Source organism: Coloeus monedula, assembly GCF_965178545.1.
Source record: "Coloeus monedula genome assembly, chromosome: Z".
In the NCBI taxonomy this organism is placed as follows: Eukaryota; Metazoa; Chordata; class Aves; order Passeriformes; family Corvidae; genus Coloeus; species Coloeus monedula.
This window is the reverse complement of record NC_138822.1, coordinates 19,150,082-19,261,525: the sequence shown is the minus strand read 5'-3', so window position 1 is coordinate 19,261,525 and position 111,444 is coordinate 19,150,082. Positions and strand designations below refer to the sequence as shown.

At 38.6% G+C, this 111,444-nt stretch overlaps 1 protein-coding gene across 1 annotated transcript; it reads right to left on the bottom strand.

Moving 5' to 3' along the window:
• Positions 1-17,788: 17,788 nt before the first annotated feature.
• TMC1 (transmembrane channel like 1) lies at positions 17,789-76,432 on the bottom strand (the record flags this gene model as incomplete). The annotated part of the gene is made up of 20 exons (XM_082301152.1): positions 17,789-18,057; positions 18,905-19,040; positions 19,136-19,214; positions 20,771-20,896; positions 23,425-23,664; positions 25,254-25,321; positions 28,205-28,333; positions 29,650-29,802; positions 30,019-30,198; positions 32,195-32,389; positions 34,382-34,526; positions 36,810-36,952; positions 40,471-40,569; positions 43,403-43,509; positions 49,188-49,269; positions 50,107-50,197; positions 61,846-61,986; positions 67,616-67,979; positions 68,121-68,183; positions 76,399-76,432. 20 exons carry the CDS (start codon positions 76,430-76,432, stop codon positions 17,789-17,791), a joined length of 2,844 nt encoding a protein of 947 aa, XP_082157278.1.
• Between the last annotated feature and the right edge of the window lie 35,012 nt (positions 76,433-111,444).

The following is a 111,444-nucleotide window of genomic DNA, read 5'->3' as shown; positions in this document are numbered from 1 at the left end:
GAATAAAAGAAGTGTCCTTTCAAAATTAGGTGTGTTTGAAACTATGTTCATAGTATTAGACTCTCCATCTGATGGTGAAATATCTTTGCTATGTCTTTGAATTACATCTGTACATACCTCACATGGGTATGGTGATTTGTGATCTGAAACACAAAACAGCACCATTGAAATTTACTGAAATGAAACACGAGAAGAGCACTAGTTGATCTCTACATAAATATTGCTTATAATGTTAGTGAAGTTGTAGTCACTATTTCAGAGAGGATGAAATTTAATGAGACAAGTGAGCTTGTTGCATGTCCTTTCAAGGCTCCTGAAAACTGACTGCTAGTGTCAGTAGCAGTTATTACATTTTTATTTTTGGAACTACGATATTTTTCGTATAGTTCTTGAAGACAACGGCTGTCTAGGTAAATAGTGTAGAGTAACATTCTAGGAGATTTAAGCGGGACTGTTTCTTTTTCTAATAAACTCTGTTTCTATCCCCTTGACACTATTAAAGGCACACCTTTAATATTCATGGCAGTATGACCAAGAACATGATTTTTCAGTCTTATTGGAAAGTTATCTGTTTCAAGTGATTTTATACCACACAGAAAAGCCAGCTGTAGAAACTTGGAGTCCTTAGGGTCATTGTCTTGCCATTAGTGAGGTGATCCCTGCACCCTTCCCTGCCTCTGACACACTATTTTATTTAAGAGTTGCTTTTGAATGGCAACAGAAGGATAGAGGGACCCTTAGGCTATTTCAGTCAAGATAGCGAATTTTTAAGGAATTCTCATTGTGTTTCAAGAAAGAAAATTACTGGTAATCCTTGACTACCAGGTATGCAGGTCTTAAGACAAACAAGAAAAGATGTGGAAAAAATATTCAGAGCAAGAAAGGCATCTGGCTTGGATAAAAAGTGAAAATTCCCTGATGAAGTAGGTTTTAGGGAGGAATTCAAAAGATGTGAACTTGGCAGCCAAAAGGTTTCTTGGGGAGAAGACTAGGCTGTTTCATCTGGGACACAAAAGAAAAGTGCCAAAAAGTCAAGTGCAAAAAAAAGAGGGAGAAAGGAAGGGAAGAGTAACATAAGCATAAGGAGTCTGATGAGGAACGAAAGCAAAGCTTCATCCTGAGATTCTGAAAGATCTCACTCTAAGATGTCATTATAATTTTGAAAGATTTAACATGAACTTTAATAGATGAAGTGTTCTTCCCCAGCCCTTCCATCACTATATTTGCTGTCAGATTTTTTTTTTAACCTCCTCATCCTTCTGCTCTCCCTCTTTTCATTCAAGTCATGGTATGGTTCTCTTGATCTGTGTATTGTCTTCCACATATTCCCACACTGAAAAGTGAGATTTAGATAACTCCTTCTTATGAAAAGTCCACTGTAAAATAAAATAGTAAAAAAAGTTCTCTAAAAATTTGGAAATAATAGTTCCCTGTGATCTTAGTTGGAGGTCTGAAGGACCTTTGTTATGCTGAGAGCAAAACAGTGACTTGATGAATATAGTGCTCTGGAAACAAAAGTAAAAAATCTGGAAGCACAACATACACTGGGTCAGTCAGTTGAATGTTGCATGAAAAATTGGGCAGATGCGATGATCCAATAAACAGATCTGAGTATTGGGTGATATGACTGTTGAAAATCCAGCTTGTGAAACAGTCCTCAAAGAGCAGCAACAAAGATGATACATACACAGTACAATAAACTGGGTATGCAAAAAGAGGAGACCATAGCTGCTTTTACACATTATTAGCAGGCAAAACAGAGATTTGGCAGAAGCATTAACCAAAATACCATAAGGTTGTCCTCGACGGAAGCAGAATAGAAGTAGCCAGCTCTCCCAAGGAAAGTTATTATTACTGCACATTTTTTAGAAGGAAGAAAGCTAGAACAGATAGGAGCAATGGGAGGGTTTGTTTTATTATTTTATTTTATATTCTCATATTGTTTATAGTTCTATATGGAATATAAGATTATGACTAAATAATAATTTGACAATTACAAATTATCAATACACTCCAATCCAAGATGGCTGTCGACATAAAGAGCACTTTGACACACTCTGACAAGCATTTAAGTTATTAAACAAAGCACTGCACCTGGCCACCTTCCTCTCGCTATCAGCGCAGAAAAATCCCTTACTTTTTCATATACCTTATGGGTACAATTTCATATACTGCTAAAAACTTTGATCATACAGCATGGTCCACACAGCACAAACCCTCCTGCAGCAAACAGAACAGTGCCTTTGATCATCAAACCTTGCCAAATGGTACCAACTGCTGAGGCCTTACCTATGGCCTTCTTGAAATTTGGTGACTCCAGCAACATGGATTCTACATTCATTCTGAGTACAGCTCCTTAGAATATGTAGTGCTCATGACTGTGGTGACAGCAAGTATGAGTCTGAACTTTAATAGATGAAGTGTTCTTCCCCAGCCCTTCCATCACTATATTTGCTGTCAGATTGTTTTTTAACTTCCCGATCCTTCTGCTCTCCCTCTTTTCAAAACTCTGAGCAGTATTAGAGATGTATTGCCCTTAGACAAGAAAAATGTCTGACAGGCAAATAAGTGAACCAAGTGAGAACAAGCAACACTGTCCACAACAACCTCTATTCGAGAACAAGAAAGACTTTGTAGGAGTGTAATGAAGCAAAAGTGTCATGTGAACCTTCTGTTTGGAGCATAAATATCCCATGCATGGACATATTAGCACCTGTTTTAGAACTTCTGCTACAGACAAACGTTGTATTGCTAAGCACCATGCGTGTTAGAGAGCTGACTCTTACATAAAGTGACACAGTCCAGCGCCTTAATTGTGTCTCCCCTGACGGGGGAGGCCTTTTCAGAGTCTTTGCCAGGAGTCAGAGACAAAGGGGACTTTTAGCCTTCTCTTCCTTCTGTAGTTGTTTATTAAGTCTTACCAGAGAAGTACAAGCAACTGACATGACCCAGATATAGCATGAAGCAGAGAATGCAGGAAAAGCCGAATGATGAAGATTAAACAGCCTTTTAAAGGTCAATCACCCAATGAAAACTTTAAATGAAAGATATTTTCACTTTTCTGCCAATGTCTAATAAATTGTCTGGTCACGCAGACAGGAACTGAGGAATTCTTTATCCAATTATCCTGAACTGCTTCTACTGCAGAATATGGAGTAGTAGAAGAAGAAGAAGAAGAAGAAGGTCTGGAGAACAACAACAATCCTCCATTTTGATGTTTTTTGCTTTTATCTACTTACTATATTAATAAACCCAAAACCTCTAAATTTTTCATCCTGTGACAATCTTACATAATATTCTATCACCTAGCTCACACCAGTGTAGATTCTTATTTTTCCCAGAGGATGGGCAATTTTCTCCATGGACAAAGGTCAAAAGCAGTGTTGTCCAGTGGGGTAGAACCCTTCAAAACAGGCAGAGAAATATTCTCTGCACTCTGGGTTCCCACAATAAAGGACCTTTGGCCCTTATTATCCATTGTGTTGGTGGCAATCTTTAAAAAGCATATGTTCCTGTGAACAAGCAATCATGGTTAAAGTAACAGTAAGGAGGTAGAAGAGAGAAGCACTCCTAGCTCACAAAAACAAATTCCATGTAAGAAAAAACATGTAGCTTTTCGTTAGTCTCCCCTTCGTATGACTAAGAAATTAAATTTTGGAGTTGCGTACATGCAAATTAGTTATATGGAAAGAGTCCCCCTTATAGAACGAAAGATACCTCGTGGTCTGATAAACAGCTTGTTTCATGTCTTGTATTTTGCTGATTTTCTGATGGAAAGGTTAGGTTTCCCTATATTTCTCTTTAGACCTCAGCAAACAGAAGCAGACAATTGAACTTGATGATCTTAGAGGTCTTTTCCAACATTAATGATTTTATTCTACTTTAAAAAAAAGGGTGCCACTAAGTCTAAAGAGAGGTCCAGCTCTATGAGAAAATATCCTAGGAGTCTAAATCTTACACTCAGCAAAGCAGGATATGTGCTTTCCTCGCAATATGTTTCTTCAGTCTGCACTGTGTCACTTGCTGCTCTTCAAAGAGATTTACATTATCTTAACAAAATTATACTTAAAGGAAAAATGTCCATGCATTCACTGAGACAAAATAGATCATGTCTGACAATATCTCATTATCTCAGGAACAACCTAGATTCTGTCCTTTTCTGTATATGATGTACTAGCCACCACTAATTGAGGCGGCCCTTGTAAAATCTTCGACATTTTACCTTTCACTTTTCCCCACCTCTGAGAATATATAGGCTTTATAGCTAACCTCCACTGGCTTTTTTACTGCTAGAAATTGAGCTATGTAAGTACATGGCTTTATAGATACTGGAAGACACTTTTTAACCTTTATTTATCAAAATGAATGAATTTTTATCAGACATGCTTGTTGCACATGCTGTTCATTTGTCTTTTTTTCTGTTTATGCTTTAGTGACAGAAAAACTACCATTTAAGTACTAATCCTGTGCAACTGATACACAAATATGATGTCCTTTGTAAATAATTTTATTATGGAGTATATTTACAAGAACAGAACATGGCAAAATTTTATTTCATAAAGGGAGATTATAAAAATTAAAAACTTTCACAGACTAGACATATAGGAAGAAAGAGACATATGTCTTCTCTGTCTCACCAAACATACCCGTCCAGGTCAAGGTCACAGAGGTTTCATTGCCTCTTTCTGTGCCTACTTCCCTAGCACACAAGCAAATGTTTTTTTCTGAAAGATACACTTTAGCTCTTTTATACTGAAAGGAAATGCACCTCTTTAAAACTAACTGTTGTTTTGAATCATTAATGCAATGAATTATTTTGAAGATGAGACTAATAAAAATGGTATTGAGCCAGGAAAATGTAAAAGAAATGTGGGGACAGAAAAAAGAGCACACCAGTTTAGAGAATCCAGAAACAAGTTAAATATTTAAAACTAAAGTTCTTACTGTACAAATAAGACATTACATAGTTAAAAAAAAATCTCTTTAATTTTTTGTTATTGGGCTCTCTGTGAGAAATTTTGCTTCTTTAAAGTACTGATGCACAAACCTGTGAATGTGTGTGACAACAAAATACAATCACCTGGTAAAATCCACAACTGCAAGGTCAAATCTCGTTCACAATAATCAGATGAAGGCAGAGGTACTCCAGGGAAGAAGGTGGACAAGATTTCATCTCCCAGAAACTTTACAGACTTAAAAAAAAACAAAGCTTGAAAAACAAATCAGGAGAAAATAAAATAAATCAGGAATCCTTACTGAGGAGGGAGAATATATTTCTATGTCAAGAGAAAAGTTAGGCTGTCAATATGGGTTTGATGCAGAAAACCACACTGAACCTTTTACAGAGGTAGAAATAAATATTATTTAACAGGCAGAAAAATTTGGTCAATTATGATGTTTTAGCATTTGTAAGTATGCATTTTTGGTTACAACATTTGAAAGCAAAAGTAAATTAAACATTCCATCCCCATGATATTTTTAAACCATCACCTAAAAAGTCTATGTCCTAAGTTTTACGGCTCTTCCTTATATATTTCCTTAAGGAGTACATTTCTAGTAAGACTAGAGGTCAGCACACACACATGAAGAATTTAGATTTGAGAAAAAAATTTATATAGAACACACTTGGCATAATGAACAGATTCAGAGAATTCATAGTTTAATATTAGACTTAGAAGAAATGCAAGTCCATAAGGCTGAAATTCCTTCAGACATCAGTAATATTCACAGTGATGCTCCATAGCTAGCAAAGGAGAAGAAGCCGTTTGTGAACCTATGCAGCAAATGAGAGCAAATAATTTATTCAACTTATGTGTCATTTTATTATACATTTCATTTTCTTGCCAATACTTATAAAACAGATGCATAAAAGAGCAGAATCATCCATAAATAACCTACTAATGGGTAGGATGTTGATCAGCTCAATCAGCTCAATCTTTGATACAGTTATTAATGTGGATTTCAAGAATGTTTTGAACATCTGTAAAATCTGTTTCTACTGCTACAACATTTTTGACAGATCAGTCTTATTTTCTCTTCATGGTAAATATATTTTTCCTTTGCCATAACACTATCCAAACACTTCCTTAACAGCAACAAAAAATCTATAGATGAAGACAATCTGTCAAAAGAGTACCTGCAGAAGGATTTATATAAAAGAAATCTTCCTGGATTCAAGGACATACAGGCACAACAGTGCTTTAACTTGCCTTGTCAGTCGGTGCAATAAGAAACACATGAATGGAAATTATATAATTACTTCAGAACAAGAAAGGATCCCATTTTAACCTAGGATTGAAATATTCTTTATTTCATAATCTGCCTGGCAGAAAATCATACATTTTATGTCACAATCCCATATAAATTATGTGCAGAGGTACAGTAAAAATTTTTTTGGGGTTTTTTGGTTTGGTTTTTTTTTTACTCTTCATTGGCATCCCTTGTAGAACACGCCTGTGATTTCCTAGGAGACCAACAAAATAACATAAATGTTACCTGTAACACATCCTTGCTGTCTGTGAACATTGCCAGGAGGCGCCCTGAAATCTCAATATCCAAGTGAGCATTTTAAGAACGTTGAAAAGAAATGTGGAAAATCTTGTGTGCTAAGCACCAAGCTAACGATTGCAAAACTGGCGAGTAATAGGCAACTAAACATAGCACACAGGTTAGCAGCAAGTTTCCTGCATTTTCAGGGAATAGCCCCTATAATCACTGTGCTCTGGAGTCTATCTCTGGCACAGAGATGCTTTGCTGCTAGTGAAACAGAAAAGGAGAAAGTGCCATCTACAGAGTAGGTTGCTGTAGCAATATTTCCTGGAGAGGCAAAAGACACTGGGTAAAATCTGGTGTCAGAAATATGACACTAGAGTCCTGCTCAACAAAGTCCATTTGCCACCAGGACCCTAGGACAGAAAAATGGGAGCACTAGCCTGACTGTTTACACTGTGGTCTTCAAAGCTCACAGCTGACAGGATTTCCTCCTGAAACTGATTTTGTTACTTCTTGTAAAGTTTAGGCATATACTGGGCAGCCCTGCTTTTGGTGCTTGAAACCATCAAGCTTTAATCACATCTAGGAATACTCTAGGAGACATATGGGTATCAGAGTAATTTTGCTAGTGGAAAGATGTGTCCACAGAAACATCAGTTAATTTCAGACAAGGTAGCCAGAGGAGGAAAAATTTTACTCTGTCATTTCGAATGCAAACCATCAAAGTGGGAGTTAAATGCCTTGGTTTTGTGGATTTGGGTACTGCCCCTCAGTTGTATCTTTCTGCTGGGTGGAGATGACACAGGAAAAGCATCCACCAATTCCTTGACTGTCTAACAGAGAGATCTCAACTGAGTCACTTTGGATAGCCTTTATTTTTTTGTAGACCAACCCTAGCAAGAGAAGCCAAACTAAAAGAGCAGATTCAAGCCACCTTGCTGGAATGTAACCTAAGTTCATCACAGGTGCAGAGATTATACCATCACTTGAAATGTAACATGTGTGATTCTGCTACGTATCTTCAGCATGCCATAGAGGAGTACAGACAAATAATCCTACATAAGTAGTGAAATATTGCTAGCAAAGATGCTGTGAAAAAAAATTATCCTGCTGATGACAATGAGATGGATGGAGAACTGGCTGAATGGCAGATATCAAAGGTTGGTAATCAGTGGCATAAGGGATAGTTGGAGGCCTGTCATTATAGGTATCAGTCAAAATTCATTATTGGGCCCAGTAACAATGTCTTTGATGAAGGGGCAGATGCCTCCTCAGCAAGTTCACTGATTTCTCCAAGCTGGGAGGAGTGGCCAATACCCAAGTGCTGTGCAGCCCTTCAGAGGGACCTCAACAGGCCGGAGAGATGGGCAGAGAGGAACCTTCTGAAATTCAGCAGGGGCAAATGCAGGATCCTGCACTCGGGGAGGAACAACTCCATGCACCAGCACAGGCTGGGTGACCTATTGGAAAGCAGCTCTGTGGAGAAGGACCTGGGGATCCTGGTGGACAGCAATCTATTCATGAGCCATCAGTGTGTCCTTGTGGCCAAGAAGGCCAATGGTGTCCTGGGGTGCATTAGGAAGAACGTTGCCGGCAGCTCGAGGGAGGTGATCCTGCCCCTCTGCTCAGCCCTGGTGAGGCACATCTGGAGTGCTGTGTCCAGCTCTGGGCTCCTCAGTACAAGTGGGACATGGAGCTCCTGGAGCAGCTGGGTCCTTTGGAGCACTACGAAGATGATTTAGGGACTGGAACATCTTTTTTATGAGGAAAGGCTGAGGGAGCTGGCCTTGTTCAGCCTCAAGAAAAGACAACTGAGGGGGGGATCTCATCAATGTAAGTATCTGCAGGGAGGGTGCCAAGAGGATGGACCAGGCTTCTCTTGGTGGTGCCGAGCAACAGGACAAGGGACAATGGGCAGAAACTGATGCAGAGGAAGTTCCACCTGAGTATGAGGAAGAACTTCTTTACAGCATGGATGACCATGCACTGGAACAGATTGGCCAGAGAGGTTATGGAGTCTCCCTCACTGGAGATGCTCAAGAACTGCCTGAACACAATCCTGTGCCATGTGCTCTGGGATGACCCTGCTTGAGCAGGGAGGTTGGACCAGATGACCCACTGTGGTCCCTTCCAGCTTTACCCATTCTGTGATTCTGTGATTCTGTGATTCTGTGATTCCATGATGATATGGGTTCTAAATTCACAATCTCCTGGAATTTGTTTTTGTCATTTCTTGCTGCAAGATTCCCAAACTATTTTAATTTTCTTGTGACTTACAAGAGACAAAACAAACTTAAGCCACGTTGTATAGTGATAGCTAGACCATAGGTGACTTGGGTTTTCTCTGGTGCAGAAATTGTCTGGAGGGAGTATTGTTCCCTGATGTACATTTATTTGTTGTAGTCAACAAAAATGAAAAGTGGGAATTGGATTCACCATTGCTGTGCATGGAACCTGGCTGTTCTACCTTAGACTGAGTTGAGAACAGAATCCTTTCTGCATTTTCATACTTGTTTGGTGTTAGGAAATGGAAATGTGAAGTCTGAAGTATTCTTAAACTTTTTCAGTCATGATGTGGAAAAGGAAGGGATACATGCCTGTACCTCCTGAAACAGATGTCTCAGCTTTTCAAAACAGTGTCGTATTTATCTCCATGGGCAGTTCATGTGAGGCAGGAAAATCCCTCTGCCCTATTCTGTCACAGCTTATAAAGGCTGTGGATTTTTCTTTAATCGTATCTTTGCTTGAAACCTCTCATTACTGTGGTGTTTGGGCCATTACAGATTCACCATAATATGAATTCTTTGCAGAGCTGTTTGCTGCCTCTGTTGAAGGAGCTACAGTTTACAGTTTATCTGAACATCTTTGCTGTGCAAAAATGCTTCCCAAATTTTTCTCCATATGACTTATCTACCTGAATATTACTACACACCTGTGAATTTATCCAGGAAAATGAAAATCAATACTCAATCAACTATTGATACTTGGTTATTTTATACAAGACATGTAAGACAGAGGGCATTGGTTTTTTGACCAAACAGAAGCTTCTGAAGTGAAAATTTCCTCTGACAAGTTTGCAGTTTGCCTTTCCTGTATAATGTAAATAATGCGTAAAACTGGCTTTTTGAACAAGGATTACATTTTTTCATATTTGAAGTGAGAGAATAGATGGACTATTTTGAACTGCAAAGTACCTATAGGTTGGATTATATGATTCAGCAATATTGCTTTAAGAGCAGAAACCAAAAGACTGATTCTCAGGTAGTTCCACTACCAGTTATTATCTCTAAAAATTGCATTAATGTTGGAAGGGGATTTTTTATCCCTGAATTTTCCCATGCAGTATTTCAGATGGCCTAATAAATTTTTTCTTTTAGATAGCCATAGAACAGGAAAACTTGTACCACTGGCATCAGTTGAAACATCATATCAGCAGACTTCTGGCACGTCCACAAATTCCCAGTTGATCAGAAAGTTTAGCAACCTTAGTTCTGTCAACTTTTACGCGATCAAGTAGTAACGATTTATTCTTTCCTAAAGTAGTTACTCACACAGATGCTGGGAAGTATCTTATGTTGTCCTGACCTCTACTGGAGAGAAGACCAAGGCACATGTAATTATTCTTTTTTCTCTTTTTTCTTTTTTTTTTTTTTTTTTTTTTTTTTTTGAGGCAAGTGGAAGGGAAAGGGAAAAAAGCCCTTTTTACTTCACTGTAAGCTTTAAAAACGTTTCTTATTATGCATACAGGTAATAGATTAATACATATCTGATGGCCCGTATCAGTGGGAAATAATGGTTAGGTACTCACGCACCTAGATGACCACTTATTAGTAGCTCTCAATGATCCTCATTAGATTTAGAGCACCTTTGCAGTGGGGATCCTCACAAACAGGTAAAAAGGCTAAGCTACCTCAAAAAGTTCACCTATCATTCAGGACATGATGTAGTCAGTAAATTTCACAATGTAAAATAGTTGGAAATAAAAAAGTGAAGGTAATTTTTTTTTTTAAATAATTTAAATTCAACTTGAATTCAGCAATTAATAAGGTGAGGACACCAGGCGTCCTTCTGCAGTCAATGAACATAAATGCTGGATTATGATCTTTATTTTGAAGTGATAGACTGAATAGCGTAGAAGCTAAACTAAAAGTGCTGTCCACAGTTAGCAAGGAAGAAAGGCAGAGAGCAAGATTTCAGGAGAGAGAGAAAGACCAGGAAGAACTGAGGGACAATTTCATTAAGTTCAGATACTGCAAGAAAAATGTGACATATTTGTCCTTCAGTTAAAACTGGTGAACTACTGAGACAAACTATTTCATAGTTCAAACACTCTGGAATATAAAAATACAGAAAAGAATTTACCGACAAAATTTTATTGGCGTGAGAGGCACCTTCAGATAAAGGAACAAGTTAAAGGCAGGATTCAAAGAGTGCCTTTAGAAAGCATTGGAGTCATGCCAGATATATGATATAGTCTTTAAAAAGTAAACATATCTAGCCTGGCCTACCTCAGGTAAAGGCCTAAATAATCATACATATAACCAGTGGCATTCCAGTGGTACCCTGTAAAGTGGCATATGGAACTGACTGTAGGACAGTGAGGTAAACTCATACATTAAGCAAATATCATTTTAGCCTTTGACTCAATTAAGAGCAAGAGGAAGAGTACTGGCACTTCTCTCATCTATACATCACAACAGGAATGAAGTGATGGAACCCATGTGTAAAGGAAGTCCTACAGTCAGAAAAGGACTGCCTGGCCAGTTTGCGCTTTCAGCAACATTGGTCAAACACAGAGCACGCCTCCTCCTGTCTCAGCCATGGCATGGCCATCCCAGCACAGTGCCTCTAGAGTAGTATGCATGCTCAACACACAGGGATTGCCAGTTTCACAGACAGCATGGATATATTTCATGAACAGAGAGGATACGCAGACATGTTGTGTCTTGTCCCAGCTATGGGAGCAGCACTGCAGGTCTGGAAAAGGGTGAGCAGCCTCTCAAGGTAGCATAGCAGCTCAGGAAAAAAAACAGATCCTGCTTCTGCTTTGTCAGATTGGTCCCATATGGCATGGCTGGACCAACTTGTCACCAGGGTAGTGGAACTACAGCCACCACCACAGTGCTACACAGAAAAAGGAAAGAAAGTCACTGTCCTCTCATCAGCATCTGTCTGCTCTTCATTGATCCTGCTGCAACCTTCCATGGAAGTATTACTAAAATCCTGGTGCAAAGGGAAACCAAACCAGAGAGCAAGCCAAGGTTAGAGGCAGCTCTGTACTGACAATGATTCATTTGTATCTCCACTGAACGGATATGCCAGGAGACAGCCCCACGATTTAAGTCCTCCTTGATTTAAAGCAATGTTTAGAAGATGGGGACCCACAGGTTGTTGATCAGGATTCGCAGCGACTTCAGCATCCTGATGTGGAGAGAATGGCTGGGCTAGAGTGTTTGCTTTTTATATATTTTTTATATATTTGTAGCTTTGTAGATTTTTTATATATAGGTGTATAGTTTTTAACATTTTCTTACACTTTAGAAGAGTAGGTTACCCTTTCTCACATATTTATGTCACCTTCTTGAAATTCTGTTTCATCTTATTTTAAAGAAAAGAATTTCTAAAAAGAACACCCTGTTTTACACCAGCGTTTAGGAGACACATAAAAATATAGGGCAAGGAACCCCTTGGAGTCTCTCCAATAGGGCAGGTCCAAGAGTGGGTTACCAGGACAAGCAGTCTTTTATTGGATGTACCTGCTAGATATGGTAATTAATAAACTCATTAAAAGTGTGGAAATCTGATACTGTGCATGCACATATAGCTTTATTTTGTGCACCTGAAAGCTTTCATTATAGAACTACATGTTATATTACCACTTCAATATTGTTTGGAAAGTTTTTTTCAATTCCAGGCAACAGGGAGCTGTCTGGACAACATGCCTTAATCACAGGTTTTTAATTGCCCCTGGGAGGCAATACTGAAGCAGGAGAGGAGACCAGATATTAACACATAACCTGCTTTGGAACTTAGGACATCAGCTGTTAGATAGACAGATAGATAGATAGATAGATAGATAGATAGATAGACAGATGGATTTACTCCTAGTCTTGCCTGGTGATAAAAATAGCTTCATATTATACTGGCAGATGGTGGGCATTAAGTTTCTCTGAAAGATGTAATTTATAGTAAATTGTCACTGTGTCTCAGAGTATCTCACTTCCAATACATGTTATGCCACTTTCCTCTGTTTCTGGAAACTACAGAGTATTTGCTTTCCACTGTGCAGCAAAGTTCATTTGAGGATAGGAAACACCAAGTGCCAAGGAGCTTATTTTAGCAGACAATATTAGAGAGCAGAGTTTACAAACTGAGAATACCCATCTGCATGAAGCACACAAGAGCAGCAGTGGCACAGAGAGAACAGTCAGTCTGCTCTCACGTGGTAGGACTGAAGCAGATCTTGAAAATAAGAAACTGCTTGTTTAAAAATGCAACAAAGACTTCTCTATTTTTAATGCAGTTGCAGCTGGAAAATGGCTGATATATGGTCCTTCAGCATTATTGTTGTATGTGGTTGTCAGAGACACCAGAAGGTACCAGAATGGTGCAATACACTGGCAACAAGAGCATGCCTTTAAAATTATGTAAGAGGTTTTAGAGTCATTCAGTCTTATTTATTTACTCATACAAGGACTTTAAGAGCACAGTTGCTTGGCTCAAAACACTATCAAGGCCACAGAAGTAATGTACCATAAGATAGACCACCACAGCAGGAACTTGAGATAAAAATTAGGACAGGAAGGCACTAATTCCAGGCCTGAAGAGGTGAGATCTGGTTACCACATCATGGTTAACATATCTGGACAAAAATTCCCCATGTGGCAAACTGTGGGAAAGGAAGGAAATGCTCATATACACACCCCACCAAGTTATGAGAACAGCATCTACTACCACCCCATGGATACCAGAAACTTGGAATGTATACAGGTGATATCCCCAGAAGAACAGTTCTTGGATCCGCACCATGGAGAAGCCTGGCTCCATGGGTGTGATTATCTTCAGCTTGACCTCTCTGTCTTTCTCTCTCTCTCTCCCCATCCCCACCCCTAAAACCTCCCTTCTATTTCTTTTTATGTCTTTACCTCATATTTAGTGTTATATAAAATCCATATACTCATCTTATTCTGTGATTCTGTGATCCTGTGATATTATTTACTTCAACATGTGGTCTCATTTGCACTTTAATTCAGGCAGAACATCTCTCACTAATCATCATAACAACAAGCCTACTAGGCTTACCAGCTTTGGGGAAGAATGTCCTCAGCATTTTAAATATGATTCCTTTAAACAAGTGAGTGTGACTTGCAGACTTTCCAAAATTGTCTTCTATCCAAGGTATCTGGACCCATGGCTCTATCTGCAGAGCATTTCTTAGGTGATTTAATAAAAAAAGTTTTGAAATATCACATTTACTTTCAACTAGCAAGAAATTAATCCCATGTTAATTACAATGAAATTTTGCTGCATATTTTCACACTATAAGGATCAGATTGTTATTTTATATAAGTTATGGTTTAGATTGATACCATTTTTCCAGAGGTTATTGTGTTTTGCTCAAGAACTGGCCTTCATACTTTAAGAACTTATGAAATTATTTTAGAAGATTTTGTTTCCTGAAATTATTACATATCACTTTTTATCTTTCTTCTATTAATTTTTCCAAGTCTTAAAAAGTTTTTATTTTTATTTATTTAAGTTTAAAAATCTAAGACTCATTCCCTATCAATTGTGCAACCTATTGTCCCAATCTTCTGTTAGCCAGCTCTCTCTCTTTTGGTAAGTTCATTGCATGAAAGTAGTTTTTAGCTTGTGGATCAATCACTTGGGATAACTACCTGTACCATTTTGTAGTCAGAAAGTTCAATATTTTAAAATTATAGTTTTGATGGATACAATTATTATAGATTGAAAACTATTGGCTCTAAGAATTATAGAATTTAAATATTTCCAATGTAACTGTTATAACTGATGCAATATTTTGAGACAATTGGTTATAACTATTATTGACAGCAAGTTACAAAATGAATTTTTTTCTTATCTATTTCTGAGAAAGAGAAGGAAAAATGTTCTGGTTCTATTTATTTATTAAGTTCTTCACAATGGATTAGGAATGTGATATATCAAAAGCTTTCCACAACTGAGGAGAGCTGGCAAGGATAGGAGTCAAATAGTAAGTGATGAACATTGTTTACTGAATAGATCATTAGTTGCGTATGATAGCAATGTACACATATAAGAATGGATCTTAGCGGAAAACCAACCACAGGTATTGGAAATTTTCTTTCCTTTTGCAATTTCAAAACTAAATTGCCAATATTTTTGAAAAATTACATACCTGTGATATTATGAGCACAGACTATTATGTAAAAATGTGCAGAACATTTCAGCAAAAAGTCAATGACCAAAGCAAGCCTCAAAGTGTGTAATACTACTTTTCATTATTATTTTACTAACACTCCAACAGATATGATTCATAACTTTCTATAACTATGCACTGCAACTGAGATGTTATATCTCATAAGAAAGCAAAATATTCTGATGTCATATACTAGCTCCTTTCTTTAAATCTTCATGTTAAGCAGAATAAAATAACCAGAGTCTTAAAGTGCAGATCAGTACATTCAGTTTTTCCCCAGACACACAAGGGGATTATATTTATTCCTACCTCGAGTTATTATTAATGCCAAATATCTTTCAGCCTTTTACACTAATCTAAAACCTTCTAATAATGTAAGTACAAGAAAATATTTCACAGAGAATGTTTACACATATGATATTGGTATATCATTACATATGATACTGGTAATGTTTTTGCATCCTAACATTAGCAATGTTTCTATGTTGTACTGAAATCACAGCATCTCAAAACATAGTGATGAAATACCTTTACTTTTAAGTACCAAAGAATAAGAATAAATATCTCCTTTTCAGTCACAGCAGCCTGATGAACATCTAGCTTTGCTGTTGTTATTCATATTGGCTATTACATGTTCATCTCTGCATATACACATGTATTATGAGAACACACTGATTGTTGAAAATCAATACAGCATACAGATCTAACAGAAAGCTCCCCAGAAAAATTTCAGCTGGTGGATTGTTTGCTGTGTCTCTCCTCTATTCGTGATGTAAACCAATCCCACAGAATGAAATACTAAACCCATTAACAATGAGAAAGCCTTTAACATCCACAGAAAATTTTCACTCCTGACAGAAAAAGGAACCCTTATTAAGGTCTGTGTACGTAAACATCCCTCTCCATTTTAGGGAACCAGACTGCATTAAAAGTACTTTACAATGTTAATTTACTCCAGCACCTCTTGAAAAACTCAGCAGGATCACCAAGCTATAAAATATCTTTAAACTCAGTTTCTTCACCTTTTCTATAAAAAATGATCTATCTTCTATGGAATAGCTGGAGTTTTCTTATTATGAAATGCTAACAAACAATGACATCAAGTCTCTGTGCAGGTCAATATTTCAGGATAGATAAAGCCCAGCTTGTAGGAAAAAGTTTATGCTAAAAGCATGAAAACATTAGAATACTGAGTCCCATGCTTAGCTTCAGTAAGACGACTGACAATCTTGTGGTTTTGGGCTAGAGACATGGGCAATTTAAAAGTTAATCCTGTTGGAAAATTTCAAATTATTAAACAGTTTGAATTACTGTACTTTTTCCATTAATCTGAAGTTCATAGATGAGAAGAAAGATGAAACAACATACACTGGACTTATCTGTGCTTTCTCTAATTTAAAATATAAGACTCACAGCCTGCCAGTTGCAGATATGTCTACTAGTCGACGCTCATGGAAGCAGTACAAGAATCAAGTCAAGTACAAAGTGAACTCTCCTCTGATTAATCCTTCCAGGCTCTGGCAATTGATTTAAAGACTGCTTGACCTGGAAGTTGTATCTGGATAATTGTGGTTTATGGTGATGCATAGATTATGCCGGGGGGGGGAGGAGGGGGTTGGTTGTAAGCCTTTTTTTAATATGTTCCATGATTTAATTACGTGCAGATTGTTTTGTGATGTCACAGATTGTTTTATACTAGGTCAAGATTTTTCTACTATACAAAATGAACCTCTATTACACAGAAGGACCTCAATGGAATTACATTTATTTTTTGGAATACTATCAGTTGATTAATTTTGTTACTAAGCTTGTGACTCTTCAAATAATTATTAAGACCAATGTTCTGAGAAAGGAAATAAGATCAGAACATAAAAATCAACCTATCTCTTTGGAATAAATAACATCAACTTGCCCCTGGGCTTACGTCTATCCTGTTTTTCCACAAGACCTGTCAGAAAAATAACCTGTTCCACCTTGGGCTATGTAGACACCAATACAAGTATCCAGTCATAAATTCACAGAGAAGATTATACTGTACCTATTCTTCTGCAATGTTAAATGTCTCTATGCCACTACAGCATTTAGGTGAAATTAATGAATAATTGTCTTACCTCCATTCCCCAAATACATTTTCCTGCACAGGAGCTATTTCTTTACCAATCTGATTTTTTTAATTTATTTCTAGTCTTCAAGAACATGATAAAACTATTACTAGCTAAAAGTGGTACTGTAATAGGAGTTAAATTTTCTTCATAATTACAGGTGAACTATTTCTTTTCTTTTTCCTTTTTAATACTTTTACAGAGACTTTACATGCAGTTTTCCCTTGTTTTGGTCCTAGTTTTCCCCTGTACAATCTGAAATCTTTGGCTACGCATATCTCACCTGCAGAGGACAAGATATATGCGGGGTTTAACTGATTCTCATAAACTTTATACACAGCTGTATTTTCAGTGAAATGCTCTTCTAAGGAAAAGCAAAAGATATTAGTGACACAATTTCTTTTAAGCACTTAAGAAAAGTCAACTGAATACAAATTGTTTTCCACTCTTCTGACAAGTATCCCCAATAAAAATCTGAATACAAATTGTTTTCCACTCTTCTAACAAGTATCCCCAATAAAAATGTGTAATTTTAACAATTTATTGATACAGGCAACACATTTCCACAATGCCTCCAAACACAAGAAGACATATGCCATGTTTTCTTTTGAAGCTCCCATGCTGCAAAAAACTGAAGTAAATGGGTTACTTCTATGCACATGAAGATTTACAACAAACATGGTGAGGTTCTGCTCTTACAGGAGTGTGTTTGGGTTTAGGGCCACTCTTCCATCCTTCAGTGTCCTTCATCATATTACACTGTTCTTGAGGCTCCTTATCTGTACAGGGGAGGACCCCTGGGAATTCCTGGCTGCATCCCTGGGAGACATGGATTTCCAGGTGGATAGCCTGGCACTCCGGGCCTCCTGGGCCCTGGTGGCCTTGTCACAGCTATGGATGGTGGAGGAAGGTTTCCTCCTCGGCCCTGTGGAGGGTAGTGGCCATTCAGGGCAGGGCCAGGATGCTGGAGTATCTGAGAGGAGCTGACTTCTTGTGGCTGGGCTGTCTTCTTTGATTCATTGCCATCCTGTCCTTTCTTGCTGTCTGAAATGTGTTTGGAGGACAGAATTAACAAATGAGCATGCAGATCAGAAGTTCCCTGACAGTGAAATCCAGCAGCTGCTTGACCACCCTAGAGTGCAGTACAAAGTCTGGGCCTCCCCTGCCAACGCCTGGGGTTATGCACCTTCATGACCTTTGTGTTGTGTTTTCCATCCAGTTCTGTCCCATGCGGGCAGGTGGGGACTTTCTCAAGATGCAGTTAGATATCATCTATCCGTGGTGATGAAGGCAGTAATTACATATGGCTCTTGCAAAGACAGTCATCTCTAACTTGGGTTTCCCTCTTAGGCTCGAGGCAGTTTAGTGGCTATAGGGCATACATGCATGATGAGGGAAAGGAAACAGCCAGCAAAATCCCTCAGGTCAGACTGACAACCACCTGCCCCAGCCAGGCTTTCAGATAAGGATTGCTTACTGTGTTCTCAGTACATCTTCTCCAGGCGAACCTGACAGAGGTGAAAAATGCTCTTTTGCATAGCTCTGGGTCAACAAAATATAACAGAAGGGTAGGAGATTTAAGCTTTGACTGGTTTGTGATAGATGAAATGGATCACTGAAACTTAAACCAGGCTTTTTTTCAGCAGGACTGAGACCTTCAGTTCATTATAGTTCAGCTTTTTGCTTTGGTGCCTCTGGGTATGGAATAATGCTGCAAAATTTCTTAAGCCAAAGAAAGAAATGTGAACTGGAGATTAGGTTAATACTTGTGATTCAGTATTTTGAAGATGTTTCAGGAGATTATAGAAGAGGAAGCAGCCAAGTCACTGAGGCAGACTAGGATCACACATACATGAATTCCTCATCCTGAGACATTCAGACCAGATCTTACCTTTGTTTGGAGTGGGTTCATCTTGCTTGTCTCCTTTAGGCTTTGCCTGTGGTGGTTCTGTCTCAAATGGATTTTCCTCTTGTTCATTTGATTTTTGTGCCTTTTGTTTATTTCTTCTTTTATTTTCTTCTGCTTGCTAATGATAGGGAGAGAGAAGGGATCTTTCAGTGACCTGAACAGCTTCTCTAATATTTTGTAAAATGAAAAAAATCAATAAGTCTCTATTCTTACACTTTGTAACTTCTTTTTAAGTTCCAAGTTAGCTTCCTTGTAGGATTTGGATGTCGCGTTGAGATAATAAAGACTCAGGCTAAATGTATAGAATAATAGTTTCTTGTTAGACAGTGATTTAAATATAAAGACTCAGAACATTCCTATAGCAACCATTATAGTTGTGATAGTATAAGCTCTGTATCTTTTTCTCTTTTATTATGTTTAATCAGTACTAGTATTTTGACAATGAACAATGTGCTTCCTTACATTATGAAGAAGGCACTGTTATTTCAGGGGGGGGAAAACAAAAGAATTTATTCTATCTACTAATATTCTACCCTCAATTTTACAGTATTTAAGAAAGATGTTTCATTAAGTAGTGCTTAACTGTGAAGTGACTTCTATAGAACAACTTATAAAAGTTAAATAAGTTGCATGACACACCTTAAAAATGCATAAATCATATTTATGAAAGTTTCTGAACAAATATAGTAAGCAATCTGAAATACTGCCAAGAAAACAACCAAAATAATATTCCTTTTTTTTTAATTATTACCTCCCTCTTCTACTAAGCAAAAATGTAAGAACATTTTCATCTTTTAGTGTATGGAATTACTATTGCGATAACTCTATGAAATTAGTAGTCCTCAACATCCTGATTTAGTAAGAAAAAATCTGCTATGAAGTCTTTAAGCGACATAAGGAGTAAATAATTAATCAGCATATGCTGTTTCCTCTGCTTTGCCTGATTTTGCCTTGTATTTTCCCTCTTTCTTTTTTTCTTCTCCCTTTTTTTTAGTGTCCTTACCCTTTATAGTTAAGGGTTAAAATAGAACATGATGTTAAGTGAACCTTGGCAAAATTTCATCTCAGTATTTCACATTGCTTATATAAAATCCTTTTGTAATTTCTATTGTGTTCTGCAATCTTCTCTACATTTACTTGCAGTTCTTCAACACAATGTTAAATCCCAGCTCATCTCTGTATAGAATTAACTTGTAGTTCAGCATTATACTAAATAACCCAATATAATAACCCAACCCAGCAGGTTAAAATGCCCTGATAAAACAGGACTCTATAAAATCTCTAAGAGCAAATATTCTGGGGTCATTTTTCTTTACCAGGTACTGACTCACAAAAATCTCTACTAGCCTTATTTCACAAAGTCTCCAAAACCCTGTGCCATACTCCTGTCCAAATAATATAGAGTACAGTTTTTATGTGTAAGGGCACTGAATATCAGATTTCCTGAAAATTACTGAGGATAACTCTGCTCCATGATGTTCGTGTTTCCACTGAACTTGGTAATGATTTATGGTGTGCTGTTCTGAATAGTGGACAAGGTGATCAAAGTTACAGCACTGCAGATTCCCTATGGGCCTTCTGCATTTTAGTAGTTTTGTGACAGGAACAACATTTTTTAAAAGAATAACTAAACCACAAAGAAAGCCATTGAACAAAAAAGAGATATCAACCTTTCTGCAAATGCACATTAAGTATGCTCAAAAGAAAAGACTCATGAATTCTTCAAGACACTCATCACTGGACAATGAGCACTGCATTTATTAGATATTCAGGCAGTGATGGCTGAGAGTGAAAGAAACTTAGCTGACCTTAGATAAAGCAAGAATTGAGTTAATATTCTATACGTACACCATAAGCAATATAAAAGGTAGGATAAGTCCAGGGTTAGAGGCATAACCAAATACCTTCCCAAACCAGGAAGGGAAGTCGTGCTCCAGAGTTTCTGATATGACTTCATACATTCTAGTCTTCCCACTATTAAACAGAAAAGTTGACAATATATCACATACTAATATTGTAGCAACTACAAATATGTAAGTTAATCTTATCACATCAAACCTGGAAAAAGGATAATAAATGTTACATTAACATTATTTAAAACTTTACACTCTGAAGGGAATATTGTCTAAAGTAGTATTTATGTATTCTAGGGGGGAAAATAGACACCAAAATTCTTATTGTATGCTAATAGATTTTGCCAGGTTACCACCCAAATTATTCTTCAGTGGATCAGTGTATGAGTTGCAAACTCCATCCCAACCAATGAGTAAAGTACTATTTGTGGTCTATGAATACATGGGGGAAAAAATAAAATCCTGGGGTTTATGGTTGACAAGCAAAAAGTGGTCTGTTTGCAATTGTTTTTTGTTCAGCCCAATTCTCGTCTCTCTTTTACTACACAAGTCAGTGGCTGTGTTTCAGGATATTTTTCTTATTGTTGCAGAAATCTAGTTACCTTCATACGTAATTGTTCCAGCTCATTAGAAAATGTTTTCTTCCTAGACTGTTTTCCTTCAGAAGTGTATAAATAGTTGTTCCAAAAGTCACTTTCTGTTTATTTTGCCTTTTGCTGTGCCTCAGGGCACAAAAGTTTGACATTTTTAACCTGGACAAGACTGGCAAAATTGGTCTCTGTATATTAATTCTAATTAGTAGTTTTACTTAGTTGTAGGAATTGTCACCAAATTGCCACCTGATTGTCTGGTCACTGCAGTTTCCTGCCACGGTTTTCAGAGACAAATTTTCTGGCAAATGGGTCTTTATCTTAACTCATTCTCAGTGTTTACACCCTTTCAAGTAATAAACATATTTCAGATAGAATTCTTCAGACCTTTTCTTTCTCTCTACTTGCCCTACCCACTCACAGTAGATGAGGAACTCCATTCTCTTCTCTCCTCATGCTCTCCAGCACACACAAAGCTCTCTCTACTGCAATATTGCTAATTCTATCCTGTCTTCCCTACACCTGGCAGGTCTCTGTTGAGTTTCATATGTTGATTTAATGAATGGATTAAATTTAACAAAAAAAAAAAAAAAAGCAAACAAAAACCCGGAACTAAACCCCAAAATATTCACAAATTTCAAAAAGGATGGGACACTGAGTTACCAACAGGAAAATATTTTGGTTTTTAAATGTAGAGGCATGCTCTACCAGTATTTATTCACTGGATGTTCAACTATAGCATTACCTATACTGGGGCTGAATGAGCCCTCATCAGTTTCAAGTGCTCCCCATTAAGAGTTACATTGAAGGTTTCACTTTTTTGATGAAGAACAACATACCTCTGCACTTCACAGAGAAAAAGTGGCAAGCATTGTCTTTCTCATTTTGAGGAGTAGTCTCACCATTTAGTTTATACCCAATTCAGTAACTGCTGCTACTGAGATGTGACCCCAAATATCTCCCTCAATATTTTTTTGCTAGGATTCAAATTAAAAAAAAAAAAAAAAATTGTACCTCTTGTTTTGTTATAAATTCTTCTCTAAATTCAAGCAAGTTTCTTTCTCATCAGAATTTTTGTCATGTCACCTCCCTTTTAGGTACCTGAGACTATTGTGATAACAATCTCTGTCATTTTGCCTTTGGCCAAATTTAATGTTGTGAGACTGCTGCTCCTATGCAAAGTGCACTGGGGATCATACAAATCTCATTTTACTCACAACAGTAATGTATTATTTCAACCTTGCATTGCAACCAGAATGTCTCTTTTACTATTCTCCTACTCTTGCTTCGTTAATATTTTCTTCAAAGAAAAGCCTCAAAGGCTAAAGACTTTTAAAATTTTTAATTTCTTGTCTTGTCTGTTGTCATGTGATACAACTTGTTGTATTTGTATCTCATGTTGCCTGGCAGGTAAAGATGATGAAAATTATCCTAGACTTTTCAGGTACTGTGCACAGAAGGAGAAAGTGTGGTAAAGTCTAAACTAGCTTGAATGCAAAGCGTGTGTTTGCAGGGCAGGCCTAAGTGTTTAGACGGGACCAATGACTATGGAGGCCTTGAAGACTTCAGAAACAAATTCAGTTTCACAGAGGTAGCACAGACACATGAAATTCTGTGAGTTGAAGGGTCCCAGCATTCAAAGACTGAACCACAGTACATTTAGCACACCCTCACACATTCTGATCTGCCCTTCCTACAGGTCGTACAGACGTTTCCTGAAAGTCCTCTCTTTCAAACACAACAGCTCACTGCTCTACTCCTTAAGAATAATTTTTCTTCAGTGCAGCAGTAAGGATAACCTTTTTATAGTAAAATTGAAAAAAAGAAAAGATTTTCTGTTCTACACCCCAGATAAAACTTTCTAAAGAGTTAGTCAGTTTTTCAGGATTCCAGCTTCAGTAATTATCCACAATGAGAAATACGCCACGATTAAAGACTCCGCATATCAGGTGCTAACGCTTATTATAGAGGCACTTTTTCATTCCTGCATTATTCACTGAGATGTGCTGAAGCAGTTCTTTACAACAACTGCAAAAGATGGAGATAAAATGCAAAGAACCTGAAAGGACCACAGTCAAAAGATGGAGGGATGGAGACAATGGTGTACACAGCGGGCAGTGTGGAGAGGAAAAGGATGAAAAGCAGCATGGCCATGTAGAAGTTATTGGATCTGGAAGCCTTGAAGACCCGTTCTTGGGGGACATTGCAGCACATCACTGCCCAGCACTGCAGGTACATCGATGTGTGGAGGCGGAACACGTTGATTGCTGGGAGACATGGAGCATAAAAAGATCCCATCCTAGAAGAGAAGCAAATAAAAAAAAAAAACCACTTTGTTATTTATGGTTAACTTTTGTTATATTGTTAACTACTTTGGACTTCTGTCTTCCTAGGTATGCCACCCATTCCCTCTGTCAATGTGCTTTGCAACCATGCACACAGTGCCCTAAGAAATTCATACATCCAACTTTATGGGGTATTTTAACTGGTCTTTTATCTTTGCTCTATTTTAAGAAAAGCTGAAGGTGTATGAAGAGAATTATCTCTATGAACTTTTTGTTTCCAATTCGCCTTTCTCTGCAACTTAAGTCAAGACTTCATGAAATGCTATTCACTCATAATTTGTCCAAGTAGCATCTTTCTTGTGTTGTATAAGAAAGAACAGCCTTAAAACTAGGTATTAACAACTCCTACAGCTAAGTATAAACAAAATAATTTCATTCGTAATTTATTATTTTTATTAATATACTAGCACCTTTTTATGAAGGATATTTTTGCTTAATAGACATTTATCTTCTCTTGCCAAGGACATTTAGTGCTTCATGCCAACAACCTGCTTCTTGATTCTGTTGAACAGGTTTTTTTCCTCATTATATATGGTTGCATGGTTATGACACTGAAATAGTTGGCACATTTTTTTAATCACACCTTGTTTCTTGTGTCACGCTGACTGAAGAGCAGCTAAATTCATTTTCCTGGCCAAATGATACAAAATATAAGAGATTGGGAATCTGCTTCTTCCTTAATCCTTGCCCATGTGATCAGGTGATAAGGTGATCAAGCTAAGCTGCTTTGTCCCTGAGTGCCTCAGACATTCTATTTAAAACCAGGAAATATATTTACATTAGGGTTGGAAAGACCTTCTGAGTATAGAAAAATGACAGGCTTTATTATATTATTATATCTCCTTCCTCTTTTCATATGCCTTAAATGAAAAGATAAAGGGCTTTACAGAAGTGAGGGCTTTCACCACACGAAAAGCCTGATCACCAAAGTCATAATAAATGTAAAAATTAGGCCTTAGCAAGAACTGAGAAGTCAACAGTGCTTGCAGAGAACAGTTTCTGAGGAAGACTGAGCATCTTGCACAAGGACTCTACATGATGGTGTTCTTTACCAGTCATGTAAAGTCCAAAAATAGAATTAAAACCTAGATTTTTTTCTCCTCTACATCTAAGGACTAATGCTGCAGGAGTAGCATTGTTTACACATCCATGTGACTGGACAGATAAGTGTAAATACATTCACTTTAAGGCCTTTTGCACAGGACATGGGAAAAGAGTGGTAAGGTATGTTGAAAGGCTAAATTTCAAAGTAAAACACGACAGCAAGCAGTCAGTCAACAAAAGCATGAGATTAATCCTTGCAGCTTTTTACTGGTTGATCTTACCAACTCAGTGCAAAAGCCTGATGTATGTTGTCCAATAATCTTAGCCCAGAAATAGTTTTGAAGTGTTCCCACTGGTTGCAGTTTACCAGTTTGGTACATGTTGCATTAACATCCATAAAATTAAGGAAATGGGACACAATCAGGATTTCAGAAAAATCCTTCACAGACACAGATAACTGATGCCATCCTGCAGATACAACACGCTTTGCCACACCTACCAGATCATGCCTTGGTTAAAGATCAGTCCCAGCACATTTCCACTTATATCAAACTCAGAATATGATGGCTGAAAAACATGAGAGAGATTTAGGTTTGCACAAAGGACCTTAAGATGAGTTACAGTAGATTAAAATTCTCATTTCCAACAGCAGCAGCACAATGGCAGCATGTTACAAGGCCTCTTGTTGCATCTTATCAGTGAATAATGAAACAAATAATAAAATTCAAGGCCACAGGATAGGCCTTTAATATAGTTTGCAGTATTTTATTGAAAATCTTTCTGACATTTGTTCAGAGACAGGTGCTAATGGAGAACTAAAAATCATGCTGGGTACTGGGTAAATATTTAAAGCAACAATTCAGAAAATTTCTGTTGGAATGGATACTGGTTGTCAAAATAATGTGTCCTCCAGTATAGCATCAGCAGTGAAATTTAATGTGAGGAATGTGATTTACTTGATTTAATATCTGATTGAACTCTAGCACTGTTTTTCATTTTCTTTCTGTATTTCAGCTGTTGAACTTTTGAAGTATTCCTTTTAACCTTGATAGAAGTTGCCAATCATTTTCTTTGTTTAATATGAATATCTTATTTCTAATTTGAGTGTTTAATTCTAATTTTTCCTTTAAGATTCAGAACTTTAGGGACTCCATGGCATCTCATTATCACTTTGTCTGCTGAAGAAAGCCCTGTGTCATACATTTTTATTTCCAGTGTAGATGCATAATTACCACAAAAATTGTTTAGTCTTTTATTTCTGAACTATTAATTTGACCCTTCATTCTGGTTTTTCAAATCTTTAATCACTTACCCAGCTCTTCTTTTACCTTAATTATTGATTTCTAATTTAAGAACATTTCCGGTTGAAAACATCGAATACACTGAATTTAAGCAACAATTGAAAGGCAACACATATTAATTTTTGTTCACATCCACCAGATCAAAACTTTCTGGTAAGTAATTGTGGTTGTAGACTTTTTTCTTACACCTAAATATGTGTTTCAAACATACTATTTATACATGTACATATATTATTTATACATGTATACACCATAGCATGATTCACCATACTGATGGACAAAAAGACCATGAATAATGGACCTCTTCCAGGTAATTATTATATCCATAACTGATAGAGGGTGTAAGGGGCATGAGATGCAAAAATAACAATTCTCTTATGGCTGAAACAAGACAAAGTCATTCTACTGAAATCTTCAATTGAAGTCACAATTTTGACTTGCACTGTGCTGCGCTGTTGAAATATTTGAAGTTCCTGCGCTGCATAGTTTTGTGCATGCACACACACACACACACACACGCATATATATATGTTTACAGTGAACTGATGTACTTATGTCATATATATTTATGAATCTGCTTCCATAACGGGAAAAAATAAATAGATTACTAGTATTAAACTTGAAAAGCAGTTGACTAAGAAGATCTGTATAAGATAGAATATCGAAAGCAACATGGAGAGATTAATAAGATCATATGGAATCAAATAATGTATGACTGCTTTTTGTAACATAGGTGCTAGCATTAACAGATATAATAATTTTAAATCCAATCTTTAAACAAAGAAAAGGAAGGTTTTCCCACACGATGTGCAAGTTAATTTCTGGAATTCTTCACCAAAGGACATTTTGATGGTCAAAAATATTTTTCTTGTAGAAAAAGGCTGAAAATTAATGGATATATATCCATGGCCACAGCTACAGCTACTTCCTAAGGAAGATTTTAAGATTAGATGTTTCCAGAAACTCAGGGATTTCCAGTTTCAACTTCTACTTCCAGCTGTTTTTTCAAGCAGATTACTGGACCTGAGGACCATAATGGGCCAGACCATTACAAACATTCCTATATACAGCCAAATAAAAATGTCTATTATAGAACGGTTTCAGGACCCCCTACAAGCAGATGTGTTGTTGGCAATATTTCTGCTCATGCAATATTCAAACTCTATTTGGTTTTGATATTGCAGCATTTATTACCGGTTTGACCACAACCTGCTCAGCTGGTAGTCTTTGTCTCCATCCCTACACTAGTCCTGTTTGAGGCAGAAGGTAAAACCTTGAAATAATGCTGACATTTCATAGGAGTCAGCAAGTAACCATGAGATTGTTGTACCAGAAACCTGAGGTTTTTAATAGAAAACACCAAACCTTTCTCTTCCTCTGGAAAACTGGGATTTCTCAAGATGCAGTTTTTAGCAATGCAAGGAAATTTTACTTGTACAAAGACAAAATTTTGAGGAAAGAAGGACAAAATAACAGCTACAATGATTACTTATGCAGAGGTACCCTTGATAGTCTTAAATTACTTAGCTCTTTTCTGTACTTCTCAGTAAGCGCAAGAGAGGCTTCAGGAGCTTCATAAGCTTTGGCAATACCATGATTATTACTTAAAAGATGAAAAACAGCATCAGACCTTACAGAATAATAGGTGGCAAATTTAACCTGGTTCAGGTCAGTGTGAGACCAAAAGTCTCAACTTCCAAGTGAACAGTTCTATGCCTGCTTATGTTATGGGCCTTACTAACTTTACATCAGCTAAACTAGTTCTAATGAAACATACATATATATAAATACTTCTAGAAGAGGATCTTTCCTATTTTTCTCAGCAAGAACTGTGTGCTAGAAGGCCCTATCCAATCAATGAGATTGTATTCTGTGGAATGTTCAAATTGTAAGGGTGTGAAAATTGTGTATCCAGTGTTCTCACAAAATCAAATAAATTAAAGAAGTCCTAGAGTTACCAAAGTCTAAAGAAGAAGACAAATATTAAGGCACAAACAAATTCTGAGAAAAGCTAACACAATGTAGTGCAGGAATTTTGAAGATGGTGTATCTAACCAAAAGTTAGCCCTGTAGTTTTGAAAGGAAAATGAAATTTGTTACTTAATTGTGAAGTGATGGATAGCAAAGACATTTAAAATCAGATACTTACAAATCCATACTCCAAGTCCCAGCACCAGCAGTAATTGAAAAACCTGACAAAGACGGCTCTCAAAAAATCACCAATTAAAATTGTGATGTATGTTGTCATCATGTCAGAGACTGTCAGGCGCACAAATTCCTGTTAGAGCAATATTCTCCTTTAAGAACATATTTAAGCAATTAATAGTTACAAAAATAATTAAATACTGTACTAGTTCAGTAATTGTGCTTATTCTGCTTCAACATGGATAAAACTCTTATTCTCTCTACATTCACTGATTATGTAATGTGCCAGAACTACTGCCCCTCATTTTCTAGAGGTATCCTTTGCTCTGATTTGTGCTCATATTATCAGATGAGACTTCCAGGGTATGATTAAACTGGGAAAGGCTTCTAGTCAAGATCACTGCTATAACAGAAATCTGAGCTGATACCTTAAACTGCTTTTGATTCCTCTGACTTTGAGAACATTATTTTAAGAAACCCAAAGCAAATGGCTTCTTTCTCAAGGAGTTCCAATGTCCAGTGGATACAGAGAGAAAGGAAGAAAATCTTAATTCAAATCCTCATGCCCCAACTTTTATTTTAGGCTTTTTATATTTCACTAAAACCTGCTGTAACAGGCCTTACCCGGATAGCCCAGAAAGATATTACTGTCCCTGATCAGTAATGATCAGTAATTAAGGGTAAAATTATTTCTGTTATGAGCTCTTGGTGTTCTTAGCTTTTTATTCAGCATCAGTAAAAAGAAGAGAGGGGATGATGTTGCCAGTATGGTCCCTGCTCATGATTTGTTCATTCAGGAGGGCAGATTGTCAGAGTGACAGAGGAACAGCAAAAGTGATTCAATATTGAAGTTGTTGTCATGGCCAAGTCAACAATAATGAAGTAGGATAAAATAGAGGGAAAGGGTATGTTAGAAAATTGTTTGGAAACCACGGTTTATACTAATGGCTCAATAAGAATAAATGTTCAACTGAATCAAATAAAATATTTGAGCAGATTTGCCACTAAACTTATATTGTTCTTTCGCATTATTTTGCTTGGCTAAAGACAGAGATGTCTTTTCAAAAGCATACTGCTGTAAGAGCTGTCCTGCACATATATCCCTGTTGCGCTACTCCTTTTTTTTCAGAATTATTAGACAAGTTTTGCAAGGCAAAGGTAGCATCAGGAAGGGGAATATATAAGAGGATAGTGAAAAGGAGGGGGAAAACAGAAATGCTTTAAATTCTGTCAACAAACAGAAAAAAGAATTTCCTGTTAGACAGGAAACAAAGAAAATAAAATAATTTTTAAAAAAATTTTTAGTTCAAGAGAAACTCCCACACCTGCTTCTCACATTTTCTCATCTAAATGACACTTGTTAGCCAAAATAAAGAGGATTTAGATATCATGTCCTGCAAGAGATTGTATGACCTATTTTCAAATATGAGCTCCGAGCAGCTACATTACCTGTCCCACCATTGTTTCCCAACATGGCCCTCTGGGGACATCAGCAGGGTCCACCTGTATTGGAGGAGCAGTTGAATTCTCTGGAATAGTGCCATTGTACAGACTGGCTTCCCATATTGTCATGTTATATTTGACTATCTTTTCTTCTTCCAACTAAGAAATAAATCAGGGAAAAATAAAACAACATGAGCTTGTTACCAGCCCTCAAGCTTTTCTATTCCAAAATTCCCATTGCTAGCTTAGGCATGGATGTAATTTACTGTACAGAAAGAAAATAATGTCTTTCACTGATGTGTCTGTGCCTGTCTGGAGGTCCTCAATGTTGCCCAGCTGCATTTCAAACATAGTGAAGGAATGTAAATATCTTGCCTTGAGGTTGATCTCATCCATTAGGGCGATAATGAAAGTGTAGAGATTGCCAAGAAAAAGGGCAAAGATTCTTCCCAGCTGCCATCTCAGAGCTATTCGAGGGTGGTAATTTTCCAGAGAACTGATTACATCAAATAAAGTTGGACAGAACATTCCCAAAAGTGACATAACTGTGTTCACCTGAGGAGATGGGGAAAAACTGTTTACAGTGAAATGTGAGACATAAATTCTTCTATTATTATTGATTTGGGTGAAAAATATATTTCCATTACTACTTTTTATTTGCTTTTTTATTTAATAGAAACCAAAATCCTCTCTGAGTATCACAAGTTGATGAAATCTGCACACAGTCCCAGTCTGCCTATTTCCACTAATTTCCTCCTCTGCACGACTCACTAGACAATTGTATCTGAACTGTGTTCTGACAGAACTAGGTACTGCTGATATGGAGAGGGAGATAAAAAACTTACAACATTCTCAGAGGGAAGGAGAGTCAGAGAGAAAAAGGTCTTCTCTGAAAAGTCATCATCAGCACTTTATTGTGCTGTGAGCTTCAGGAATAAATGACAAAAAATATATTTATCCTGGATTTCTCCATTGCATAACTGTATGTAAACAGCGTTCAATCTCTTAATGAATCTAGTGTAATGACATTTTCTACAAAAGCAGCTTAATACTTTTATGAAGAATATAAATTTTTAGATATTGCTGCTTGCCTTATATGTAGGAGCTGCACTTTTGTTTACTCTAAGTTGTACATTAGGTGCTGGGATTTTTTCTGATCAAATTTTCAACTCATATATTAATGATGCAGACATAAGAAAGTTTGATCTATAAAACAAGGAAAATGTGTGAATGTTACTCAGAAGCCAAATATATTTATGTAATCAAATATTAATATCCAATCAAGGGCAACGTTTTGTACTTACAAATACATTAATTACCTCTCAATAGAAAAAAATTTTAGCCAAAAAATGTCATTGTTGTTTTATCCACTCTCCTTTAGAGATACACCTGCCCCAGATCTTAGTTCTGTCTCCTTAGAACTCTATTTTTATTACAGAAACAAAAGTAAAACTATGAGCGTAAAGACAAATGTTACCTACCTTCCAGATTACAGCATAAACTAATATAACAGCTTTTGGTAGCCCAGTTCTTGTTAGTACAAATCTGTTACCACACCTTTAAACTGAGACAAAGCTGAATTCCTCCAAGCTCTGTTGTCTCAGAGCTTGTGTTGCCTTAAATCAAGAGGTTTTGTACACAATTTTTCCTTTCCTATCAAACTGAAATGTGATAACAAGTAACTTAATCCACTCTCAACAACCCTATTTCTCTGGATTTTAGAGGTGGATTATTTGATATTTTAATGTTACTTTCTCAGTCAGGCTTTGGTGTTGAAAATTCTGGATTGATTTTCCTTGTTCCATCATTGCCCATCTCATTAGCTTTGTGAGGCTAGCACCTTTTTCCTTACCTTAAGCCAGGTATGTACTTTACACTCCAGCTCAGAAGATAAGCTTGAAGTAACAAAATAGTTTTACAACATGCACAGTAGCATTTTTGCTAAGGAAGTAAAACCTTTCCAGGTTTTCACATGGCACACTGACTTCAGGTACATACTGCACACTGTCGTAGCAAACACAGTCACCATCATCACTGTACACCTCAATCAGGCAGACTGCACCTGCTTTTGAGGAAAGCATTAGGCACAGATTAGGCACAAAACAAATGGCATAGGACCATTGGACAGGGCAAGTGGAACAGAAAGGTATCAGTTTCAACCTGTTGCCACACTGCAGAGTTGTGTCCGTGAGGTCCCAAATAACTTTATCCGTGCCCACAGACCAATCACTTTGTTTGGGTCAGTCTCAAGAGGAAAGCAACAAGATTGAAGAGATCTCATTAATCCAGAGAGTGTCTGGAAAATAATCCTAAATGCATAGAGGAGGAAATGTAAAGGCCTCAAATGAAAGCTAAATACTAAGGAATATTTGAAAGAAGCAAAGAAGAAATTTGATGAAGTAGGAAGCAGAGACAAATAAGCAATTCTTTTGTTAGACATTTACCATCCACACTCAAGAGTATTTAAATTACCAGGGGAAAAAAGGCAACATGCAAAGCAGAGAAACACAGTTTCAAACCACATCTATTATAGAAATGCACTAGCACGAACTTCATTTCTTTCCCACCACCCGTAGTTCTCCAGACCTTCCAAGGCAAATTGCTGGGATCTTCTGACAACAAAAAAGATGAGGTAGCCACTTCCGGCAAGTGTGCATAGGGCTAAGAAGTTAGCAAGTACCCTCAGGAATCGAGTCAAATGAATATTTTCTTCTTTTCGGCTCTCCTGCTCCTCCACGATTGCTTCCTGCACTTGTTAGAAAGAAAAGAATTTTATGAATAATTTATTGCTCAAGGCCCCACACTGTTTCCTCAATTGTCAGAAGTCAGTTAAATAAATTACAAAGATGCAAATACACATCTCAGCTTCATGTTTCAAGATTAATATATATTATCTCATAAAATCTTGTCTGGGTCCTGGCAGATCCTGGGGGTTTGGCTCCCCAGGGTTTCCTTTGCCCTTGTTGAATGTGTCCCCAATGAGTCTTGTTACACTTGTACTCGTGTCAAAAAAACCCTGCACATTCTTTCAGCTTGCAAGGTGGTATGAGACTGAGTGACATAGCAGGATAAATATGTGAATATCTGTCAGAAAAGGAAACATCATGCTTTAAAAATATGCATTTGTGAGAAAAGAGGAAAAAGTTTCATTCTGAAAGTCAGCAGCTCAGAAAGAATGAAAAGACAGTTGAAATGTAGAAATCCCAAAAAAATTGGACTGTGCAGAGTTTCAGACTGCAGAACAAAACGTTTGCCCCACATTTACCCTTGATCATGACTGATAAATATTAAGACCCTGAGACAACTATAATTTCCAGTTTCTACTTTTGCCAGCTGAAAGAGCTTTTGCTCTGGAGTGTCCTCATGAAAGGAATTTTTATTACAGCTTCTGACTTTGGTATAGAGATCAGTTGCCCAGAGGGGAAGCTGAACTGCATTGTAATAATTGCCTTTCATGGCTCTGCTCCTTTTACAGCATGTGTTTGTCACATAAATGACAGGAGACTGCAGCAGCTTTCAAACTAAACGCCCATGATCTCACATAAGCAAGGACTTCACCCTTTCTCTCTGAGGTTCCTTGCTTGTTTGCAAGAATTACAGGAGAGCTTCATGAGTTTATTTCTCAAAATTAAGCCTTTTTCTCAACTGATTTATATTCCCGAACAACTTTCAGCATCTGCTCTTAGTAGACAGGCAGGACAAGCTCACACAGATTCAATGCTTTCAGTCAGTACTTCTCCATAATTTGCTTTCTTGGAATCTTCTTTTGATGACTTACACTTGAATGCAGTTCTGTGTTATGCCTGCAGCTTAGGAGGCGGGCAGGGTGAGTGGCTGTATCACTGCTGTGGACAGGACATGTGCAGTTGAGTAGAGTAGCCAGTGCTCAGTCCTCCAGCTCCCATGGTGTCACACTTGTCACTGTGACTGCAAGCCTAGCATCTTCTTCATTGTCTCACAATACTTTGCCTGTGTATTCCCTGTACATTATTACACTGAAAATTAAATCTTCCTTTGCATGCTACACTGCTGTGTGCCAGCCACCTTAGTGCAGAAACACATTCTTTAACATCCAGCTTACAGCATATATCCCCTTCACCGCTTTCACAGCCCTGCGTCTTACACCTTGCCCCAGATTCCTTACACAGTTACTCTTGAAATCAGCATACCCTATACACTGGAAAGGGGCCTAAGAACATTGTCTTGCAAATTGGGCTGTATTTTGTAACTAACTTGAAAATTTAAAAAGAAAATTTTCTTACTGAAAAACAAGTATAAACTCAAAATTCTGGAGCCATTTTCTGATATTCTGATAAATACCCCTATACAGATTATTCTATTACTTTGTCTTATATCTATTCTCTGTAACAAGAGAAGTTGACAATGTGAGGTTGACAAAATGGGAGGAACATTTTAAAAAAGATTTTCAGACAAACACCATAGAAACTGGAAGCCACCAGAAATGAGAAAAAGGAAAATATTATTTTTACAGTAGAATTAGTTTTCTGAAACTGGTACTGCCAGCACAGAGGACACAAAAGATAGTAATGTTATTTCACAATTTAAAAGAAAAAAAAATCTCATGGCAAGACACAACGACCAAGAAGGGTGTACAGATGCCAATTCAAGTATATGTTTCTAAGCCTCAGCACACCTAACTCTTGACCTTAATTGCATCTGATTCATACCAGTGTGAAAGCCAGATTGTGTTGCCTCTCCTCAGTAAACTTTGTTTTACCTTAAAGCTTGTTGTGATGGAGGCAAACTTATTATCTGCTGTCTCAGGATTGCCAATCAGGTAGTCCCAGCTTGTGAACATTTTCCAGCTGAAGTTAAAACTAGTGTCATCCCCACCACCATCATCATTTGCATTCTTTGCCATTCTACAAAAAACAGAAAGACACAGAAGACCTTGTTAACACTAGTTCTGCTTTGTGGGCATGACTTTTAGAAGGTTCCTAAATTCTAACTTTTTTTCTGAAAAAAACCCTACATCATTCTTGCTGTCAGTTATGCTTTACTAAATCTTTTTTCTGAGACAAGAGCAAAAGATGGATATTTTCATATTTAGACACTTTATAAGTTCACAACACACATTTTTTTGTGAGAAGGAATGAATGTATTTCATTAACCCCTCAGAGAAATTCTGCTGGATAAGAAACTTAATAGAAGAACAATATTGAGCACATCTCTTAAATAGAAAGGTGCAGAACATCCTGAACTGCAATAGATTTTATTAGAGAGTTCACAAGTAGAAAAAGAAGAAAAATTATAATAAAAAAAATTCTAAAATAACAATAAGCTAAATAAATACATAAATAAAACAGAACAAAATAAATATAACAAAGAATATAATCAATATTCTAAAATAACAAGACAGAAGTAAACATTGTTGTAACACATATCGCTCATACAGCTATCTTCCCTGTCATTTCCTGTGCACATACAAAAGATTTATTGCTGTGTCCAGAAACATCAAATCATTTCTTCAGAAAAATATTTCTTCAGATTAGACTTGAACATGTCTACAAAATTCTCTGTTTTAAAGGGGTTTCATTCACGTAATAACAGTGGTATTGCTTCTACATACTTTGTCAACTAATTCAAGTCATTAAGCACAAGTATAGAGTGTACTGATGAGGTGCAAATCACGTAGTCTTCAGTATTTCTGGTCAGGAAAAGGCAACACTTAACTCTCAATAATTCAGTTGAGTTGTGTTATTAATATTAATGCATTCTATGTAGCACATTTTTTAAAATACTCTCAAATCTAGGAAGACAATAGTAAGTCAACAATACAGAAAATCCTTCTGAGATGCCAAAAATCAATAGCAGGGTTGGTCGTGTCCAGAAGGGTCAGAGATCAAGAAAGGTTTTTGGTAGAATCTGCCCTTCTTCTGGTTTATAGACTAAGATATTTCCTTCTCAAGAGTTTCTAGCAAAATAATGAACATACTTGTGGTTAGAATATAATCTCTTTGAGATCAAAAATGTTTCCATTTTATGTTATACACTGCAAGAGCTGCAGAGAGGAGCAACCCTACATCTAAATATTTCCCCTAAATAAAATAATAGTGCTTATCATCCTCACTACCTCTTTCACGTAGACCTTTGCAAGTTCCCAGTCAACAGCAGAAAAATTATAGCACTTCCAGTTACATTGCTTTTAGTTTCTGTGCTCACTGTGATTATTTCTGGAGAAATAGAAAAGAACTCTCATATGAATTCCTAAATACTAGTCATCATTAGTGTCATATGGCCAGATGGAAAGTTAGCACATGCAATGTATTTTTTTCTCAAGGATATTCCCTTTTTTTGGGCTACAGGTTTTTCCTGCTATCAGGAATATTTTTTGTCTGAGTGAAAGTCATTGAAATAAAATTTTCTGAGACTAAGATTTTTCTAATCTTGGCAGTTGTTTTATCAGAAATATTTTTTAATAAATTTTTGAACTAAACCAATTGCTAACTTATTGAAGTGGGTTGTTTCCTCTCCAAAAATACATATATGTGTATGTATACCTAACTTACGCTACCTAAAACTATGCTGTGCCAAACCCATAGTGTCCTTGAATCTTGACCTGCAAGGTTCTTATTTTTTCACTATAGGCTTTTTTAATAGCACTGCTAGAGCTGACTGTACTACTGTGTTAGGTGGTCATCTTGCTTGAACCAAGGGTATTAAAGACTATATTTTTGGCAGCATTTACTGTGAACTGTGAGCTACATGCAGAATTATTTGCCATATGCTTCTTTCTTGTGTTCTTCCTTCATAGAAGAGTTTAACTCACATAAAATATCACTAAAGGTAGAATTATTGAATTTCCTGGATTTTAGCTGATGATCTACTAGATGCCAAGTATTATGAAAAGATGGGATGACAAATCTCTTCCTCACTTCATGCATTCATTTTTCATTTTGAAGTTCAGGGGAGAAATGTTTTGTAATTTCAGTAAAGATTTATTCCCACTTCCACAACACTGTAACAAAACTTCCGGTGCAGAAGAACAGATAAATTAATACAGGTTTAAGGAATCTTACATAAGTTTGACCTTGCTCTTGATCTTGCATTGTCCTGTCCTTAGAATTACTGCATTTTTTAAAAAGGCAGTCTCCAGGGTCAACAGTGGAATTACCTACTTTTTTCCAGAGCCAAGGAGAACTTACGTTCGAGTGACAATCATAAAGCTATAGCCAATAGACCCAACTCCAACAAGGAAATATGAAAGAGGCATCCTGAACTTGAGCCACCCAATTGTCCTCTGGTTATTGTAATAACCATAAAAGAGTACAGAATACTGTGCAAAGCCCTGAAAAGTCAGAAAAAATTATAATATTACTTTTCTTACTTACACATAATTGGTAATTGTATCAATAGCAGTGTATTAAAACATTCATTTCAGTGAATTCAAATCAGTTACAAGCATCTCTATAATAAATCTCATAAGATAGAAAATGTGTCCCTTAATTTGAAAAAGACGTAGTATATTTCATGCCAACTTCAAAATCTTTTGTCTTTAAAATTCTTCATTTACAATCCACCTACAATTTAATCAGTCAAAACTAGTTCATCAACATACTTCTTGCAAAGAAAGAAACATATTGTTTTACAAAATTTGTTTTTCAGATTACTTGCACATAAAATGCTGGATTTTTAACTTAATTTTCACCTTTCTAAAATTTTTTTGTATAAATTTGAGCAAAAATTTCATCTGCCTTCTTTGTCTAACCACAGTTGTCTGCTGTTCATTGGGTGAACATTCAATATATATGATAACCAATAGGTAGGTGCATTTTATGGGTAATTATTCAGTACATAGAGCTTTTGCACACTTAGATTCAACTCCAAGGCTGCAAAAAATGCAATATAAGTGAACTGTCTTTCTCAGCAATTCAAAATCTATCTTCTTTTCTAAATATCTTAGTATGAGTTTCCCTCTCTTCTACTGGTCAGACTGACGATTTTTCAAAAATATTTACTAGTACTTTATCAACTGTAAGAAATTGCTGGTATCTACGTTGACCAAATAGCTAGAACTTCCTGTTAACTCTCAAGTTACTGCAAGAACTCTCCTCCTAAAAGGAGACCAAAGCCAGAGCCTTGACATGGACAGCTCAGTGCACGCACAGCAGTGGCAAACCTCCAGCTGGAGGTAAGAATTCCAAGCACAATAGTATTTGACCTCATAGTTGGAGGATAGGCCATGAATAATTTTGACAGTAATACAAGGAGATGAAGGGTTGGTGAATTAAAAAAACATTTGCTTGACTTCTGTTTTTCAGTTGCCCATTTTCCTTAAAATTAATAACATCTTTCTCTTACTTATTTTTTCAAAACATGCTCTTAAATTATTGAAGTTTTTATTCTACATTAAACGTGTCACAGGGTTATTTGAAAAACCTAATTCACAATTCTAAGCTGAAAATGAAATATTAATATGTGGTAAATATAATTATTATTCAAAATATCATGAACAACATATCTCATTTTTCTTCATCTCTGACTAGCTTTGAGACATGTGCCTATGCATAATGGATAAAAATATGTTCATCTCTAATAAGGCAAGTATTATAATAGAGCACAGTTCTAGCTAACTACTAGTAAAACATCTAGACCACTCAGGACACATTCACATTCACTAGTACATATATTGCATCTATTTGGTCACTAACGCATCCTACAATTCCATCTCAGCCCAGGTTTCAATACAGCCTAATGCAGCTCTAGAGAGCCTTTTTATTTTCTGTGTTCTGCAAGTCAGAGACAATTCCTGCTCTGTGTATCATTCAGTATGTTTACTCCACAGCATTTAACCAAACATTAGAAATAACTTTAGCTCTGTAAAAATAGGTGTTCAAGGAAAATCTCTTTCACTCCTTTCTGAGCCTAGCATAAAAGACTACTGATTGAATGTGTTACTGCAATAAGCCTTGAGAGTGTGATTTTTTATGTTTGGATTATAATCTGAAAAATATGGTAAAACTGAATTCCAAGTAGAATATAGCAAAATCCAAATATGCTTCCTTTTGCCATGTCAGTAATGTGCATACATTTCAAGTACAAAAAAAGAATAGACATGCTGAGCTCATCTTTCCTTTGTTTGTCTCAGAGAGTAGTGGGGTTTATGACCCATTTATAAAGAGATGCCTCTGCCTGAAATTAGGTGACCATAAGAGACCATACACTGAAGTCAATAGTGCAGATTTTATTTAAGAGTGGATGTGAGGGGGAGGCAGACAGAGAGAGAAAGAAATGGGAGTGAGGGGGTGTAAGAGACAGAGTGAGAGAGAGAGAGAGAGAGAGAAACTAAGTAGAAGGAGATCACCAGTTGAAAGACACCACTATCACCACATGAATTCCTTTGGCATCCTGCCGGTCCTTCTTCACCCCGGTCCCCGCAGTGGTGGGGTCCCAAGACATTCTTCTGGGGTATCACCTCTATATAGCCCAAGTTCCAGGTATCCACGAGGTTCCTATGACTTGGGCTGGTACGTGCATAAGCACTTGCTTGCTGTCTCACTTGCTTCCTCTGCCACATTGGGAATTTTTGTCCAAGAGCTAACCAAGCCTCTTAGGCCTGGAATTAACTCCCTCCTCCTGCAGCATCTGTGCTTATCTCAAGTTCCATTATGGTCACTTGTCTTATGGGTACAGTGTTTCCAGCTGCATTTTTTAAGTCCTTTCATAGGACTTGGACTCCTTTGGGTTTTGTTGGGGTTTTGTTTAGGATAAAATAGTGATTGTTGACATGTGATCATTAATTTCTAACTTACCTGATAGCATATAAGCATTGATAGCAGATGAAAGGTACTATCTCCTGTGCTGCTTAAACAAAGGTGTCATTGTCTTCAGGGAATATTTGTCAATCTGACATGCCTCAAAAAAAAATTTTTTCCCCCAATACTTCCATCTCTCTCATTTCTTTATTCCATGTTTGTTATGTTTGCATTTGCTCCTTGTGTTAACTACTACTTTGTTATTTGTTATACTTCTTCAGACCCGTCAGATTCTGGTTCTCACAGTTATAATCTTCTCCTTTCTTTCCACCATGTCTTCATCCATCTTTTCTCAAATACATTCATTTTACAAACTTTGTTCTGATTTTGTGAATAAAGCTCTTCTAGTCTCTATTCTTGTTACAAAGTCTTCAAGTTACTATAATTCCTTTTTTCTCCAATGTCTCCCTGATCTTCTTTCTCATTTTACAATTTCATTATCATTATCGTACTTCCCAGCTACATGTTTAGATTTACTTTTACTTTCCCTCAAATACACAACTTCTGATTGCACTAGATGCAATGTTATTTCATGAAGCAGTCACTGCAAAATGTTACATATGTAGATTTTTAGAAAGATCTTCCAATTCTTTTTCTATCCAAGGAGAATCCATCACTGGCATTGTATGTAAAGGAAGGGATAAGATGTAGGGAGCTCACTATTATTTTTTATTTATTTTCTTCTCCTTCTTTTTCCAAATTCATACTGCATTTTAAAATTCAGAATCCTAATCATATAAAACCAGAAGACCAAATTCACACTTAAGAAATGGAAATCCGCTACCCTGGAGTAACAAACCAGCTTTGAGATATTTCCCCATTGTCTTTGTATTGCTACATATACTGAGACGTGCTTGTGAATATCGAACTTCATTATGTGTTTTGTCTGAAAGAAACCTCTATATAGAGAGCTTGTGAAAAAAAAAGTAAATTAATTATCTTGCAAATTACCTCCTGAAATACTTCATATTAAATAATTGAGCATTAAATAATGAAGTAATTGTGAATAAAAGTCATGTGGATATGAAATATTGCAAGATTATGAACTTACACTAAAATCCCAGAGAGTAGCAAAATTCATAGCAGCTGCTTCTTCAGCTCTTGGGACAGTTTTTCTAGGCAAAGAGCCATATGGCTTACCCATCAAAGCCTGAAACCAAAAAATGAGAGTGATTTATAGTTTAAAGCAAAAAAGCAACAAAGGAAAAGGACAGTGATTTGTCATTTCTTTGAAAGACTTGTTTCATGGTCGTAAATTCCTTAATGAGAATGACCTCCTTCTACAATTCCTTTTACTGCTCCTCACATTACTGATTGAAACTGTGCTTAGTATATGCATTCAGTGCTGTGTTCTAAATTTAAAATTCCACTAGTGTCATGGATTGCCAAACATAGCCTCTTACATTCAAAGGCAGCTTACATTCAAAGGACAGAAGTCCACCCATATTTCTCTAATGAGCAGTGTTTATCTTACAAAGACCAAAATATTAATTTTTCTTTCAGTACAGATTTTATTGGGATATTTTAATTGAAATGTATGGGAAGATGGTAGGGAATCAATTTTTGAATTCTGACAATTCCCCTGCTGCTGGTAAGATGCTTGTTCAGGCACAGTGTATCTCCTCTCAGGGTCTCTTCCAGGCTTACCCTGAAAACTGCTGGACATTTTTTTCTGTTTTGGCTTCTAAGGAACATCACAGAATGAGAGAATATGCTGAGTTGAAAGATTACCAAGTCCAACTCCTCACCCTGCAAAATGCCATCTCCAAGCATCATACCATGTGCCTGAAAATATTGTCCAAACAATTCTCAAATGCTGTCAGACTTGGAGATTGTGACCACTTCCCTGGGGAGCCTGTTCCAGTGCCCAGCCATCCTCTAGGTGAAGAACCTTTTTCTAATATGTAACCTAAACCTCCCCTGACACAACTTCTGGCCATTCCCTTGGGCCCTGTCACTGGTCACCATAGAGAAGAGATCAGTGCCTGACCCTCCTCTTCCCCTCATGAGGAAGTTGTAGACTGTGATGAGGTCCCTCTTCAATTTCTTCTTCTCCAGGCTGAGCAGACCAAGTGATTTCAGCTGCTTCTCATACGGCTTCCCCTCAAGGCCCTTCACAATCCTTTGGATGCTCTCTAACAGCTTAATGTCTGTTTTTGTTGTGGTGACCAAAACTGCACACAATATTCAAGATGAGGCCACCCCAGTGCAGAGCACAGTGGGACAATCCCCTCCTTTGCCCAGCTGGCAATGCTGGGCCTGATGTCCCCCAGGACACACTTGGCCCTCCCAGCTGCCAGGGCACTGCTGACTCAAGTTCAACTGTCCCCCAACCAGGACCCCCAGATCCCTTTCCACAATGTTTCTCTCCAGCCCCTCATTCCCCAGTTTATACACCCAGCCAGGGTTGCCCTTCCCAGGCATGGAATCTCTTCATATGGTTGGTGGCTGCCCAGGACTTGAATTTACCAATGTCTCTCTGCAGGGCCTCCCTGCCTTTGAGGGAGTCAGCAGCTCCTCCCAGATTTGTATCATCTGCATCTAAGACTCAGTATCCCTTCCAGTCCTGCATCCATGTCATTCATGAAGATGTTGAAGAGCAGAGGGCCAAGGATGGAGCCTGCAGAACTCCATCGACAGGTCACCAGTTTGATGCCACCCTATTCACCATCACCCTTCGTGACTTAACCAAAAGCCAGTTGCTCACCTATTCCATGATGTGTTTATCCAGCTGTGTGCTGCACATTTTGTCCAGAAGGATACTGGAAGGGACAGCATTGAAAGCTTTACTGAAATCCAAAAAGGGTACATCAACTGGCTTCCCTTGATCAACTCAGTGGGTTACTTTGTCATAAAAGGAAAGCAGATTTGATAAGCAGGACTTTCCTCTCATGAAGCCATGGTGGCTGCGACCATTGCCTGCATTGTTCTTCAGTTGTTTTTCAATACCACTCAGGAAAATCTTTTCCTTAAGTTTACCAGGCACTGAAGTGAGACTGACAGGCCTGTACTTCCCAGGGTCCTCCTTCTTGCCCTTCTTGAAAACTGGAACAACATTTATCAGCTTCCAGTCATCTAGGACCTCTCTGGATTCCCAAGGCCACTCAAAAATAATTGAAAGAGGTTTTTACAATGACATCAGATGACGAATCCCATCAAACCACAGAGATTTGTAAGGATCTAGCAGGATGGATCATGCTATTGAAATGCTGGGCTAGGAAGTTGATGGAAATTCCTACCTGACTCTCTCATCTGCTTGCTACAAAATAAGAAAAATAAGAGGAACATGGAATATTGAAATCAGGGATAAGACACAAAATTTTTAATTCTGTAAAAGCCCTGCTTTTAGAAGGGCAATATGGTGGCTCAAAGAAACTCAGAAAGTATATATTTCATAGAAGTAATTCATGTCTAAGTCTAATATCTGCTCTACATAACACTCTTAACAGTGATGTTGCACAGTGCAAAGCACAGAGGTCTCTCATGACTTTACAGCCCTGTTACACCTATCGGCAAGTGAGTATTGCATCTGAAAGGATCCTCTGACCCCCAAGATACTTCTTTCTATTGCAATGCACATTTAGTCAAGATACTCCACCTGGTCTTCTGGTCATACGTCTTCTTGGTCTCAGTTCCTCTACTCAGTTCTGCATAGAACCACCAAAAACAAACAAACAAACAAACCCACTCCCCCTGAAAACAAAAAAAACCCAAACCTATGTCATCACAGACTCAGCAAACCATTTCAGAAGACAACCCTATATGTATTTTACACTTTTCTGTCCTGTCTATTTCAAGACATCTCTCTGTAGAGACAACTATCCACAAAGGAAGTCCATCTTTACAGGCCTGGTACGGTTTAATACTTTCAAATGGAACATACAGAGATGAAAAACTTGTTTAAAGCTCCAGTCCTATGAAATCTCACTGCAAAGACAGAAATTCACAATGCAATCCTCAAAGATAATTGAAAATATTCCCACCTCAGGCACCATTACAAGACCAAAGGTCAGTCCAAAGAGAATCATGTTTATTCCATACATCCAACGCAAGAATATGAAATAAGATGCTACTGATGAGCCAAAGTGACCTGTGAAAACATGAGATGTGATAAAAAGGCAGATAAGGTAGTCCTTGGATGTTATTTTATCTAAAGATGCACAAAATTTATTTAAAATAAATAAAATCAGGAGAGGGTTTTAGTTACACATTTAATTGGTTCTAATTTTAATTAATTTTAAATTCTAATTAATTCTAAATTTAATTAATTTTCATTTTTTCTCTTTATTACCATAATTCTAATAACTTTTCTGCATATTGCATACTAGTATGCATTGAGCTGCTTAAGAAAACAGACACAAAAATATAGTATTAGTTAAATTGACTATTTAGGATCTGATAGAAGCTGTGATACTTGCTATTATTAAGTAATCTCTAGAAATATGTTTCAATTCTTTTTATATTTTCTCTGTCTGATGTGGATTTTAAGCGTTCTTGACATGCTAAGCCAGAATCAGCCCAGTTTTAATAGGAAGCAGCGCAGAATTAGCCAGTGGGGAAAGCCTTTCCAAGGAGACAAAACAGTTTCCAGTGCTGTTACCAGAGTTCTCACCAGATTTTTTCACAAGAGATGAAAAAAGTTATCTGCAAGTGTTTGTACCCTTTCTTTCTCTTACTTTTCTGTTTATGTTCTCTATATGTAGCTGGGTGTGCAGGCAGCCCCATCCCTAGATGAAGGATTTGACCTCACACTGTCCCCTGTGCACAGGTACAAGGCTACAGGAGAAGCACTGAGAACCAAGGGCCTGATTTGACCCATACTCTGCAAGTCAGGCCAAACAAAAATAAAAGCCCAAATTCAACCCCAGCTTGCTTCAGCACAGTTCTGCTTATTATAGGAGAGCCGTCACCTAGAAAAGTACTGGATTTCAGTTCCATTACCACTCATTTGCAGGGGAAAAAATGACCTTTCTATAGGTTTTTCACACACACAGTTTAGGAGCCTGGTGCACTCAGACAGCAAATGAGAAGTAAATCTCTCTGTTCAGAGGAACTTATATTGTTATTTATATTGTTATTTATATTGTTATTTCCACACTGTTTTGCAGATATGTAACAGATTCTTTCAGTCAATAATATGAACATAATACATCTTGTGCTATTTGGGACACATATATTAATATTTTACTGTAACAGCTCAATCAGTAGAAAATGTAATACACTTACACAGGTTTAATCCCAGAGCATAAACAGAGGCCAGAGCAGCCTTATCATGTGATCCATGTGGGATCACACACAGATCTGCCATTACCCATCGCAGAGGGAAACTGGAGAGCTGATGCCCTGGCCATGGCTCTGCACAGTCCCAACTTACCTGACACCTTTGCACAAGCCAAGTTAAGCCACCAGTTTTTCCATCAAAATATTCCTGCCCTCATTAGAATGTTTAACATTCACAGAGATCAAGCAAGGGCAATTGTATCAACGTGTCCTAACTTTCAACATTATCAGGTACCATTGTTAGGCACAGGGGTAAACCCCCTCAGCAGCTGCCAGTTGTGGCAGACAGATGTCACCCATGTCCCCCAATTTGGGAGACTGAAATATGTCCACGTGTCAGTAGACACTTTCTCTGGAGCTGTCTTTGCACCTGCCGATGTGGGAGAAAAGGCAACAGATGTGATGAAACACTTTCTCCTTGCCTTTTCCACCCTGGGAGTGCCCAAAGAAGTGAAAACAGACAATGGTCCTGCCTATGTTTCTAATAAGTTGTAAGATTTCTTTAGTCAGCAGGGCATCCAGCACACCACAGGCATGCCCCACTCCCCCACAGGACAGTCTATTGTTGAAAGGACCCACCAAACTCTCAAGAGGGTCCTTGACCAACAACGTGGAGATGCAGAGGTTAATTCTCCTGTTGTGAGACTCTCCAAAGCTCTCTTTACCATCAATTTCTTAAACAACTCCTTCTCAGAATCCTGCCCCCCTATATTCCAACACTTTACCAATTCAACACAGGCTAAATTAAAAGAGCAGCCACCGGTGTTGGTCAAGGATCCAGAGAGCTGTCAAATTCAGGGACCCTTTCCACTCATCACCTAGGGAAGGGGATATGCTTGTGTTTCCACACCAGCAGGTTTGAAATGGATGCTGGGAAAGAATATCAAACCCTACCTTGGACCACTGACAACAGCTCTTGAGAACATAAAAAAAACTACAGATAACCCTGATGCTGAATCAGCCAAAGACGAGGTTAGTGCTGCCTGGAGGCGGCGTCGATGCAAAGTGACAAGCCACATGAACATCTAATTTGCACCCCCTCCAGACTGCTTCAGTTAAAAATCCCCCTGAACCCCTCTCACCTCCCCTCATGTTTTCCCCACCCGAATAATCCCTTACCCTTCCTATACCCCATATTCACCTTCTTTTTTGAAAAGGGGGGATGGAAAAGGTAAATTGATAAAGGGAGAATGAACATTTTCAGTTTCAGCTATTCTCAAGTGATTCGACCTTTCAATAATCTAGCCTTGATTCTTAACAACTTTGTTTGAGACCCTTACAAAGACACTGGCCCCAACTCTCCCATGGAAACCGGCACCTGTCACCCTGCCATCTCCTAGATGTCCCTAACCCGAGCAAGTACACAGAGACACTGCTGTGGCTACAGATGCTGTGGCTGATAAGAGCATGGAAATAGCAGCCTCGATAGCCCAGAAAGGTTCACCGCACCCAGCACTGTCGAAGGAACTTGGGACTTATTGGGACATTGGGAACTCAGGGGAGGGGTTACCTCTCTTCAGGGGCTTTGCGGGTGTTTCCAGTTGTTCTGCCATCCATTCATTGTTTGAAATACTGCCACAACCCTGGACCCTCACTGTGAAAAACGAAAATACACTTTCCCCACTCATAGGAAAGGGAAGTATGATTCCCACCTTGGTTAGTTCCACGTAAATGGAGGAGGGCTTCTTTTAAGGTAAATTAGGGGGAAATGTTGCAGTGGCTAGGTCCACTTTACACCCCTCAAGTTGCCTTAAAAGTGGTCTCTCCTTACAACACTGTGCTAGAAGGTTCTCCCTTTGTCTAGATTCTGCTGGTCCCTGGCCCTCTCCCCCTCCCATCCCTTCTCCCATTGGCCCCTGTTATGTCACTCAACCTTGCCTCTGTCCCCTAGCCCTCAGACTATTGGTTTTGGATGCTCTGCCCGCCTTTGGGAGCTCTCGGGATAAAGCGTGGGCTTTCGGTTTGGTTATTCTTCTTGCCTCTGTTCCCTTCGGGTGTGTTGCCATTAAACACCTCAGAACTGCATGCAGAGAACCCCTCTTGCCTCTGTCTCTGGTTCGTGCACAGACTGTGTGTGTGAGAAGGTGTTCGTGACTACCCGCAAAGGTGAGATTGTGTGCACGCATAGGTGCTAGGAGAGTGCTGCTGAAGCGGTCCATGAGGGACCCAGTAGGGACAAATGCAGCATCGATCCACCGAAGCTTCTTTATTAGGACACATTTATCACAGTGCAAAGGGAGGAACAAGCCATTCTGTCAAGGATTTCAGCATTTTGAATCTGCTTTATTCGCAGTTCAATTAAATGATAATTTTGAAATTTTGTGTGAAGTGGCCAATCTTAGCAGTGACTGCCATACTGGGAAGTCTGGGGAGAGGTATAGATTGAGAGACTTTGAGTTAGTCTATCTGGTTGTGATATGCACATTACCCAGTTATAACCGAACTACAGCCTTGGGGCATGCTATGGACTGAAAAAATACAGTGCAAGAAATTATGAAGATTTCTGATTTCAGGTTACTTTTGTAGACCTCTCCATACCACATTATTTTTTTGCTCAAATCCTGATATCCCCATTCCAATGGGAATACCTTCTTTCCACGCACTGAGTTATAGTTCTCGTACCAGTTATCCTGATGAAACTGCTGCCATGCATGCACCTGGAACACCTGCAGTGAGGCAACACATTGGAATTACCTGCATCACTGTAGTTATTGCAAGCCAATGCACAGACTGCTCATGGGCTTTATTCTTTTTCACCAATCAGGAAAGAACAGAGACCTCTGGTAAGTAAGAAGCTTAAGTATGGATGAGGGTAGTTTAGCCGTGACTGCCCTTAACTGCATTTTCAGAATGGGCAGGTCCAAACAAGGACCTGCAACAGGGAACGCAGAAAATGTCGCAAATGGACTGCACTAGCTGTGAACGAAATCAGTCCAAGTTCTACCAGTATTTCAAATCTAGTCTGAGGTGCAACATGTTCTATGTATGAATGAAATACTTCTAAGTAGACTTTAGCCATCTTTTCCTGCATCCACAGCCTCACCACAGTAGGCACTGGCATGCAGACTGGTGTGCATTGTATAAATTTCATCAGCAGAGTAAGAGTCACCCTTTCCCAGTACAGGCCTGTGTGATTCCCATAAAGTCCTGTTGCACAGATAATACCACATACCTGTCCTGTAAGGAAAAGAAGCCTCTATTTTCTAAATATATATACTTCATACATTTATCAATGTCTATCTTTTTTGAGCACCAAAGCCCCAGCATCAGATTCACATATTGCCAACGTGAGGACACAGCACAGCAGAGCTTGATGCCTTTTGTTCTGAAGCCAGTCTCCTGGTCCTAGAAGGGACTCAGCTTGAAGAAGGGGTAGCCCAGTGAGATAGCCCAGTGCTTCAAGCTGTTTGTTACCTGATCTGTCTGGATAGCTGGAGGACTGGAAGAGTCAGACACAACTGAGAAAGGCTCTTTATGTTGTAGTGAGAAGTATTTGTTGTAAAGGGAATCTAAGTGGCAGTTCCTTGTGGATACAAAAATGCTGCTAGCAAGGGTTTTCTTGCTATTTTCTAAGTCCATGAGAGACTTTTTCTCTCTCACAAAAGATAGTAGCAGAGTTCTGTAAACAATTAAACACCTGCAACCTTGAAAAGTCTTGTTTATAGTATAGTAGAAACCTATTTGGCAATGGATGTTTTAGGATTCTAGCCAATCACCCCAAGGGGTGGCTGATCCTTTGTCCAATTAGACTATGAAGAAAAAAGTCTATAAAAGAGTTTGTAAAATAATAAAATAAATCAACCTTGCTGCACAATTCCTGCCTGCTGGATCTTCTCTCCTCCTCCCTACAGCTGCGGGACACAATGATATACCCTAGGGCGTTTTAATAGTCCCTCACTCAGGTATCCATGCACTTAAGTCAAATCTCCTTCAAATAAAGGGCTGCAGTTTAAACTCATCACTGGAACTGCAACACAAAACCAACTTGTGACAGACCCCTACTCTCAGACATACCCATAGGAATGACTACACTGCCTCGTTTATACATGGGGCATCCAGGGCCACTATTGCTCTCTCTGTGTTGTATTATGTGGCTGAAAATGAGAGAAATACGTGAAGCTCAAGCTAATAAAAAAAGTGGCAGAAATAATTGCACTATAGCCTGTATAGTATAATATGTATAAAACAAATACAGATGAAATAAAGTGAAGGGGAATAAAGTGAATGGCTAAATCACAATTACACTTTTCTAGGATTAATTTAAACACTGGCTCTTGAACTGCTCTCTGTATAATGACGATTTTTTATCTGTAAAGTGATAGTCTCTGAAGAAAATTTTCAACTAATTATAGAATCAAGCTCAACAATGAGAAAATAAATACTCATTGATTTTAAATGATGCATTGAATACAGACACATATTCTAAAGGAATTACCACTTTGGCAGACATCAGAAATGTGGTACTAGATCCTATTCTTACTTACTTACTTTCAATCTCCTTAATTTTCATTTCCCAGGGTATGCAGGCTGTCTTAAAATTTTCAAAATCTCTTTGAAATTTCATCCATTTCTGAAATGAGTCACAGAAAAGAAAAAACAAAAACCACACTATCATCTCAGTGCCCAGATGCTCAGCTCTTCCTTGAGCTAATGCAACCCCTTAATCGTCCACAACATCCTTTGGCAGAGTCCACAAAGTAATTGCTTGTGAAGAGTCATCTCCTTTTGTTTCCTACTGGGTTTGTGTGAATATCCTATTTCTACCACAAGAATTATTAGCTAATCACTTCTTTTAATGCCAATTTTTTCTTTTTCTTTTTCTTTTTCTTTTTCTTTTTCTTTTTCTTTTTCTTTTTCTTTTTCTTTTTCTTTTTCTTTTTCTTTTTCTTTTTCTTTTTCTTTTTCTTTTTCTTTTTTTTTCTTTTTTTTCTTTTTCCTTTTCTTTTTCTTTTTCTCTTTCTTTTTCTTTTTTTTTTCTTTTTTCTTTTTCTTTTTTCCTTTTTCTTTTTTCCTTTCTTTTTGTCTTTCCCTCTTTTTCTTTTTCTCTTTTTCTTCCCTTCCTCTTTATTTTTTTCATCCTTAACAGAGGGCTGTCTCAAGGGAAAGACTGAGTTTTGGATTCAGTCCACACAAATACCCAATCTACACCAAGAGAAATTACTTTCACGAGATACTGAATGCTTGCAAACTCCTGTAAAACAGTTGATTTTTGTTTTGATGACAAGTTTCAAAAATCAATCTGTAAGAATTTGTTAGAAATATTTTCATGCAAGGGCAGTGGAAATAAAAGTTTTAAAATTCATAGAAAGACAAGAAAAGCTACTGTGCTAGATGGGTACCCATGGCAATAATCTCCAGAAGGGTTCCCCATTAGCTTTACAGAAAGTTAGTGAAACAATGAATTTACCTTGGTCATCATCACTTTGTATGCATAGAATTTTTTTCCTTTTCCTTTCCCAAGAGCACCTTCAAACTTTTCAACAAAAAGCTGTGCTTCCCTGGAAAATGAGGGCAGAAGAGAGATACAGATTATGGTATAGGAAATTTTATATTGTCTCTATCATTTTAATATAATTTTTTTACTCCTCATAGAGCTTTATAAAATCTTGTTCCCTCAGTAATGTTTGGAAAGGAAAGTTCTGATATTTTGTATTTTGCAGATGACTATATAATATATATGTATAATGGATAATGTATATATAATGTATAAGTAATGCAAAAATACAAAAACTTCAGTCACCTGCTCTAATACAAACATATTTGGAGCTCTCAGATCTGCCTACATCCAGTCAATGTTATCAAATACTTTTAGACACAGTGACTTTTGCAGTTCAGCTGCCACCCATTTGTGTGATGCACAAACAGTTATTCCTGTTATTCCAGCACTTATTCCAACAGAAGAAAGAAGGATCTCTGCAGGATGGTGCAGATTCTTGGTGGTGATTACCTTTCTTGCTTTCTGTAATTCTTCACTTTTTCCTACTCTTCTAATTTCTCCCTTGCTCTCTTCTTAGATAATGAGTAAGAGTGAATTAACATTTTGGTTACCAAAATTTGACCTCATTTGTGTCTTAATCTTGCTCTGGATACATTTGAACCTCCCCCTCTGTGTTGTGGCTTAGGATGCATTCCCAGTTTGGGAGGGATATGTGGACACTAGCGCTTTGGTTCCTTTGGGTCTACCCTTCTCAATTCTACATTTAATTTAGCTCTTCCAAATTTTTGTGTATATCTTCTCTAGCTTTACCAGTCCCAGAGTAATTTCTTCAAAATGCAGCTTCACCGGTCCCCAAAAGGCTAAAATTTAGCTTATGTAGGTTATGTGAGTTAAATAATACAAAAATGAAAGGAAGACTAAAGCTCTTTTTAAAATGCATAATGTCTGTGGATTAAAACAATAAAGAGATGAGATCAAGTGCATACTAATGTTTCCTCCACTTAATCCAATTTCAGTTTATGACTTTCCATTATATCTCTCCTATGAAAATGTGCTCTAGAGGCTAAATGTCCTAAACCACTGGAAAACAGACCAAGCATTCTTAGCTGTCAGTGTACTCACAGTCCTTTAAACTGTTTTGTCATCACACTGGATAACTTCAAAGCACTGCACATTATGTTTGGTATTTTGCAAAGCACTTGGGAAAAGGTAGACTATTGGGAAAATATTGATTGTGATGACATCTCTTTCTTTCCAGAAGAGCTACAGATAAGTATACTGAGTAATTATTATGCTTATGTTTTCTGCACACATATTTAATACAAGGAAGGAAAAAGATGGTATTAAACTGCAAAATCTGGCAGTGTTAGTGGCGGTATAGCAGTGTAGTTGAGATAAAGGAGAATTAAAATTATGTGAGAAGGTGGCCATTAGCCAGGTCACAATTTTTCTAAACTAATGGTTAAAAATCTCAACATCTATAAAAGTAACTGTATATTTTTAGTAACTGCAAATGCTTAGGGTGATCTTCAATGTGAAGATCTGTTGAAGCTTTTCACAACTTAGACACCCACTGCAACAATTGCTTTAGCTTGCAGTACCAAGAATCCATATAAGTGCACATAAGTGCAAAAATGAATTACTAAGTTTAATTTTCAGTGCTTGAGAGCTTTCCCTATTTGGGAGCACTCTGAGCACTCTCTCCTTCAGAGTGCTCTCACCTAACCCCAGCTGGTGAAACATCAGGGCCAGTGCAAGTTCACATGACCTCATCAAGACTTCAGCACGCATTTTCCCAACATTTGAGATCATGAATCACTCTTTTTTTCTCTCTATAGCACAAGGAAAGAAAATATTCAGATTTTAAAAAGTTAAAAATACCCAGCCAGCCCCACAGCCACAGAGCCCACCTATTCATCACTACGAAAGTGTTCCTTGAGGATGGAGTCAGTGTCTTTTTAAGGATCCAGATTCTTTATTTCCAATTCCATGCTTCTGGATCACATTTGTATTCTGGATTTTGAAGTCTGATCTTTCTGTACTTAGCAACATTGACACTGACTGAGGGTTCTGTATTTTCCAAGCCACTCTGAGTCCTGAGATTTTGCAGCTCACTGCTCACGTACCATTTTTTTCATTTTGATTCCCAAAAATATCTACACTTAAATTACAGCCCTCCCATGTAAGTCAGAGAAAATAGATTGGTTCAGCTGCAGGAAACCTGTGTCCAAGGTCGCCTTTAAATCAAAGCCTCAGAATCTAAAATCTTGCTGCTCTATCAACAGATATAAGGCAGTCCTGACAGCAGATGGCAGCTTCCTCCTAAATTCAGCAGTCAGTGCTGGAACAGTGCCATAAAAGCAGGCAGACTCAATAAACTGCACGCCTACCTATGTCCCAGGTCAGCATACTGTATTCTACTACCACTTCTTTCACTGGGTAATTCAGGCTTGTTCACGAAAATTTTCTGAAATCAAAACCTACAAAGTAGAAAACTTGTGTTTGCAGTCACTAATTACATTACACTGCAGAATATGAAATCTTCAAATTGTAGGTTGGGTTTTTAGGGTGAAGCAATAAGTTAGAAATTTATGGACATAATCTGAAAACAGCAATAAATACACTAAAAAATTCTCAATAGCATATATGAGTACATTTTGCATCTATAGGTGAACATTAAAACTCTCCACAAACTTGTTCTGCTATAAAACGAAGCTAAGTCAAAACAGGAAGGAATTCTCCACAACGAAATTCCTAAAAATATTTATCTTAAACTTCTAATCCAAACCCTCTTTTGACTAGTTTTAAATTAATTTTTGCAACGTTTTCTACTAAAACTAGTTTTTCTTATCCTCATCTGCCTCCTGGATCCCCATCAAGCAATCTTTCAAGTGTTATCAGCATTTAAGCTTTTTCTCCAGGACAAACCAAAACATTGCTTTATGAAAGTGGTGATCTGGACCTACAGGTTTTATGCTGCTGATGCTCCTGAATGCCTCCCTGGATTTTGCTTTGCCAGTGGCTGAAATTTCCTCTCCCCTTGCACCCCTTCTTCCCTAAATGCTTTACAACATATTTTTCACTGATTTTCATCCTGTTTCCCTGCAGTGGACTAATTTAATCACTACATCACAAACGAACTACTTATTTCTTACTGAGTGGTTACACGTGCAGTCAACTGACTGAGTTGCACATGCAAGTGCAGTCAACTGAGTTGCACATGCAAGACTGGACCAAAAAAACATTGAACCCATATGTACACAATGTTTATGAAGGTATTTTCATGCTTCATGAAAGAAGCAGGAAGCAACTCCTTTAATTTTTTTATAAATTGCTTTCCCATACTTAAAAGTTTGTTGTATAAATCCTGAAAGAAATTACCTAAGTCCAAATAGTGGACTTGCAGTATTATTTTCATTTACACTGAATTTTACTCTGGTCTAATAACAATGAACTTTAATTTTTTGTTGTTGTTAACAGAATTGCTGGTATTCATGCATTGACCATTAATGCACGCTGGCCATAACAAGATGTTTCAAATATGCATTAAAAACTGCCAATAATGTTTCTAACTCTCGTGAAAATCATCACATAGTTAATAGTCATCATGTAATTAATGGAAGAGTAGCATGGCCAAAAGAGTGGTGGTGAATGGAGTTAAATCCATCTGTCATCCAGTTACAGTGGTGTTCCCCAGGGCTCAGTACTGAGAACAATCCTGTTTATTATCTTTATTGATGATCTGGAGGAGGGGATCAAGGGCACTCTCAGTCAGCTTGTCTCCTTAGAGGAGGTCATAGTGAAGAGGGACTCAGTCTCTTCTTCCAGGTACAAGCAACAGGACAAGAAGAAACAGTCTCAATTTGTTCCAGGGAAGGTTGAGATTAGATATTACAAAAAATTTTTTCACCAAAATGTTGTCAGACATTGCAACAGGCAGCCCAGGAAAGCAGCCAAATCACCATCCCTGGAGGTTTTTAAAAGATGTGTAAATATAGTAATGAGGGGCTTGGCTTAGTGATGGACTTGACAGTGCTGGGTTAATGGTTGGACTCAAGGATCATAGGGTTCTTTTCCAATTTAAATTGGTTTGTATTATTGTTATGAAATCAAAATAATTTTTTTAAATAAATTACTTTGTAAAAGAATAGTGGAAGTCTTTTCCCATTGTTTGAATAAAAGAAATCGAGTTACCTTTGATGTTCTACAGGCATAGCTCATATTTTTGGTACATGGTGGATTTTACCAATAACATTCTAAATAACATTTCCATATTGCTTATGTTGCTGGAGCCATTTAATGGAATATGTATTCATTCTCTCCTCAGCTTTTCTTCCCCCACCAGCTCTGCAGCAGATTAGCCCCACTGACTAATTACTCCACTGACTAGCTACTCCTGACCTCTGTGGTTTGTAAGTTACTTAAACCTCCTGGCCTTAAAAGTTCAGCATCAACTTGGCACCATTCAGTCAGAGACCAGGCTTCCCACATCCTTTCCATGTCTGTGACACGTGTTCTTGTTAAATATCGTTCAACAGATTACTTAATTAAGGTTTCTACCTTGATGTCTAAACTATATTAATGAAAGACATCTATTTGTACATCCCTGCAGACTTTTGTCAAACTTTGTCCTTTCCTCCGTCTCTTTTGTCGTATAAATAAAATGTGAGAACAGGAAGAATGATCAAGTCTTAGAACTACTTTAGAAACCACAACAAAACCCAAAAGTACATATATACCTATTCATGCCCATCTGGAAGTAATGAGACTTCACAAACACAAGGATGTGTCAAAAACAACGCAGACCAACAAAACCAAGCTTTGTAATCACTGGTATCATGTGTTAGAGGTAAATTATCTGTATCACAAGATAGGCCAAAGTGTGCCCCTCTAGCTAACTGTGAATTTAAAGAAGCTTTAGAGAGAGCTTATTAATTGAATTACAGATGCAAGAACTAATAAATGTTTCAGAGGGCCAGACATTATTGTCCCAGAGAAGCCTGAGTTAATTATTAATACGAGGTGTGGAGTTACAGCTTCCAAAGTGCGAGGTGTACGGTACCTCAGGCACTTCTGTGCTGCAGAGAGAGGATGCATTACAGCTCTTAGAGCATATTGCTAATGAATAGGATTCAAGAGGATTGATCACATTTTTCAGTAACAGGTCAGGAAGGTTTCAGATTCTAAGAACTAAAATCTCCATAAAAAGAAATGTCACATGAATCTTGATGATCCAGGACTTTTTGCAAGTTTCAGAAGATTGGCTGAAAACAGAATTCAAAACAAATATTGTCAGGCACAGCTCACTTGAAAAGCAGTTCAGCAATAATAGTTGGAAAATTATAGTGTTATTTAATACCCAGCTGGCCTCCAAGACAACTGGCCTCCAGGATTGTCAGTATGTCCACAGTAAGAGAGATGAAATACTGATTGATGGGAGTACAAAGAGTGCAACAAAAGATTAGAAATTTCCACCATCTCGCACATGCACCTTATACATCTTTGGGTTTGTATGCTTATAAAATAACCTATTTCTAATTCATTTGTCTTGATGGGTAATCTAAGTCCTGTAATAAAATGAATTATGCTACAAAAACACTGAAAAATCGCCGCAATATGTTTTGTCCCTAGCATGTGATCTGCTATGATGGAGTGACCACATCAGTGGAAAAGGGAAGTCCATCATCCTGTTGGACCTAGTCCAAAGGAGAGCCACCAAGTTGCTCTCAGAGCAACTTAGTTAGAGGGATGGAACCAGTCTCCCATGAGGAAAGCCTGAAGGAACTGGGTTGGCTCAGCCTGGAAAAGAGAAAGTTTCAAGCTGACCTAATTGTGGCCTTCCAGTACCTGAAGGGGGCCTGCAAGAAGGGGGAGCGACTTCTTATGAGAGAATGTAGTGACAGGACATGGGGGAATGGCTTCAAACTGAAATAGAGTAGGGTTGTATTAGAGATTAGGAACAAGTTCTTTCCTGTGAAGGTGGTGAAGTGCTGGCACAGGTTTCCCAGGGAAGTCATGTATGCCCCATCCCTGGAAGTGCTCAAGGCCAGGCTGGATGGGGTGCTGAGCAACCTGGTCTAGTGAAAGGTGCCCTTCTAACGGAAGGTGGGTTGGAATAAAATTATTTTTGAGGTCACTTCCAACCCAAACCGTTCCATGATTCTTTGTGAATAACCAATTCTGCACTGCTCTGATTTTCCTAGGGGAAAAAAAAAAGTAGTTCTCATGTTTCTCTTTTTGGTGTGTGTTTAATTGGAAGTCCTTCAAAAAGCCTAAGCTTGAGGTTTTACTGTCTTTTTTTTATGTAACTTGTTATTTCAGTTGTTTTGATAGTGTACTAACTGTCTTGTGGCACAGTTTTAGAGAGAACAGTTGGCACATCTCTGGATTCTTGTGCTCAATTCTCTAATTATATGGTACCAAAATAAACATTGCTGTTGGATATAAACTACCCAGTTACTAAAGAACTTTGTGTTTTTATAGTACAAATTTTTTTCTATCTCAAGTGTTATGAGGACTAATAAGGGGAGTGAGATGAGTATACCAGAGACACACACAGTAACACAGCATTTAAACGCTTCCCTTTTCTTCACATGGGTGCAAAACTCAAGCAGAAAAATGCACAAACAGGGATGCCATTCCCAAAATCCAACCCTCAGACTTAAGCTGGGATAGCTTTCCCTGGGGGGTTTCCAGTTTGCAGTTGCTGAAGCTCTGGCCCATTAGTTTCAATTTTTTTGTACCTTCTTCTAATCCAAAAATCATAGAATCATAAAATCTTCAAGGTTGGGAAAGACCTTTAAGAGACCTTATGTGCAACTGTCAAACCAGCACCACCACTGTAACCCCCAAAAACACTAAATCAAATCACTGAACACCAGATCCAGATGCCTATTGAAAACCTCCAGGGATGGTGACTCCACAACCTCCCTGGGCAACCTATTCCAATGCATGACCACCCTAACAGCAAAAAAGCTTTTTCTAATATCTTATCTGAATCTCCCTCGTCTCAGCTTAAGGCCATTTCCTCTTGTCCTCTCACAGCAGGCACAGTTGCAGACACGGGCCCCCCACCTCACCACAGCCTCCTTTCAGGGAGTTGCAAAAAGCAGTGGGGCCCCCCTGAGCCTCCTTGAGACTAAACAACCCCAGCTCCCTCAGGTGTCCCTCATGAGAGATGTTCTTCAGTTCTTTCAGGAGCCTCGTTGCCCTTTGCTGGACACGCTCCAGCCCCTCAACATCCTTTTTAAAGTGAAGGGCCCAGAACTGAACACAGACTTGGGGTGTGGCCTCCCCAGCGCCCAGTACAGGTGCGTGATCGCTGCCCAGGTCCTGCTGGCCATGCTGTTCTTGATACAGGCCAGGATGCCATTGGCCTTCTTGGCCACCTGGGCACACTGCTGGCTCATGTTCAAGCAACACCTCAAGTTCCTCAAGTTCAAGCAACCTCTCAAGCCACCCCATGCCAAGCCTGTAGCACTGCATGGGGCTGCTGTAACCCCAGTGCAGGACCCAGCACTTGGCCTTGTTGAACTTCCTGCAGTTGTCCTCAGCCCACCGATCGAGCCTGTCCCTCTGCAGAGCCTTCCTACCCTTGAGCAGACCAATACTCCCACCCACCTTGGTGTCATCTGCAAATTTAATGAGGGTGCAATCAACTCCAATGCCCAGATCATCAAGAAAATGTTAGACATTACCAAAGCCAAAACTGAGCGGTGAAAAATACCACTAGTGACTGGTCATCAACTGGATTTATCTCCATTCACCACCACTCTCTGGGCCCGGACAAACAGCTAGTTTTTACCCCTTGAAGAGTCCGCCCATCCAAGCCAGTTTTTCTGGAAGGATGCTTTGGGAGAGAGTGTCAAATGCTTTACTGAAGTCTAGATAGATGACATCCACAGACTTCCCTGCATGTACTAAGAGGGTCACTCTGTCACAGAAGGTGAACAAGGTGGCAAAGCACAACCTGCCCTTCTTAAATCCATCTTGGCTGGGCTTGATCCCCTGGTTGTCCTGCATAATGTCACTCAGGATAATATTTTCCATAAATTGCCTGGAACTGAGGTTAGGATGACAGGCCTGTAGCTCCCCAGATCATCCTTCTGATCCTTCTTGTAGATGAGTGTTACATGTGCTAATTTCTAGTCAGCTGGAGCTTCTCCAGTTAACCAGGACTGCTGGTACATGATTGAGAGTGGTTTGTTCTTTCACCAGTTCCCTTATTCCTGTGGGGTGGTGTGGAGATAGAGCTAGAAAGCAGAAGTGAGAGCACTGCTAAACTCATGTCAGAAGTGGATGTGGTAACGCTGATAGGCCACAAACCATGGCAGGCAGTAGGGCCTACCAGGAAATAGCTACTATAAGGGAATGGCATGCTTGGTATGTGTTAGTTAGTGCTAGCTTGTAGTTTTGCAATGTTATTAAGAAACTTAGATATGGTTGTTATAGTGATTGCTGCTTATATAAGAATCTATTTTTAGTTACTGCTGAAAAGGTATAAATACTCAGCTCTGTATCAATAAAATTGCTTATTGCATCCAAGCAATCTGCCCTGTCTCTTCCATCGCTGACACCGTCCTGGATCACGCAACAGGGTGGATCCCACCAGGACACATAGACTTGTGCATGTCTAACTGGCATAACAGGGCACTAACCATCTCCTCCTGGACTGTGGGGGATTCACTCATTTCCCCATCACCAGCTTCCTGCTCAAGCAGCTGGGTACCATGAGGACAACTGGCCTTGATTTTGATGACTGAGACAAAGAAGGCATTAAGTACCTCTGCCTTTCCCTTTTTCCCTGTCATTGCACTACCCTTTGCATTCAACAAGTGATGGAGACTCTCTTTCACCCTCCTTGTGTTGCAAAGGTATTTATAGAAACTTTTTTATTGTCTTTAGAATTAGAAGCCACTCAGGTTCTAGAAGGACTTTGGCCATTCTAATCTCCTCATACATGACCTTGCAACATCCTGGTAGTCTTCCCAGGTACCTGTCCCTCCTTCCAGAAACAATAGATTCTCTTTTTTTTTCCTGAGATCAAGCCTAAGATGTCTGTTTGACCAGACTGGCCTTTTTCCCTAATGACTTGTCTTCCCGCATGTGGGGCAGCCTGTTCCTGAATATTTAACAATTTCCTTTTTAAAGCACATCCAGCTGTCCTGGACTCCTTTGCCCTTCAGGACTGACTCCCAAGGGTCTCAATCAATCAATCAATCAATCAGTCAGTCAATTTCCCCCTCTCTCTAAATCTCAGTCTTACAAGTAATAATTGATGGTTATTATCACCTGGTGGCTCTTCAGGTAACTTTGTGCTGACCTGAGTAGGCAGTGACAAGAAGAAATGTCACAAGTTCTCATTTCCCATAGAAAAGACAAAACAATATTATTCACAAACCATGTAAACCAGTAGAGGGAAAATTACTAGAACAAGAAAAGTCTTCTGAAGGAGAATATTTGTCTTGGAAATTATAAAAAGTCTGGACTCTAAGCACACACATACTCCCAGTAGCGCAGACCACTGTGTCTCCAGCCGACAGCCTAACAAGTCTATTGCATAGTGCCTAGGAGAGAGGTGATGTTATAACATCTTTTCATCCCCCTCCACGTCTTCTTCCTCACTTTTTTCACTGTGAAGATCAAGAGTGGTTTAGAGGACCAGAATCCCTTCCCTCACCCTACTGGTGACGCTGTTTTGGATGCAGCCCAGGACATGTTTGGTTTGCTGGGCTGCAAACCTGTATTGTAGGCTTTTCTTTGACTTCCCACCCACCAGCATCCCCAAGTGCTCCAAATGGCTGCTCTCCATCTGTTCATCCCCCAGCCTATATTGATGCCGCGGGTTGCCCTGAAAAAGTTGCAGCACTTGGTCTTGTTAAACCCAATGAGATTCCCATGTGCCCACTTCTTGAGCTTGTCTGGGTCCCTCTGGATGGCATCTCATCCTTCAGGTTGATGTCATCTGCAAATTTTCTGAGGGTGCACTTGATTCCTCCATCTATGTCATTGATAAAGACATTAAATTGCACTGGTGCCAACACAGACCACCAAATGACACCATTTGTCAGTGATGTCCAAGCAGACATTGACCCATTGATGACCAGCTCCCCGGGTGTGACCATTCAGACAATTTCTTAGCAACCATACTGCCCACCCATTTAATCTATATCTTTACAATTTAGAGAGAAGGATGTTGTGGGGTACCATGTCAAAAAACCTTACAGAAGTCCATCTAAATGACACACACAGCCCTTCCTTTGTTCACTGATGTAGTAACTTCTTCACAGAAGGTTTGTTCAGGCAGTTCTTTCCCTAGTGAAGATGTGTTTATTGTCTCAATTCAGCTCCCCATCTTCCAAGAGCTTTAGCAGGGCTTCTAGGAGGATTTGTTCTGTGAATTATTGTGTTAATAGACTGGATGCATCTGTTTCTTCCAAGATCACTGCCCACAACTGGAAGTACAGAAGAAAAGATGACCTCTGCGCCAGCTTTCCTTACCAGATACCCCAAGGCCCAAAGTGTCTCTTGATCATCCTTGAGCTACATGGCACAGTGTCATCGCTACCCATTACATGGAAAACCAATAATGAACAATAGTCCAAGGGACATACCAAGTCAGGAAATTTTCTAGGAATTGCTAGGAATTATGGGATTGAAGAATGGCTATAAAAATAGCAGCTTTCTCCATAGGAAGTATACAAACAAGTACTAAGTTTATGTACGTGGGGATCCTTCAGTTATAGAGATCCAAAATCTATTCTGCTCATTTATATTTTCTGAAATTTCTCTTACCTTCACAATGCTTCTACTTTACATCTCCTAGATACTGTTCTCTTCTACCTCCTTTGGTTCCTTCCATTACCTCTATGCAAGTTTACCCTTTCCAAAATTGCCTTACCTTTTAGAAGGACAAATCTGTAGACCTTCCATACCATATTTCATATGACTGTGTTTTCTGTCCATATTAAAATCTCTCTGCAGGACAGACCATCCTTTCTCTGCTAGCTATGTTTTGCTGGTATTTGGGTACTGCTGCAGTGAATGAGTTATCCAAAACAGGAGAGCACAAGAGTTTTGTCAAAAGAATAAAGTTCTCTCTATTTACCCAGTTCGTGTGCTTGGTGGAAATTTAACTGTAAATGTATACTTCATTTTTGGCTTCCAAGTAAATATAGCCATAGGTTTGCTAGAGCAAAATACAATTTCCTATGTGGCATACATAAAAATGAATGAAAGTCCAAGTTCTGCTTCCAATCAGTTTGCTTTTCTGTAAGTTAAAAAGTTTTTCTTTCCTAAAAGTCAGACTAGGAGATAAATCCTCTCTGCTCTCCCCAGCAATCTTGAGGTAATCTAGAAATTGCATCATTTTTCTGAGAAATATTAGTGAGATATTAATCTTAGCAATGGAAGAATTTACCAACATCAACCTAATTGAAGAAAAGGAAAATATTTTGCACTGGCTTGTAATGAAAATTCTGAAAACAAAAAGATATTAGCTTTCCATATTTGGTTTCAGCTCTACAGAGACAAGAAAGCACTGATCTGCAACACCATTTATCTCCATTTACTGTGACAACACATCCTAGGGAAGAGAGATTAGAGGTGGTTTGAAGCTAATTTTGTGAGTAGGTCCAGAACTAAAGTGAAAATTCAGAAAAACAGTGTAGAGCAGGATAGCAGATATCCATTATGGAAATCAAACCATACTTAAGGACAGACAACTTCTTTTTCATCTTCCATGGCTTGTTTCGTAGTGTGGCAATGAGTTTCTTTTTTTCTTCTACCTCTTCTTTCAGCTTGGCCAGTTCCTCCTCTGTAATTGGTTCCTCCTCAGATTCAGAATCAGAGCTTCAAGCAAAAGCAGAAACAAAAAATACCACCAAAACTCAGATAGGACAAAAGTTTTCACAGAAAAACATACTTTGTGTTAATTTCATTTAAATTTGAGACTAGATAAACACCTTCACATTTGCACAGAAGGGAGGACACACTTCATTTACACTTGTTATTAATTTAATGTGAAAAGAAAAGCCTGCACACAAAGTGCAGAGCACTACACCTTCAGCATCTCAGGGACAGTGGGCAGCACTCTTGGGGTAACATCTGACAGTCACTGATTTTTCCTGCAGCTGTAACTAGCCTCCTATGAGTCCAACCCAAACCCACCATGGTGAAGTGAGGATGCTACAACTGCAGCCATAAAAGTGAACTCCTTCACTTTAGTGTGTCACAGTAGAAAGAAGAGACACTACAGCCAGAGCCAAGACAAATTTAAATACCAAATAACAGCCCATGCACTTAGCAAGGCAATAGCATTTCATAGACAGGAAGAATTCAAAGCCACATTGCAGCAAGACCACGAGAAAGCAGCAAGCACTCAAGGGAAGGAGATGCAATTGTAATGGCATCTCCAGGTATGTTGTGTCTGTGATCTGAATTTATCCATACATCAGTTTGCAGTATCTTTGCAAAGAACTGCCGATTAAAACAATATTCACTCTCCTAAAATCTGCATAGGTGCCCTTTTCTGTTAGAAATCTTGCATCTCATATAACGGTATGTAGTAATTCATTAGCAACAGGTGTTTGCTCTTGTTATGCCAGCAAACAGGAAAATAATAAAAAGGAAATCATTAGATTCTGACTTTCTGCCCTAAAAAAGTTGACAGCAACAAGTACCACTAAGTGACGTCGTGGTACTAGCAGATTGATGCATTTCTATCTGTTCTTGCTGTGTTTTCTTTAGCTTCTTTTATTTGTTTGCTTGTTTGTTTGTTTTCTGACTATTTAAAACTGTACTGCAGGTTGGTTTGGTTTGTATTTTTTTTAATGGTTTTCTGGCTTGTTTGGGGACCAATTCTTTCAGACTTTATCAAGCAAATAGTTTTCAGACTCTTTTGCTTATACTTCACCATTCTGAGAGTTTGATATCTGAAATCTGATGTGAGCACTGAATGATTCATTACCTAATGCATAGGTTCTATCTCCTGGATAATTTAAAAATTATAAACCTTTTTTTCTACCAAAACAGTGTTTTTAGAGATCTAAATGACATAAATGACACAAGGGTTTGCCAGTAAGAGTAATCATAAGACTCAAAGCAAGCAAATAAAATAAAAACAAAATACTTTTTGAAACACAGGAAAATACAAATTTCTTATTGGTCATCTACCTATAGTCTTCATAAAATATACTTAATAATAGCAAAAAATTAGGGGAGGAGCTGAAAACTTTCAGACACACAGAAGTTAGCATAGGAAAGAAAGAGGCTGTCATAGCTGTGTGTCACCCTGCTATTAAAGGCTAAAATGCTGTTTATTATCATAGAGACATAGAATCATAGAATGGTCTGGGTTAGAAGGGACCTTAAAAACCATCTCTCTCCAACGCTCCCTGACATGCAAGTATGCCATTCACTAGATCAAGTTGCTCAGGACCCCATCCAGCCTGGCCTTCAACGTTCCCCAGTTGTGGGGCATCCACAGCTTCTCTGATCAGCTTTTTCCAGTATTACACCACGCTCTGAGTAAAAGATTTCTTCCTAATATCTAATCTAAAGCAGTTCTCTTCCAGTTTAAAACTTTTGCGTCTTGTTCTGTCACTGTCTGGCCATGTAAAATGTCTTTCTCCCTCCTTTTTATAAGCTGCCTTAAGTCACTGGAAGGCCACAGTGAGATCTCCCCAGAACATTCTCTTCTCTAAGTTGAGCAATCCCAGTTCTCTCAACCTGTCTCATAGGAGAGGTGCTCCAATGCTCAGAGAATCTTTGTGATCCGTACTGAATAGACTGTCACCTTAGAAAGTTGAACCCATCAATCTTATACTTTCAGGCTTCACATGATAAAAAACAGTATCACGGAAAACTTAAACCTATATAAAGAAAAACTGCTACTGAACACCACATCTATTTATTGTCATACCAGTATTGTGAAGAGCAAGTTGAGAAAACTGAAGTCAAATGGATAGAGGATAACAAAGTGATTTGTGCATAAAATTTTGAGGGAGAATGCAAAGAGAGTCATGCCTTCAAGAAGAACGAAAGGGTTAAAAGAACCTGGTTTGAGAGAGCTCAGAATCCATTGTTTCTATTAACTGCTTTGCATTTTACAAAGCAGAGTGACATGCCTGATATTAAATATTTCCTTTGATGGAAGATTGCTGGGTTATGCAAAGCTGGGATATGGTGGTTTACAATGCTGCAGAGAGAGGGTGGGAAATATGAGGGCTTTGTCCTGATGCAGTGAGCTTATGGAGAAAAGGAAGCTTAACAAAACACAAGAGATCAGGTAGGGATAAAATGGACTTTGTGCCCTTTACCAACTACTGCTTTTTTTGTCTTTAGAAATACATCCCATCTTCCATTCTTCACTTTCCTTTGGAACCAGAAAAATAATAAAAAATCCAAATTTCAGAGTTTCTTTAAGAAATCAGGATTTTCTAGTGTGTTTGTATTATGCAGCCAAACTTGGTGCAGTAACAGCAGACTTTTCCCCTTTAGCTCAAGAGGTGGAACCCCATGTTATTCAAGCCAGGAATTCAAAATTCCATCTTCTGCAACCAAAAGTCTTAGCCTTTCATAAAAGGTTTTGATTCGTACATTTGAAGTCCAGAAGGGTTCATTGTGACCTGCAGGCTAACATACAGCATAAAGCGTCAGTAAATAACTTGACATCAAGCCCCCATCTTCCTTGGTTCCAATTCAATACACATCTAAGTCAATAGAACTCTTGAAATCAACTGCTTCTTCAAGTTACATACATAACAGACTTCATTCTATTCATCTGTAGTTTGGTTTTATGACTTTATTAGACATCTCTGTTTTGGTTTTAGTTTCATCTTCTCTTTATGGATGTAAACTACTTTTCTCATTACTTCTGCTTCTAGCAGTAAAAATTAGGATGAAAATGTTTTCTTTGAGCTTAGACATTACAGGATAAGACCAGTACGACTTAGAGTATAGCATGACAATTAAATAAATTTGACTAAGTTTGAAACCTTTCCTTCTAGGTTTTTGTGTAAATTCTATTTTTATGGGTAATCCCCATAGCATTGCCTCTCAGTGCTATTCAGTTAGCAAAAAGTAACAGTGTCTGTACTGCCTTAACCTTCCGTGTACCTCTGGGCTTTTGCATAAGTTTTATACTCTCAAGTAAACCTAATAAAGGTCAGTTTATCTACTCACAGATAGAGCTATGCAATAGGAAAAATAGAATTCCTTTTCTAACAATTTTTTTTCCTCACATGACTGCACACAGTTTCTAAGATCAGTCGGACAAAATGAAACAAGGCAGTAAAGAACTAAACGGTTTTTTAATCCATGAATCAGATCCCCAGAGTGAGACTAAGGGAGCAATTTATCATTGGTATTTTGGAGATGATGATTATGAACAGTGTAGAGTAGACCCTCCTCAAACCCTCATTTACAGGTAACAATCAGCCTCACCAACAACCACTAACATCTAAGAACAGAAGATTTAAAACCCAAGAAAGAACTCCTTTCATCATGGAATCAGCCTGTGAAACTCACTACCACAAATAAACCAAGAGTAGAATATTTAAGTTTTAATAAAACCAAAACAACTAAACAAACTCTGCAAATCAATTCAGAGTTCTTCCAGGATTCGCTTATGTCCTTTAGGTAGAAAAAGTAGTGTGTGAAGAGATTTATCTGATTTAAATGAAAAGTACAGACCATGAAGCAGCAGATTCTACTGATGTACTGTGACCTCACCAAAATGGGCAATGTTGCTAAGTTTAGCAAAGGCCACAATGACAGCAGTAAATACGACATTATCTCTCTGTCAGATTGTTTCATTTTTTCTTTTAATGTGGGGAAATTTTTTTGGTGTTTTGTTTCTCAACTTCTGATTTCACTCTTTTAATGCTATTTCATGCTGAAACACCTTGGCAATTAAAAAACTGCATCAGCAAGGTCTATGTTTAAACAGTAGAAAGTATTTTTTGCGATAGGTCCTGTCCCAGGACAGTCCTCATGGACTTGCTAGACAGGCTGTATTCTATACTGCCAGCCTTCTTTTCTTTCTGGAAGCTTGGCAAATCCTTTGTCTGGATCACAGCCAAACAGACCACCAGCCTGCTATCCTTCATTCTTACATTATTTCATTTTTTCTTTTGAATATACTTTAAAATACTATTCTGAAATATTTTCAGCAGCTCCTGTAAAAGTCTAAAAATACAATGTTCTTGAGTTATCTTCTAGCATGTCCTCAATTTTTCCTCAAATGTTGATAGGCTTACTACTTTAAGAACAAGGTCTTGTTCCAGGTATCAATTTCTAGTTATTTAGCCCAAAATTTAAGTATTTTAATATTAAGAACTTTGAAATGAAAAACTTTGTGCCCTCATTCAATTTTCTATTTTCAGTGACCTTTTTTAATTAACACTGAGTAAACGTTTACAATGAAGAAACCAATAAACAAAGGAACATAGGTTTGCACATTCAGGACTGTTGCTCTATGAGTGCAGCAAACTGGGTGCAGGAGTATAATTGCCACCATAGTGAAGAGCCAGCAGAAAAAAGATTTTAGCCATTCTCATCAGGAAGTGAAGTGAAGTAGAAATATACAGAAATGGGATCACAGACAAATTAATACAACAGCATATCTCACTGTATTTTTTTCTTTCCTTTTACTCCTGCTGTGCTCTCCAGTGATGCCTCTTGGAACAGAAAAAGTTGTAAAAAGTGCTGAATGAGGAATGGGAGTTTCTCTTCCCCTCCACTGAGATAAGTGTGCTTAGCTCCATTTGCTCCCTTATACATTGCTCCCAGGGGCTGCTTCCCCTCAAAAGCACAAGAACGGACAAGGAACAAGGGAATGCTAGGATGGCAGAGAAGTAGAAATATTTTTCTGAAGTGCTCCCTGTCACTGGAGTCTTCCAAAAACCCCAGGGTGTATTAGATGCTTTGAAAAGTTGTAAAGTGACATTTCAGAGGAAGCAAGTGGAAGACAGACTGGAAAATCTCATCTCAGTTTTTGATTCTGAGTTCTTGAAATTTTGGCACTGACCTTAAAAATATGGCTCAAAGCTGTCTGAGAAACAAGAATATGATCTTCTGAGAAGCATCAAGATTTTAGTTCTATATTGGAAATAAAACTTGGCTTTCTTGGAGGGTTATCAGCTTGGAGTTTGGGGCATTTCAGTTTTGCGGAAAGAAAAAAATGGGGCAGATCTCACCTGTTATCACCTCTGTCCACCATTTTCACTTCTCCTCTGACATGTTTTCTCTAGAAAACGGCTCATAAACTTAGGATATAACTAGATATGATTTTCTGGAAAGTTTTCATTTCATTCAGCCAGCATTTCCTCATTGCAGGAGGAAAGAATATCTGTCCAGCTCTAATTTGGCTGTCACAAGGGACTCATATTGACTCTTGGTATTTCACAGTTATAAATGAAAACAGGTTTTATGTAAGATAACTATAGTTTTATTATAAGAAAAAAAGTAACTTCATTACCCTGATCCTGATTTCTTTTTGTCTTTTTTCTTCTTGTTGGCCTTTTCTTTTTTCCCTTTTTTATCAGCCTTTTTGTCCACTTTCTTCTCATTTTTACCCTTCCCACTTCTACCCCCTTTCTCATCTTCCTCTTCTTCATCATCTTCCTTGGATTTCTGATTTTCCTGGTTCTTTCTGGATTTTGCAGGTTCCATATCAGAATCACTGGCCTCATTTCCAGCTGGTCGTCCTCGTCTACGGTTTCTGTGCCTGCGATGCCCAGCTCTCCTTGTCCCATCTTCATCATCCTCATCCTCCTCATCACCATGCCTATCTCTCCCTCTGGCACGTCCCCTTCTGGTTCTTGGTGTTGCTCTCTTCCTCCCTTTATTTGTGATTGATTAAAAAGATTAAAAACACATGAGAGAATGGGAGTATGTCAGAAGGAGACCTTTCTTCATCCTTCATTCTTATGAATAATCAGAAAGCATCTGTGTCTGGCCTCAAAATAATCCACATTACTGACCTGTTCCTTTGACAGTTTCTTCATTCTCAACTGCACTGCCTTCTTCATTGTCATCACTTCCATCTGTGAAATGAAAAGAAAGGCCAGTGCATGTGAAGAGTAGATCAATCATTAGGAATGCAGGGCTTTCAAGAAATTCTTGGCAATTACTGCTTTATATTTCTTTACAACATTTTATGAACCCAGCTTTTTGGAACATGGCAAATAGTTTTCAAGAGGTAAGATGAAAATAGAAAAAACAGTTACACTTTCCTTCAGCACTCAGATAAATAAACCTCAAAGGGATGCTAGGAAGAACTCTTTCTCGTGGAAGAAATATATAGGAAAGGAGGATGATAAAAATACCCTAAAATTTGGAGAAGAAGGATGAAAATGCTTCTCAGACAATTCTCTGAGATTTTCTTAAACATGAAAGATAAAACACTGACTGAGATTAAAAAATACTGAAAGAATCATTTTGTGATTTGACTGACTGGAGGGCATGAAGATCCAGAGCTGCAGCATAGCTGAAGAGTGCAGTTCCAGAAGAGAGAGAAGACCTACTCTCAGTTCCAGCAACCCAATCTCTAAGCACAGTGACAAAACTTGATCCAGCTCATTGTGTGCTCTACCACAATCCTATTCTACCACTCTACCACATGAGATGATTTTAACATTGAAGGCTTTAGAGGGATAGTCTATTTATAGAAGATTGTAGTGAGTCTCCTTAGAAACATCTTTGATTTGGAGTGGATCTCTTGCTTAATTTTTCATTCTCTGTAAGTTCAACAAGAAACAGTGTCTGCGCTACCCATCAATAAGTAGAAAATTATCCACTTCATTTGCCTGGTACACTTTGAAACTGCAATCATGGATTTATAGAGAATAAATTAAAATACTCCCATATGTATTATATATATCATAATATCTAATTAGTATCTAATTAATGTGCTCTTTGAATACATTGGTATGGACATATTACTTAACGGGTTATTTCTGAAACTGCTACTGATATTCCCTAGCAAAATTTCTTCAGAAGCAATATCTGAGAAGCCAGGTTCTAATGGGCTCTTTTAAGGTATCCTTGAGCTTTTACACATGGGAAAGCACTTTAGATACATCAGCGGTATTTACAGAAATAGATGGTAGTAGGAAATTAAAGAGAAGGCTAAGAGAGATTACCATGAAACAGTAGAAGTAGGTAGCAGTCATTCCACACCTATATAATCTGCATGTTCCATGTGTATATTGTCCAGCTTCCCCTCTGGATAGGTGATAGGTGATGATCCATATAGTTGCATTTTTTGGGAAGAAACTGTAGGTATCTTCCTTTTTCATTCATCTCTAACATTTCTGAATTTTTCTTTATATTCTTTCTTCACACATTCCCTGGTTCCCCAATTTCTTTTATAAATATTACTAAGATGCTAGTGACTCATTGAAAATTTATATACAGATTGGTTTATTTAGGGACTGCTGTAGCAAACTATGAAGGGCAACTTCTTGACTTTGCCTAGTATCAAAGAAAATGAGTAAAAGATGTAAGGCTGCAAACAAGAAGGAATCCAGGGTCTTGTTTCACTATGTGCAGTTATAGGAAAAGAGTTATTAACTAGAATTTAAGCAACATATTTAAACTGGGTCTAACTTCCCTATGCAAAACATTTAATTGTAATTAACACTTTCTACCATTTCTACAACATCTGCACCATGATTTTTAAGATTATGCAAAAATATTGTCATTCGATATCACCATTGAAATGTGGCAATAAGTGTTCCTTTGTTCTGCCTGGACACATACCTTCTGCTGCTGACAGTAACAGGATCTCCTTTGATAAAGACCATTGTGCTGCTAATGAAAGCTTGCAAAGATGAAGACAGACACCTCTAAAGAGATAGTTCACATGCCACACTAGGGCACTATTTCTTATCGAAACAAATGCTTTGGCTGATCTCCTATGGCCAAAGAGAAATGCCCAGAAAAGAAAAGTACTTTATGGGTTAGAGATTGGCCTCAGTGCAGAGTCTGATGAGGCCATACAACCAGCAAACAAATGGAAGTTTATCATATATACTGGACCATGCATTAGCAGTGAAGTTTACCAATCTTGAGTCGACATCATATTGACATAACAATAACAGTGACAAGGGATTGTGAGACACAGAGACTTAAACAAGGTAGAAGATAGCTGTTGGAGTCTGTTTAATTCTAGTAGCATAAGGATAACAGATTTACTACACTGAAAATTTGAGAAAAAATTCTAAGCTAATTTACAGATTTCAGAGTGCTTGAAAAAAAAGCATGGAAAACACTGCTAGGGTGAGCATATTCGAATGTTAAGTTCTATGTGTTAAAGGTTTTTTTCATCTAAATTACCAGGTACATGAGTGATAAAGAATGATTTTTTAAAAAATAAAGAAAAAGCCTAAAATCAAACAGAAATAGCTATTGCCACAAAACAAACCTAGAAAGCAAGACCAGTGATTACATGGAATTATGCAGCTGAAAGTGGGTACTATAAACATGCCCAGCAAGAACTAGTGCAGCTTCAAAATTTGTGTCTGCAAAGATTTAAAATTGTATCTCCAAACTGAACTTGACATAGAGATAAGCTATGTTACTATGAAGACTGTTAGAGGTGTGTTCTTCTCATTCCAGTGTGTCTACAAAATAAGAGACCTCTTCCACGTCTTTGGCTAGGACATAGATGCATGCAGAGAGCTTTTTGTTGAAGCTCAAGGTAGAACTAAAAGTTACTGACTTGTGACAGTTGTGATAGCAGTTCATGCTGCTTAGAAGAGAAAAAAATCACTGAGGAGAGGGACTGGAAGATCTTTACCACCCCTGAGAATTGGCCTGAACCACATACGTGCATGGGTTCATGTAAGCTACACAGCCACCCCACACTGCATTCACACTACAGCTACCCCTGGCAACTTGCATTTCAGACAAGCTGTATTAATAACTGGTTTTTGTGTCTGTTTTGCATTTATTTATATCTTTATATATAAAGACCAGTGTTGATAGCTGGCTGGGTATTTGAGTAACAAGAGATAAATAAACATTACCGTATGTAACATTATTATTACCATCTTTAATGATGATGATGATGATGATGATTATTATTATTATTATTATTAAGCTATTTCAGGTCATAAACTCCGTGATACTTTTCAAAGAGGAAAGGAACAGGCTGGGCAGTTCACAATGGAGCAGTTCAGGTGCTTGCATGAAAGCCTGTCTCAATGAACTATCACAGAAGCATTTTAACAATACACAAATTATGCTTCATGATGACACTATATCTAAATGCAGTTTAGCAGTTAATTTAAATGTTCTGCTATAAACCACAACATAGAGAAACAGTAGAGTACGTTCCTCAGGCACTGTATTGTTATCCTAAAGAAAGATGAAATGCATATTTTATGCTTTGGATTGTTGAAGTTAAATGGTAGTATTCGTTGCAGGAACAAAATCCTCACTATATGGGAAATCATATATTGAGGGAATATTTAAACAGATCGTGTGATCCCACTTACCAAAAGTTCAGTGAATCCTCCTGTAAAAATAACTAAGTATCACGAAAGCACTGTCTAGAATTACTAATTTTTCCAGAAGAGGGTTGATAGAACCCCTTATCTTCACATCATTAATATTCATAGTCTAATAGCAGCCTTTGACTCAGCTAACTTGAGTTAGTGTGACCCAGAGCAAAAGCTCAACTTCTACATCTTCCAGGATACATCATCTTGTCCTAATGACAAGATCTATATTTGCATATAGATCATTAAGTATATTTGAAGATATAGTCCATAAGTCCTTTTACTCTAGGAAATCCAATCACTTTCTTTTTTTTTTTTTCACAGTTGTTTAAGGGAAACTTTCTCATCTTTCTAGATTAAGGGCAGTGATAGTGTAATCTAAGTAAGCTATCATTTTACCTGAAGTCTTATTTAGACTATAGCCATATATAAGACTACAAGACTTAAAGATGGTGTCCTGAATATGGGCTCAGACTAACCTGTAAGTCACAGCCACAAGGCAGAATATCAGACAGCTCAGGAGAGTGCTCCAAACATTGACATGTTGGCTGCTGAGGAAACGAAGGACAGAAAAAAATGCGTAACACCATAGTCTTTGTTCTATGAGGTGTCTATTTAGTAGATCATAAGGATTGTTTTATCCTTACCTTGTTTTCCCAAGTTGTTCATACACCTTCTATCAGAAGCTACTACCCGGATTTCATGCTTTGGATTTTTTAAAACTTATTCTGTACTGACATAGTTTTCAGGATCTTTCACTGTGAGAGGGATAATAATTCTTGAAACTAATTCGTACAACATGGCCCAGTCTTGTAATATCTGTGCTCCCACTATTACTGTGTAAAGCTGACTGCTGCTAAGCAATTCTGCATTTTGATGCTACAAAAAATTCAGTGGAATGCAAAGTAACCTGTATATCAAAAAATGCTGTCTGACTTTTTATATATGTCATAGAATAAATTTCTACTTTATTAATTAATTGTCAAACCAGTTAAATGGATCATCTACCAACAGAGCCTTGTAAGCAATTACTGTGTTTTCCTCTGAATTGGACCACATCTTTTCAGTGCTGGAAAGACATCAGCCTACATGGATAATAAACCGAGTGTCCAACACAAGGAAATGTAAGAAATGCAAGATTGTATTAGACAATAAATGCCTGTTAAGTACTAGTCAAAAAGAGGGAAGAGTTTTGTAATATTCAGTTGTACATATTTACGCACACTTCCAAATTATTCTTCCTGATCATTGAAATATGAGAGTATCTCACAACACTTCTGTAACAATAAATATCACTAGAAGTAACGCCCTTCTGGCGAAATACACCACAAATCAAATATCAAGATATCACAGAATGTTGTAAAGTGAATTAGTGCAGACTTCAATATCCAAGATTTGCGACCATAACACTAGAGACCCCATCCTCTTAGTCTCTTTCCAGACTTTGGGAAGAACACCTTGGCCCACCTTGGGCACAAAAGATGAGAGCTTGAAACACAGAAATCTCAAATAAAAATTACATTTATAGAGCAACCATAGCACTCAGTATTTGAGACCATGCTTTATTTTTCTTCTGTTTTTCCCAGTAAGTGTCACAAATTTTATTTCCAGTGAACAAAAATTAAAATTACACAACTCAAAAACTGTACCCTGACCAGCAGTAGCTATGAATTTATAAAGTAAAATATAATTACTATTCAGCTACACAGAAACTGTCTAATATATTGCTTATTTTTCCCACCTAAATTGGCAATATCATAAATACTGAAGTAGGCAGAATATTTATGTTACAATGTCATAATGACACCAGGATCTTGGAAGACTTACTAATGTGCATGCTGTACCCTGAAAGCCTATATGGCTGAAGAGTTTCCAGAAATTGTCTCAGGGGAAATGAGTTTTCCCTCTCTGCAGAAAAGAAAATTTGCCCACCTAGTTGTAACCCACGCAGTATTTGAAAACTGCACCTGAGCACCACAGGGAGCAAATCCATTCAATTCACATCCATAAATAGCTCATTTTTTCTCCATTGGTAAGAAAAAATTACTGATTTTCTACTGAAAGGACAGAGACTGATCTAACATAGGTCATGTTGACACTGTAGCTAGCATGGGGCACATCATCTGATTACATTCTCCTCTTCCCAGTTTCCTTCTGGGCTGTACTCACACATAGCAAGGTTTGAGCTGGCTCTCAGTTTGTGAGTCAGGACTTCTTCTAGGCTAATCTTCCCTTCAGGGATAAATAAGTTGCTTATTGCTTGATTTCCGTGCAAGTATTTTAGGCCAAATCTGATTTTACGGTTATAAAGCTTACAAAAGGTAGATGAGGAAGACAACTGAGTGAGAAGCCCCACAGTATTTCACCCCCTTCAGGGAGACACGCACAAAAATTTCCAGGCCTCTGTATCTTACTCCATCTCTGTGGATACACCTATGTTCCCCTACCTGTGCCTGACAAAGATCTACCTTGGAGTGTTTTGCCTTATCCAAGTCTAGAGAGATTACAAACTTGCAGGATCCATTGGTTACTGCAATAAAACAACAAGGAGACATGACACTTGCATTTGGTCTCCATCACACAATGGTGTAGTGGTGGGCAATTTTTCACTTTTGTTGCAGTCTTTACTGCAAGAATTAGGGTCAGAATACTAAGTGTTCAGTGCACTCTGAGAAGTCTGAGACTGCAGTAAACCATACCAATCTGGCCTTTTCTGGTTCTGAAATGGGATTTATTTTGCTCATTGTCATTCACTAATAATACTGTTAAAATGGGAAGAACACTTGATAATATGGAGAAAAGAGTTTATGTTCAAGTTACAAATGTTCTTAGTGAATCTGAAGGCAATTTTATTTCTTGTTATCTCATGAGAAGAAAGCTCTTTAAAGGTTGATAACTAGAGCTGACCAGCTCATCATATATTCTTTTTACTATATTTAGAAGGTAATAGGCACTTTTCAACTGCTCCCTTTCAGAAATCCACTCTGAAGATTTTTGGCCTAGGTTGTCTTTTCCTGTATGAGATGCCAGGAACAATGAGTTCACATTCATGAACTCAGTATAATGAACCATACATCTTCTACTACATTAGACTTAGCAGCAGGCATGTTATGACACAAGAAGAATCACCAAACCAAAAATGGTTTCACTGGTGATAAAGATATCAAAAAGCAAAATTGCATTATTTGAAAGTGTTGCAAGAATATTCCTCAGGACTATCAGCACTGATGAAACAAACCCTCCTGGAAAGAAACTGCAGCTAGATTAGTTCCTGAACTCTGTGCTGCATAACTCCAGCCCTTGGACCTTTTTAAGTTAGAAGTGGATTGAGAACTGCATTCTGAAAGTGTCTCATAGTTACTTGTAATAGAGTTTTCAAGTGTTCTGAAATCAGAATGCAGTCCTAAGTTTACTCACATGATCTCATCTCCAAATACATGCGTATCTGTCATTAAGATTGTTAGATTTTATTGTAAATTATATATATAAGATAAATGTTCATTTTAAAAAGTGTCAAAGAGTGATCATGATTCCACAACAAAATTCTTTACCTTCTCCAGGTAAAAAGTGTGCAGCATTGACTTGCCATGGGAATTATATCCTCTATAATTTGAATTAATAATAAAGTCACAGAATCACCATACAAGTCAGCTATTTTCAAGTAAAAGGCAGATGTTTATGGCAAACTTAGAACCCTTTTAGTCTTAGAATTTGTTCATTATAAGTGCATATAAAAATATATATGTTTTATGGTCATGTTTACAATGTTTCTTATGGAGATAAAAATTCTTTTGTAGCCATTAAGGATTTTGTCTATGCTGCATTAAATTCTGTGATTCTCTTATGTCAAAATGAGATCCATTAGCATATACTGCTTGAAAATTAAATTGGTCAGTAAAGGGTCTTGTAGAAAAAAATCAGGGTGAAGAAAAATAACAGCGGAGATCAGACAATAAAAGGAAAGAAAATGGGATGGACTTCTAAAATAAATGGTGTGTTATACTCTGTCAAAATGCTCAGCAGTCCCTTCTGCTATTTTCTATAGTAGTAGAACATATTTTCTTACTATTGAGTGATCCAATTATGGATTAAAAATCTAGAAAGACCTGGTTTGTAGTACCAGCCCTGGTACTTAGCAAGAGCTAAAGAATAAGACCCCTGGAAATTTTCTTCCATGCTGACAATAAGAAATATCATGCTTGTTGCATACAACAGAGATCGTTGCTTTAGAAAGAGTAGTACTGCTCATGAGAGCTGAGAGCACTTCCCATATTAGACTTGCCTTGCACATTGCCAATACAAGCCATTAGCCATTATTATCCTACAAAAACCTTTCTTAGATCTAGAACAGTATAGTATCACTATGGAAATATTGTTAATCTTACTGTAAAGAAAGTTCGACATTTCATACTAAATATTGAAAGCTGTAAGAAAAGGAGGCATTCTTTTTGTGCACCTTAGAGAAGCCACAAAATAGCACTGTTTTCCTAGTCTTTCCTACAAACCACATATAAATGTAAGACAAGTAACAGGGCTGTGGTCACAATCTTTTGATTTACTAATCAGTGGAAAGCCACACTACCATGCTACAACTAGTAAATTCCAAATAAGACACATCATTGAACAAAAGACAATGAATTGTGACTAACAAGATTTTATATTAAAAAGAAGTAGAAAAAAACAAAACTTGCACACTGTTGAGCTACATGCAGAAAATGAATATGTGCTTAAGTTGCATAATTATATTTGTAATTACCGTTTCCTTCTGTTGACTTGTCCTGTTTGGTCATTGTGATATTTCACAGGGCTGCTGCAGGTGCTGCCTATACAGGAGAGAGTCTGGAGGCTGAGTGGTTCAAGATGAAGCACACCACAATATCATCCTCTTTGTCACTGAACGGATGGTGCTGGTGAAGTTTCACTCACTGAAATATAAGAAGATACTAATTTCGTAAGTGATGAATCTTTCATGAATGTTTAGTTTACCATTTAGCTTTGGCATGCTAGGATTAAAAGAATCAAAGAAGTTATTCACCTTCTTTATTATTATTGCTGAAAAAACTCTTCTGCAATGTACTTACTTATGACTAACACTAACATTTAAGTGCTTAAGTGCCTTACTGAGGAAGGAGGCTGCACAATGTCCACATGAGTATGCTCTCATGCTGTATACCAACCTACAGGCCTGCATGTGGAGGAAGATACGTAGATTATTTTTCTGTCAGGAAAGTGAGTTTTTACCTTAGACATGCTTAAATTTCATAGGTTTAATAGAACAGCCTGACACTGATTTAAAAAATCTTAGCAAAATTAGCCAGATTCTGATATATCAGCTGGTTTACATTTGCATCTCCTTGCAGTTCTATTAGGACTCTCACTTCCGGATATTATGCCCTAAATTTACCAGTTTTACCCAGATTGGCCTTTTATTTAAATTAACAGTGAAAGAAAGACAAAATGTAGTTTACAAGACAAGTCAGGCTTGGAAGTAAAAATCTGGAAGACTATGTTACAAATAGAACAATATGAAATGCAATTCTTGCATTAAGTATTTGTATTTAACTAGATGATTCCATGATAACTCCTTATGTGAAATTCTTTCAGTGTCATCCAGCTGAAAAAGGGTGTAAGCATCTGCAGAATAGCTTACCTTCTCAGATGCTCCTCAGTGGTTTCTGGATTCTCTTACACACACAGCTATGAAAGCCATTTTTTTTCTTTGGAGCTGTCATTCAGGTGTCTGGAGGAAATTTATCTGGAAACTAATCCAGTGATGCTAGCTACCTTACCTTTTCATTTTCAAACTTTAGCATTGGGCTGAGGTTTGTTTTGTTTTGAAACATATGCCTATTTCTGTTAGAACATTAAAATCACACATTTGAAATATTCCTGAAGAGATTAAGCTTGCCTTTACAATTATAAGAGTCCCTGTGCTATAAAATATGTTTTCTGAACTAGTATTATTTCCTTTTGCTCCATTCTTATATTAGTCATTGCATAACATCCTAGATCCTGTGTTTTTATATACTTGGAAAAGACTTCTAATGCAAAATAAGAAATTTAAGAAAGCACTCAAATAATCGCTGAATATCCCTAGTTAGACTATGTTTTAAGTATTCAGAAAAGTAATAATCCTGTTCTAAAAATTCATTTGGTAGACTTCTGTATTTCTTCAATAACAGAAAGAAGAACATCTTGGGAAGAATGATGAGCATGGATTCCCAAGCATTTGCAAAAAGAAACAGTCAAAGAATTCTAACAAGATATTTTGTAGTTGTAGTCAAAATGGGACAATAGCACTGGTCCTATAAGCCTTCTTCAGAATTTAAAGTTAATAAAACTCACGTCTATTAACCACATTGAAAAATATTTTACTGGATGTATGAAAAGGAAAGGGACATATATTGAGGGCTGACTTATCAATCTTACCCTAAAAAAAGGACAAAACTTGAAAATCAGAGCTGCAAAGGCAGTATTTAAAAAGATACATAAACAAAAGAATTAAAGTCATATACGCAGTCTGAATGCAGTCTGTGGGTAAACAGTTGCTATGACATATGTCACTTGCACATTCCATTTCATTTGTTTCTTAAGGTGTCCTGACCCAGTCAGCAATCAAATTTCATAAAGTGCTTTTATCAGAGTACAACCTGTTAGTGTTTCCAGTCTGGTTTGTAGTTTATATTTGTGGCTGTAGAGTCAAATGTTTCTCTAAGTTCCACTACTTGCTGCCCTCATCAATGTGCCACTGTGGGGCTGCACACTGGATCACTAATCAAAGTAAATAATCAATTTCTTAAGTCAGCTTAGTGCAGTGATCCCATCCACAGCACAGTCCACAAACAATTGTATTAGCACAGAAGAGCTAGTCAAATTTTGACATGATGTGGGAAAGGGCAGCCAGGGTCAGGAGACAGGAGACAGGAAGAGGCTGCAAACCTTTGAAGACAGACTTGTCACTGGAGCTAACACAGCAAGGAGATACATGCTAGATTTCCCTTTACCCTGGGAGTTCAAATACTAATCAGAGATTGAGAACTGTCTTCATTAACACTAGGTTCTCTTTACAGCACACAAGGCTTGAAAGACAAAAAAACCAAAAACCCCCCAAAAAACCAAACCAAACCAAATAAAACTAAAACCCAAACAAACAAAAAGACCCCAAACAAATTTAACTTAGCTCTATACAATAGCAATGAAATCAGAACAATACAGAATGCTATTAATAAATAAAAAATTTTAAAAATAGCCCTAGAGCAGGCAGGTTTAGAGAATTGGCCTTAGTCCTGACTGAGTTTGTTGAAAACTGTGAAAGTTTCCATTGTTGGCAATCACATCACATTTTATTCCCTATGTTCAAATCTGCATCTCTTTGTCAAAAACATTTAGTATATATTCTAAGAGCTGAAGCATGCATGGCAGGCAAAAGCTGAGGATGGAGATACACAATTATCTCTAACTCAGCTGAAAACCCATAATGAAGGAGAAGTGGAAAGTACTGGTCTGCATACCGGTCTGCATACTGCTAAAGTGATAACCCATTTGATAGTCATCTGCCAAACAGATAAATCTACCCAGGCAAAAGAGCAATGGCACCAAAGAATGACAACTTAAGTATGTTTTGTGCAAACATTAATGCCTCAGTAAATCTGCAATGTCGATTTTGCTTGTAAACGGCTTTTAAGTTACAGTGCCACAACCTTTGCACAAAGAACCACTGTAATTTCCTTCTTCATATTTCTACATAGCAGCTAAAAACACTTTGTACAACCATGAAATGCACTGAATGTTGATTTTTACATGTTTCAAGGTGAATTTTTCCTCTGTTTCTAAACTTAATCCAAAACTTAGGGCAATAAATTATTTTCTGGCAGACTTGGCTAAAGGTTACTCTCTTCAGGACAGAATTTTAAAATGCCATTTTGTTTAGAGGCACACAAAATGTATATTCTGCCTGTTGAAGGACATGATAAAATCAGGGAGCTCTGGAAGTAGATAGGAAAACAATCTGAAGGCATGGCACTGTCACTGTGCTAGCAGAAACGCTTTTTTCATTCTAATATACTACTTAATGTCAATCTTTCCCTAACTCTGCATTTGAATGACTCAGAGGAGTCTGAACAGCATTAACTGGTAAGTCTGTGCCTACGACCCTCATTATCCCACATCTTTTTCACAGCTGAGTGGATGATTTTGCCAATCATGTCTGGGAGCAGCAGGAGGCTGCACCAGGAAGCATCTGGGGTAGGATAGGGGTCAAAACTTCCTCTAGTGGCATCAGCCTGCAGCAGTGCCAGCAGAGCATGGAAGCGACACTGACTCTGGCACTGGGGGACCCTGGCAAGGGTGAAAGGCACAGTCAGATAACAAATCAGACTGACTAATTTCGTGCCAGAAACTTCCAAAATCTGACTCACAGTCTTTTCAAATATTAATTAATTCCCAAGTCAATGAGTTCAGCTGTTGATTAGGGAATGCCATAAACATTAACATTATGTTACATAACGAATTCCAAACATAACGAATGCCAAACAAGTAACATTATTCTGATGCTGCACAGGTACTGACTGAGAAAAGAGTTACAGATTAAATCTTCTTGTAGACAGACTTTATTTGTGTAGAGATCTCTAAGCCCCTGGTGAAAAGGAAATTTAACAAGTCAAAAAAACTACAGGGAATTCCAACACACTTTTACAATTACTCTTTGTAAAGCCATTTGTAACTTCTCTGACATTTCTGAAATACTGTATTTCATGTTTTTCTGAAAAAATGGAATTTAAGCTAAAAGTACAGCAGGATGTAATTTTCATTAGATTCTCATGGTAGAAAAAAGAACTGGCTTGAGGGAAAAAACATCAAAAGTCTCACAAAGAAGCCATTAAAAAAAAATTCTGATCAATTGATGTGAATGACAATAAATTTGGGTGATATGATTTAGAGGAATTTATCCAAATTGGTCTTGATCAATGAATTTATCCTGCCCTATTAGTAATTGGAATGTCTTATTAAAACATCAAAAAACACTTTATAATCCTAAATATTCACTAAATATTCACTAAAATTCTGTAATTATTTTCTAAATTAGAAAAGGAGATATTTAGCAGTGTTTCTACAGATCCATATGTTCTGCTCTTTGCACAACTTCTGAAAATTTGTAGCTGGAAATGTTTGGGAATTTCATGTGAAGAAAAGCATATATATATTTCCTCTAATGATAATGCTACTTAGAATGAAAAAATTCTACTTAAAATCGTATTCTTGTCTTTATTCTACCCAAAATGAATGGCTGAGTGAGTGGTCATTAATAGAGCTGCTTTCTTTATTAAAATCCAGCAGCACACACTGCCAGCAGAGACTTCCAGTGTGACTGCTGTTAGCACCTGCTTTGCTGACAAATGGGCACACTGCTCAAATAATTGCATTTACTACTTAGTTGTGGCTGCTCCCAATGGAGAAATTCCAGATCTTTTCCATGACTAGAAAATACCAACGTGTTCAAAGCCTGGACATGCAAATTGAGTCTTGAACTACATGCTTGAAGCCATAAAATCACATTCTCCCTAAAATTGAAGCTAAAAAGTTAAGAATTATTTGCAACATAAAAGATCCTTTGAGAAAAAAAGCATGGTTAGATGTAATAGACACTAAAGCCTGTCTCAAAGATATGATTTGGACAAAATTCAGATCATCAGCTAATACTCTGAAAATATTGCAGAAAACTGCACCTTTATGACGTGCTAGTGAGCTTTTCTTCCCATAAGCTTTGGTATTTGCAGGAAGACAGAGGTAATTTTGCAAGAGTTTTTTCAGAATACCCTTGTCCTTGTGTCTTAACACAACAGCATTGTGTCATCATTTAGCAACACAAGATCCTTGGGAAAAACACAGCCTTTTGTTCCTGACCACAAAGATCTCCAGCACCACTGAGATAAAATGCTTCAATTAACATTTTAAATCTCTGGTGTTCCTGGTACTCCAAGCCCTGGCTCACCCTTCTAATCATCCCCAAGAGCAGATGAGACAGCTGGGTATGAGCCGTGGAAAGAACTTTCTTTTCTTTTCCTCCTAAAGCTTCTTGATGCCTCAGAGGTATCACTATCCATTTGCTGTGGTTAACATGCCATTTTGCACTGTCCTGGCCAAGGCCTCTCAGCCAAAATCTGAGAAATAATTTTGTAATTCTATTAGCACATACTTGTTTTCATTACATGATTCAACACTCACACATTAATTGCAGTTTTCCACACAGACATATTCATGCCTGTCAAATTATATTAATTGACTTAATGCTCCTCATTTATGCAGAAGTAGAGAAAAATTACTGTTTTATTATTTCTGTCATTCTTTGGCTATCAAAATAATGAGAAGTGACTGGACAGAGCCTTCAAGAACCTTAAAAGCCTATCATTGTGTTTGTAAAAATGTTCAAAGCTAAAAGCATAGGTAGTGTTGATGAATGATATGTCATGTCTCTAGCTTCTATATAGATGGATAGATACATACATACACACATACATACTTACATACTTACATGCATACGTACACACACACACACACAGATGACAGAGAGCCAAACAGACAAAACTGGATTACAATTTTCTGGGGAAAACTCCAGTGAATAGGGTAACATCAGACTCTGGTGGGGACACTAGTGGGGACCTGCAGGACTCCATCCTCGGCCCTGCGGTCTTCAAGATCTTTATTAACAACTTGGACACAGGACTCAAAGGAATACTTGCAGATGTCCCTAAATGGAAGGGCTGTCAACTCCTTTGAGGGCAAAATAGAGAGATGTACAATCCCCAACCATGCGAAGTTTAACAAAGACAAGTGCTGGGTTCTGCACCTGGGATGAAGTAACCCTGGCTGTGTGTATAGACTGGGGAATGAGAGGCTGCAGAGCAGTGCTGCAGAAAGGCACCTGGGGGTCCTGGTTGAGGGAAAGTTTAATATGGGTCAGCAGTGCCCTGGCAGCCAGGAGGGCCAAGCGTGTCCTGGGGGGCATCAGGGACAGCATCACCAGCCAGGCAAGGGAGGGGATTGTCCTACTCTGCTCTGCACTGGGGGGGCCTCACCTCGAGTGCTGGGGGCAGTTTTGGGTGCCACAGTATAGAACCAACATTAGGCTGTTAGAGAGTGTCCAAAGGAGGGCCACAAGGATGGTGATGGTTCTTGAGGGGAAGCTGTGTGAGGAGCAGCTGAGGTCACTTGGTTTGTTCAGCCTGGAGAAGAGGAGACTGAGAGGAGATATCATTGTGGTCTTCAACATCCTCAAAAAAAGAAGTAAAGGGGCAAGTACTTCACTCTCGTGACCAGTGAGAGGACTCAAGAAAACAGCATGAAGCTGTGTCAGGAAGGTTTAGATTGTGTATCAGGAAAAAGTTTTCCCCCAGAGGGCTGTTGAGCACTGTACAGGCTCCCCAGGGAAGTGGTCACAGCACCAAGCTTGACGGAGTTCAGTGTTTGGACAATTCTCTCAGGCACACAGTGTGATTCTTGGGATGTCCTGTGCAGGGCCAGAAGTTGGATTAAATGATCTGGGTGGGTTTCTTCCAGCTCAGCTTATTCTGTGATTCTGTCTTTCTATGACCTCTCCTGCAGATCTGCAGTTTCAGCTATCAACAGATGGCAATGCATGCAAACCAACTGCACCTTAATGCAAGAGCTCCCTTCACAGCAAAACCTGAATCAGAGGAAAATCACAGTCTCATTACTTATGAAAGCACTGGACCACTCAACAGATGGTTTGCTTAAAAGCAGCAAAAGAGAGAGCATGAAATTAAACTGCATTAATCCTGCATCGTGTCAGTTATGTCCATTCTTTCCATGACCTGTTACATCTAAATTAATCAACCGTTTGGATGGTAGAGATAAAATACCATTCTTGGTCAACCTGTCAGTGATATAAACAATGCACTCTTTTGCTTCATTGCATGGAAATAACTTCAAAGCAGCACCCAAAGAGCAGCTAACTACAGGAGATAAAGGCTCTGGAAATGGTTTACTTCTGCTATGACATGCAAACCTTATTTTTTGGCTGGTGTTTCTAACCGTAAATGAATGCTTATATGCACAAATTGTTCCACTCGACAAAGCGAAGAAGAACTAGAGAAGATCTATATGCTTTATTCTATATGCAAGAAGATCTATATGCTTTATTCCGTATCTCCTTCCATCCAGGAGAAAGAGTAGAAACTTAATTCCATCTCCATGTATTCAAACAGCACATGAATCAGAAACCTAAATATGGCCGTAAGACATAAACACCTACAAAAAAAATTGTGAACTCACCACTACAGGAACAACTTGTACCAACAATCTGCTACAGAGAAGACAGACATAGCTACAGAGACGGACAGGTGGACACGTGTAAATAAGTATTTTCAAATATACTGACCTTACCATTCACCTGTCCCCTCTTTTTAAATAAAGTCCAGTTTTCCTCTAATAATCAGTCATATAAATTTATTTACCTGTATCATCCCTTCAAATCTATGACTGTTACTCCCATCCTTACCATCAGAAGACTTCTGTTCAAGACTGTAAAGATATACAAGGAAAATACAGGAGAAGGTAGAAGATTTGACCCAGTCCTAGAGAAATAACATCACTGAAAAAAGCAAATCATGCCTGTGACTGGGGTGCCATGCTGGAGGGGTACAGCCCCCTAAGGAGACATAGGCAGGGCAAGCAAGGTGAAGGGGTGGCATTTTATGTAAAGCTGGGTCTGGAATGTATGGCTCTTGCAGCTGGAGATGACATGGTGGAGACCCTTTGCGTAAGGATGAAGGGGAAAGAAAATAAAGAGGATACAGGGAGAGAAGATTTCACGGTGCAGAAGGAGCTACTTAGTAAGGTCCTCTGAGGATCTGGTTTTGAATTTACTTGGATCCATGAATGCTGGTTGCTTTTCTGTTATCTCTTATGAATGCAGGAGCACGCAATTTCAAAGTGCCAGAAGTCAGGCTAGCAGGGCAGAACACCAGCTTTGCTGAGCAGGGATCTGTTTCCAGAACTTAGGCAAAAAATGAAGGTGTACAGATATAGAAAACAAGAGCAGGCAACACAAGAGGATTACAGCAATGCTGTTTCCTCATGTACAGAGAAAATGCATGCAGTCAAAGTTCAGTTGGAATTCAGGCTGCTCAGCACTGTGAAGGACAACAAAAAAGGCTTTACAAGTATTTGAAAAGCTAAAGGAGAATCAGGCACAACACTGGTCTGGTTCTTGACAAGGCTGGTCATAAATAGGAACATAGACATAGCAAAAATATTAAAGCCTTTTTCAGCTCTTGTCTTCAACACTGGTGGTGGGCCCTAGTGCCCTCAGAGTCTGGTGTTGGAAGACCATGACTGGGGGAAAGATACACTCTCTGTCAACTCCAAGCTTATTCAAAATTTGCTTCCTCACCTGGATGCACATAAATTGGTCCACGGGGGTTCATTCCAGGGTACAGAGAGAGCTGGCTGATGGCATTGCATGATCTCCCTCCATTACTTTCAACATCTTGAGAGTCTGAAGATGTCCCAGTGGACTGGCAGTTGGCAAATGATGCCCCAGTTTTGAAGAAGGGAAAGAAGGAAGGCTGGTTATTGCAGGCCTGTCAGTCTCACTTCAGCCTGCTGAAATTATGGAGAAGGTTGATATGTGAGTTACTGAAAAACACTTGAGAGGCAACAAAGTCATTGGTCGCAGCCAGCACAGGTTAACAAAGGGAAAATGCTGCTTAACTATGTTAATTTCCTTTTTTGACAAGGTCACCCATGTAGTTGACTAAGGGAAGCCAGGAAATGTGTGGGGTTTTTAATTTTAGCAAAGCTTTTGATAGTGTCTCTCCCAGAATCCTTATGGATAAATTGGCCAGCACACAGCTGGACAAGTCAATGATACTTTGGATGAGCAATTGTCTAATGGGTTGGGCTCAAAGGGTTATATTAAGTGGGGTTAGAACAAACTGACATTTAGGGCCAGTGCTCTTTAATGTTTTTTGTAAATCCTGTATCTAGACACAGGAATCAAACGTAAATTCACTCAATAATTTTACCTACCATACTAAACTAGGAGGAACTAGGAACTCCTTTGGGGGTAGAGAGGCTTAGGGAGAGATCTGGGTAGACTAGAGAGCTAGGCAGTCACCAATCACATGAAATTTAGTAAGAGCAAGTGCTGGATTCTGCATCTGAGATGGAAAATGCTGAGTATACATACAAACTGGGGGGAAAGAGGCAGGGAAGCAGCCCCACAGAAAGAGACTTGGGGATTTGGGTTGGTGGCAAGTTGAACACGAATCAGCAGTGTCCCCTGGCAGCCAAGAGGGCCAACTATTCCCAGGCATACATCAAGCACAGAATCACTGGCTGGTCTAGGCATGTGATGGTCCCATTCTACACTGCACTGGCGTGGCCTCATCTTAAATATTTTGTCCAGTTCTGGGCACCTCAATATAAGAACATCAAACTCTGGAGCATTTTCAGAGGAGGGTGACCAAGCTAAGGGTGAAAGGACTCAAGGGCAACATTTAAGAGGAGCAACTGAGGTAACTTGGTTTACTCAGCTTGGAGAAAAGAAGGCAGGGTGTGACCCCATTGAAGGGGAGCAGTGGAGAGGGAGATGCTGACTTCCTCTCTCTGGGATCCAGTGATAGGACATGAAGAAAGGGAATGAAGCTGCTTAAGAGAAGTTCAGATTCGTCTTTGGGAAAAGATTCTTCAGTGAAAGCATTGTCAGTCACTGAAACATACTTTCCTGGGAAGTTGTTACAGCACCAAATCTATCAGAAATCAAGGAGATTATGGATGACTCTCTTAGTTCTATGGTTAGTCCTGAGAGGAGCAGTGATGCTTATGGGCATCTTCTGATCTGAGATGTTCAATTTCTATGATTCTATGATTCACTGTTTTGCCATTACTTATGTGTACAGTGCTTGAATGTTTCAGTGGAGGCACTTGAGCTTCTCTCCCAAGATACCTTCAAAGGCAGCAGAAATGGTAAGGAGTGGGAAGAACCACTACCAGGGAAGAACTAGGATGCTGAGATATGTCTAGTGTTTGTCTGAATACCAGCATAAATACTTTGTAGGTCTAGGAGCTGGGTGAAAGTCTCTGGGGATCTGGGTCCTGGATGCAGTGGGAGAAGTGAGGGATCCTCCTTGGGATGCAACTTACCCTACAATCCTGGGTAAAGTAACATACACACGCAAAGCAGGGAGTGAAAGCTACCGTGAAGGAGATAATACAAAAGGTCTTCTAAGAGAAGTACAGCTACTTTTACGAACCTATTACAGAGGAAAAGAGCCAGTAGATGGCACTCCAGTATATGTAACACTCTTCCTGGAGTTGACAAGGACACATAACACTTGCCTTCGGGATGCTGTGTGCGGCTTTTCACACACAAAGCAAAATCTGAATTTTTTAGTGATGTTAAAAATGAAGGTGCAGGAACGAGGCATCTCCCAAGCAGTCAGCATGAGTGTTCCTGGAGGTCTCCACAGTCCCCAAGGTGCTCATGAACCTTGTGGCCTCTACACTGAACCACTAAAGTTTCTTCACTTCAGCAGGACAAGCTACAGAACTCAGTTAGTCAAAGTGTTCATGCAAACCAGAGTCAGCAAGGACTTAACAGAGGAAAGTGTTTCAGAAACATGACAAGCAGAGGATAGCTGTGCTGTGAATGCACAGACCCTTCTTGTCTTCCGACAGGATTCAGCATTTTGATGTGCTTCCTTAGGGAGTGTTCTTTTACAAACATCAGTGAGTTCAAAATTACAGCTGACCATTATTTTTTTCTCCTGTGGAGCAGCACTGGTTGGGCTGTACTGAAATAGTTAAATGGGCAGAAGCATAGCACTTCAGATGCAGCGTGCAGTATCTGGCCACATAACCAGCTGGATGTGGAGAGGTAGCATTGGAGCATCCCCAAGCTTCACCAAACCTTTCCAATGAAATCTGATACCTTCAATGAAGAAACTGACATAAAAATGCTCATAAAATTCAAGTATTTCTTGAATTTTGAGCTTCATGTAGTGAATCAATAAAAAGATTGGGGAGGGGATGAGGGTTTTTGTCAAGTATAGTGTTTCTTCCAAACTCCTTTACACAACATATCCTGTCTTGTCCTTTTCATTTTTTCATGTTAATAATAAGGTCTTGCTGAAGGCTTAAATACTCTTTAAATTTTCATCATTAATTATAAAGAATATTTTTCATTGCCTTCATCTAAACACAAGTCATCAATTTAAGACAGAGAAACAAAGCAGTGGTGTGGGGAGGAGTGGTGTTGCTTTAAACTAAAGTTGCCAGAAGAGGGGAACCTCAATCCATCCCACTTCTACCAGTTTTGTGCCAGGACCAGCAACAGATGCTCACAGACTAGAGAGGGATCACAGGTCAGCAGGAGAGCTAAGACAGTTCAAAAGAATTCCAGTCACTGCAGTTAGCAAGTCAGCTTCATAGGGAGTCATATCTAAATGCCTCTATGCAAATGCACACAACATGGGGAATAAACAAGAGGAATTACATGCACATGCCTGCAGGACTATGATCTTACTGGAATCACAGAGATGGAGGGGGATGACTCCTGTGTTTCAAGTGTTGGAATGGAAGTACACAGGCTGTTTAGGAAGGACAGGCAGTGGAGGTGAGGAGGGCATGTCTCCCTTCATGTCAGTGACCCAATGTAGTGCACAGAGCTCTGCCTGGGCATGGATGAGGGACAATCTGAGAGTTTATGGGTCAGGATTAAAGGGAGGGCAGGGACAGGTGACATTATAGTGCAGGTCTGCTACAGACTGTCTGACCAGCAACAGAAGGTGGATGAGGCCCTCTACAGACAGAGAGGAGCAGACTTGCATTCAGAAGCCCTGGTCCTCGTGGGGGACTTCAAACACCCTGACATCTGTTGTAGGGGCACTACAGCAGGGCACAGGCAATCCAGGAGGTTCCTAGCATACACTGGTCACAACTGCCTTCTCCAAGCGAGAGAAAGGCTAACAAGGAGAGGTGCTATGCTGGGCCTTGCTCTCACCAACAAGGAGGGCCTGATGAGAAAGGCGAAGCTCAAGGGCAGCCTGGCCTGAAGTGACCATGAAATGGTGCCGTTCAAGATCCTTGCAGCAGTGAGGAGGGCGAGAAGCAAGCTCACTGCCCTGGATTTCAGGAGCAATGCATCCTGACAAAAAGGAAGTCAGGCAAAAATTCCAGGAGGCCAGTGTATATGAACAAGCAGCTCCTGGAAAAACTCAAACACAAAAAGGAAGCCTACAGAGGATGGAAACAGGGATAGATAACCTAAGGAAAATATGGGTTAGGAAATCTACAGCCATGATAGAGTTAAACATTGACATGGACATCAAGAACAGTGAGAAAAATTTCTAAAGGTACGCTGGTGTTAAAAGGAAGAGTAGGGACAAGAAGGAAATTGGAGACCTGATTACCTGGGGTATGAAGAAGACTGAGGTACTCAACAAAGTTCTGCCTTGATCTTCACCAGCAAGTATGCCAGCTGCATCACCTGGGTTGCAGAAGTCAGAGGCAGGGGTTGGGAGAATGAGGAGCTGTAGAAGATTGAATTCAAGACCATCTAAGGAAGCTGAAGGTGTACAAGTCCATGGTACCCCATGACATATATCCATAGATTTGAATGGTTAGTCAGGGCATAATCTGGGGAAAACCCCACTCACTGGAAAAGGGATATTAAGTCCATTTCTAAAAAGGAAGACCCAAGAACTACAGACCTTCCAGTCACACCTCTGTGCCCAGCAAGATCATGAAGCAGATTCTCCTGCATGTGAAAGGAGGTGATAATTGACAGTCAGGATGATTTCTCTAAGGGCAAATCATTTGTATTTGGTTGGGGTGAGCTGGAGTTCACTTTCCTATAGCAGCCCTTGCAGCGCTGCGCTCGGCATTGGTATCTAGAAGGTGGTTGACAGCACACCAGTGTTTTGGCTGCTGCTGATCAGGGCTGTCACAGCCTCAGTGCTGTCTCTCCAACATTCTCCCCCCATCAAGGGGCTGGAGTGAGCAAGATCCTTGGAGGGGACACAAGTAAGCCAGCAGATCCAAATTAACCAAAGGGATATTTCATACCAAGTGACATCAGCTCAAACATAAAAGCTAAGGAGAAGGAAGGAAGGCAGGCATCCTTATCTTAACATTCTACTCAGAATTTATGACAAACCTAATATATATTTCTGTCTCAACTAATTTACAGCTTAGTCTCTTATGAGAGATTTACTCCCGTTGTTTTCACTCATTTTTCTTCTCTTAAAATTTGGTTTAAAAATATTTCATGTATTACATATTTTCAACCAAAAAGATTGACTTTTGATGAGATGAAACCAGAATAGATTTTATTATTGTATTTTTGTACTAATATGCTACTTTTTGGGGTTAATTTTTAAAGTCAAAATTTCCTTGACATAATTATATAATACAGAAGAGAGGGGGAAAAAATATATACAAAATTATATTTTTTTATGATGATGGTTAAATACTGTGTGTACATATACAGCTCAGATTTCAGTATCTATATTAATGAGTTAACATAATTAGTCTATCTTTTTTTGTTCTTTCTGTAGGGTAGGGAACAGAGATGGCCCTCCATCAGCAGGAGCCTTATCGGTGTGTACAGCTGTTGATGATAGTTTCTCTACTAGTCGGTTTTACATTGATCATTAAAAAATAATTTAATAATAATAATTTTATTAAAAAATAATACAGACACCATTTGCAACCTGGATTCTATGCCTGTCAGAGTAATTGAATCATTACTGTCAGTAGGTCAATCAAAGCAGTGTAGGGCACACAGGTACTGCAAGATTGCCAGTGATCAACACTCGGTTGTTTTCACAGAGGGTATGCTCAAGAAAATTCTGTGTTCCTAATCGGCAGGAAGCCCCAGAACACAACCATAATCAGAAGTTATGTGCTCTGTCTCTGGTTTCTCATGATTTAGACAGCAAAAAATCCAGCACTTAAATTTTGTTTTGTCACAACAAAAAATTTATTTTTTATCATGGCATTTTATATCATGGCTGTCTTTATATGTGCTGGTTTATTGTGAGTCAATATAAAGAGAACAATCATGGTAAAATGTGCTTCAGATTAATTACCACCTTGTCACAGTGTGCCAGTTACATCATTTAGCTGCAGATCACTGCTAGGTATGCCAAGCTCATATATCCTAGTGTTTATATGGCACTCCATGATTTAAAAATGGAAGCTGACCTTCCTGTTTTTAACCACACTGATCTGTCATGTGAGAGCTGTGCTACTCTTGTAGAGGGTGCCAAGTCTAGCTAAGTTACTCATTGCCTCATGAGCCAAGAAAACAATGTGTGGACTGTCTGTGCCCTGACAGAGACCTCACCTCAATCAATTTTTGGTGAGCTGAGGCTATGGGGATATTCTATGGAAAGGTTCCATAGCAGAGGCATGTGTGAGGGCAAATAACATCCTTTAGACACCTTTGTTTGTCTTCCGGACAGAACAGAGAGCATAAATGAAGATATTCACTAAAATGCAGAATAGCCAGTGAGACTCACGTATTTATGTAGTGTGGCTCTTAACACCCACTGAATCTAGTGGGACTTAATTAGAGGAAGTTTCCAAAGACATTCTCATCTGAGCAACCAAACATGGAGCCACACTGTATTAGTGGGCTCTCCTGAAAGTATTGGCACGAACAATTAGTATCACACTCCAATGTGAGTCACAAGTAGTAAAACGTGTGCAGGGAAGGCTTCTTGCAAGACAGAGGCTGCCTCTGGAAACCATTCCACTTTTTAATTTCCTTCTACCTCACAGAATTCTTAAAAAATAATGTATAACTTACATTAAGAGCCCATACAAAAATTTTGAGTTAAAATGTTTCCCAACGGCAAAGGGGGAAGTCACCCATTCATGATGGACAATCCCCACTGCTCCCAGCAATGTCAATATCCCTGACTACACATGAACATGTTAGAAACATTTTAGATGAGTAAGCAGAGAACAGTATTTTTAAAAAGCATCAGGAAAATCAAGATCCCCTGTGATTTTTGTCATCTTCAAAAATACTCCTAGGACATTATTCAAAGCAACACTCCACTCTTATGGCTTATTATTTCAAAATAATTTTTGTACTTTTGCATAAACAGAAATAAGAAGAGCTCTTCTGGACTGGACCAAAAGTCCCTCCTGCCTGTGGCCCGAAGTTCTATGGCCACATAAGCACTTCCAGCTGTGGAAGACAGGCATCTCTGACTCTTCCCTCTAGTGCCCTCCTTGCAGCCTCTCACCTTTTTCAGATCACAGACCTCCCAAACCTGACACAGTCACTGTGCACTAACCAGTCCTCGGGCAAATTCTTTTTCATTAATTCTTCCATCAACCCATGCATGATTTAGGTGCCCTTTCACACCCTGACCCCTATCAGCCTGATGAACCAGTGTCTCTGCTTGTTGGCTCCTCCCAACATTCATTTTGGAAGAGACAGCAAAGAGATGTCCCTGCCTGGTACATTGCATTCATGATTTGATAGATCCCTGAGGAAAAGCCTCACTGGCTTTATCAGATATCTCAGCCATGGCCAGCCTCTGCAAAGCCCTCACTCACCATGCCAAGTATGCCATACACAGGCCAGCTGAAGGTTTACCATCAAGGAACTAGTGCCAGTTCTCCTGAGGCAGTAACAGAGAGACCCTGTGGGGACACAGTAGGATAACTCACCACAAGTTACAGTGAGAGAGACCTACTGAAGGGTGGAACAGGGGAAGTTTGGACCCTTGGAATCTCTCTGTAGAGACAAGTGGTATTCCCAAAATAAAAGTCACAGATTGCCACTTGGAATTAATAATTAAGATTTTTGCTTTTGTTTGTTTGTTTATTCATTCTTGATGCCTTTATGCTTTCACTGACTGTTAGAAAGTGAAAATAAAAAACAAGACCAGCACCTACATACACTAATGAACAATGTTCTTTTCTTCTACAAAAGGCGAGGAGGCGTTTGGATTTTAACATGCCAAAAAAAAAAGGCTAAAACAATCTGTTTCACCCTGTGACGTTCATGTGTGCAGGCAATGAGATTTTTCAAAGCTCCTTTCTAACACCCTGAGCCAGGGCATGCACACTGGAAAAAGTCCTGCTTGATAGGGCCTTGAAAGTCTTCTCTTCCTCCTGTTCCCCTCTCTCCACCTTGGATGGTCTCCCTGACTGAGACTCAGTGGCAGGGTACAAAAACAAGTTCCCTGCCTGTTTTTATGCATAGATGCTGTCCCCATGTGTGCCTCGGGACCACAAAAATATTTAGAGACTCCAGAGAGTGAATAACTGCACCATACACAAAAATTTCTTGAGCCATTCCAGAGACTAACTCTACTCTCAAACGAACAGAAGCATGTCTCTGCTTGATCAGAGCTGGCACTTGCTGTAGCTCCTTAAATCAAGTGTTCAACAGCTACACAACTGATTTTAAAACCAAGTCATCATAGAAGAAGTAGTCAGGTGCTCAAATCTGTCTCAGAATTTCAAAACAAATTAAGCAATATAAGAAATGACTCATTCATGTTATTACAGGGTTTCTCACTGTAGTGCAGTTGGATGAAGTGAACAAAAACAGGACGAGAAGCATGAGCTGCTTTCCAACGACTTTTTCAACTCAGAAACAATAGGAATGTCTGCAGCATCGCATCTGAAGCTGCCATCGAGGCCACACCTTGCAGGACCTTCCCCACCAGTAAGAAACCATCCTCTTCAACCAGCTACTTCCCCTCTCTGATCTGTATTACACAAGAAATTAATCAGATGCTTATAACACTGTGGCTGAAAAGCCTGAGAATTTTTTTTGTTCCTGGAGGGAAGAAAAAGAGCAGTGAATGAATTTAGCACAATAAAGTCTTCTAGTCCCTTTGACACTTTTTTAGTTCTCAGTTCCAGATGATATTCTAGCCTGGACTTGCAAAGACAGCAATCAGGTAGCCAAAGAAGTGTCAGGTTTCCTACCGAGATATTTTCAAACAAAGAAAATATACTTCCCTGGAGCTGGTATCAGAAGATGCTCTCAATTAGTCTGCATGTTAAATAAACCTGGTGGGGGGAATACTGAAAATATCTGCTTTCCACATGCTCTTTAACTACCTATTATGTCTTTGCTAGCAAAATACATCTTCTCATGCTCTAAATTGCTAAAGCTGAGCTCAGTGTTAGCCTAGATAAAAGTATGGTAACTGCTGTCATCCTTCCCTCTCTCTCTAGACCATGTCACTCCGGCTGCTCTCTGGGAGCACTGGATAGGATAAGGCAGAGGCACCAGTCATGTCTCCCTGCTTTGTATCAGGGGGTGAATGATGAATGCAGAGCTGTGTCCAAAGCAACTTATTTGTTAGTAACTGAAAGAAGGGGAAAAGCTAAGATGTTTTACTACATGATATGGACAAGAGATGGGCTCTGATGAGGTCATTAGTCTTGGGGTGATTTAGTTTAGTTAAAAGTTAGTCCAGCCGAACCAAGCAAAACTAATTCATTTTGCAGGAGCTGAAGACTCTGTGCATACAGTTACCTGTTACTCATTCCACTAAGCCTGGTCCTGCAGGACAGGACACCACAGGCAACCAGGGCTCAGGCAGTAGCTCTTGTTCTCAATACACCTGAGGTTAAAAATTCTCCTCTGCGAAAAGCCCATTTTCCCTCCTTTTTAAATATTCATGCTGAATTTGGGTAATACTTTTGTGGTCATCTGATGCACATTTTTGTTCTTGTGTCCTGTTCAGTGTGACTCTTAGACTAGCAATTTTGATTTGCAGACCTGATACCATTTAGTAAATGATTTTTAGAAAGCCTGAAGAACCCACATGCTTTTGGATTTATTCACAAGATTTTCAGCTTTCTGATCTAGACACACTCTCTGTTAAGATAAATGAGGAACTGTAGTTTGTAATGTGCCAAATGTTATGACACAGAAAACTTCTGTTAAAATATGCCTGAAGCAAGCCTTCTAATAATGTTCTTAAAATGCTTTGTCTCATTTCACTGAGATAAAGCCCTTATTTCTTAGGCAGAAGACTGAGTGCTCAGATTTTATGCTGTAGTGTGATCTGTAAGACACCCCCACCTACACACTCAATTAAATAAGAAAAAGAAAAATTACAAGGAGGGAGAAGCTGAGACTCCTATTATATTGTTGAGATATTGCTGTGATGGGAAGGATGTAAACTGAAAAGGACAGCAAAATCCATGTGGTGCTCCAGGCACAGGCACAAGGAGCACACAGATCTGTAAAAGATACCTGTGTACTCTGTGTTCAGAATCCATCTTATCCTTCAGACCGTTCTCCGTTGTCCCTCATCAGCTGTGTAGGAAGACCTAAAACCTAGAACAGTAATTGATATTCCTGGGCCTGGGAAAAAATATATTAAGAGTTTCACTTCACACTGTCTTCCTTCCCTTTTAATAAAAGCAAGAAAATACAGAAATTATCAAGCCATACTTGTTTGCTGCTTCAAATAAGTAAACAATTCCACTGGTAGATAGAGTTATGGTTCTGGTTTCCTTTCGCTCACCCAGCCTCCTGAGGAAATTATTCCTCTTATTAGTAAATCTCAAAAAAAATTGTCTTTTTTGTGTCATATCATTAAAATACTACCCATATGCAAAATTGCTTCATGCACTGTCTCAGATATCACTAACCAAAGTGTATCTTTGTTTTCTTGGTTTTACCAAGTCTGAATTAATGCAGGTGAAAATATTCCAAAATTGTAAGTCTGGTTTAAAAATGGATATAGCTCTATCTCGAGGAAACCTCCAGTGCTCATAAAAACAATTTGTCAAATTTCTCTAGATTGGATTTCACTGAAATCACAGCAACCAATAAGGCTTTATCTGTTTTTTAAAGCCACACAAGGTGCACCTCATTAAGACACTAGTAGGGAAGAGCAGTGGTGCTCAGTGGTGACCCTACAGCACACCTGAGCTGTACTGGATGATAATTCCAACTCACAAAAGCACAACACGGGAGGAACCCTTTCACACCCTGACAGTATGTTTATTTAATATCAAAGCATCTCATCTCTTCCATAGCAAAGTACCATTGACAAAGCAGTCACATCACACAGGACCCTAAACTATACATTTAACTTACCTGCATTTAAAAAATGGAACTTGCTCAGAATGAAAAAAGAAAATACCATAACCATTATTTAGCAAAGGGCAATGCTGGATACAGGAACATGTAGCTGTTCTTTTAAGTCAGCAGAGAAGAACAAACAAAACCAAAAGGTATTCTTGTGAATTAGGAAGCACAACACATTTTCTATATTCTGTTGTCAAGAGCCATCTGAAATACCTTCTTGTATATATAGCTTCTGAGAAGAGTACCTTTAGAAAGATTTTCTCTCAAGAACAGTTTCAACTCACACCATGAATTGGTTTTCAACTACACTACAGGTTTTAGAGTTGCTACATTGTTGTGAGAGTAGCAATCATTTCAAAGAGTTCTGAATGAGGAGGCAGACTGTGATTCAAACTACTAGTACCCCTTGTATTTTTGGATGTTCACAAGTTTTCATCTTACAAAAGATAATCTCATTTCTGTGTTTGGAAACACCAGACTTCCTATTTCTTGTTGATCTTCTTTTCATCAAACACATTCATTTGCTGAGAGATGAAGTAAAATCCATTTGAAGAAGAAACAGAAATATTTGATAAATACTGTCCAAGCAGATCACCGAAAGAAAATGACAAGAGCAAGTGAATTATTACAAGATAAAATTGCACCTTCTGAATATTAAATATCAGCTGAGTAATAGCTACCAAAAACCTCTCAAAAGCCGGTTCATTCATGTTTGTCCATAAAAACACTGGTGGTTCCCACCACTTCACCGGTTTCCCCACTTTTTGAATCCTGCCCAAAATACAGTCAAGCCAGGGACAGAAGACAGACCACTACAGCCCAGGCTGAAATCTGTCTCATAACTTTGCATACTGACTTTCAACAGTAGTGTACCATATGCCTTTTTCTTAGCTAACAGAAATTCCATAATCTGCTCTGCAGCCTGAAAGAAGGGGTGGCCAGCACTTACTGAGATGCCTGCTCAGAAAAATGATGAAAATTAATATGGCTCCATTCTTCACTTACAGAATGTTAAGATTTACCTTTAATAGTCTTCATTAACTTAATAAGAATAGTTATGCTTTCTCCGTATATCTTTAATAACTTCCATCCAGGGATCACGAAACAAACAATAAAATGAGCATATTGATACACGTAATTACAAGTCCACCAGTATCATATCCTTCGTCTCCATCATGTTAGTTTATCACACTATTTGCCTATGCTTGTGGCACCACAGAGTAACAGAATTTTTATTGTCCTAATTCAGCTTCAGGAGGACATAAAACAAGAAGCAAGCCAACAAGACTGGAAAGAATAGGGGCTTCCCATGCAGATAGGACTTTGTGTTTATTCCGTCCTATTCTAATGGACACAGAACTAAGTCTAATGGACAAAGGAGCTCAGATTTGGGGTTGTGTGAAGAACATCTCCTTCCAAAGACACTATGGAGGCAGTGGGGCAACTTTGGAGAAGTTCCCAATCACTTCTGCTCATATCTGAATGATCTGAGTAAATTTTGTGAAGTATGCGTTGTTTACTACCTTCACTAGGCAGACAAGCAAAATGCTGGCAATTAAATTGTATGACCATGATATGTCCAAACACTGACTACTACTACGTCAACAGAAGCATGTTGAGCCTTCAGGCAGTATCGGATACATATTAGACATTTATCATCCTTCATCAGAGAAGGAGTCCCAACCACTCTATGAAAGGGGTTGGCAGTGCACTTAACCCCACTTACTAAAGTATTAAGGCAAAAATCAGCCACAAGGAAATTCACCTGCTTGAAGGAACTGCATCTGTACTGAGTTTGGGTGGCAAGGTTATTTTGGGAAGAGGGGATGGGGTGAATGCCTGCAGGGGCAACTTCTGTGAGAAGATGCTAGAAACTTCCCCTGTGTCTGATAGAGCCAGTTCCTTCTGGCTCCAAACAGACCCAATGCTGGCCAAGTATGAACCACTAAGTGATGGTGTAAGCCCCTCTAGGATAGCATATTAAAGAAGGTTAAAGAAGTTATTGCACAGAAGCTATTGCAGAGAAAAGAGAGAACATGTGAGAGAAGCAGCCCTATAAACACCAAGGCCAGTTCAGAACGAGGGGCAGGAGGTGTTCCAGGTGCTGGGGCAGAGATTCCCCTGCAGCCCCCGGTGCAGCCCATGGTGAGACAGCTGCGCCCCTGCGGCCCTTGGAGGTCTGTGATGGAGCAAAGATCCACCTACCCCACAGGTGGAGGGTCCCACACTGGAACAGGGGGATGCTAAAAGGAGCTGTGACCCCATGGGAAGCCCACACTGGAGCAGGTTTGCTGGCAGGATTTGTGACCCTGCAAGGGATCCGTGCTGAAGCAATCTGTTCTTGAAGGACTGCACCACAGGGGAAGCTCACACTGGAGCAGTTTGGAAGAACTGAAGTTCGTTCTGGGGTTTATTTTGGAGAAGTTTGTGGAGGACTGTCCCCTTTGGGAGGGACACCATGATGGAGCAGGGGAAGGCATCCTCCCTCTAAACAGGAATCTTTGGCAGAGACATGTTATGAGCTGACCACAACCCCATTCTCTATCCCCCCGTGCCTCTGCAGGTAGGAGGTAGAGAATTGGGAATAAAGTTAATCCCAGGAAGAAGGGAGGTTGCCAGGGAAAGTGTTTTTAAGATTTGGCTTTACTTCTCACTATCCCACTCTCATTTGAATTTGACTAAATTCACTTTCTTTCCTCAAGCTGACTCTGTTTTGCCCATGATGAAAACTGCTGAGTGATCTCTCCCTTTCCTTGTCTCCCTCCATAAATATATGTCTCTGCCCTGCCCAGCTGAGGAGTGAAAGAAGTCTTTGGTATTCAGCCGGGGCCTAGCCTTCAAGGCATCCTTGTTTCAGCTCTTCAGCTGTTACAGTTCATGAAAATGATTTCTTGTGAAATATTTTTTTCTGTCTTTTTTCCAGTTTTTATCACAGATGAGCTCTCTAATCTAGCCCACTGTATGGTCTCACAACCAATTTGTATCTTTACAGCTAAGAGTTTATATAACTAAATTGAGCTAACCCCATCGTAAAGGCAAATTTGGTTTGGAAATCCATTTCACCTGTGACAATGAAGGGTTAAATTAAAGTTATTCAAGTATAGGGTGAGAATAAAGGCAAGCTTTAACAACAGCAGCGCTGCTAAAAGAAATGCTTGTTAATTCACAGTTTCTTTATGAAAAGTACCTTTCATTAAATGTTATTTTTCCTTCTTTTCCGAAGCCTAGTTAGGAAAAGTTCATGCTATGCAAATATAGTCATGATCAACTGGCTAAAGAACTACATTTTATATTCTATTGTCTGCTGGGAGTCCGTAACAGGTGGTATAAAAAAAGCAGGACAAAACATAAAACTTAATCTGATTACATACTTCAAAAAAAACCCAGTAGTTATAATCAGTTCCAATATACAACTTGAAAAATGTTCTACATATCTTCTGGAAATGTGTGCATGTTTCCTCAAGTGGCAAAACTGAATAGCCTTAAGGACTTCAAGAATATGAGTCTCTGGAAAAAAAAAAAAAATCAAGTGGATCGCTTTTATTAAGTTGAAAAAGCAGTGTAAAATTGTTGATATGTTTAAGTTTCTTCTAAATATTACACATAGGACAGGGAGGGAAAAATAAGCTCCAGGTGATCAATTATTTATTTATTCCACAGGAAAGCAAACTGCTAAAGAGGAAAAGGGTGAGAAGCACAGTAGAAAATCAGTAAATCAATGAGTAGCTTCTTAAAGAGAAAAACAGCTACACAAACCGGCACTACAATTTGAGGGCTTGACTTCAATTACTGTCTCTCTGTACTGATCAGAAATTAAACTTAACACCACAGATGCAATTGCAGAGAAAATGGGTGCTTCTTATAGCTGGTAACCTAGAAAATGTAACCACATAAATGGTTTTTTCTATTGTTAGGCATCCAGTAAAATCTTCTGCAGCAGTTAAAAATGTCCTTGTGTCTTACACCTATTTTTCTCCCTGTAGAGTGGAAGTGCAGTGATGAGAGTCACCAGCCACATTGCCCTTCCTGTTCCAGATGAGTTATCTTTATCTCTCTCATCTTTATCATCCCTCATCCCTCCTTATCATCACTCATACTTGCAACACCAGCTCCTTCTGATGATAGACTAATTATCAGGACTGTGGGGTAATGCATCTGTTTATTAGCACTAACAAGAAAAGCAATGGTAATATAAAGGGCCCTGTTGTGTGCAAATAAAACCTGTTTCTTCTACTGTTTTTTACACTCAGAAAACATAGCCTTGAGTGTGGTGGTCTTTCAGTAAGTGGTTGCTTGATGAAAATATGTTTGATTTCATGTGGACTTTAGCTCCTATATTTCTCTTTCCATCATCCACCTGAGATTTCAAGGGAAGAGATTATTAGCCTGTACTTAATTTATCTAAGCATTGTGGCCTACTTGAGCATTTTTACTTAGATTTCATTCTCAGCTTGGCTGAATATGGTAAATGCAATTAAATATGAATAAACTGGCAGAAAGACTGCAGAAAACTCACATCTTATGGGGATATTTCATATGGAGAAGACTCTGGTTTGGTACTCCTGACTCGCAGATCACTCAGGGAAAACAAAAAACCCGAACTAAATATTCAGGGGACTACAGAGATGCTTAGCTGGTAAATGGGTGTTCTGGTTGATGGTTGATTGTTACCATTCTCTGCCAGCTATAAACAACATTGGAAAATGGATTACAGGAGCATTCTCCTGTTAATTTAAAGGTTTATCCAACCAGGTAGTCTGAGTTGATCTACCTGATTTTTCCTCATGTGGATGATTCACAGCTCCTGAGATCCCTTCAACTAGAACAATCTTTCCTTTGCTGATGGCAGCAAAAAGCTGGTAACAATAATCTCTTAACCTAAGAGAATAATATTCAGAAATGGGAAAACCCCCTTTTAGATCATCCAGAGGTTTTGGGGGTGATGGACCTAAGCAGTTGGTGGCCAAAATACACCACCTACCCCAAATGCCAAGAGCAAGCACCAGTAGAAAGAAAGATCCACCACAAAAATATAAACCGACTTCTTTCAGACGTTAATAGACTAGGCAAGTCCTTAAACAAGCATCTTGAAATTAAGAGGGCATTATACAGCAGGCACCTCCAGAGAGTCACTCACTGTTAAGCAAAGTTGGTTAGAGCATTGCCATCTAACACAAAAATTTAAAAATACAAGGAGGTAGGGTTAGCAGTTATTGTTTTTCATTATCTAGAAATTGTTATCAGTTATTGCTTTTCATTATTTTGTGGGAGATAAAATAGTTGCAATCCATAAATCTGTGAATCCTGAACACTGAATCCACTACAGAAAAGAAAAATCCTTCCCAGGGTAGGGTACATCTTTAAGGTACCTTGGACACTTAAACTCTTAAAAGTAAAAATGTTCACTAAGCTAAAAAGAGATGATTATTAAAAGCATTTTGACAGCATCACAAGTAAATGCTGCTCTACAAAGTCTTCTTTGGGCAAGCACTGCACATGTCATAAAATTCCTGCCTTGAGGAGACTGCAGTCGAATCATTTACTCTTGAAAACAGTTGTGATACACTACTGTCCTTTAAACAACTTAAAAGATGTGTAGCCTAATAACCACAGCAAATAAATGGCTGATTTGGCAGTCCTTTCTTGTCCACAAAGCAATAGAGTCAGCCATTAGGATATATAGCTTAGAAATATAATGGAGTGCACAAAAAGATCACTAAATATTTTCACATAAGTTTAATAATCTTAATAACATTCAATTAGTTAGAACTAGCCTTTTTTTCCTCACCTCATTTTCTCTCTTCTCCCCCCAACTTTGTTTCTTTTTTAAAAAATCATTCCTTTCAGCAGATATTTGTAATATCTTAATACTTCTAGCTATGATTAAAAAAGAAAAAATTAAAACCTGGAGCTAGTCATAGATGTAGTCAGTTAACCCAGGAATCCCTTTCTGCAGCACTTTTGAAATAAGTAGAAGTAAACCCACCATAGCAAGATTCAATGGAGTCCCTGCAATGATTCCTCAGCAGGCCCTACTCCCCCTTCCTCTCCCACTCCCACTGAGGCACCAAAGGGTTTCCAGTGTATTTTTCAGTCAGCACTTCTCACCTATTTCAAAGAGCGGTAAGAAAGGATGCAAAATGGAAGGAAGAAGAAGTAGGCTGGAGACATCCAGAAAGTACTTTTAGCAGCCTTTGGAACAAATTAAGACCCTTGTCCCTGGTTGTTTGACAGGATCTCCACTTTCACACCTCTGATGCTCTCCTAGGGCGCTTAGTTCTACCCAGACACCCTTTTCTGTAACTGGAGCTACCCTCTTGAGCTATAGGAGGAAGGCAGATTGCTACACTGTTGCCTTTATTCTGGTTATGTCTGAACAACAAAAGCCTCTCCTACACCCACCCTGTCCTTCATTGCTGAAAAATTGTTTCCCTGGTTACAAATGTAACCTTGCTGTTACATTTGTTTGAAACTTTGAACTTTGCTGTGTGATGTTGAGGTATGTGCAAACCCTCACCTTCTGGTCTCTTCAATTTGCTTTTGTGACATTTTTTCTTTTCCTTTCATGTAGAAAGGGATTACTGCTCTGACAGCTCTTATATGATAGCCCCTTCAGGCTGCACAAAACACTTTCTCACACAGATTAGACTGCGCCAAATGGTGCTGCTATTGTTGCTGCTACTGCTGCTGCTGCACACACTGATGAGCACCCCCTTACCATGGAAATCACGACAACACATGCTGAATAAAGCTCCACAACTAATAGGACAGGAATAAACTTTGTTCCTGCAGCTGTAAAGGCCACAAGGAATAGGATCAAAGCAGCTGAACATTGAAGTGGTTCATACTCCACCTCATTCTAAATAACTAAGACTTATTTCAAAGAGCAATGAGAAAGGATGCAAAATGGGAGGAGGAAGAAGTAGGCTGGAAACATCCAGAGAGTAATTTTAGCAGCCTTTAGAACAAATTAAGATCCTTGTCCCTCGCTGTTTGACATGAACATCTTTCCTCTGTAGACAAGGTCTGCACAGAACCACTTGTAAAGGTGAGGAAGACACAGATGATTCATCTAGAATAGAAACAGTGATGTGGTCAGAGTAGTTTATTTGGCTTTACAACTTCCTCTCTTTTTTAATTGCAAGGCCTCTCCATGTCCTCCCAAGATACCACCCATCCCTTCAGATGTCTGTGTACCATATCTGAAGCTGATTTGCCTCTGAGAACAGGGAAGAATTTGGCAGCAATGTTAGTGGTGCATTACTCGCACTAGTGTTCTCACTAATACTGTACTAGTGGAATGGGACTGCAAAATGAAAATGTGTCATGGCACAAAAGAAATGACCACATAGGCTCTATGTGCTGTATTTTATTCACTATTTACCTGTGCAATGTGTCTTGCTGTTCTCTGCCCAGTTTCTCCTTGAAATTACAGGATTGTTTGGGTTTGCATATTTTTTTCCATTTTCACAGTTTTGTAAATTTGTCCCCCTACATTCATTGTGTCTCATGACACTGCTGAAAAATCATCCATTTCTCTGTGACTGGCAGTTTCGCACAAAGCCATTTATATACCTTTGTTAATAGCTCTTTTCCAGCCAAAACACATTAATTTCCCCACAGGCCATAATTATTTCCACTTTTAACCCCCAACGCCAAACTACTGAGGTCTTTAGGGATTTTTGTTAATCTTGTTTTCTCTTGTGGGAATCTTGTTTGTTTCAATAGCAATTAGCTTTTATTGTCTACTTTCTCTTCTCTTTCACTTTGCCTTCCACTTAGATGTTATTCCATTGCACTATAGACTCTTCCGTGTGATGGAAAGTACCTAGCATGTCATTGTCACTGCCGATCATTGTGACTGCTGTAAGGAAAAGATTGTAATTTATTGCTTAGGAAATGCCATGCCATGTTATTTCCTGAAATGTATACACTCATACGGTCACCTGAGTCTTACCAGTCAACCCACTAAAATTCAGGAGAAATACATAAAGGACAAATTATGTTTGTAGCAAGTTCAGCCAGTCAAGTAAATATCTTAGTATCATAACCAACCGCATTTGGTATCAAGACTCTACCTTTTAACACTTCACTTTTAAGTGTAGGATATCCAAACAGAAGGATTTCTAAGAAACATCAATAGATTCCATATGAACATGCCCTAATATTTCCTTTTTAATTTTGTACAGATTCATTTCCAGAAAAGATCCAAGAAACAGCTACTAACTGAGCTTCTTTAGCTGAAACAGCCTGTCAGAAATAACTTACCTGAAGGATTTTGGCTTTGGTTTAGGAGGGTGTTGTGAGTCCTTGATTTACTTTGAACAAAAAAGCTTTGCTGCATTCAGTGGCTTGGATCATCCTTGCTATGAACAGCCCAGGCTAATAACAGTCAGTAACATCCCAACTCCTCATTTCCTCATGTGGTGTTATTCTCCTACAGGAATTCTCTTTAACAAAAATTCATTGAAGAGCAACCTTTACATGTGTCTGAGTAAATCAGAGTCAATAAAATCACAGAATGGCTTTAATTGTAAAGAACATTAAAGAACATCTAATTCCAACTCTCCTGCCCTGAACAGGGATGCCTTCTACTAGTCCAGGTTTCTCAAAGCCTCATCCAGCCTGGCCTTGAACACTTCCAGGGATGGGGCACCGACATCTTCTCTGGGCAACATCTTCCAGTCAACAATAAAGAATTTCTTCCTAGTATCTAATCTAAACCTGCTCTCTTTCTGTTTAAAAGCATCACCCTTGTCCTATCACTACATGCCCTTGTAAAAAGTGCCTCTCCAGCTTTCTCCCAGCAGGCTCCCTTTAGGTACTGGAACACCCTACCACCACTCTAAAACCTTGTCAGCCTTCATAAGAAATCCAGCAAGTGCTCCTCAACAGCTGACCGACTTCCTAGAAATCTACTCCTAACAAGAACACAAGTCCTTTTACTGCTCCTGCCAGTTCACCAGTTCGTGTCTGCTGGACTGAAATGGCCCGCTGGACTCCTAGCAGCCAGCAGCTCTGGAGCAGACTACAGTGCTTCCCCAGTTCCTTTTATCATGTCATTTATAGCCTTTTTTTTTTTTCCTGAGCTGCTCACACAGTTTAACTGTAGCTGGAAAATACTGAAGGGATAGAGTGGAAGTCTAGTAGGGAAGTCCCTATCTACCCTGGTTCACCCACTCCTCAAACACATACTGGCTCAAGTGTTCAGAAAAAATTACTCACTTTTCGACTCCAGCTTGTCCATACTCAAAGTTGATGGAATTTTGGAACTGTTTGCAGGAGGCAAAATTCATCTTTCTGTAAAAAAATGTATTATAATTGGAGGAAGAATGCGCCAGATAAGGACTCTGACTGATGAGCACACTGAATTCAGCTTGGGTACATCTTATCGTTGTCACTGTGACTGATTAACTTTCCTTTTGTTCAGGTTTTGGTTTGGGGAAAGAGGTTTGTTTTGGGGATTCTTTGTGAGTTTGGTTTCATTTTATTTTGGGTTTGGTTTTATGTTTGGTTTTTTGGAGTTTTTTGTTTGGTTGGCATTTGTTTTGGTTTTTTGTTCATGTGTTGGGTTGGTTTTGTTTGTTTGATTGTGTTTGTTTGTTTGTTTGCTTTTCTTAAAGAAATGCTTGGGAACAGAATAGAAAGAACTCCCTGAACAATTTCTTCTTTATCAAATACCATACAGGCCTGAAGCAGCATGCATTAGTGTTATTTTAGGACATTACATAGCAGAATATGTACTTCCTTTGCTGTTAAACATGTGTAATTTAATGGAATAAGTATTAAAAAAAGATTAGATTTTAAATGCCAATTAGAACACATGAAGATGCAGCAAAATTCTTTCCCCTGACAAGGAAAATGCTACAAAAACAAATACTTTCATATCAATCTAAATCAGAGGAGTATCAAAAGCATCAGACAGGCTTTAAAACATCTGGGGCATGACTTTCAAATACAGAATTCACCTAATTAACATCAAGCAAGATACCTTTTTTCCCAAAAAGTGACATAACACTGCTATCAGCATCTAAGGTTCAAACTAGATTATATGTGGCTGAAACTTCATTATAGTTCCTGTTTTGTGTACACTGGCTTTCAGTACAGTTTGGAGAAAGCAGCTGAAGCATCACTTGATTTTATCAGTGTTTACTTATCAGCTCTATGATATCCGCAAAGCAAGAGCTAAAAGGTTTAGCTGATGAGTTCTTGTCAATTGCAATGTAAAAAATGAAAGGAATTCAGCTGCTCATATTTTGGAATGAGAAATGATAAAGCAGCAGCTGCAGTAGGTATACTCTCAGTATAATTGCTTTTTGATTTTTGGACTTCAACAAGAGAAAAATTGTGCCTTTTCTTAATTACCTGGATTACCATAGTCTTTAAAACAGGTTAGAATTTAGAAAACTCTGTGAGGACAGTTCTTACACAACACCAACTTATGTGCCTGGAATTCCAGCAAAGGCTTAGGACCCTTCCCAGATAACTGCCCATATTGTTATCATCAGCCTGGTTGCACAAGACAGTTTGAGTCTTATTTCATCTTCCCGCTGAGGTTCCAGACTAAGTCACTTTCTCTCCCATGTCTGTAGGATCCTCCCTGGAATATTACATCTCCCTATATTGTGATATTAAAGAGAAATTACACAAATTAATCCACTATGTCCACTTGCTTTTTCAGATGAATAGGTGACTTCAACACCTTATTCTCTTGTGTTGAAATTAATTAACTTTTCCACATATTGTGAGCACAATGTCTTAATCATAATATTATGGACCTCCATGCAATCCTGGATCGTGTCTCTGTGAACAACTCAGCAGGATCTCAATGTCTTTTGGGGTGACACGAGGCAGGAAAAAACATAAATAGTCATGCATGTGCTGGATGGAGAAAGATTCTCACTTCAGCCAAGCAGAAGAGAGTAGACGTAGAAGAACATAAAGTCCCAGTGACCTCGCCAGTCCCCAATCCTGAATTCCTGCTTAGATCACCCTCATAGTCATACCTATCACCCCATACCCACAGAAGCCTCTCCAAGGACTAAAGGGAGTTCAGAGCTCCTTTGCACTTCCCCAAAGACCTCCTGCCAGCTACTAATCCCTGACAGACCCCAACCTCCCCTTTCTGTTGGACATAGATGGAGACACACAGATGGTCATTTTCCAGTGTTTGCAGCTTCTCTACTTTGTCTCCTTGAGGTGGCTTTCCTGCACTGCTTTCCACCAGTTTATCAGACAGAAATCAATGGTATTTAAACCAGGGCTAGAACTGATTAAGTAATTTCATTTTTCCTAGACTATAAAACTTTTATTGAAGCTGTAACACTGGTAAATGTCTGGATAAATGCTAGCCTAGTCAAGTCTAAATGAAACAACAGAAAATGTCTGCAACCGTTCTCTCAATTGATTTACACTCACTGGCAGAAGGGTACAGTCTTCCATTTTAAACTTTTATATCACCATTCTTTTATCTCCTTCTCCATTAAGTACCTGACCGCTTATCTTGATGCCCATTACCAAACCATCTGACGTCCCACAAGATTATGTGAACAATAATAAATCACTCATTTTTCTCATCATTTAGTAGTTGGAACTTGATTAGGAATAATTTTAGGCATTGTTACTCCTGTGTTCCCCTCAGGGAGCAAACAAGTCTTGTTGACTGAAACATTAGTAAACAGGATTATGACTAAACAAATCATCAAAGTAAAAGAGCTGGGGTGTGAAGCCCAAAGCATTTAGAGAAATGCATTAGTCATACCTTGGAAATCAATCAAGAATTTGGGGAAGGGGGGCAGAAAGCTAGTGAGGTCAAAATGTAGGCAGAACTAGCTGTAAATAAATTCCCTCTAGATAGCTGACTAACACAAAGTGTATGAGCTGAAACTTGTTTATTTGAACCCTGTGGACCCACTACATGTTTCTGTTGGTTAAATATCTTGGAGCTGGAGGCAGATGCAAGAGGTGAAGGTTACTCCCTAGTTAACAACAAAACGCAACACTCTCCCACACCGCTCCACCAAGGGCTGGAACAGGGATGATCAAACAAAAAAACCCTTAACCCCTGGGAAATACATTCCCCTGTGACAGGTGGGAATGGTCCTGAAAAACAGCTTGCACGTCCACCTTGGGTCATGTTTACACAGCAGATATTTGGTACAGCCCAGCACTAATCAAGGAAAGGGATGTGTGGCACACTGCTCTGGAATTTCTTGTTTATTTTCCTCAGCACCTCTTCTCCCTCTTGTTTTCTTTCTCTGCCCATGTCACTCTATGAACTTGATACTTTGTTGCTGGAAATACATATTTTGGCAAAAAATACAGAGAAAATAGCGCTGGGCACCAGTGAAACAACCTTGAATAAAAGTGGAATAAAACCCCAAGCCAAAACAAAAACCACCCTATTTAGAAGGAAAGCTTTAAACAATCTCTGAACGAGTAGGATCTTACTATTTTATGATTCTTTGTCCAGCCTGCTTCTGGATAGTGGATATTCACACATTTCATCAATGAGATTTATTGCTCTTCAGATATTATCTATACTCTAACATGTTTTCATCATTAATTTTAAGGGGCAAAATACTAGAAGTGAGCACAAACAGAAAACTATTTCACTGCCTTAATAAACTGCTCAAATCCCAGTACTAAAGCTGAGCAGTAATGAACATGTCAAACTAACTCCTGTAACACTCTGAGCCCACCTCATGGCCGACTCCTGCTGCATCTCAAGTCACTTAAAATCAGTTTGGTGATGTCTGCCCCACTTCACAACTGAACTCAGAAGCTATCTAAAATTAAAACCTGAATTAATTTGGTTCCAGCAACCTGAGGCAGATCTTTTCCTCCTGAGATCAGAAAATCTCATAACACCGCATTTCACTGTTAGAGCGAAAAGATTGTTCATGTAGTCAAAACGATGACAAAACTTTTAACAGGAATAGGATGAAGGTTGCAAATAATTGCCAGCTGAAGTGAGAATAGTCTTTGCGTGCAGTTTACAGCAAGGTCACTGCAAAACCATCTTTTCACAAAAACACACCTATCACTATGGTAGTGCCTCCTTTCCATTACTGTCATAGTTATGTACATTATTGGAAGGAAATAAATGTTCCCTGATGCCCATTCCTCTCTGGAAGGGGAGGAGAAAAATAATACCTTTCTCATTTTTAGAGCTGATCCAAATTTCTTGCCGTAACTGTCACATATTAAGTTTGTAAGTTTAATTGTCATTATCTCCAAATCAAAATACCTAATTTTTCCAGAAGAAATGCCAAACTGCCATTGTTCTGTTTGAACTGCTATTTATATGTAATCTCACTTGGATATATCCAAGTATCAACTTGTAGGAGTTTCAGTACAGCAAAAGAAATAAAGCCAACTATAAGAAAAACATTTCAGACAGTAAACTGGTTCTTCAAAAACATCAGTTGCAAATTAACATTCATGACAAGACTAGAACTTTGTTATTGCTATTTCAAGGGATGATATTAGAGAAATAATAGGTTAATATTTATAATGTAAGATAATTCAATGAGCTGCTTCAGGATGAATAAGATAAGGCATAAAAAAGCTTTGACTAATTATCAACTAGGTTAACATAACATAACACGTGTGCATGTGTGCTGTGTGTGTTGGATGAAACACATGCTGTTATGAACGTGCCAGATCTGCAATACTGATTACTCATCTCATCTTGCAGACAGACTGAAAGTACTTGCTGTCGAGTATGTGTGCCAATTAAGTCATGGAATCATAGAATATCCTGTGCTGGAAGGCACCCATCAGGATCATCAAAGTCCAACTCCTGGTCCTGTACAGGACATCCCAAGAGTCACACCATGTGCCTGAGAATATTGTCCAAACACTTCTGGAGCTCTGTCAGGCTTGGTGCTGTGACCACTTCCCTGGGGAGCCCGTTCCAGCGCCCAGAGATCCACTGGGTGAAGAACCTTTTCCTGATATCCCACCTAAACCTCCCCTGACACAGTATCCTTACGGACTAAGTAGAGAATCTTGTCATTTCGGGTAATGATCCAAATACTGCTGCTTGGTGAATAAATTTTTGGGGTTTTTTTAATAACTTTCTGTTCCCTTGTTGTTACAGTAGCTTCACCATCCTAAGAAACTAGAGCATAAACTAAAAAAATGTGTGTCTACAATTTAGCTATTTTTAGCCCAGCATCACACCAAGAAGAGTTCTGAGTTTCTCCTCAGTGCTTTCTATGCAAGGTTTGCAGAATAAACGGCTTTTACAGCTCTCTGAGTCCACAATTGCTCCTCCAGTTGTACTTTCTGGTGTTTATCTCATAAAGGTGAAGGGATGTCATACATCTGCACTCACGCTTGGTCACTGTACAGCTGTGTTATCCTCTTCTGCAGTTACTAAGTTAAACCTAAGCCCATGTGCCTGGTCCCCCCAGTCATACCCTGGATAGGCCAGACACAATTCCTTTCCTGACACCACTATCAGTCAGGAACTACAACTGGATACAGACCATTACACTCACCATTTTTAAAATGCTTTCCACTTAACTTCCACCAACAGTCTGTGGAACCACAGAAACCGGTTAATAGGATGGTTTTATATAATCTGTTGCAGGGAAAACATCCACACTTCTACAATATTGTTTCAAAACAATTGGACCGTTCTGTTTAGAGGAATTTTGCACAACATGAAGGCAGCAGCCCTAAGGATCTTCACTGGGCTCAAGTCAGTTGATGTTTCTCTTCCTGACAGCATTATAGGAGTGAAAAAGAGTCAGATTCTTAAAAATGTTGGCATCTACAGATGAATTAGCAGTTCAAAAGTTTTGAGACCCTCAAATTTATACCTGCAAACCAAGAGGTTGAGGAATCAAAGATACCATTCCCAAGGCAGACAGTTCCTGAATTCTGAGAGTTGCCAGAATGAGATTTCAGTAAAAGCATTTTCCTTCCTTCTTCTGATGCCTTACACTTGGCTGTAGCAAGTAATGGTGAGAAGCAGGTATGTTCCAGCTCCAAGGCTGCATCCCAGGAAGCAGGTGACCACTGCCTTCGGGTTCCCAGCTCTCAGACCACCTGCACACATGATCAGGCTACAGTCTTGTTCAATCCCCTTTACTACATCTATTTATATAGCAAAATTTTTGGTCTAACTAGTGGAAGATGGCAAATAGTTCTTACCAAGCAGTGAGCTCTGTTGTCTGTTAATAAGTTTGCTTTAAAGTACTACAACCTTGCTTTGACTTTCAGTAGAAAAGCTTTGGGTTTGAACAGACTTCCAAAATATTTAGAACCTCACAGACTACTTACGCTGGTTGAAAACGGCCTCTGAAAACCCAAATTTTTGTTGTGTTTGTATCCCAAAAGAAGTACTCCAGATTTAAAAGTAGAAAGAAATGATTGGACAGATTATGTTTCAAATTTTACAATTATTTTCAATGTAGAAAGAATGCTGAAAAAAATACTTTCTGGCCTCATATTTTGCTTTTTCAGAAGCCAAAGGCCCAGTCAAGGTCAGGAAAAATAAAATTTTAAAAAATTCAGAAAATCTCTGCTCAATTTTCAAACCAAAAGGATACAGCTGTAGTAGTACAGGGATGATATTGTTTTTTTCTTCATTCTAACCAGTACTTGCTCAGAACAGGACTTCAGACTGCACAGCTGCAAAACCCATGCCATAGAGGACAGCCTGTAGTAAGTATCATGAGTGTA